The sequence below is a fragment of the Pistacia vera genome, unplaced genomic scaffold (assembly GCF_008641045.1).
Source record: "Pistacia vera cultivar Batoury unplaced genomic scaffold, PisVer_v2 Contig297, whole genome shotgun sequence".
Lineage (NCBI taxonomy): Eukaryota > Viridiplantae > Streptophyta > Magnoliopsida > Sapindales > Anacardiaceae > Pistacia > Pistacia vera.
In genome coordinates, this window is record NW_022196109.1 from 1 (window position 1) to 143,741 (window position 143,741).

General features: G+C 35.7%; 10 protein-coding genes, 1 non-coding gene and 1 pseudogene across 13 annotated transcripts; 8 read left to right on the plus strand and 4 right to left on the minus strand.

Annotated features, from left to right (window-relative positions):
* Nucleotides 1-5,527: 5,527 nt before the first annotated feature.
* LOC116135254 (pathogen-associated molecular patterns-induced protein A70-like) lies at nucleotides 5,528-6,439 on the plus strand. Its single transcript, XM_031420951.1, has one exon. The coding sequence runs from the start codon at nucleotides 5,528-5,530 to the stop codon at nucleotides 6,437-6,439; it is 912 nt and encodes a 303-aa protein (XP_031276811.1).
* A 3,443-nt stretch (nucleotides 6,440-9,882) lies between these two features.
* On the plus strand, nucleotides 9,883-9,956 carry TRNAV-CAC. Its single transcript has one exon. It is a non-coding gene; the product is annotated as a tRNA-Val (tRNA).
* A 742-nt stretch (nucleotides 9,957-10,698) lies between these two features.
* LOC116135224 (LOB domain-containing protein 4-like) lies at nucleotides 10,699-11,486 on the minus strand. Its single transcript, XM_031420919.1, has 2 exons — nucleotides 11,001-11,486; nucleotides 10,699-10,854 (listed from the first exon to the last, which is right to left on the minus strand). The coding sequence occupies exons 1-2, from the start codon at nucleotides 11,484-11,486 to the stop codon at nucleotides 10,699-10,701; spliced, it is 642 nt and encodes a 213-aa protein (XP_031276779.1).
* Nucleotides 11,487-18,407: 6,921 nt separating this feature from the next.
* On the plus strand, nucleotides 18,408-21,409 carry LOC116135225 (annotated as a pseudogene).
* A 9,241-nt stretch (nucleotides 21,410-30,650) lies between these two features.
* On the plus strand, nucleotides 30,651-33,158 carry LOC116135253 (cytokinin dehydrogenase 3-like). Its single transcript, XM_031420950.1, has 5 exons — nucleotides 30,651-31,319; nucleotides 31,740-31,867; nucleotides 32,036-32,311; nucleotides 32,416-32,684; nucleotides 32,777-33,158. Exons 1-5 carry the CDS (start codon nucleotides 30,692-30,694, stop codon nucleotides 33,069-33,071), a joined length of 1,596 nt encoding a protein of 531 aa, XP_031276810.1. The 5' UTR covers nucleotides 30,651-30,691; the 3' UTR covers nucleotides 33,072-33,158.
* Nucleotides 33,159-45,883: 12,725 nt separating this feature from the next.
* Nucleotides 45,884-47,061, plus strand: LOC116135226 (uncharacterized mitochondrial protein AtMg00810-like). The gene is made up of 2 exons (XM_031420921.1): nucleotides 45,884-46,105; nucleotides 46,765-47,061. The coding sequence occupies exons 1-2, from the start codon at nucleotides 45,884-45,886 to the stop codon at nucleotides 47,059-47,061; spliced, it is 519 nt and encodes a 172-aa protein (XP_031276781.1).
* A 7,278-nt stretch (nucleotides 47,062-54,339) lies between these two features.
* Nucleotides 54,340-59,824, plus strand: LOC116135227 (cytokinin dehydrogenase 3-like). Its single transcript, XM_031420922.1, has 6 exons — nucleotides 54,340-54,345; nucleotides 56,875-57,373; nucleotides 58,399-58,526; nucleotides 58,614-58,871; nucleotides 58,951-59,222; nucleotides 59,347-59,824. The coding sequence occupies exons 1-6, from the start codon at nucleotides 54,340-54,342 to the stop codon at nucleotides 59,633-59,635; spliced, it is 1,452 nt and encodes a 483-aa protein (XP_031276782.1). The 3' UTR covers nucleotides 59,636-59,824.
* A 14,659-nt stretch (nucleotides 59,825-74,483) lies between these two features.
* LOC116135252 (CRM-domain containing factor CFM3A, chloroplastic/mitochondrial-like) lies at nucleotides 74,484-78,591 on the plus strand. The gene is given in 9 exon segments (XM_031420949.1): nucleotides 74,484-75,445; nucleotides 75,552-76,014; nucleotides 76,098-76,228; nucleotides 76,482-76,832; nucleotides 76,942-77,098; nucleotides 77,176-77,468; nucleotides 77,567-77,626; nucleotides 77,745-77,833; nucleotides 78,193-78,591. Coding segments are annotated over 8 exon segments (2,415 nt in total). The 5' UTR covers nucleotides 74,484-74,491; the 3' UTR covers nucleotides 77,751-77,833; nucleotides 78,193-78,591.
* Nucleotides 78,592-84,217: 5,626 nt separating this feature from the next.
* On the minus strand, nucleotides 84,218-89,145 carry LOC116135228. The gene is made up of 8 exons (XM_031420923.1): nucleotides 89,091-89,145; nucleotides 88,609-88,724; nucleotides 88,130-88,212; nucleotides 87,598-87,719; nucleotides 85,834-85,998; nucleotides 85,384-85,477; nucleotides 84,521-84,690; nucleotides 84,218-84,391 (listed from the first exon to the last, which is right to left on the minus strand). The coding sequence occupies exons 1-8, from the start codon at nucleotides 89,143-89,145 to the stop codon at nucleotides 84,384-84,386; spliced, it is 813 nt and encodes a 270-aa protein (XP_031276783.1). The 3' UTR covers nucleotides 84,218-84,383.
* Nucleotides 89,146-97,981: 8,836 nt separating this feature from the next.
* LOC116135229 lies at nucleotides 97,982-98,832 on the minus strand. The gene is made up of 3 exons (XM_031420924.1): nucleotides 98,724-98,832; nucleotides 98,443-98,642; nucleotides 97,982-98,353 (listed from the first exon to the last, which is right to left on the minus strand). The coding sequence occupies exons 1-3, from the start codon at nucleotides 98,830-98,832 to the stop codon at nucleotides 97,982-97,984; spliced, it is 681 nt and encodes a 226-aa protein (XP_031276784.1).
* Nucleotides 98,833-99,749: 917 nt separating this feature from the next.
* LOC116135230 (putative transcription factor bHLH041) lies at nucleotides 99,750-116,720 on the plus strand. The gene is made up of 9 exons (XM_031420925.1): nucleotides 99,750-99,842; nucleotides 100,326-100,514; nucleotides 114,004-114,098; nucleotides 114,193-114,325; nucleotides 114,436-114,450; nucleotides 114,564-114,626; nucleotides 114,737-115,438; nucleotides 115,575-115,976; nucleotides 116,638-116,720. Exons 1-9 carry the CDS (start codon nucleotides 99,750-99,752, stop codon nucleotides 116,710-116,712), a joined length of 1,767 nt encoding a protein of 588 aa, XP_031276785.1. The 3' UTR covers nucleotides 116,713-116,720.
* An 8,232-nt stretch (nucleotides 116,721-124,952) lies between these two features.
* Nucleotides 124,953-132,455, minus strand: LOC116135251 (DNA repair protein recA homolog 3, mitochondrial). Of its 3 annotated transcripts, none has more exons than XM_031420946.1 (8): nucleotides 132,164-132,455; nucleotides 131,879-131,936; nucleotides 131,130-131,347; nucleotides 130,541-130,628; nucleotides 129,931-130,103; nucleotides 127,638-127,784; nucleotides 126,894-127,028; nucleotides 124,953-125,832 (listed from the first exon to the last, which is right to left on the minus strand). In XM_031420946.1, the coding sequence occupies exons 1-8, from the start codon at nucleotides 132,218-132,220 to the stop codon at nucleotides 125,467-125,469; spliced, it is 1,242 nt and encodes a 413-aa protein (XP_031276806.1). In that variant the 5' UTR covers nucleotides 132,221-132,455; the 3' UTR covers nucleotides 124,953-125,466. The 3 variants fall into 3 exon arrangements, with proteins under 3 accessions (XP_031276806.1, XP_031276805.1, XP_031276807.1); XM_031420945.1 differs by having other exon boundaries at nucleotides 131,879-131,945; XM_031420947.1 differs by lacking the exons at nucleotides 129,931-130,103; nucleotides 130,541-130,628; nucleotides 131,130-131,347; nucleotides 131,879-131,936; nucleotides 132,164-132,455 and adding exons at nucleotides 128,169-128,341; nucleotides 128,778-128,865; nucleotides 129,367-129,590.
* Between the last annotated feature and the right edge of the window lie 11,286 nt (nucleotides 132,456-143,741).

Sequence of the window (143,741 nt, forward strand, 5' to 3'; positions counted from 1 at the left end):
CACTGACACATCAACCCCAAGTGTCTGACCTTAAGGCCATGCCATGTGACATCATGGCAGCTAGTTTTGTTTTTCATTACTAGTGATGGTTGGCCGGTGGTGGTGACGGGGTGGGCGTCGGACTTGTTAAATGATTTATATTTTTAGATGTTAATCAAAACTTAAGGTCTTATATGTGATATAATAGTTAAAAAATAATAAATTAATTACATTGACCTCAATTTTCATTGTAACTCTTTTATAGTGGGAAATTTTATAAGAAACAATATAAAATAGAGTTATCATCTTTGAACACTAAAACATCACCAAAATGCCTTAATTAAGTATTATAAAGCTCTTTCTATCTCCGTTCATATTTTTTTGAACGTCAATAAGCCTACAAAAAAATTTTATTAATTAGGAAATGAAAGTCTAGTTCACATGGGAGAATTAATGGAAGCCCAAACCAATCCCATCTGCCACATCCCACATATGTACCAATATTAATGGTGACTTGGACACTAAATTAATGAATAATTTAATGTGAATTGATTACGTTCACATTATCACATATTCACTAAATATTAGGCCATACCTAGGCCTATCCAAGTCTATGGACAGTGTGTCAATATAAAGATGTGTTCATTGATAAGTCCCTATTTTGCCCATCCTTCCTCCCCTGGTCCTCATTCTCATTCAATATTAATAGTGACTGAAAGGCAAAACTAATGAACACGTGAGAAACGATTGTGAGTGTCCGAGATCCTGTCGACCACCTGTTGCTTGTCATATTTTTTTCTTGTTTTCACCAACTTTATTTCATTAATCCATTGAAAAGGGTGTTCATCAGGATATTTTAATTTGAAAAAGTATATAATTTATTTACATAATTATTTTCAATCTTTTAAACTTGGGTTGGTAACTTCTGACCAATTTCCAATTAGAGATCTTAGACCCATCATTTTACATCCATTTTGATTAGTCCATCTACGGTTTACATTTAAATCAACTTTAATTTATTTCTTAGGATGTAATCATCTCTTGCTTGACTCCATGCTTACTTTCTTTTTTCTTACCACCTATTTAATATTGACCCGTAATTGAAGGCATTCAAAGCTCTCATATATTTATATACTGTGTTGATATTTCATTAAAAAAATAAAATAATTTGTAATATCTAAATCTTATTGATATAATGTTTTAACTAAAAATAATTTATTGATTTTATTTAAATATTTCATATGAAAATATTTAGTTCATTGAATGCAATAATACACTCTTCCTCATTCAAATAATTATACAGTTAATTTTTTCAACCCACTCACATGGGATTAGTCTAATGTTGACTCAAATTCAAATTACCTTTGAATTGCTTAATCATCTTCCCTGTGTTATTCTTCTTAATTGAATCCTCTAATGTAATAATGGTAATGGTAGTTGAGTTGAACCGTCTACCTAATAATATTTTATAAAACATAATAAAAATTAAATATAAGTATTGTTTCATCTTTATCCACTCATCTCATTCTTGTTTAAAAAATTAATTAATCAATAGTTCAGTACAATTATCGTCTCCATGTAAGTTAAGTTGGTGATAATTCAACTAGGTGACGCAATCTAGGTGACGTAAGAAATAAAAGCCCACCGTTCAAATACAATTTAAGTGATTTAAATGGACGATTCATATTAGTCAATTACAAAGTTGGGACCATTTATATAGTCGTTGGATTATTTTGGGATAATTATAAGTTAGAGGTGTGTCATCAGAGACGAGGACGAACAGGGACCATGAACATTTAATACCCTTTCAATGTTCCATAAATCCACAAACCATAATACACGTAGCTTTTTTTTTTTTTTAAAATATTATTACTATTATTAAAAATTATAATAAAGAAATACTAATTAATAGAAATCTTATGCGTTGAGTGAACTTTATTACTTCATAAAGTGATTGAAGATGAATCATTTGAGAAGTTTTTTAATGAAAACAATTCATGTATAGCATGCGGAATTCCATAAAAAGCTAAAAAGTTTGTTTCTTTCGAACAATAATGCCATGTTGAGGTGGAAGATAGTCCTCTCCTGTAAATTTATCACCGACCTTTTTTTTTTTTTTTTGGCATGAATTTTACAAACACTTTAACTAATCTCTCGGGATCTTAGAATTATTAATCAGATAAGAGTTTTAGTAGCTATCTCTATTAAGGGTCGTGAAAACTCGAATGTGAGAGATCATGTTAGATCCTCCTTTACTTTTTTATCATTAGGTTATCTTATTAATCTTCCTTCATCCTATACTCAATGGATTGATTATTTGAGAAAAAAAAAAAAAAAATTTGTGCTTTTCCAATGCTAATGATGTGTCAAAAATATTATCTCTTCAATCTTTTATACGTATCTATTTGATATTGTTTTCTAAAATTTAAAAACAACTGTTAAAAAAATAAGAAATTTTATTTTGAAATTGATATTTCAAAAATATTATCTCTTCAATCTTTTATATGAATCTATTCGATATTTTGAAATTTTTATGGCTTAATATTTCATGTACCTTGTGAGATAAATTTAATTTAACACATATCCAAGCTTTTCGAAAATCATAAATGATATTTATAAATAGTTAAAATAAATAGTTTTCATAAAACAGTGAATAAATATACTACAAATAAAATTTTATCGATCTGACAGGCTGTATTTTGGTGTAAAAAAATGTTAGCCTTATTCATTTCTTTTATTCATTTTTTTTACTCATTTTTTTTAAAATGATATATAGTATCTGTACTATATTTATAATACTCATACTATGTTTTATATTTATAAAAATGAATAAGAGAAGTTAATAAGAGTAACATTAGTTTCGGTGTCTCATCTATCGTCTCTTTCAAAGTTTAACGGCAAAACACAAAGAAAGTTTTGACTTGTCTGTAAGTAGTATAAATATCTTCTTCAAACAAAAGAGCAAGTGTGCGATTACTATACACTAATCTATATATTAATTTTTATTCTCTGTTGAAACGACAAAAGTTGAAAATTAGTATTATTTTGACAGATGTAAACGATATGTTCACACATACTATAAAATAAAATAAGATAAGCCATGTTATATCTCAAAACATTTATAAACAATTAAACGTAACATTGACTGATACATGTGAACCACAATATTTATAATACTGTCAACTAAGTTATCTATCCATACGTCTGAACGTCAATTTTCAAACTTCTTTTAAGTTTATCATCTAAATCAGAAGAAATCTTAACGTCAATTTACAACACATCTGTCACTTTTTATTTCCTATCTCTTCTCATATCATCAACATCAATAATATATATTTTTAATGCATATTTAATAATCTAAACTTCCAAGCCCTAATCTCCATATGGTCTTCCATGTGAAAAATAAGTCTTCTTTCTATATGTTTCTTTACAATGTACTCTACATTTGATTTGAAAATCTTTTTGAAGGTCTGTTACTTATTATTTAATCATTACTCGATTGCTAGGACAACCGCATGAATCTTCCAGTTATTAATAACATAATAGACAATAAATTTTAATAATTTGAACGGTTTGGACGGAGTTAATATTAGATAACAGGATAATACTTTTCAAAATCGAGTAGATGACGATGTTTGGTTGGTTTGTAAAAAATTATTTCCGTAATATTTTATGACAAACAGTGACATTTGGGGGTAAATAGTTGGGAATCGTCATACCCTTTTTTTTTTTTTGGGGGGGGGGGTGTTTGCTATTATTAAAAGTTACCCAAGTAATTTGATTTTGTTTCCCATATTGCCCCTAAACAGTTGAGCATTTGGTTTAAATTAACTTTATATTTGTTAAGATTTACAAAACACTCAATTCACTCGTGCAGACTCTTTTGTCTTCACTTTTTAAATTTTTCAAACAACATTGCCCTTGTTATTGTCATTATTTACAAAAATGTCATTGTACACAGAACTAGTCACCATAGGCAGCCATCGTAGACCGCCATCGAAGGCTGCCAAAAGTTGCCATAATGGCGTAGGACCGACCGTATATGGCGGTCGTGTGCCGGTGAAGCCTTTTTCGACTATGGATCACAAGATCTGGTTGTTTCACGGCCAAAGACCTAACCATTTCACGGCCAGATTTGCGGTTGTGAAACGACCATAGCCAGATCTATGACATTGTTGGCGTCACAGTTAGATCTGTGGTACTGTTGGCGGCCACCGACCGTGGTGGCTCGTTGCCATCAATGGCTTGGGGTGTGGTCGCCTATATTATTAAAACTTGCCCAAGTAATCTGATTTTGTTTCCCATATTGCCCCCAAACAGTTGAGCATTTGGTCCAAATTAGCCTTATATTTGTTAAGATTTACAAAACACCCAATTCACTCGTGTAGACCCTTTTGTCCTCATTTTTAAAATTTTTAAAACAACATAACCCTTGTTATTGTCATTATTTACAAAAATGTCATTGTACACAGAATAGTCACCATAGGCAGCCACCGTGGACCGCCATCGAAGGCTGCCAAAAGTCGCCATAATGACGTATGACCAACCGTATATGGCCGGCTATGCGTCGGTGAAGCCTTTTTCGACCATGGATCACAAGATCTGACTGTTTCACGACCAAATCTATGACCATTTAACGGTCAAAGACCTAACCATTTCACGGCCAGATCTATGGCTGTGAAACGGCCATAGCCAGATCTATGGCATTGTTGGCATCACGACCAGATCTGTGGCATTTTCGATAGATGCTAATCGTGGTGGCTGGTTGCCAGCAATGGCTTGGGGTGGATAAAAGTGTTTTTGTTAAGTTTAAAAGGTTTTTAGTTGCTAGGGTTTTTTTGCTAAATCTGAAAAGTAGAGGGTTAAAAAATATTATTAAAAAAAAAACGATTATATTAATATTTAAAACGGAAGACAATTTAGTAATTTATATAACATACTTACCCATTTATCCTCTTAACCAAACATATTATATTCATCAATTTATTCGAACCAATCAAACACATTTTTCTTTAGAGCGATTTTTTATTCTGTTAATATAATCTCCCTTATAACAAAACATTATATAATCCAAAGATCCTCTTTTTACTTATAAACTTTACCTTCAATACAGTACAAAATATTACATATATTATGTTACTGATATTTATATTTATTTGCATGTCAAGGGAGGGTTAAAAAAAGAGATGAAATCTGGAAACAGATCCAGTCCAAACAAAATATCAAAGCAACAAAAACCAAAAAAAAACTTATTTATAAATATTATTTATTTGTATAACTATAGGTATAGCCTACTTGACTGTGACCCAAAACGAAAAAGTCGTTTTCTTAAATTAGGGAAAAAAAATTCAAAATTAATAATGATATACTACCACGCAAGCGGCAAATCACCATAAGCAGTGTATATATATATATATATAGCTATATCTGCATCTCCCTCCATGCTCTACCATTCAACGCACTCTTCTCCTTCTTCTTCTTCAAAAAGCTACACATTCACTTACTCAAATTAGCTCTCTGCCTTTGTCTGCAACTCACAAACCAAACCATGACGGACCCATCACTTTTAACTTCCATAACCAGCTGGTTCACACCTCCCACTCTCTTTCTCTTCGTCAATCTCGTCATCGGAACCATTGCGGTCATCTCTCGTTTCAATTCTTTCAGGAAACCGCAAAGTAATCAGCAGCACCAACTCGGTCCCTACGACTCACCCCCACTCGCCCGAGCTCCCTCCCTAATTGAAAGAGTTAAGTCCATCAACTTCTCTCTCTATAAGTTCCCTAACCCGGAAGAAGAACAGCCATCCTTTGTTCAACCCACGTCTGAGCATCTATATAACTCATACCCAGTAGACCCGAACCCGCCCCAGCTCGCCCGAGCTCCCTCCCTGCTTGAACGGGTCAAGTCCAACCTTTTCTCCTACAAGTTACCTAACCCAGAAGAAGAACAACCACCCTTCGTTCAACCCACTGAGCCTCTAAATGACACGTACCTGGTCGACCCGAACCCGCCCGGGATCACCCGAGCTCCATCTCTCTTGGAACGAGTCAAGTCTATCAAGTTTCCCTCTGTTTACGGATCCCAACAATCATATCCAGAAACAGAAACCAAGGTTATTCACAACTCCGAAACCGAGGTGCCATCGGACCCGGATTATAAGCCGAAGAGGAGTAAATCGGAGACGAAAAAGTCCAAGCAGAGGAGTGTACAGGAGAAGAACTTGAAGAAGTCGGTGAGCGAGAAGTTAATGAAGGTAGAAACGGAGAATGATGAGACGGAGACGTTGGAGCAAAGGAGGCCACAAACGGCGAGGCTTGACAGAACGGAGACGATTGGCGACGATGACCAGGGCGTTGATGCAAAAGCCGATGACTTTATCAACAATTTCAGGCGCCAACTGAAGTTACAGAGACTTGATTCTCTCTTGCGTTACAAAGAAATGCTCAAGGGAAACTGAGAAGTTCTTTAAAAAAAAAAAAAAAGTAAAATTCACCTTTTGTTTTTGACTTTTCTTCAAAGTTCATGTAAAGATGTGTTTATTGGTTTGATGGTGTTCACTGTTCACCGTTCAGGCTAATTATTGCACTCTCGTGGCTAGTCTTCACTTTTTAGCCTGTTTAGCACAAGCATGAAGACAAATGGAGGGGTGTTTCAGTAAATTTGTGGTGGCTTCTGGTGTAGCGATTTAGCATTTATCAATGGCGAATGACGGTGGCCAGTGTCACGAACATAGAGGAACAGTGCGGATGTGACAGCGGTGACGGGAAGAAGAGAGGTCGTACTGGACTACTGGTTAGAGTTGTGCATTAAGATTGTATGACCTAAATAGCCTTTGTTTTTTTAATTTAGTGGATAAAGGATGGGCGTTTCTGTCATTTCGTTTCTCTTTTTTCATATAATGGTAAACTAGTAGACTAGTAGTGCTACAAGGATGCAGTATTTAGTATTTTTCTCAATATTTTATTATTAATTTAATAAATAAAAAAGAGTCTCGTTGATATAGTGCTGAAGAAAAATGAATAATCCTTTAACCGTTATTAATTTAATTAAAAAAATTTTTTTTTTTTCATTTTTAATTTCTGGATGATAATTGAATTTTAATATACTTTAGGTAATATATATATATATATATATTTCTGAATCTAAAATATATTTCTGGATGAAAATTGAAGTTAGTATTAACGGTGATTTGTATTAAAATTTATGAGTTACGGTTGGGATTGGTGGTAAATGAGTATTAAAGTTTACTTTTGTTTGCCATGTGGATGTGGGTGGTAGGCAGCTGGTGTTTACACAGAAATGTAAATTGAAACTGAAAGGTAAAAGTAACACTTAAACACTTGTTTCGATTCTCATTCAAATGAACAAGTAGTTATAGTATAACATTACTGCTACCAATTTCTAATTCAGTTGATAATGTTCGCATCATCCCACATGCTTCAGGACTCTTGGCTGATTTTGTATGGCTACTTCCACCATGTGGTGTGAATTTGGGATTACGCAACCACCAAAAGTCGGTATCTCAGAAACGTCGGCTACTAACGGGCTGTATTTGGATTTTTAAATTTGTTGTAATTATTTTGATGTGATGTTTGGTTAATTTGTCAACTAAACCAAAACTTATACAGACCACATTATATTAATCTAATTACGATCAATGTACGAGGTAATGCTGTCACCAAATTTAATCATTCTGTTAGGGCCGTAAGTATAAAGGAAATGCATGTGAAATGTCCCTACCATTAACAAGATGCTCTCTAGTCTCTATGAATTCACCTATACTTGCTATTGGCCTCAGCTGCGACAATTTCAATACAAAAATTATTCAATTTTACGTGCAATGCAAAGTGTAGGGCCATTATCTCTTAAAAATTGCGTGGCTGATAGACATTTGGTGGTCTTTGGTCTCTATCACCATCCAAGGATAAGGCCCTTGTTTACGGCAACGAAATTCTTGCTTCTTCACTCTTCGCCCTTAAATCTCTAAATTATAATGATGCTTTTTTGTGACTTTTAGGCCAATGTTTAAAGTAGATTAAATAGTAATTATCATGTCGTGTTTGTTAGATAAGATTGGATTATTATATCTGTTCACATTTATTCTAGGCGTTCAAACATGACTGCTGATCAATTCATCTAGAATTTTGGTTAATTTTTAAATCAATCCTCTACTTTAATCAAATCAATGTTATTATGTTACACACACAACATATGATCAGTTATGAGACTACCTGTAATTACCTTACCTCAAACGCACCATTATCAAACTGAATAAATAAGCTGGCTAAACTGTCTTATGCTAAAAGACATAAAGCTACTTCATTAAACAAGTGCATTCTTTTGACCTTTTTTTTTTTTTTTTTTTACCAAAAGCACTTAAAAAGTGAAATTTTAGGGCTTTATTTGGAAGGTAAAAGCATGTCATTGTTGAATGTTGAACCAGTAAGTACCTCTCAGCTCTCTCCTCAACTCAATCAGGAAGCAGCTAACTTTAGATACACAGTAACACAAAATTATATGACATGCTTTTACCCTTAAAAGGGTGTTTGGTTTTGGTGTATCTGTCATTACTGGGGCTAAGTGATCTTATATTACTTGACAATCATGTTTGGTTGTCAAATAATATAAGATATTGGTAATCTTCAAATACCAATAGTAATTACTATTGGTAATATTGGAGATAATCTGATTACCTCAATTTTCTTAAGTTTTTTAAGATTACCAGGGTTATTTTTTTTTGTTACAATTTTATCCCCTATTAATAAAAATTTTGGACAATGATACCCCTATTTTAAAAGAAATTTACAATAATATCTTATTTCAATTTTACCCTTGTTTAATTAAAATTTTGGACAATAATGCCCTTATGTTTAAAACAATTTCCAGACCACCACTGCCACCCAGCCACCACCGCCGACAGTGGGCTAACCACCACGGGCCGCTGCCGGAAAGTCGTCGGAGTTCTTAAAAAAGAACCAGATTCGGTGGGAGGCTCAGGGAGGCTTCGGTGTGGCCGTTTCTGGCCATATTAATGGCCGAAAACGGCCATATCAGGCCAGATCTGGTCATGATCTGGCTGGAATAGATCTGGCCGCTAACGGCCAAGTCCATGGCCGTTAACGGCCAGAGCTTGATATGGCAGTTTTCGGCCATCAGTATGGCCAGAAACGGCCATATCGAAGCCTCTTAGTCACTGTGAGCTACTCACGGGGACTTTCGGAGACTTCCGGCGGTGGTTTGCGGTGGAGGCAGGAGGTGGGGGTGATTTCGTCATAAATTAAAGTTTTATATAAACGGGGTTGTTTTAGCTAAATCTGAAATATTGGAGGTTAAAAGAATTATTCAAAAATTAATAATAAAATAATATTATATTAATATTTTTAAAAGGGGCAATTTAGTAATTTAAATAACATACTCACTAATTTATTCCCCATAACCAAACATATTAATATAACATACCCATCAACTAACCAAACACATTTTTCTAAAGATTTCCAGTAATCTTCCAAGGTAATCTATCTTTCCAGTAATCCAACATTCCCACCAAACGCCCCCTTAGAGATAGTGAAATCTATACTATGCTACTCATTACTTCACATATATAACATACTTGTATTCTTAATCAAAAAATCTGAAGTGGTTATTGTTTTCCATCCCCCTTAGACATAGTGAAATCTCAAGATGGATCACGATATTTGAAAAATATTATATACCCTCCTATCGGGTGGTTTTTGATACTTTTTCCATGGATAAATGCTATTAAATGATAATCCGGGAGAGTATAAGTACTTGCAAAAATTGTGGGCTCCTTTTTATATTTCATTGTCTCTTGAGGCGTTGGACTGAATTACTACTCTTTGATACATTTTTATATTAAAAATGCACGTAAATTAAAGAAGTGTCTGGGTGGTGTAGTTGGTTATCACGCTAGTCTCACACACCAGAGGTCCCCGGTTCGAACCCGGGCTCAGACATGTTTTTAAGTTTAAAGTTTGGGCCCTCGTCTGGGCTTAGTACACGAACTGTTTCTAGATCCTCAAATATTTTTTTGGCATTTTCAAGAGATTTAGTGATGTTGCTAAAAGAAATACTAATATTAATATAACCTCTGTTCTTGATTTTGGATACAGATCTCTTTAATTGGTAATATTTATAATTTAAAGGTGTAGAAAGGAAAGATCTTGAATCGAATCTCTTATATCCTTTCAAATTAATTTAAACTTACAAATTATATATTTAAAAACAATTTAGTGAATGAGCATGATTGTAAATTTATTAACAAATTAAAACCAAACACATCAAACAAAAGTTTTTTCTCATATATTATTAAGATAACGAGGATTCCTTAACTCACTAATTGCACAGCTATAAACACAAATAAATTAAAGCTATTGCATGCATCATTCAAAGAAAAAAAAAAAAAAAAGACATAATTATATTGCTATAAATAAAAACTATACTATCAAAGCTGGCGCATCCATCTAAATTATGTTGAAACGCACGAGACACTGATCATGAAGCTTCCTTATAGTTTTATAATTTGATTACAATCTGTTTGTGCAATCGGCTTCTTTAATTAATCGTCCTTATTCTTCATCTGCCTCCAGAGAGGTTGCTTTCCTTTATCTCTGCATGTGTAATCATGTACAATCACACGAGTTATTGCATTTTTATAGCTTAAGGTAGAGGAAATCAATTACAGAAAAAAATAATCAATTAGAAATACTTAGGGTTTCCAGGTTCATTAAAACCAGTGAGAGCTTGCTCATTTTGATATGGGTACTCCATGGTGAGATCAATGCCTTGCAGGTCGAAAGGTTTGACATCTTCACCTTCTTCCATAGTTGACTGGTAATTGTAGATACTAGCTGGCTAAATTGTACGAAACAACCAAAAAAAAAAAAAAAAAAAAAAAAAATTAGAAACAGATAGGTTAATTTATTAAAAGAAATTATACATAAACATGATAAAAGCAAAATGAAAAGTAAGTTATCTGAGATTGAATGCAGTTTAATTACAAGATGAGCAGGCGGGGTTGGAGGCTGCAAATTGAAAGCATCAAAATCGTTCTGAATCTGCTGTGGTGTTAATAATGACGATGACGATGAACCCTTTGTAAAGTGTTCAAACAGCTTTTGTTTCTCTCTTTCACGAAAGAAATTCAGTTGTTGATTAAGAGCATTAAGTTGACTCTGATATAAATCAATCTGAGACTGAAGTTTGCAGACGACACCTACACAGCCATGCACCGGATCATTATGCCTGATATTGCCCTCCATGAGAATTGACTCGGCAGCTGCATGTCTTTGATTTGGCTCAACCGAATTAATGATTTTCTGAATGTTGCTTATACCGAAAAGTTTCTGCGCATGTTGAAACTCTCCATACCGGCTTGCCGGAAAATAAGGAGCCAATTCACAGCTCCCATCGCACTTCTTCCTCTGATGTTTACAGGCCGCACAGGCATTAGGGTTCACTCCTCCAATGTTAATCTCCCTGTTCATTGTTAATTAACGTCTATTCTTCAGTTCAGCCAAAGAAAGGAAAATAGAATTAGAATGAGATAAAAGAGGTTGTATATATATATAGTCTACTTAAACGAGTCACATAATTAATGCTTGATTCTTTAAACGAGATTTCTCGGTATCTTAATTTTAATGAGATTAGATTTTGTGCTAGATTTGAAGTGGAAATACGGCAATGCCAAATACATTTCTAGAAATGACATGAAATTTCAATACTGTCAAGGAAATTAATTAGTAGTTATGCTAAACATTAATGGTGAATATGTACTTCTAGATAATGGAATTGGGAGAGAACCATCGGAGTCGACAGTGATATTAAGGTTTATACAAACTTATTTTCCTAAAATGTAATTGAAGGCAAAGAGGCCGAGGTTTGCCCCATACATGGATTCACTTCAAAATAGAGAATGAATATTTTATTTTAGACAATAAATTAATTATAAGCAACATGAGATTTCAGATAGAAGTATAAAAATAATAATGAAAAAAAAGACATATAATAACCCCCAAAAAGAAACAAGCAAACAAGAAATCAAGTGGGAGACAGGAGACTGCAAATCCTTTCTTACCAACTTGATCAGTAGTTTCAGGATCCTGAGAGATTAGTTGAGGTATATGTAAACTGGTCCGAACACCTCCGGCCATAAAAAAGAAAAATCTTTTTTACCCGGTTCAAATATAGGGTTGCCTGAAAAGACAAAACCGCAACTCTTTTATTTTGCTTTGTTGGTAGAACTCACTGAAATTTTCCCAGCAACTCAAGGAGTAGGAAAAAGACTAGCTATTTAAAATTTAACCTAATCCTGTGTAGGGTTAGGGTAGCTGGGTATATTTTGTGTGTGTCAATGATACTCGTTTTTAACTGATATGATGCTTTAATTTAATATATGATATGGAAGTAAATTAAAGATCAACTCATATTAATTTAAATCTCACACATTTATACTTTTATTTTGTCACTTATAAAACGGATAAAATCATTAAACATCTTTTAGAGATTGTCACGTACATGTGGATGCTAAATTTGGGGTATTTAATTGGCAGAAACCATTGTTTTAAAACCTCGATTGCCTCAGCCGATTGAACCAGTTCAACCAGGACCTAGGGCCTTCACCAAACTGGGTTAGCAATTTTTTTGTTCACCAAAAACCCTAGAAATTGGAACGGTGATCGGTAAACAATTGAAGGCTGGGATGTTGGGACTTTTGAAAAGGAAGGGTTAGTGATTGCAATGGTGGCGATAGAGGTGATTTCTAGTGAGTGAATTGAGCGAAAATCGTAAAACTAAATCGACTGTTACCGCTGATTGGCAAGGCAATCGAGGGAGGGATGATATGGGTTTTGGTCAAGAGGCTAAGGGGCTTGTTTTCGTGGTGATGGGGAGTGTTGTTATTGCCAGATATAGGCATTTGCCTTGGTTTGTCAACCCTCGCGGTGGTGTTTGGGGTGTTTTCACAAGATTTCAAACCTGTAGGGACTTATTATATGTAAGGGTGTTTTGTTATATTTCAAATTTCTGTACACCAGTTTGACTCGCCGGTCAAACAAGTTAAATCGGTCAATCCAAGACTTGACCATTTTGCAGATAAACGACCTTAAAAATGTTTGCTGTAAGGATAATTTGATACCCAAAAAGCTTGAAAATGACAATTACCCACTTTCCGTCCAAATCTTTTAGTAAATTCCGTTAACTAAAATGGTATCATTGATATTCTTTCATCTTTGTAGGGCAATTTTGACTTCTAATGTTTCAGGATTTCTGCATAATTTAAAAAAAAAAAAAAAAATTGCATTAAAAAAACGTAAAAAAAAAAAAAAAAAAATCCGTCCAAATCTCTCTCTCTTATTCTCTTCCTTCTCTTTCTTTCCTTTCTTCTCCCTGTTCTCCCTCCGGTCACTAGGCCAGAACCCGGCATCGAATATGGACTAGAAGCTAGCCAGATCGATAGCCTCTTTGCTCTCTGTCTTCCTGTCTTCATCTTCTTCGTCTCTCTCATAAAAAAGGGGGAAAAAAAGGGTCTTTTTAGGGTTTTGATTTGATTTGGTTTTTTTTTTCTTTCTGTGTTTTCGTCTGTGGGTGTGGTGAATTCAGGGCTAATTTTGGGAGATAACTTGTGGGTTGTTTGGGGCTTGTGGTGGTTTTGAAGAATTTGATGACGGGTTGATGAAGATTAGGGTTTTTTGGGGGATATCTCTAGTGGGTTGGCTTTGGATTGAGGATTTTTTGGAGGATTGGTGGTGGGTTGATTGTTATATATTGGAGTTTTTAGGGTTTAATCTTTGGTGGGCATTGTAAATATTGGTCGGTTTTTGCAGGTTTTTTAAGTGGGTTGGTGATTATTCTAGGTTGTATCAAGGCTAAAGGTAAAAGAATTAAAAAAAAGATTGTATTTTGTTGAGGTTTATCTTTTAAAGGGCTTGAATCTGAACTATATTTTTTGTGTTTGGGCTTGAATTCTGTGTTGTGGTGGGGATTTTGGTTTCTGAGGTTAAGAAAGAGAAGAATGATTGCTAAGGAGGATTGCTCGTGTTCTTCTTTATGATGTTCTCGGTCAAAATTGCATCAAACCGGGTGCGATTTTGTTGGCCGGATGCGATTCTAGGCCACCGTGGTTCTGGCAAGAGATGAAGAAGGAATTTTAATTAAATTTAATTATAAAAATAAAACAATTAAAATTGAGAAGGAAGATTTTTATAAAATTAATATTAAAGAGAGAGAATGGAGATGAATGTTAGATTTTTTGGTTGGATATAAAATTACCATATTTTCCTTTTTAAACGAATTTTACTAACGATTTGGACGAAATGTAGGTAATTATCGTTTTCAAACTTTTTAGGTATCAAATTGTCTTTACGGCAAATTATGGGTGGGTGCATCTTGTTGGCTTATTTAATTAGTCTCTCCCCTCAAGTTTTAAGAAATTAATCAATTATAGTTACCAACATAAACAGATAGACGACTGTTAAAAATATTTAAAAGTCTGTTTTATCCTTATTGTAATATTATTATTAAATATTTAACGTTTACATATATATTAAAAATTATCGACACAAATTACATTTTCCCAATGTTTTAAAACCCAACCCGAGATGAAACCCAGCAACGTTGCCGGGTCTCGGGTTGACCGGTTTGATCATTGTTCAAACTGGCAGACAATTTTTTTTAAAATTTAGCAAATACACTCCTAAAAATTATGTTAAGTCTTTTATAGGTTTTAAATGTAGCAAACAAACCCCAAATACAAATCGACTGGCGACAATACCTCAAATTGAACCCCTATCGTCCCTTGAGTCAATTCCCTTGAAAATCTACCTAAGATCTAGTTGATATCGATTCAATTTAGGACAAATCTCACCAACGTTGTCATTGACAACCCTCCCCAACCCCCCCGAAAATACTCCCCTCTTCCTTCCGACCAAAACCCACCTCACCCAACCCCCGTTAGCCTTGCCAATTGCCGGCAAAAACCCGTTGTTGCCGCTGCCAATGTTTTTCAATTTCCGACCGATTTACTCATAAGAAATCAATTTCGTTGTAACCATTACACTCACCAGCACTTTCCAACATCCCGACTGTAAAACCCCCCTCCAGTCAGGTATCCTCTGAATATCCCTCAATGAGAATCCCGAGGATACATGTCTGGAGAACGAGTTGTATTTAGAAAAAATCTATATAAGGATAATAATAATAATATCCAAAACATGCATATAAAATGTCACACAGGATCCAAACTTATAATTTACAAACTTTAAGAAATTACACAATCAAAACATATTTATAGGGTGGAAGCTTCCAAAGGTATTTCTCAAATATTTATCATTTATATTATTTACATCACGATAAACATCGAGATGACAATAATCATCTCCCCTCACGTGTAGTCCCGCTGTCTCTAGCATCCCTCGCTTCTAGTCTACCTGCAAAGCAATCAACAATGAAAGGGTGAGCGCTAATCGCTCAGTAGGAATGATCTATTTCATTCTGAATGTACTATTTGATCTTTATTTAAACATATCTGTTAACACATCACTTATCTTTACATCTAGGGATACTTCCCCTTTATTACTAAGTCATATGCTTTTCATCATTTTATCCCATGGCTAGATAAACATCAATGTGTACACATACAAATAAGTATGTAAACATAGTACACACACATCACATGTCATGACATAACATCTAAAATCATCTAACATGAGTATAAATCATCTCATGATTAAATAACATCATAACTCATGTAATGCAACTAAATGCATAGAAACATTTAACCTCTAGCCGATCGACTTTTCTTGCATCTTAAGCACTTCATATCATCTAGCCTCAAATTTCATCTAGAGCTCAATCATCAGGAGGCGGCTTACGCGTTATTTACATCTAAAGCATATATTCATCTTTCCTCAACCGTTATACGAGGATATGCTTACGCGTTTTCCATCATGTCTATATGCATCTCTGTCATGTCTATTTGCATCTCTAACCTTATGGCATGTAAATACATATTTTGGTGAGCTTAATACTTTTAATTCATCTATGGATTATCACCCCATTTACATTACCTCTTGCTCACATACATCATCTTAAAACATGTATTACATTGCATCTTCATGCCATTTCATAACATTAATCATGCATTGACATCATGACCATGTATATCTTTCAAAGATCATCTACTAAGGGTAAACATTAGTACATGGCATAATTCCAATAATACATTAATAATCAATTCATATCATAAGAATTGATTTGTTAAATCTTAAACTTTAATAACCATTTTATGCTTCAGGCCATTTTCCATCCTTTTCTCAAACGAATTGGCTCTGCATAAACATAAAAGTTATAGGTCTGTGTCTTAGCTTTCTAATGCTTCAGAATCATCTCATTTCGATTTTTATAACCAAGTTATGTCGAAATACTGAAGCAGGGTTAACAAAACCCCTAAGCTCACTAAATCCGAATTTTCATATTAACTATGCCACATCAATTCCTATTGACATTAACCAATAGGTTAACTTATGGATCAAATAAACCTCCCCTTAATAGTCTTTAACATCTTAAAGAAGTGTAAAATCTCATTCCCATAACCATCCATTATTGCTATAACATTGTAAGCTATGCAAACACACATCAACACTTCTAATAGCAACCTTTCAACACCATGTGGCCTCCATATACAGTTTTGCCACAATCAGCATCTACACTTCCTTTTCTTCAATCAAACATAACAACTCATAAAACATAAATAGCCATAACTTCATGTATAATGAATTCAAGGCAATAAGTTAGTATGAGTTCAACTACCTTGCCATCACTAATTCTATGCCTTAAAGCTTTAATTTAGGTTTCATAAAAATCTACAAACCCTAACATAACCCTAAAGTCATGGGAGGTTCTTCCTTACCTTTTTAAAGACTTTCTCCAACAAATCCTTTGCCTTTGATCTTCTTTTACACCTTAATCCTTCATATATAACTTATACCTCTATCTACTTCAAATCTTCAAATCACATCAAAACTAAAGTTTTTAATCCTTACCTTAAACCCTTCAAATTGAAGATCCAAGGCTCCTATCTTGTTCTCCTTGAAAAATTATGCAAAACTCCTTGAAAACCTAGAAAAGAAAGCTTGTTTCATGGAAGATTTGAGAGAAATGGAAGAAATGTTGAAGAAATGCTCTCTCCTTTGGCTTGAACGAAATTCATCTCATTTATAGGAAAATATTTCATTTCTTTTCCCAATTATGCAATTGGCCCAATTATTTTAATTGTATAACTCATAAGTCCTTAATTCTTCATATAAGGGCATTTTGGTCATTTCACACTAGACATAATTATTACTTAATTAATGCCATTAAATGCAATGAAGCCTACTCATCCTTGACTTTTTCAATGCTTATCCATAGGCAAAATAACCATTTTGCCCCTAAGCCTCTTTGTGGATAATTGATTCATACCGTTCCAATGAATTGACTATTTTGCCCTTAGTTAGATTTTATGCTTTTTAACATAAAATTAACATCTAAGGACTATTTTGAGTTAGGAACATACCTTTGATATCTTGGGTATTACACCGACTCATTTGTTCGCCGATCATCTTCCCAAATTCCTGGATTTTGGGTGAATAGAAATAGTGTAAACTCGACTCGGTGAGACTTCTGGGTCCCAATTAAACCGGCTAGGCCAGGGTTTAAAAATAGTGCATTTTCCTTCTTAAGTATAATGTTTATTATATAATATAATTTAATAATCCTAAAAATACATTTTTATATGTATTAAACACGTTTATTTATTAATTATTATTAAAACTAAATATTTATTTCTAAATGATTATTTGTTGATAGGTATTTTAATCATTCTACATTTTAAATAATGGATTATATTTAATTATTTTGCCAATTATTAAATTAAGATTAAAACAGACTTTCTTGACTTTTTTTAGAAGTCAATTAACGAAATATGTTAATAAGGTGATTTTTTAATACCTTGAAACTTCATAAGGGAGACTATTAAAAGCCTCAAACTTACTTAACGAAATTTTAAATTGTAAAAGGGGTTAATAATTATTCAATTGATTAATAAGTAGAGATATTTGGAAGGGCAATCTAGGGGATGAAAACTTTACTCGACGGTGGTTATTTATTTTCTTTATTGTGTAGTTCATGTTTTTCATTTATATATTCTCTGTAATTTATGCTTTTGTATTTTGTATTTATTATATTATCTAGTCTTATTTATATTAAGTCTCGTTGCGTCCTCTATCTAAATACCTTCTTGAAATTACAATAACTTTTGAGACTTGATTATCTGTCCAGGTGAATCATGAATGAAACCACTAATTTAAAATGATATTATATTATTTATATCACTAACGCAAAGCGATGTGTCATTTCTCATTAGGGGTAACATGGTAAAACCAATAAAAAGCATTTCGAAGCGCGCGTTTTACCTAAAAATATCTTCAAGTAACAGTACAGGCTTCAACAACGTACCCGTCACTCGAACGCTTCGGTTTTTTTTCTTTTTCTGTTTTTTCATACAACCGCCCTTAGCACTCTGCACATCGAAGGTTGGAGCTTTTCTAAAGTAGGCGGAGAAACCCCAACCGGTTCGGGTCCTGTACTGTGCGGTGTGCAGTTTACCCGCAGAGTACGCGAATTCGGACCCGATTTTGAGAAATGTAAACCCTGGTTGATTCAAAACGCACCGGATCTTTACCCCGATCTCACCAAAGGTCCCAATTAATCTCCATTGCTAATACCACTTTTTCCGTTTTAATAATTGTTTTAATTGTCCTTTATCCTATTGGCAGACTCAAGTTCAAAGGAAGTTGATAAAGCTACCGAGCAGTTACAATCGACTGGCATCTCCTCGGCTGCATCATCAGGTCAGCTTATATTTCTTTCTTTTTGTTAAAAATAACAAAATTTACTAGCTTCTGTTAAGATTTTTATTCTTTATCTTTGCAATTATACTTACTTTTACAATTGAAAAATATGGAAATGATTGTTTGCTTATTGAAATTTCTGATAAATTTTTACCTCTTTGTTGTGTTGAATGAGTTGAAATCTTTCTCTCGTAGAGTTCAAATGTGTATTTTACGTCATAATGTTTGTTTCTATTAATGGTGATGTTTTGTTGCATAATGATGATTGATTTTAGATGATGTTATGTGCTTCATAGTGTAATTTAAATTATATCACGATTTAACTTCTGGGTTTTTATTCAAATTAATGATTGATACATCGTTTACTTCCTCTATCTCTGTGTCTGTGTTAATGGCTACTTTAGCAACTAAGCAAGAAGAAGTCAAACGCCTTCCTGGTGGAAAGATAAAGAAAAAAGTAAGAGTTAACTTCTTTCGTTTTAAACCAATTGCATAAATAACATCGTCTCATAAAACCATCCAAATGCTATTCAATATCATCACAACTTGAAGCAAGTATAATTGATTTGTGCTTTAAATTCTTTTTTCAGGATAAGAAAGAAGTTATTATTGAAAAAGTTGTTCGTAACAAGCGAAAAAGTATCACTACTGTGAAAGGCCTGGAACTTTTTGGTGAGATATACCCTGCTTTTTTTATTTTATTTTTTCTTCAAATTATGAATTATTATTTTTTATAATTGTCTTTGGCTAAGTTTATTGGATCACATTTCAGGTGTTAAACTTAGTGATGCTTCAAAGAAACTTGGGAAAAAGTTTGCTACAGGAGCATCTGTTGTTAAGGTGCTTGTTGTTTTTGTCTTTAAGTAATCTACTATCCTATAAATGCTAATTATGTTTTTTGTATCCTGAATTGATGGTTTTAGGGACCGACTGAGAAGGAGCAGATTGATGTTCAAGGAGATATATCATATGACGTTGTGGACTTTATCACAGAAACCTGGCCTGATGTAATATACTCTTATCATTCTCTCTCCTCTTCAATTTTATGTTTTGATTTAGATTTCACCAGTTATTTGCTTAGTTACAATTGTATGTGAAATTCTTTAATTAATTTGTAAAGAAGGGAGGTGTGCCTTTGTATATTTCGAACTTCTGCCAAATGTAGGTGCTGTACACACAAGAAACTAACAGATGTGGCTATTAATATCTTTTTCATGTATACATTGTCTAAATTCTTCTCTGCCTATCACAACTATAACTATTACAATCTTGGTAATTTATGGGACCTTGATCATATTTCAAACTGCCATAGAAAGAAAAACTCACAAAACTTGGCATTTTAGCTGAAGTACCTATTCATTTCAGTTCCTGTTATTGATTTATGTGCAGTCTTCATATAGCTTTGCTTATGAGGCTGTGAGTCAAATTTTTTTGGATGTTGTATTTCATTTCTAGAAGCAACACAGAGAAAAGATTGCTTTTCATCTTTTCCCCTCTTTTGGTTATTTGGGTACGGGTTTGGGGAGTTAAAGGCATGGCAATAGGCTTTGCATGTCTTATCAAAACCTCAATTTGATGGCTTTATATAGGTCTAATACTAAACTCAGATCTGTCAATGTTGAAACTTGTTTATGATGAGAGCCTTGAGGATTTAAACTTTCCGTGTATATATTGTATTCCATGTCCTCTTGCTAGAATACGATATAGTTTATGGAAAAGCTTACTAACCATTTTCAAACTTCCACAGCTGAAATTCGTCTTCGTATAGAACTAAGTTTAACCTTAATCTAGGTATATTGCTTTGGTGAAATTAGAAATGTGATCAGTGGTGGAAAAAAAATGTTGTTCAGCAAAACCTTATACATTTAGGGATCTTGAATTCGTTGACAAATGGGAACCTTGGTCGTAGTAATTTACCATTCACATTGGTTGTCTGGATTTGCACGTGATCATCATAAGATTGTAATGGTCTTTGCATTGTCTGAATGTTTTAGGGATATCATTGCGCTTTTAGGTTTGATCCCCTTTTTTTGTTTGTTTCATGCTATAGATTTTCTATGTCAAGTATTTGAAGATGGAATCTTGTTAAATTAGCAGATGGCTTTTTAACTTTGTCTCCTTATTTTTTTCCCCTTTTCCTAGGTCCCTGAAACTGCAATCTTCTTTATCGAAGATGGAAAAAAGGTCCATGCTGCTTGACTTTGAAGTAAAAAGGCTTATAAACAATGAATTATGGTATCTTCTTTGCTTCTCAATCAATTCTCATGAGAGTTGCTGTATTTACTCGCAAAGTAAATGCTGCTTGACAGAATCTAATGGCTAGTGAGACTTTTTTCTCCACTTATAATTCTCCTGTTACTTTTGTTTCCAAATGGTTTGTTTTCCGTTTAAAGTGTGTATTGGAACTAATGGATATGATTATTATGAATATACACAGTTAATTCAGATGATGTTTGCATCTGGTTTGTATTCACATTAAAGGTTATAGGTATATTTTAGAAGTTCTCGTGTTGGCTTTATAAGCAACAGATTTTCCAAGTATGTTATTTAGTTTTACTTTGTAGTTCGTTATCCACCTGTAATGTTATGCTCCTGTTGGTGGCTCCTATGGACTATCAGTCTCATATACAGGTGGTTATGCACCTATAATTTCATCATAAGTTTTGGTGAAATCAAGGTTTCAACAAACTCTTGCAGGATCTAAGTTGACTGGTGGTTTTGACCATTACAAACGTAGAGGCATGCACATTATCTATGTTGGTAAATGCACTTGCAAAAGTTGATGCATGAATGCTACTATGTGATTAGTTGAAATGGTGGAATTGAGTTCTTGAGTAAATTACATCAAACTATCCTGGTAGCTTTTTTAACTGCTCATTCCAAGTTGACGATGTCACTGTAATAATAGACATAGAAAAAGTTTGAAGTCAATTTATAGTCTCTACCAATATTGACGAAAGGGATAAAATTAATATGTTGCTCCCTTTTAACAAAGATAAGAGGCTGATTCTAAATTAATTCTGTTTTATAGTATCAACATTTTGATATTAATTTATAAATGGGAGCCATGGATAGAGGATGCAATACAATTTTAAAATAATAGGAGATGACTTTGTAATTATCCTAAACCACAGGAAAGATCAAGATGTTGCTCTAATCTTTTCAGTTACACTTGAAAATGTCTTTTAAACAAATTGTGCATTTAAATTGCTTAGGTTTGAGAAGAATGCGATGGTGCAGTAGAAACAGAATGCAGAAATGGTCTCTGCATTTGCGTTCAGCGTGAGGATGGATGCACAAGTGGAGTTGTTACTATTGTGTAGGTTTTAGCATAGGTCATGAGCTACTAGTGTGGTGGCTAGGAGCATAGCTCTTGATGCCAGTGGCTAGTGCAGCTGTTGGTAAATTTTGGTCTAAGCGTGATTTTGTGACAATTAGGTTTGATCGAAGAGCCGTAAAGATAATGTAGGGGTGAATAACATATGGAGGATTAAGACAAGTTGAAATAAACATCAGTGGGTGGCAGAGGGCATTCAAAGTGTCATTAGTAAATTTGTATTTTCTCATAATAATAACTAGAGCATTCTGATAGAACCCACTCCCAAATTGATATAAATTGGTGGGACAGTGGACCTTTGATAAGAATTGGGTTGGATAGTTGGCTTTGGGCTTTTTGTGACTTTGGGTAGAACTCTTCTTAGAAAACCGACTTGTTAGGGAGGGTGTCCACTTCTTTTATAACCCACATACCCACCATATTTTCTTCCAACATGGGATCCTAACACATTTTTCTTTTTAACAAGAGGGTAAAAAAAAAAAAAAAAAAAAAAAAAAGGGTTATAAGAGAGGAGCAAAGAGGGGTTGGTGATGGAGATGTAAGAACATTAGTTGAAGATTATGTCAATGGTTGCGATGATGAATGAGTTTAATTCTTAATTGAATAAGTGGATTATAATAAAACCCTTAACTCAGTATTTTCTTCTGTCTGCTTTATCATCTCTAAGTTTAATGATGTTTAGGCAATATTTGGTATACTTTTTAAAGGCAAATTGTCAAATTCAGAGAGTAATAGTACAGAAAATTAAGAACTGCTTTCACCTTCAAGGCACTGTGTCAGTAGAATTCTACTGTTACGTTCCCATATTTCTGTCATATTTTTTATTAAAATCATGCTTGCATTCTCTGTCATGTTGGTGTCTTTCAAATCAGTTTGAATAAGTAGTAATGCTGTGGAAAATAAGCTTGTAACACTTTACGAACGATCAGAATGGATTTGTTGTCCTATTCTTCATTCTAGATGTTCATGTGGAATCATTAAGTGGATTAATTCTGTGGAGGATCTTTTAACCTCTATATCCTACTTGGTATGAATGATGATTTGGATTACAATGACATCTTTAGGTTTTGTGAGCCTATGGGGTGGAGAATCTTTTGCCTCTCTAGCTCCCTGACTCAAAATTTGAGACTTACAGCTGGAGAAGAATTCAAAAGGATGTTTACTTTTACATAAAAAATTTCTCCATTTCTCTAACAATTCATTTCGATTGTTGAAACAGAGGTACTTTGTTGGGAGAAAAAATAATAAAACTAGCATAGGAAGTAGGACAATTTTAGATTTGGGACAGGAATTGGCTTAAATCTTGTCATGTAATGTGAGAGTCCCATCTTAATGGAATCCGATTTGTTATACCCTGGATGCATTAGCACTAAACATGCTTGCAAATGTTGAAATGAAGTCAAAACAGACGATTTTGGGTAGATTTTATTGCAAGCTTTGTCATTACTGTCATCCAGCGCATTGTCATCATGCTCTCTTAACAGCCTGGTCCAGACCACCCATCATATTTTTGTTTCAAGGTTTGTTGTGTTGAGTACATGATTTCTTTGTTTCCTTTCTTATTGAAATTTGAAATGGCCGTAGCATGTTTTGGACAAGCTTTGTGTAAATCACTTACTCATGTTTACATCTAAAAAGTGATTAATACAACCCTTAAGCTGTCCCACATTCGTTAAGCTGTTCCATGTGTTCTTTTTTGTCTCTATTATGGCATTTGTAGTTTTTGTTGTATGTGTTGCCCGGATTTCATCCAATGATGTGGTTTCTGTCTTTATTTTGGTTCTGACGCACCATAGATTGCCAAAGTCCTCAAACATGGAGGAAGATTATGAATAAATAGCTATATAAACAACATATGAATCTCTTTCCAGATAGATTAGATTTTAACCGACAAGGATCTATAATATCTGCATACCTTAATATGTCCCGGGGACTAAGGATAATTAACAATCGTTAAACTTGTATTACTGTTAAGAGTTTTCGATCAAGAAAACATGGGCTTTAAACTTTTCAGGCTCCTGTATTTGAATTTGGAAAATAGTTAGCAGTAGGAGCATGAAGGTTGTCGGCTCTATCCGAACATGACCGCAAGGAGCAGAGTAGATTTGTTTGTTTCTATGTATGACCATAAAATGACACCATTGTCATACACATTTATCTCCTTCTCGTGTCACAATTTCAACATTGAAAAATGAAGCCTTAAAAGCTCTGCATTTTCTGATATTCAATGGAATTATACAAATTATCCACAGGATATTAACAAGAAATGGAGAAGTTAGAAAAATTAAGGGATTCTTGTAATTCTAATCATTACACGTTGTTATATTGTTTTTCCTTTATTCCTGAAATTACTCATCTTTAATCTAGATCTATTCCGAGTTTAAGTAAAAGGTAAGGAGTGATTTAGTTTAGAGAAGGGTAAGCATTTTCACTAAAAAAATATTAAGAAGAATCACTTTTTGAGTAATGAGTTGGCAAATGTCTCTGTCTAACAATGGGAAATAATTTAATATTTGGCAAACAATTCTCATGGAGTATTATTTATATACTATTTATTTTGAGTAGGGACTAGGGAACATGTGTTTGTGGATAGGTGGCCCAATGGAAGGTTTAGTCCAGCTGGAATAACAATATAAAAAACCATGGAAGATGATAATAGCTTTAGCCCTGGTTGGATTTACACCTGACACTAGAATGACGTTGAAGATCTCTCAGAATCTACTTGGAAGTGACTAGCTTGGAATCGTCTTATATGACCAAGTACTATTCTGAACCCCAATCGCCCACCCCTTCGAAACTTTGAATCATTTATTCAATTCAAGGTGGCGGTAGCTGAATTGCTATCTTTTCAGGAAAAATAAAATAAAATAATATGTGTTAGCTCCCCTCAAACTTCTCAAAAATACCAGTCTCAGTCTGCTAATTTCATCAGTCAACAAATTAAAACTTTAATATAATTTAGACATGTTTGATCCTCTCGTGTCTTTTCTGAAATTTTCTAGATCACCTAGCCATCACTTGGCTGCCATGCATCCTTCCAACAAAGTACTTTAATTTAGTCAAATTATTTTATGTGGAAAATTTACATAATGTTTTTAACTGAGAGAGAGAGAGAAAGAACTTGGAAATTTCCCTTATGCAACGGGAGATGCGCATGACGTTTACAGTCCCATCATCAGCAATAATGCCATCTAAGAATTTTCAGTTTTTCTTTTTGAAGAGGATCGGACGGTTATAATTTAACCTTGGAAATAGGATGGATTGTGGAGGCGGGAGATAAATAGGGTTAATCTTTGAGGAAGATCCGCTGAGTGACAGGTAAAAATGAAAACGAACGACTGATTCAAAATCAAAATGCTCCACTAAAGAACAGAACCAATGTACTTGGTACACGTAGCTGCGATGCGATAAGAAAATATGAGAATGAGACAGATAGTTGACAGAGTATTTACACAAAGTACTTTAAACTTTGATATATAGGAATCAAATCTCTCCCGATTCTGGCTCTGGACCCAACAGTTTGAACTTACATCTATCTATCAAAGTTGATTGATTGAGCGAACCAACCATCATCATGTGAAACACACATAATCACCGTCAACAAAAACACGTTAACACATGTGATGTCAACTGAATTTATCTATCTGAATCTTAAATCTTAATCAATACCAATGGGATTAAGGGTAGTAATAAACGTTTTCATGGATTCAACTTAAAGACTCAGTTGGAATTGAATAGGAATGCCAGTGTATAAGAAGGCGTGAAACTAAAAGACATGAGATTTGATGAATGATGGCTGAAGGTTTGAGAGTCAAAAATGGTTACCTCAGTGATGGAGACTAGACAATATACTAGCTTTTTTAGACCTTTAAGTAAAATCAACATGGCATTGAATAGGGTTGGCTAACTAGGGTTTCATTATTATCTCTTTTAGAAAGAAAACCTAGCTATACGCTATAGTACATGGAATCGATCATTAACCATCAATTCTATGTAAGCAAAAACAAATTTAAGGTGTTGTCATGGAAGATAATCAATGGTAATATTAATAATAAATTACATAATTAAACAGTGAATGGGTCCTTATGGAGGAATTAGAATCGCCCGTCTTGTCTGCTCGTAATCTCTGTCTAAAAAGCAGCCTCTAGTACAGACAGTGACAAAGCATGTAAAAACTGACAGGAGTTGCTGAAACAAGTGGGTCTTGCTTGTCAAACCTTTTGAGTTGCCTTCTCCCCACGGGCATCCATCCATACAATACAATTATCTAAAACCCTAGCCCACCTCTTCCCACACTTTTCTTTTTGCCTTCATCCATCGAAAAAGGATATATTTAATTACTTAATTCCTACTGTATTTGTGTTTCTTCTCTCTATGGTTTAGATATGGATATCACGTTCTTGTACGTCTAATTACAACACAATTGTACTTCTCTCATTACTTTATTAACTCTTTCAATTGATTAAGGAGTAAAGAATTATTATATAAATATACTAGTGCTTTTGTTTTGAATAACTCTTTTGTCTTCTCGTTGGATTACATTATCATTTATACCTATTTATTTTTTAATAATTGATGTTTATTGTTAGATGCATGACAGCATTTAGTTTATGTTTTCAAATTTTATGCTAAACAACAACCAACGTGAGATAAGCGAGTCCATAAAGTTTGTTTTCTTTTTGGCTATTTATCTTTACGAACTACTTCTAATACTACACTTTTATATTAAATAATTACCCAAATCGCATAATGAATTTAGAAAACACAATTGATATTGCCTTCCTCTTCATATTGAGCTCATTTATTTATTGTATTTCTCTTACAATTAATAACATTTTCATGCATATGTAAATGCAATTGCACGTATGGAATCAAAATGATTTGTGGCGGTGGGTTTGCTTAGGACCACGTGATGTGGTTGTGGGGTGGCTTAGATTGGAGATCCCCATAAAGATTTTCAATATCTTACAATCTTCCCCCTCTCTCTCTCCAATTGAGGTCCCTACTACGCTACCCATTTATTTTTCCTTAACGTCACTCTCATTTCTTATGAATTCATTAATTCCTATTCCTCAATTTCAGTTTAATCTATTTCTTCTTCTTTCACATGACAATACATCCCATTTTATCTTTACTTCCATTTCTAGCTTCATATTTATATCCCTTAACTACACTTTTGACTATTGTTTATTTATTACCTTACTGCATTGCCATCAACATTAATTAATTATATCATCCATTACTTATTTTTTTTAAATGATTGGGGGTGTCTAAGTCAGCTTATATGTATCTCAACTAATCTTTTGAGATTTTAAAATTGTCGATAGAGTAAAAACTCCAGTTGTTACCCTGTTAACAACTGACAGAAACTCAAACTCAAAATCTCTTGAATAATATAGTCAAAAGTCTTTATCAAACACTCAACTCAAACTCAAGACCTCTTGAATAATACATTCAGAAGTCTTTATCGAAAACTCAACCACCGTATCATCCATTACTTGATTGTTCATAAATTGACAGATTTCATCGATCATTGCAAAGATTTTTCATGATCTTTGCTTTGGAAAATCTTCGTGTAGTCCCTTTAATGGTTGTTTACCAGTCTATTCATCATTCAATGTATAAATTTTGTTATAAACAATAAGTATATAGTAATATATATAAAACATATTAAAGGGTTAAAAGCGATGGTTCATTTTAGAATACAACTTTTACATTGGTAATTAAATTCTTATATATATATATATATATTAACAATATCAATATTGATCCTATACATAAAAATGATTGCTTAATTTTTGTGAGTGCGTATCTTCAAATCGAGCGAATTATAGCTGTTGTCATTAAGAAAAAGGAAAACGATAATTAGAGTGAAAACATACTTTGTAGAACATTCATTTTCATCTATATGTTTTACAGAGAGGATTGAAGAAAGGAAAGGTGCTGTCATGCTATATGTGCAATAATTCATATATTTGAAATTCATAATTTCAAAAATAAACGCATGTAACCCTTGTAAATTCAGTATATTGATTAATTTTTATTGAGCGAAACATATATTTAAAAAAAAAAACGTAAAATTAATTTCTACAAACCTTTTATGGCTACGTACAAGTTACAACAAAAGTTTTTTGGTTTTTTACATTTTTCCATGTTATAAACATGTGTTACGCAAACATTTTTTTTTCCCAAAAAGACAATTAAAAGGAGTGTGGGCAATACTTTTAATTTGTTTAAGTTTTATCCATCCTTCTGTAGCCAGAATAGAAAGAATGAAAGTTGCAATTTTAATGTTTCCATTCAATTTCATTTAATGTAAGAGTAAATGATTTTTTCACACCCAAGGTTTGCCTTAATGACACTTTCCACCAAAAAAGTTTCAAAATACCATTTTCCACTCAAAGTTTATATTATGTTAATACTCAAAATACACTTCACTTTTTCAGTCGACGTTCAGCAAGTTACCAGGAGCTAGGATAAGGGGGTTTTTGTAAAGTGGAGACTGGTAGATCGAATGGTGGTGACTGATTGAATATTAGTTGTCGGAAATAAGCTAAGAACAGGAAACCCAAGATTTGTGATAACTGACAATCAAGGAAAAATAAAGTGCCAGAATGAGAGGGGTTTTGTAGAGAAGAGACTGAAGGTTCAAATGGTGGTTATAGAGAGAATTTTCGCTGTCGGAATCAGTTTTGGATATTAACAGAATATAAACTTTAGGTAGAAAAATGATATTTTGAAACTTTTTTAGTGAGAAAGTGTCATTAAGGAAAACATTGGGTAGGAAAAAGTCGTTTACTCTTGATGTAATGTTATAAAGTTAATATATACGACCAAACTTATTCTCTTTTCTCACTCATGTTAGGTAAAAAAACCTAATTGTGGCATGTGCCAAAGCATCTTACTTGTATTCTTCAACTTTCTTCTTGTTATATATCATGCAAATATTAACATACATCTATAAGATTTTGGTATGCACGCGTGGTGCACATGCATAGTCAAGCGACAAATTCTTAATTATAAATTATGGAATTTGTAGAATTAATAAATATAAAAGCATATTTATCATTGCATGGTGAAGCCGTGAAGGTGAAGGCGAAGGTGAAGGGTCTGCTATCTGATAGGTCTTTGTACCTGTAAGATCTTCAGGTCAAAGATTATCCTTTGAATGTTGGTTTTTATTAGTCAAATTTTGATTTCAAACCAAATCTTTTGCTTATTGGATCTTATAACATTTAAAATATCAATATTATACTTAATAATTTATGTTAGCCTTCATTATCTTTATATACAAATAAAACGTCTGTCGTCTCTGTTGTATGTATTATAAATATGAAAGGCTATCCGTACAACAAGAAGGGCCGAAATTCTTCGTTCTTGGGATCATTCTCCCCTGTGCTTGGCATGATCTTTGTTCTATGGCTATAAATTTCTAAATAAATGTATAGAACCTAATTCTTATCTTACAAACTTTTTTATAATATAACAATTCATAATTAGATAGAAATAATCCATTTTGAACTACTAATTACGAATAATCACGTGGAAATAGTAAGAGAGATTAAATTGTAATTATAATATTGTTTTGATTGGATAAATGTAAAACAAAAGTGGGTTAAGCTTTTTTGTTAACAAAATTAATAGTTGATTTGTACTATTAAATTAACAAGTGGGTTAATGAGACATGATGGGCTTGGTAATTATGGTCACAAATTGACTTATCAAATAAATGTAGGCTTAGATACGTACAAACAAAATCTTCTAAGGGAAGAAAATCTATCTAATGTCTCTCCCTCCCCCTTCAGTCTTCATTTTACATTTCCGAATTTGATTTTGGAAACCATCACAGTTCTTCTAAATCCAAAATGAAATCCCTAAAGATCCTTTTTTTTTATTACCTAATTTTGACCACCACCAATGCATCTTCTTATAGGAAACGAATCCGATATTATCATATTACACGTGGAAAAGAGAAATTGGGCAGGATTCCAATTGACCCAACTTGACTAATATTGACCTCCAGATCACCATCCAACGCTCCTTATTCATTGGGTTTGGTATGAAGAGCATATGTGGATGGATGGCCATGATTCTTCATGATGATGCAAATAAAAAACACACTAAACATGTAATATGTAATTTCTTTTGCACGTGTAAGTCATGAGATTAACCATGGTCTTTGCTTTCAAATCTTTGAAAAAGTACAAAAACCACGACGTCGTTTACTCTTTTTTTTTTCCCAAACATTAATAGTTACACACGCTAAGCAAAAATTAAATTTTCTTTTTATTCATGGGCTTGCGTGCTTTTTCTTTCCCTCTATATATACAGACATTATTTCCTTTCACCACCACCATAGCAACTTCCTCTTTCATCAACGCCATCTTCTTCTTCTTCTTCTTCTTCTTCTTCATCATCTTTGTCTTCTCTAATTCTTGTTCAGTTTTCCATATCTTTTACTCACAAAATGGCTGAGAATTTTCCAATCCCAACATATATTGTGGTGATATTCATTATAAGCCTTTTAATTTCAACCATAGGCAATTCAAAGCCATGGAGTGCTTCTCTATCACATAACAATAAGCTCCTTGCCCTTGATGTCGCTGGGAAGCTTCTTGTAGATCCAGATTCTTTAAAATCAGTCTCCAGTGATTTTGGTCACATAGTTAAAGAACACCCCAAAGCCGTTCTTTGTCCATCCACAACACAAGATATTGTGTCTTTAATAAAAGTTGCCTACAATGATTCCATTCCTTTTAGTATAGCGGCTAGAGGCCACGGGCATTCTACCCGTGGGCAGGCTATGGCTCATGACGGGGTGGTTGTGGATATGTCATCTTTGAAAAATCATCGGAATGGGAGTGGAGTTACAGTTTCTGGGAACAATTTTTCGGGTTTTTATGCAGATGTTGGTGGTGAACAACTTTGGATTGATGTGTTAAAAGCCACCCTGGAATATGGACTTGCACCGCTTTCCTTTACCGATTATCTCTACCTAACCGTTGGTGGGACACTCTCAAATGCTGGAATCAGTGGCCAAACCTTCCGCTATGGTCCGCAGATCGCCAATGTTTACGAAATGGATGTTGTTACAGGTATGATTATTTCACATTTTTCTATGTGGAATTGCCTTCCGCAACAAACATACAAGCTTGATCTTTGTTGTATATATAAATGTACTCACTATCAACTTATTAATTTATATCAGAAATATATTCACTGGGGTCCCACGTTTAGGAAGAGTTAGAGTAAAAGATCACCCGGTGATCCTAGCGAGATGTTTTTTGGAATTTTTATACCAAATGTGCCTTTGAAAGTAATCTGAGCTGTTTCCCAAAAATTCATAATTAATGTCGCTCTCAGTTAAGTTAATTAACTGCATTGGTTTGTTCAGTTTAGTTGTTTTTTCTATTACTTTAAATAGTTAAATTTAAACCTTAATATATAGTGATAAATAGTTTGCATGCATGCAGTTACTTAGGGTTTACTTATGAGGTGTTTGTTTTCTGATTCAGGAAAGGGAGAGTTAGTGACTTGCTCTGCGTACAAGAGCTCTGATCTATTTTATGCGGTTCTCGGAGGTTTTGGCCAGTTTGGCATTATAACCAGAGCAAGAATCGCCCTAGAACCAGCGCCGAAAAGGGTAAATATTAATGAAGCACATAATTTTAATCCTATATAATTAAAAATGATTAAACTACTCCAAGCGTTTCAAGTTAACATAAACATAAGAATGACTCCGATTCACACACATAACATAACATTTACATTTTCTATGCTGATCACTTTTGTTTTGAATTTTTGTTGGTAGGTTAAGTGGGTTAGAATGCTTTACAGTAATTTCTCAACTTTTACCAAAGACCAAGAATATTTGATCTCATTCAACGGAAGGAGACAAAACCGAGCACTGAATTACTTGGAAGGTTCACTTCTAATGGACCAAGGTTCACCAAATAACTGGAGATCCTCCTTTTTCCCATCCTCTGATCACTCAAGAATAATCTCCCAAGTAACAAAACATGGCATCATTTACTGTCTTGAAGTGGCCAAATATTATGATGACCACACAAAAAATACGGTGGACAAGGTACACCATCATCAACTTCATAATTATTATGTGCTTAAAGTTGGTTCCATTTAAAAATTAAGCTAAACATACAGTAATCTAATAGTTTGGGTATTTGTTTACAGGAATTGCAACAACTGATCAAAGGTTTAAGTTTTCTTCCTGGACTTATGTTTGAAAAAAATGTCTCCTACGTGGAATTTTTGAACAGAGTTCGAAGTGGGGAGCTAAAACTTCAGTCACAAGGATTGTGGGATGTTCCTCATCCATGGCTCAATCTCTTTGTGCCAAAATCTCGTATCGTTGATTTCAACAATGGTGTTTTCAAGGAAATTGTGCTTAAACGAAATATTACCACAGGGCCTGTCCTTGTTTACCCTATGAACCGAAACAAGTGTGTGTTGATCCCCTAAATAAAACATAAATTTTAAAACGAAGTTCGATTATTCTATTAATATTTAACGATTATCATTTAATAAATTGCAGATGGGATGATAGGATGTCAGCAGTTATACCAGAGGAAGATGTTTTCTACGCCGTAGGATTTTTGCATTCAAGTGGGTTTGGTAACTGGGGAGATTTTGAAGAACAAAACAAAGAGATATTAAAGTGTTGTGATAATGCGGGCATTAAAATTAAACAGTATCTTCCTCATCACGCAACTAAGGAAGGCTGGATAAACCATTTTGGGTCAAAGTGGAAAACTTTTGCAGAGAGGAAAGCTCAGTTTGATCCGAAAATGATCCTAGCACCAGGACAGAGAATTTTCAATAATATTTAAAGGCATAGATTAGATTAGCTAGGCCCTTATTAGGATTATAGAGAATAATTAGTACTGTACATATATATATATTTTTTTATAATTAAAGTTGGGATTTAGAGAATTTTCAATAATATTTAAAATCTTAATTTAATGTTCTTGATTAACTTAAAAAGAGTTACAGTAAAATTGGTATTTAAATTCCTCGCAGTCAAATAAGAAGAGTGAAAATAAATTTTGATATTCAAAGTTTACAGGGGCAGATGAGAATACGATACTTACCGCAATCTTTAACTCATTCCATCAACAATGAAAATGTGGGCGTGGCGCATCCATTCTTAAACAGCTTAATTTTGTCATCTTTCCACTTTAAGAGAAGAGAGAAGATTAAAAAAGTAATGAAAAAAATGCAGCTATTATAGGTTATGATTACTTTATTCTCTTTTTAGAGACAAAAAAAGGTAAGGGCGGTAGAAGTATAGAATTATCATCACGACATTTCATCGAACATGTGGTGCACGGTTAAAGTTTCCGAATTTTTGATTGGCGCATTATGCCCCCGCACGGGCGTTGCTACACTTTTAATTTAATCATGTTGCCGCCATCATTTTACACTCTCCTTTATCCAAACAACCCATAATTAGACTCCCATTGCAACATAATAGTTACTTGTTTAACTTCAAAATTTTAGAGAAACGTATCTGAATACGGAGTTGAAGATTCTTTGTTTGTTGAGAAAAGCTGTAAAAGGGTTTTGGAGATGGGCCAAAATTAAAGAGGCATAAGTATCAATTATCGATCATTCCTTGGAGAATTTTATAAATTTAAATAAAAGTTGTGTAATGATGCGGGATGTTTTGCTGCTCGTATTGCGGCTTACATGCAGGCAGCCAGGAAACATCGGCCCCCTTATTTTTTGACTTTGTTGTCAACCTTTTTATTATTACATGTTTTGTGTATTTTGTAGTATATTATTTTTATTTTCATCTCACCCTCAACCCTTGCACGCACGGCCCTTGTAAACAACATCACCTCACCACATATTTCAACTTTCTAAATATGCTTAAGAGAATCATAACCACTCTTTAAATCTCCTCCTTTCAAAGAATAATCTCTTTTTATATAAGCACGTTTCTTTCCTATGTCCATCGAATTTTAACAAATTAATCATGATTAATATGTCATTAACTTTGTGAACAGTGATGAAGGACGATCTAATAAATGATATTTCCATTCTAAGTATCAATCAAGAGTTTTTGTTTAGTGGTATAGTATAGTTCTGACTTTAAATGAACAAAAAATGTGAGTAAAAGAAATAAAGATGAAGAAATTCCCTTGTACACTTAATTCTGAAAGATCCCTCCGTATGCATTATGAATTTTGCTTTCAAACCAATTAACAACTTACTATGCACTAGACTTTAACATTTAGTAATCTTTTTACTCATTAAAATAAAATTAATTTCATTGATCGAGTCAGTTTAGTAACTTTGTTCTTATTTCTTCTGAAAGTTTTAATTCTTTCACCAAGTGAATTAAACCTAAGCTGAATGGATTGTTATGTTGATTTTAAGAGTTCTTTGAACATAAACATAAAGCAATAAAAATAAACCAAAGTAAAACAACACCAGGGGTTTTTACACGGTTCGGCAACATGCCTACATCCATGGGACCTCGTCCAGATGAAGCCAATCTACTATAGTAAACATTTACAGTTCAATTAGAAAGCCAAAGTTAAGCATCAGTTGCAAAAACACTCCCTGTTTTACAACGCTTCAAACTCCACCTTTGGTCGAACTTCAAACTACCACAACAAGCTCCACGTTCACAAGACCACCTGGTCAACCTTGAGCTTTGCTCTAAAAGATTGAAATCCCATCAAGCAATACCAACGGAAACCCACGTTCCAGCCATAAACAAAGTTTATCAAAGGTATTTGTAAGCATACCTAAGGCATATGAAACTTGATTCAAACAAAAGAAACCTCAAGGAATTTTTAGAGTAATATCAGAGGATAATCAGGCTTCAAAAGAATTGCATTGGAGGAGACGAATATATAGAAAACTTGAGCTTTAATGCAAGGGCATAGGTGGCAAGGAATAACTTTATTGAATTCACTTTTATAAAAGTTTATTCCAATATCAAGATGCCACCTATCAAAGAGAATAAAACTTTCCAGCACATTGAATATAAAAATGACAAGTGTTATGAACCACACAAATATCTCAAAAGAGAATAAAACAGCTCATGCATTCTAGAAGCATGGCACATGTTACCCAAATAAATCTGTTAGATACGTTGTGATCACTCTGACTTGGAGGTGCTCTTCTGATATAGCAGATAAACAACATAATAGAAGGTGGTCACTTTTAACACAAGGTCGTCACTTTGGAAATTTAAACAAAAATGATTGTGCAAAAATCAAGGTGAAGTGTTCATACCATGACTTGTGTTACACCCCAAGAATTATAAGTTGACAAAATAACTTACAATCTCCCCCTTTTTGTCAAAGTTATGAATAAAGCACAATCTTTTCATCCATAAACCTATCTCAATATATATCAACAATCAATCGACAAGAGACATAAACAAAAACAACAGAAAAACACATCTATTAGAGGCATAATCATAAAGACATAGAGATAAGTATGAAACAAAGACAACAAGCAAAACATAATCGGTATGGTTTAATTAAAAACAATTCTACAGGATCAAAAATTGAACTAAAAAATTCCCCATCAATTAGTATACTCCCCCTGAGTAACTAAATCAAGTCACATTGAAATGATTTATCAATAAATGGCAAAAAGAAGGGTTGGTTTAGTTCAAACACAAAGACTTTGTTCTCTGCACGTGAAAGAACAACATTAGCAATGACAATTTAATCAATATCAAACATGAAGTTTTAAAAAATATAACAACTAAAAAAAATCACTGCACAAACTGTAAACCATAAGAACAAAAAGTGTATTAGTACCAACAAAAGTAGATTATAAAAGTTCAACAAAAAGATCCAGCAAAAGAAAAAAAATTCATTTCTGTTCAGTGTGATCACTTCTACTTAGAGTGATCACATCAAAAGTTCACATTCCAACAACCAGATTGAAAAGATTCAACTTCACTCCCCTTCTTTGTTCATCGTTTTTCAACCCTTGCATCTACTTGATGATCTTTTGGTAGGAAGTTTCCTTCTAGCTGTTGTTTTGGTTCATCCTTTGGAGGAGGGACACTGTGGCTAGTCTGAGGGAGTTACAGTAATGTCAACTGTCGAAACAGGTGTAGCAGGGGTGGTAGCATCAACTGGAACTTGTTCTTCATTGTGTTGCTGATCAACAGAAAGATTAACCATTGGAGTAGGAGTTTGAAAAATAGTAGCAACAACAGCACTAGCTTCATTAGTTGNAAAAAATCATTTCTCACCTTTGAAAGAAATGCATAAGGAGCATCTCATCGAATGAAATTTCAACAACTTAAAGTAATCACTCCTTTAAGTCATAAATGAGCAACAAAAGCAAGTATTCTTAATCATATGTGTGTAAAGTGTCCTCAAGAGGTGAGTTTGACACATTGGTTAGTTTTGAATTGAAAGCAACTCCCCCTTCCCTCATGCCCTTTTTTCTTTTGAACTTAATCTCAACATTTTGGCTTCTTTTTCATAGAATAGAGATTAATGGGCATAATTCTCAAGAGGTAACTAAGTGTACCTTTCACACTTAGAAGTAGGTAGCCCTTTACATGGTAGATTTTCCAAGGACATAGGGGTCTGTACATCCTAGAAACTTACTCAAGTATGACTTTCACACTACAAATAAGTAGCTCTTTCACATGGTGACAAGAAATGTGCACTAAGCACTCAAAAATGAAAGAAAGTCATTATATTTCTTGAGGTGAAAATCAAGGTGGACACATCACTCACCACACACATTTCAAAGAGAGAAGCAATTCCTTATGACTCAACATAGATCATATACACTTGTAACTTTAAAAACTAAGAAAATTTTCCTCATGACATTATTAAAAGAAAAAAGCTCTACTCAAGTTGAGTTAGTCCAACGGACTTCCTCAAATTCACAGAAGTTTGAAAATCTAAAGCCTTTGTAAATAAGTCAGCAAGTTGAGACTCTGTGTTTACATATGCAAGTGAAATGACCTTATCCTCAACTAAGTCATAAGGATGACCATCTCTATAGGAAACATGACCATTTTCCAAGCATTTGAGCTCAACCAAAAAAGATTTGTTACCTGTCATGTGTCTAGAACAACTACTATCAATTTGAGAGGCAGGCAAAGATGTATGAGCAACAAGACAGTTAGCACTAAGCTTAAGTTTCCACATTTTACGATTTTTGAAAAAATTGTTCTGATGTGGTGACCCGAGAGACTGAGGTGGTCACAAGCAAAAAATCCAACACGGGGTGGTCACTCAGCTCCAAGGTGGTCACCTTAGGTCTGTAGCAAGAAAACTGCAGAAAAACATGAAAAAATAACTAGAACATAAACAGAGATTAAAGTGGGATAAAAACACAATCAACAAGCAAGGATCAACTGAAATAACTTTCTAGAACAAGCTCTGATACCAATTGAAAGTTTTAATTCCTTTACTAAGTGAATTAAACCTAGGCAGAATGGGTTGGTGTGTTGATTTTAAGAGTTCTTTGAACAGAAACATAAAGCAATAAAAATAAACCAAATTAAAACAACACCAGGAGTTTTTACATAGTTCAGCAACATGCCTACATCCATAAGAACTCATTCAAATGAAGACAATCCACTATGGTAAACATTTACAGTTCAATTACAAAGCTAAAGCTAAGCATCAATTGCAAGAACACTCCCTATTTTACAACGCTTCAAACTCCAACATTTGGTCAAACTTTGAACTATCACAACAAGCTCCACGTTCACAAGACCACCTGGTCAGCCTTGAGCTCCTCTTAAGGTACAACAATGAAGAAGCACTTCAGCTCCAAAAACTTGAAATCCCATCAAGCAATACCAACGGAAACCCATATTCCAACCATGAACAAATAAACAAAGTTTATCAAAGGTATTTGTAAGCCTACCTAAGGCATATGAAACCTGATTCAAACAAAAGAAACCTCAAGGAATTTTCAAAGTAATATCAAAGGAATAATTAGGCTTCAAAAGAATTGTATTGGAGGAGATGAATATATAGAAAACTTGAGCTTTAATGCAAGGGGACAGGTGGCAAGGAATAACTTTATTTCATTCACCTTTATAAAAGTTTATTCAAATATCAAGATGCCACCTATCAAAGAGAATAAAACTTTCCAGCACATTGAATATAAAAATGATAAATGTTATGGACCACACAAATATCTCAAAAGAGAATAAAACAACTCATGCATTCTAGAAGATAAACGTGTTACGCAAATAAATCTGCCAGATACGTTGTGATCACTCTGACTTGGAGGTGCTCACTTGATATAGCAGATAAACAACATAATATAAGGTGGTTACTTTTAACACAAGATCATCACACTGGAAATTTAAACAAAAATGATTGTGCAAAAATCAAAATAAAGTGTTAATACGTTGACTTGTGTTACACCAAAGAATCATAAGTTGACAAAATAACTTACATCTTCTTTCATACAAATAGAAGTATATACATAGAAATAAATAAGAACAAAATTTGATTAAGATTACAGTATATATTTCTAATAAATTAATAAAATTGGATATAGAGAATTTAAAAGTTCAAAATATGTATTCTCTATTTTGATTTAAAAAATAATGTTATTCTTATTTTATCGAGAAATTAATTTAAATTAAAATAGTATGTTGTAGAGATTTAAGAGAGTATATGTTGAAGTCTTCAATGTAGAATAACAAAGAATTGAAATGTCATTATATATATATATATATATATATATGGCAAAAAATCATCTTGGGCCTGACGAGGCCCAATAACGAAATAAACATGTCACGACCCAAGGCCTTAACCCAATTCCGGTTGAGTCTACACTTAAATTTATCTTGTGAACTGACCACTCTATGAGTTGGGCCATCCTACAAGTCAAGCTAAAACTGGGTTCTGACCTATTAGCCTACAATAGTCCATTAATAGGAAATTAGAATCTCACTCTATTTCCTCTTCTGTTAAGATTCCGAATCTTACTCAAACTAGTAAATATAACCTGATAACGACAAGAAAATATCTTTCTTTCCTGATAGGGATTATCTCTCAAAGTAGGACTCAATGTCTTACTAGGATTCCAACCCTTTGGGTTTACTATATAAATAGAGGCCTACCCTCCCATAATTCATTCAATATCCAATATTCAATACTCAAAATCACCTCTTTACTCCTGAGAATTCTACACCTTCAGGCCTCCGGTAATATTTCTTTCCCTAATTCTCATTAAATTATCTTTTTCAGCTTTGCTGACTTGAGTTTCGAAGTGCCTGCGGCAAACACCACCTTGGTGTTTTTCGTAAGCTTCACACTTGTCTTTTCATGTGTGCAGGTCTAGCGGATTGTCAGTGGCATCAACCTCACGGGATCAGATCTTATTTCCGTAACAGTAGATTTTTTGCATCTATAGTTTGGCGCCTACCGTGGGGCCCTGATAATCATCTGCCAACGATGACTTGCAACATGAGAGGAGGCATGGAACTCCCTTCGACTGACATCGTTAATAAAGAAATTTCATCACGATAAGAAAGTTTTCTATACTTTTCTTCATTTTAAATTCATTAGAAATATCTAGGAATCATTCATGTTTGGAAGTTATTTCATGCACCACCTTAATTTAGCTATCTAGGAATCATTCATGCACCGCCTTAAACACTGCTTATATTTGGGACTCTATGTGCACCAGTGCATGGCTAATTGCCTCTTTGGAAGGTATTTCATATTTTAAATATCTCAGTGTGTCTCGAGCATGTTCTAGAATGCTTTATACCTCTTTCCAGAACTAACTTTTGAGCCAAAATCCCAAATCCTTTCCCTTCCACTCTACTTGGGTGCCTTGGCAGTGTGACGTCGAATCACAACGCCGAGTAGAACCACCTCCGTTATCAAGGCAATGGCCACTGTCGTCTTCTTTCATTCATCACAAATGTGCTATCTATCTCCAACTACTTCTCAATGTTTGGCCTTCAGCACTAATTTTTTTTAACTGTCATAAGTGTTATAGTATTTCGTTTTACATGATTGCATTTTATTATCTTTATGGAGTGACATCTTACATATATGCTAAATCACAATATACTTGCATTTAACAATTTTATTCTTTATGGATTTTTTGTATTATTGTTATTCTTAATATTCCTAATTTGATAGTTAATAGTAGTTGTAGCTAATGGGAATTAGTATGCTTCTTTAATCCTTTGCCACGACCATTCTATGAGTACCACCACCATTATCATATTGATAATTCATGCTGCCTTTACTCATGACATGTGTGCTACTTATCCCCAACAACTTGACAATGTTGATTGTGACGGCCTTTGGCACCAATTTCTTTAAACTGTAGTGAGTGTTATGGCCTGACACCCTTATTCATCCTCCATTCAGCTTATACACCTCTAGTCGACTCTCCTAGGAGACCATACTCCTTTTCCACTATTATTCCTGCACACACTTCACAAAGCTATTCAAAACTCGCCCATGTTCCATACCATCAAAATCAATTTTTTATTCTCTACTATCATTGACGCTCTCCCAAATAAAAAGCACCACACCGATGTTCAATGCAAGTCTCGCAAGGATTATATCAAGAAAATACACGAGGTCAAGAAGGAACCTACCACATCCACCTCCTCCAACAGAAGAACCCAAAAATCTTCTTGGCTGTATCGCGAGTATATAGACACCTAGATGGAAAATAGAGGTTTAGCTCATCTGTTGAAGCTTATGCTAGCCAAGCGGCAAGTGGTGAACTATGCCCATATCCAAAATCCAACTTTTATAGGAAGGAGCAAGCTACAACAATTAATGAGGTGAGGATGCCAAGCACTAGTAAATAACAGACCACATCTCCACCCATATGCAGTTTGACTCTACCAGATAGCTCAACACCGCCACACCACCTGAACCATGAGTTGGTTCATCACCTTCAGGCATCACAATGTGGGTAGCTGCAGCCTCTTCACCTTTAGCCATGTTCACTCGGCTCGTCATGGGTGACATTTCTAAATGTGTAGCCAAAGGGGAGTAGGTGAAACCCCGAGGATCTTCTCACATGACACGGCTGGGATAATTCAAAGATGGTGTCGGGCAGTTGAAAAGAAACCTCTATTCGCCACCACTTGCTTCCATATATATATACTCCAGTTTGACTTGAAACATTACACTTAGTCTTGGCCTCTATCAAAACAAGCTCACATAATAAAATAAGCCTAATTGTTTGCTAATAAAATCTACATTCGGCACCACACGGTCAAGGAAACTTGAACTCGAAAAAGGATCACCCTGCACAGTTCGGAAGATACAAATTTGAAACTGGAAGAGTAATAATTGCTGGACTCCTTCATCGTCATGGTTTAGACAACTCGGTTTTGACCAAGGGTTATTCAGGTTAACAAACTTACCATTTGGTGTAACTCCGCACCACCATCCTCAACATTCCACTGGGCTCTCCAAAAGGTTTTTTTCACCAAGTAACCAACCAACAATCCCCTCAGACAAGTCTCATACGACTCTGCTCAGCTAACGCCATTAAAAAAACTCACTCATCTCCTTTATGAGCTTTGGAGGATCACCCAAAATTTCACTCAGCCCGACAAATGTAATAGTACCATGATTGTTTTACCACGAAGAGCCAAGACAACACTTACTCAACCTCGTCTCCTAAATCAGAAACATTGTCCCCTCTCAGTTTAGCCTAAAATTCAGCATTCTTCATAGCTCCAACCCATTTCTAAACATGCGAACACTCAATTTGCACTCTGCTTCAATAAGCACCAGTGTCTCAAAGAAATACACGTGTCGTTAAGAGATCTCATCCTCTATTTCTCCTAAAACAAACGAGGGACCTTGCTCCACTCGTCTTGTCAATGAAGTGCTCAACGCTCAAACATCTAACACTAAACTCGGTTTCACAGTTCGAGTTAAGTCGAGTGAGGCCAGATGAAGAAACTCATCATTAAGGAATCCCTTCATCAAGAGAACCCATTCTCCCTCAAATACTTTCTTCGAGACGCATAAGTCAAACCCAGGATTCCTGTTAGAAGCAAATTAGAAAAACTTCTCAACAACTATAAACTCCTTCGGAAACTTCTCAAAAAACCTTTGCAATGTCAATGTCAACCACAAACAGCAGAAACTCTCAAGCCTGGCGAAGGCGAAAACTCTCAAGCAGCCACTGCAAATGTTTGAGAAACAAGCATTTCACTTTGTCATCACAGACCATTGCCACTGCCACTGCTACTGCAACTGCTGCTGCTATCACTTTGTGTTGTAGATAATCATGCAAGATTTTATAGATATTGCATGATTAAGTGTATAAATCTATAATAGGATATTAGGATTGTAATCAATATATATTAAGAACAAGTATGTAAAATAGGAAGTTCGATTATTCATTTTCTAGACTAGATTATTTGTTTCTTAGATTAGTTCTTTATTTTACTATATATTGATGTATAATTTATCAATACATATAATGAAAATCACAACCAGTTCTTTGTTTTTCACATGGTATCAGAGCAATGCTAGGTTGTTTCTCAACTTCGTTTTTTTTTTCTCTGCCCAAGTGAGCATTATTTGTGAGTCACCCTAGAGAATGGCTTTTTTCTTTTTCTCACTGCCTGCCTAGGAAGAAGCCTCTCTTGCCGATCGACCATTCCTTGAAGTCTAATCACCGGAGGAGCAGCGCATGAGTCTCACGCGCTACCTTTTTCATCTGCGACAGTCTTCACGTGCAGGCATGTGTGGCGGAGGACAGTGCTCCGATCACCCTTCCCGATTTCGTCTTGATATTTCTGGCGAGTCTGTGTGATCAGTTCCTCAATATCTCAAGCCGATCAAATCAGTTTTGTTGATTTTTGTTGGTATTAGATTTCTTTCTTTAAAGAGTTTTGTTGGCTATTTGTGTTGAGGTCAGTTTGCTAATTTTCGTCTGTAAGTTGTGTTGGCTATTTGTGTTGAGATCAATTTTTCGTCTTCTTACCATGGCTGATAAGCCTATAATTGATATGGTTCCTGTAATGTCAAAAATTATGGAACATAAGCTTAATGGGTCTGATAACTATTTTGATTGGAGTAAGACAATTCGTCTCTACCTACGAAGCATTGGTAAAGATGATCATCTCATAAAAGATCCGTCTGAAGACGATTCAAAGCAAACATGGTTGAGAGAGGATGCCCAATTGTTCTTGCAGATACAAAATTTCATCAACAGTGAGGTACTTGGTTTAATTAATCATTGTGAATATGTGAAAGAGTTGATGAACTATCTAGATTTTTTGTATTATGGGAAAGGGAATATTTCTCGTATTTTTGATATATGCAAAGCCTTTTATCGAGCTGAGAAACAAGATAGATCTCTTACGACCTATTTTATGGACTTTAAAAGGATATATGAAGAACTTAACGTCCTTTTACCGGTGAGTGCTAATGTGAAAGTTCAACAAGCTCAAGGAGAGAAAATGGCGGTATGAGTTTCCTAGCTGGACTCCTTTCTGAGTTTGACTCTACTAAATCTCAGGTTCTTGTCAGTTTTGAGACCACCTCCCTCAAAGACGTATTTACTAGGGTTCTTCGTACAGAAAGCACTCCATTTGTTCAGTCGAGTAGTGCTCTTGTAAGTTAGAATAATGACATCGGACGTTCATATAACAAGAGCAATAATAAATGAGGGGGTTCGAATAATTGTGATAATCGAAGTCAGGAGGGATTGTGTGCTACTACTGTTATGAACCCGATCATACAAAGCGCACATGTAGAAAGTTGAAAAATAAGGCCCAGAAACTCAATCAGCTCATGTTGCTGCTACTGATACTTCTGAGAAGACGGTTATGATTTCAGCTGATGAGTTTGCCAAGTTTTCTTAGTATCAAGAATCATTGAAGTTCTCATCTACTTCCATCACCGCTCTTGCCAAGTCAGGTAAACCAAATACATGTCTTATTTCCTCATCCTCTAAATTGGTCATTGATTCTAGTGCCACAAATCATATGACAGGTAATCCTAGTCTCTTTTCAACATATCATCACATAATTCCTTATCTAATGTTACTTTAGCTGATGGGTCAACTTCATGTGTTCTTGGGTTTGGGTCTGTTAACCCTACTCTGTTAATTTCTGTATCCTCTGTATTGACTCTACCACAGTTCGCTTGTAATTTAATTTCTGTGAGAAAACTCACTCGTGCTCTTAAATGTTGCATCTCATTTTTCCCTGATCATTGCCTGTTTCAAGATCTTAGGACTAGGAAGATTATTGGTAAAGGACATAAAATCTGGAGGGCTTTACATCCTTGACACACAGGTGCCCAGAACCACTGCATGTTCCAGTATTTCAAACCCTTTTGAGGCGCATTGTCGGTTAGGACATTCTTCTTTACCATTGTTAAAGAAACTTTGTCCTCAGTTTAATAATTTATCTTCGTTAGATTGTGAGTCATGTCAATTTGCCAAACACCACCGTCTTCCTTCAAGTCCAAGAGTCAGTAAACGGGCTAGTGTCCCTTTTGAATTAGTTCATTCAGATGTTTGGGGTCTGTGTTCTATTATGTCTAAACCTGGATTTAAATATTGTGTTACCTTTGTTGATGACAACTCTTGTGTAACTTGGCTTTATTTAATGAAAAATCGTTCTGAGTTGTTTTCTCATTTTTGTGCCTTTTGTGCTGAAATTAAAACTCAATTTAATACTTTTGTCCAGACATTAAGAAACAATAATGCCAAAGAATATTTTTCGAGTTCTTTTCAGTCTTATATGAGTCAGCATGGCATTCTTCATCAATCCTCTTGTGTTGATACACCGTCGCAAAATGGAGTAGCCAAGAAGAAAAATAGGCATCTTCTTGAAACCGCCCAAGCCCTATTATTTCAAATGCAAGTTTCTAAATAGTTTTGGGCCAAAGCAGTTTCCATGACTTGTTTTCTAATTAACCGCATGCCTTCATCTATTCTGAATGGTTCCACTCCTTATAGTGTCCTCTTCCCGTCTAAGCTTTTGTTTCCTATTGCACCAAAGATATTTGGTAGTACTTGTTTGGTTTGTGATGTTCAACCCCAGGTAACCAAGTTAGATCCCAAATCTCTTAAATGTGTTTTTCTAGGTTACTCTCGCCTTCAGAAGGGATATTGATGCTGTTGTCCTAGTCTTGATAGATATTTGGTGTCACTTGATGTTACTTTCTTAGAAAACACCCATTTTTTTCTACTTCGTCTACCTATACAAATCAGGGGGAGGACGATACTAATCTACACTGTCACATCCCTACTAGGCTACTCCTACATCTAAGGCTTCCCCACCTATTGTTCCTTCTCCGACACCACCTCCTGTCCTTCCACTACCACCAATTCGCATTGTCTATTCTCGTCGACAGGAACCTCTTGTACTAGTCCCTTTGCCATCAGATCCAGTCTCCAGTGATCCCGATACCTGTGTTCCTCGTCAGGAAGACCTTCAGAATTCATGTCCTACCTAAGACTCTTCGTCGTTGGATCCAACCTTGAGTGATCTTGATCTTTCTATTGCTCGTCGGAAAGGTAAACACAATGTACTTATCCTATCTCTTCATTTGTTTCTTATGACCACCTATCATCTTCTTCTTGTTCTTTTGTGGCATCACTAGACTCTTTCTCCTTTCCTACAATTGTTCATGAAACTTTATCTCATCCTAACTTGCTTAATGCTATGATAGAAGAGATGAATGCTTTAGCTATTACTGGTACTTGGACCTTGGTTGACTTACCTACTGGAAAGAGACCTATTGGATACAAATGGGTGTTTGCTGTTAAAGTAAATCCTGATGGGTCAATGGCTAACCTTAAAGCTCATCTTGTAGCTAAAGGCTATGCTCAAACTTATGGAGTGGATTATTCTGACACTTTTTCCTCTGTGACTAAATTAACTTCTGTTCGTTTATTTATCTTTATGGTGGCTACTCATTCTTGGCCATTACATTAGTTGGACATCAAAAATGTCTTTTTACATGGTGACCTTCAAGAAAAAGTTTATATGGAGCAACCACTGGGGTTTGTTGTGTAGGGGGAGTATGGGAAAGTTTGTCATCTTCACAAATCGTTGTATGGTTTGAAATAGAGTCAACGTGCTTGATTTGGAAAATTCAGTCTGTTAGTTGAAAAGTTCGGAATGACAAAGAGCAAGTTTGATCACTCAGTCTTTTACAAACAATCGGCAGTTTGCATTATTCTTCTTGTCATATATGTTAACGACATTATCATCACTGGGAGTGACACTGTAGGGATTTCATTACTTAAGTCCTTTCTTCACACCCAGATTCATACAAAGGATTTAGGAGTGTTGAAGTATTTCTTGGGGGTTGAGGTAACAGGGAGGAAGAAAGGCATCTTCCTCTCTCAAAGAAAATATGTACTTGACTTATTAACTGAGACAAGAAAATGTGGAGCTAAGCCATGCAGTACGCCAATGTTTCCTAATTCGCAACTTCCCAAAGATGGTGAACTGTTTGAAGATCCTGAGGGGTATAGAAGACTGGTTGGAAAGTTGAACTATTTAACAGTCACTCATCCTAATATTGCGTACTCTGTTAGTGTAATAAGTCAATCATGTCTTCTCTTACAGTTGACCATTGGGCAGTGTTAGAGAAGATTCTGTGTTATCTGAAAGGAGCTCCAGGACGTAGTATTTTGTACGAAAATCATGGACATACTAATATTGAGCACCTCTCTGATGTAGATTGGACGGGTTCCAATATAGATAGGAGATCCACTATGGGCTATTGTGTTTTTGTTGGTAGAAATTTGGTCTCATGGAAAAGTACAAGGCAAACTGTTGTGTCCCGATCTAGTGCAGAATCGAAATATAGGGCTATGGCCCAGTCTGTGTGAAGTAATATGGATATATCAATTTTTGATTGAAGTTGGTCTTATGGCCTCTTTGCCAGTGAAATTGTGGTGTGATAACCAAGCCGTTCTTCATATTACTTCTAATCACGTATTTCATGAACGAACTAAGCACATTGAAATTGACTGTCATTTCATTCATGAGAAAATATAGCATGGTTTAATGTCTACAGGATATGTGAAGACTGGAGAGCAACTAGGAGAAGTTTTCACTAAAGCTTTGAATAGGGTTCGGATTGATTATATTTGTAACAAGCTGGGCATGATTAACATCTATGCTCCATCTTGAGGGGGAGTGTTCTAGATAATCATGCAAAATCTTACAAATATTGCACGATTAAGTGTATAAATCTATAATAGGATATTAGGATTGTAATCAATATATATTAAGAACAAATCTGTAAAATAGAAAGTTAGATTATTCATTTCATAGATTAGATTTTTTGTTTCCTAGATTAGTTCTTTATTTTCCTATATATTGATGTATAATTTATCAATACATATAATGAAAATCACAACCAGTTCTCTGTTTTTCACACTTTGCAACCCGATGCCTTCAATCTCCCTGCCGTTGACTCTCCCTCATCGTCATTGTCTCACAAGTCACCATCTACATCTCCCTTTACGTCTCTGTCTCACTCTCCATCTAGGTCTCATTAATTCTCCCTTTGAATCAGCCAATTCCATGTGTAGTACTTGGATCATGTGACCCCTAAAGGGTACTTGAGTGGACTTCCACACTCCTGCTCTGTGCTTCTGCTATTGGTAGGGAAGTAGTAAGCCCAAATATTGACTTTGGGCCATTCCTCGCACACGCGCTTGAAGTGTAATCTCCATGCTATATCCTATGGAGGTAAGAGCTGCTCTATAGTAGTTGTTCCTACAACTAAAAAAAACATACAAGTGGCTTCAATGCCTTCACTCGGCTCAGCCACTCATCTCCTAGTACTCCATAAAATTTAGGTCAGAAACCTTCAGAAGAGCCTTTACTATTTCGACTGTTTGTAAACTCTCTACCCCTCCTGCCACCAGTTGCAATCTGTTTCCCTTCTGGTACACTTGATGGCACTCATGCAAAAAATCGTAAGGCTGTTTCACTTGTGTATTCTCCATTCGACTTAGTCGGCCGAACCGAGTCAAACTGAGAGTGAAATGTCCAGCTATGCTAACTCCTGGCATGGTCATAACTGGTGTCAACACTGAATAACCATTACTAACATCTTTTCTCCGATGATGAATCCAAGAATCTTCCCTAAGAACCAAACCAACTTGAGAAGATTTTTTGGTCAGTTTCCCAGCTGCAATAACTCTAACATAATTCTCTTCGTTGTTGGCCAAAGCCATCATTTGTAAACTCCACATCGTCTTTACCCTAAAATTTTAACACTTGAATTCGCTCAGTCTCAATAGCATTCTACATCCCAAGAAAAGCCGAATGAGCTATCAATTTTTTGCTCAAACTTCTGCCTGTACACGACTCCATTAAAGACACCTTCAAAGGTCGCATCTTCTAGGAAGAACCGCATGGATCTCCAGAACCTCTCATTTGACCATCCATACACGCTTAGATGAAATCAGTTTCAGTCGGCACATACTCGATCACACTTCAGCATGAACTATTTACACTCGGCTCGACCAACAAAGTTAGCTACGCTGGGTAATGGTCTCCATTCGGCTTAAAGACTAATAGCAAAGCTCCATTTAGTTCTGTGCAAACTCAAAACAATGTTTGAGTCAGTCAGCAATACACACGCTTGCATTCAAGATATCTTTGAAGCTGGTTGAATAACCTTCAAGGAAAACACCACCACCCAATCCAGCAAGCATGGGTAGCTGCATATAAAGCGGTAAAGCTATGTCCCAGTCGGCCCTTTACTTCACCTTTTACCTTACACCCCATTTGCTTTATTCTTTCTCTATTCGGCTTATTACTTAGACACATGCACATCATGCATATCACTTCTCCATTTGACTTGTTGCTTATCACATGCATACCATGCATGACATCACTAGAAAGTCTAAAATCAGGTTAAGCTATCCACTCAGCTCCACTTAGTGGATCAATTGGGAGTATATGGTAGTGGGATACAAGTGGCAACACCCACATGCTCATTCGACATGGTTAGGTCCACTCATTGCATTAGCATTTGGAAAAAAAACTCCACTCGGTCCAGGTTCACATTGAATCATTATCACCCGGCTCAACATTCCATGTGAATCTTCCACTCGAATTGTGATGCGCCATGTGAAATGGATTTCAAGGCCAAATTAAATCCCCTTCGGCTCCAGATAAGTGTATGTTGTCACCAATTTCATTCGGCTCTACCCAAATGCCTTAAAATTATATTTGGTTTAATTTGTTCTCCATTCAACTCGGGGGCCTTCATTCGGTCCCAAATGACTTAGTGAACACTTGTTTCCTTCATTCAGCTTCAACCAACAAATAGGCATGCATAAGCACCATTTGGCTTGGCCTTATCGCCATGAACTTCAATGACATGCTCCATTCGTTTCATTCTTCTCCAATCACGAATCCTCCACTCCGCTCAATCTCCACATGACCCTCAACAACCTCATATGCACAATGTCCAACTTTAAAGAAAAAGCTCTATACAAGCTCCACTTGGCATATACCATCTAGTCATCAGCATAAGCCAAGCCGAGTGGGAGGTACACACCCTCATCTTGAAGTGACTCCACTAAACTTCATCCAAGTCCACACCTGGACGAATCAATTCGAACTGACTCGACTCTTGAAGGTCACGATTCACATATTCTTACACCTATGGAAGGAACAACGTACTCTCCAAGCCACTCAATACTCCCAACTCAGGTTGGTCGACCAAACTTCTCCCAACTTAGGTTGGTCGAGCGAAACTCTATATTTTTCCCAACTCAAGTTGGTTGAGCGAACTTTCACATTTCAAACAATGGTCCATCCGACCTAACGAGCTGCTAGCATTGATCCGCTTAGTCTGCACTCAATTGATTAAATATACTCTCTAAGCTAAATAACCTTTAACTTAGAGAGAGAGAGAGAGAGAGAGAGAGAGAGAGAGAACGGGGGGGGGGGAGGGGGGCTAACTGTATGGGCAAAAACCGTCTTGGGCCTCACAGGCCTAATAACGAAATAAACATGCCACACCAAGGCTTTAGCCAATTCCGATTGGTCATGCTTATATTTCCTTGTGAATTGCCCACTCTATGAGTTGGCCATCCTACAAGTCAAGCTAAAATGGTTTCGACCCATTAGCCTACAATAGTCCATAAATAGGAAATCAAAATCTCATTCTATTCCTTTTCTGTTAAGATCCCAATCTTACTCAAACTAGTATATAACTGATAAGGAAGAAAATATCTTTCTTTCCTGATAGGGATTATCTCCCAAAGTAGGACTCATGTCTTACTAGGATTCCAACCCCTTGGGTTCACTATATAAACAGAGGCTTGCCCTCTCATAATTCATTCAATATCCAATATTCAATACTCAAAATCACCTCCTTACTCCTAAATTCTTACTCCCTAAATTCAGCGCCTTCTGGTCTCCGGTAATATTTCTTTCCCTAATTCTCATTAAATTGTCTCTTCCAGCCTTGTTGACTTGAGCGTCGGAGTGCCTACGACAAACACCACCTTGGTGTTTTCCATAAGCTTCACGCTAGCCTTTTCATGTGTGTAGGTCCAGCGGATTGTCAATGACCTCAACCTCACGGGATCAGACCCTATTTCCGTAACAGTAGATTTTTTTTTGCATATATATATGAATAAATATCCTTAACAATAACTTTTAATTAAGAATAAGGATCAATATATTTAAGTGTGTTAAATATCTAGGGGACCAATTTAATTTAAGTATCATATGTTAAACCTAATAAAAAGAATATGATATATATAGGGTTTCGGCATGTATGTGGGCACAAAATGTATTTATAATTTTATTTTTATACCTTGTTTTTGATAAATTAAAATAAGAATAAAGTTGTAATTATATATAAAAAATTTAAAATGTGGGATTTCTTTTATATTTATTGTAGAAAAAACAAATGTAACTATACTCATCACTTAATGTGTATTGAGTTGGTTGAGCCTCTTTTTTTCTTTTTGGTAATCAAATTCATATTCATGAGGGCATACATCAGCTCCTCATGAAGAGATTTTATATTCATTGAGTTATCTTAGCATGTATTCTTATATATATATATCTCAAATAAATTTTTGATTATTTTGATGCATTTATTTAGTATATTTTCTATACTTGATTGAAAATTAATGTTATTAATATTTAAACTTCAATCTCATTTATTTATACTATATAAGAATCATACTTTAATCCACCTTCTAAATTTAAACTATTGTAACATATATTTTTTACATAATTTTGTTGCACAAATTTTTATTTATTGAATTAAAAGAGTCTTCATTGCATGTTTTAGTAAGGTTGTTGTTTATTTTACAGTTGTTCAAACTTTATCTGTTCCTAATTTTGATTTCTCTCAAATTATTCATCTGAGTGGTATTAACTATGTTCTTTGGAAGGAGAAAATTCTCCTGGCATTAGAGTGCATGGACCTTGACTTGACACTTTGGGTGGATGAACTACCAAAAGCCCACGAAATCAAGCACCCAAGATGAGAAAAACAGGGAGCAATCCAATTGCTTGAGTTTGATGTTAATAAGGTCTCATATTGGGAAAAAGTATTTGTGGATCCATCTCTGATTGTGCTAAAGTGAAAGAATATCTCAAAGTTGTAAAAGATCAGTTTGAGACTTCTAACAAGGCATTAGTGAGCACCTTGATGACAAAAACATGTGTTTTGTGATAATCATTAGGATTTGATAACTCAGGAACAACCAATCGTTGAAAAACCACATCATCATGAAGATATTCTTATAGATCTAGTTACTCTGCATTCTCTAGCTGATGATGTTGATGTAACATTGAGAATATCTTTAAGAGTTAGGAAACTTGCAATTTCTTCGGATTATGTTGTGTACTTGCAAGATTATGACATGGACATTGGTGTTGAAGATGAATCTATTATGTTTTCATAGGCTGTGAATGGAAATAAATCCACATTATGGTATGATGCCATGAAGGATAAGTTAGATTCCTTGGCTAATAGCCAAGTCTAGGATCTTGTTGAATTGCCTAAAAGGGGGAAAGGTCATTGGTTGTAAATAGGTCTTTAAAACCAAACGAGACTTTTTAGGCAATATTAAACAAGATTTGTGGCCAAATGATTCATTCAACAAGAAGGAATTCATTATCACAATACTTTCTCTCCTATTTCAAAGAAAGATTCATTTCGGATAATCATGGCATTGGTGGCTCATTTTGATATGGAGCTACGTTGAATAGATGTGAAAACAACAAGCATTCCTCAGTGAAGATCTAGAGGAAGAGGTTTACATGAAACAACCAAAATGTTTTATTTCAGAGGGGAACAATCACTTGGTTTGTAGGCTTAAGAAATCTATATATGGGATAAAACAAGCCTCATGTCAAATGGCATTTAAAATTCCATAATGTCATTTCTTCATTTGGTTTTACAGAGAATATTATGGATCAATGTATATATCATAAGGTCAGTGGGAGCAAAATAATTTTCTTAGTCCTATATATAGATGATATCCTAGTTTCAGGTGATTTGGGCTTACTTCATGAGGTTAAGTGATTTCTCTCGAAACAAATTTGATATGAAAGATATGGGAGAAACTTCATATGTCATAGGCATAAAAATGGAGGGAGACAAATCCCGAGGGACATTAGGATTGTCTCAAGAAGCCTATATTAATAAAGTTTTAGAGAAATTTCGTATGAAGGATTGTTCATCTAGTGTTGCACCTATTGTCAAAGGTGATAAATTCAATTTGAAACAAAACCCAAGAAATAATTTAGAGAGAACAAATGATCAAGAATATTCCTAATGCTTCCACCATTGGGCGTTTAATGTATGCTCAGGTCTGTGCAAGACTTGACATTGCATATGTAGTTGGAATGTAGGTAGATATCAAAGTTACCCAAGTTTGGACCATTGGGGAGCTACAAAGAAAGTCATATGATACCTTTAGGAGACTAAGGACTATAAGCTTACATATAGTCATTCTGATAATTTAGATATTTAAACACTGACTTTGCTGGTTGCCCTGACTCGAGAAAGTCGACATCAGGATATGTCTTCTTATTAGTAGGAGGGGCCATTTCTTAGAGAAGTGCAAAACAATCTTTGGTTGCTACTTCTACCACTGAAGCAAAATTTGTATCATGTTTTGAAGTGACATGATAGGCTATATGGTTAAGGAGTTTTATTTTAGGGCTTGGAGTTGTTGACTCAATTTCCAAGACATTGAGATTTATTGTGATAATTTTGCTGCAATGTTTTTGGCCAAGAACAATAAAAGCAGAAGTCGTAGTAAAAATATCAACATTAAATATTTAGTTATTCGAAAACATGTCAAAGCAAACAAAGTGGTTATTGAGCACATCAGTATTGGATTGATGATTGCTGATTCGCGAACAAAAGGTTTACCACATATTGCTGATAAGTTATAAGAGACATGTTGGGCATATGTGACTAAGTTATATTATGTTTTTTTTCCTTATGTGACTAAGATACCTTTTATGTTTGTATCGCATTTTGTTGATTTAGAAGACTCCATTTATTTTCATATTTGTCTTCTCTTATTTAGTTGTATACATGAAGTTTGGAGAATGACAATGCATTTTTGAATTTCGGTTGTTGACATTGAATGAGCATTTGGAAGTTCATTCATAAAGTTGTGTACCATATATGGTTCTCACTCAAAAGAGAAAGTTGTATTGTAATATGTGGAAGACAATACTTGCTCTAAAAGGACTTATCGCCACGATTCATGCAATTTAAACTTTTTATTTATTTTTTTTGGGTATGAGGATATTATATTTATGAGAAATTTTGAGAATGTATCAATATTGAATTGATACGTATTCAGTGTCGAATGTAAGTTGTGGCCATTATTATTTTAACCTCCCATACTAGTTACTTGAAACTTCCCATCAATTATTTTGTGATAACCACCCTTTATATAAACTCTTCTTCTTTGATGGATAAGAAGTTATAAAGAATGTATAAACATTACGTAAAACCCAAAAATATCAGAGAGGCAAATATGGTCACTAGTCTACAAGAAAGTTTTATGATTCTCCATTGATACATGAAATAAGGTCTTGAATAGACTAAAACGCATCCCAATCTACAAGCCTCTTGGAATTTGATTACCACGATGGAGGTAGGTTCTTGAGCTTCCGCTTTCAATTTAATAAATTTATATATATATTGCTTACAAAATGTACATAAAATGGAAACTAATAGTAGTTATTTCATTGTCAAACTCGTTAAAATTTTCATTTTTATTAAATATTTCTGTCAGAACTTTAGGTCCCACGGGCTTATCCAATGTATATATATATGATACGTTTATTCAACTCAAGAATTTTTGAACATTTTGGTCTCAAAAGTAAATTTCTTTCTCTGGCCTGCAAATACGAAACTAAAACCGTGAATCAGATTTTAGAGATTATAATAATCCCAATACTGGTGATGAAACTTCATGCTCACATATGATTTATGTTTTCTTTATTTTAACAATATATAGCTGTTCTTGATATAACGTTTGCCATATTATAGGGTATGTTTGGTTTATTATTCTTATCCATATTCCCAATCCTATTCCTAAAATATTTGTTTGTTTAATTATTTGGGAAATATTATTATATTTTTTAATTTTTTTAGACCCCTTAAGTTTATTAATTTCATAATACCCCCAAGAAAAAAAGTTTAAAAATTAACAAAAATACCCCCACTCACCCATAGTTGTCAGATTCTGACAACCACCGTCGGTGGTAGCCGGAATATATCACAACGGCCTACAAACAACCGAAACTGGCCGGTAAGTCGTCGATCTGGCCATCAGAGACGGCCATATCTTTGGCTGTCGCTGACGACCAGATTTGGCCTTTTTCGGCCGTTGACAGCCAGATCTAGTTGAAAAAGGCTAGATCGACGCACGTGCAGCCAGATCCGACCGATCTGAGTCGTAACGCCAGATTCAGACCAGATTCCGGTGGTGGTGGCCGAAATCTGGCATTGTGGATGGGTGGTGGTGTTTTTATCATTTTACAAAAAAATTATATATTGGGGTATTTAGTTAAATTAGTAAACTTAGGGGGTTTTTTTAAATTTTTAAATTATACCTCGTAATAATAACCCTATCCAACTATCCAATACTATCCTCAAAATCCTATCCAAAATAATAAACCAATAGCACCCATAGTTATTGCAAAAGCTGTATTTCCTTATTTGATTTATTAACATTTATTATCTTTTAAAACAGTAGTAACATTCCATATATATATATATATATATACACACACACACATTTAGTAACATTTGTTTTTATTATATATGTTACTTTAATTTTTTTCATTGTCTTTATACCAAATTATTTATGCATATATGGTATCAATTTGCATATTATCATTTATTATATTCTTGGCATTTTTTCTAAATCATTCTTTAAACATTTTTTTTTTTCCTCGATTTCTATAGATTATACTATTCTCTTAGGAAAAGTCTAAATTAGAGTAAGGGATAATGTTATTCATACAATTATACTCTGAATTCATCATATCTGCTGCATTTTTCTCTTTGTCATCCTAATAAAGAATCTGGTTGTTCACACTGAAATCTATGTGAAGTAAATTCATAATTGGATTGTCATAAGGATGATGTACTCCTTGGATGTATCATATAGTTTATCTTTTTTCAAACAATAATATCATAGGTCATAGGTTTTTATTCAACAAATTTCATCTTAAATGATGTCGCATATGGCAATAATAGTATTTATTTTTTCAATTTTGGCATGATTCATTAAATTTTATTTCCAAAAAATAATTATAAAATACAGTTTGAGTCCGTGTTATTAGAGCATCTTCAATGGTGCTCTTTATTTTGAGGAGCATCTTTCGTATAAATAAAGAGCATCTTCATTAATTTTTAAATTTAAAGAATACAATTTTTATTCAAATATAATAGACTCTTTAAATTTAATAAAAATATTCTTTATTTTTTAGAAAGAGACTTAATAGAGAGAGAATTATAAATAAAATGCATAGGAACTTATAGTTTATTTATTAAAATTAGGATAGAGAGTGAAATTTGACTTTCTAAATATGAAGAGTCAAATTCACTCTCTAATTTATATTTTAAAGATAAAAAGTTTCTTGGATTCTTTATAATAAGAAGTTTGGGTCATATAAAGAGGAGTAATGCTACACTTACACTATTTTTATTACATCATGATATGACATATGTCACAACCACAAAAATTCTATTACAATATTAAAAATTCAAAATAATTAAAAATTTATGTGATTGTGACATATATCACTTCATCATGTAATGAAAATAGTGTAAAAGATTGATGTAAGTTTAACATTATGGTATAAAAAGTCTCAAAAAGAGTCATTTGAGATGATCTTAAAAACTTAAAATAAGTAATCCCTACTGGCAATTTCAAACCACCAGCTTAATAAAGATTTCATACGCAATTAATTCTCTATATAAACACCTCTCGTTTTCTCCATCATAATACCGGCAATTAATTTCTTCTTCTTCTTCCGGCAATTAATTTCTTCTTCTTCTTCTTTTCCTCTCTAAAGCAATGGCTATTAGCATTCAAATCTTCATATATTTCATTATCTTTTCAATCACAGGTTATGGAATCTCTACATGGGCTATTTCACTGCCACCCTAGCTCAGTGGCAGGATTCACTCAGACCCCGATGCAATCAAAGCCGCTTCTACCGATTACGGACATATTATTTCGGTGAATCCCGCAGTTGTTCTATCTCCATCATCCGTCGATGATATCAAGACTCTGATAAGTTTTTCATTCAAAAGTAATTCTACTCCTTATACAGTAGCCGCAAAAGGCAATGCTCATTCTACCTGGGGCCAGGCCATGGCTGCCAGCGGCGTAGTGGTGGATATGTTGTCTCTGAAAAAGAATGGAAACGGAAGTAGAATTATTGTATCCGGAAACAAGGGCTCAGGTTTTTACGCCGACGTTGGGGGCGAACAGCTGTGGATTGATGTATTGAATGAGACACTGAAACAAGGACTTTCGCCAGTTTCTTGGACGGATTATTTGTATCTGACAGTTGGTGGGACGCTTTCAAACGCTGGAATTAGCGGCCAAACGCATCGCAGAGGTCCTCAGATTGCTAATGTCAAAGAATTAGATGTTGTTACTGGTATGAACTTTCGGTCCTTAATTTTCATCTATGCTATTTTCTTTATGGAACGGCAGATATTGAATAATTCTATTTTAATCGTCCAAATCCATTATATGTATAATATGTATAATCCGGCCGTTTCAAAATTCAGTTTCATTGATTATAAACGAATCGGCCGATTGGATTTGTATATTGGAAAATCCACCTTATATATTAGTTTGGTCAACCAAATAATTATAGTATTTTAGAGTCACTATAAAAATTCAATGATACAATTCAATCCTACGTACGTAGCGTTGTATATACTCTTAACTCCATCCAAGTCAAAGGAAATCCAATTGCAGATTTTAGAAATAGACAATGACATTGATTGGTTCTTCCAAATATTATTTGTTTGAACTGCGGAATAAGCACAGTTAAATACAAGACATATACACAAAATATAATAACTTGATTATATTAATTAACTCTGAAACCATATTCATCTGCACCACATATTAGTAATCAATATAAGCATGATCTTAGCTATATATTCATGGATCTACTGCTTTTTATTTTTAATGTAGCTATTCAAATGTTTAAGCAAGAGTATGTATTATCATTTAGGCAGTTGTTATCTTATTTTCTGCAAAAAAATAATATTTGATTTTGATATCTTATTGTAACCTGTCAAATCAGTTGTTATATTAGTTGAAGTACAAACTTTTGATCTGAATTTTATATGTCTAACATTACCTGTATCATTAAATCATATTTTTAATGTTTCGTGTACAAGTTTCAGTTACTTAGAAAAGGAGAGAAAAAGTTTCTTCATCTTTTATTCTCAAAAAATTATATTTTCTTTTCTTTAGTTTCCATTTTATATGTCATTTATTTTAAGTTTTCTTAAGGAAAGAAATTATAATTTTCTTTCTTATTGTAACTTATGTTTTCCTTTTATAAATATCAAATGAAATTCATATTTAATGGCTTCATAAAAAATATCTTGTATTAATTTACAATGTAAAATGTCACATAAAAACTCATCCTTCGTTTTTGTGCAGGAAAAGGAGATTTAGTAACTTGCTCTCCACGACAGAACTCGGAGTTGTTTTTTGCAGTTCTAGGAGGTCTTGGTCAATTCGGAATCATAACGAGAGCAAGAATAGTTCTAGAGCCGACGAAGAAAAGGGTATGTATAATGTATAAAAGAGTATTGTAATCAACAGAACCTTGGTTCTTCTTATTAACTACTAACTATACCTGATTTGTTTTATAGGTTTGGTGGTTACGTATTCTTTACAATGATTTTGCTGCTTTTAGTAAAGACCAAGAAAGTTTGATTGCCATGACCGGAGCAAGTTGTCAAAATGTACCGGATTATGTGGAAGGTCAACTTTTGATGGACCCGAATACTAATCTTGATTTTTTTCCACCATCCGATCGCCCTAAAATAATTTCACTCATAAAACAATATGGTATCATCTACTTTATTGAAGTAGCCAAGTATTATGATGATAGCAGTACTGTGGACAAGGTAAGCTATCGATTTGTTTCAGTTTAATTAAAGACTTATAATCCATGTAAAAATTAATAATCTACTACTTTCTTCGCAGGAGCTGAAATGTTTATTCAAAAATTTAAATGGTTTCATCCCCGGATTTATGTACGAGGCAGATGTAACCTACCTAGATTTTTTAAATAGAGTACACCGGGACGAGTTGGTACTTCGGGAAAAAGGACTTTGGGAGATTCCTCATCCATGGTTGAATCTCTTTGTACCCAAATCTGGAATCTTTGAATTCAATAATGGTGTTTTCAAGGACATTCTTCTTAAGAACAACTTTACCTCATCACTTGTCCTTTTTTACCCTATGTTCCGAAATAAGTAAGTGTCTTTAAAACATCTAAAGTTCTTTGGTTATACACATACTTTGATTCTCCTCTCTTTTCTTTTTTTTTTTTTTTTTCCTGAATCAAAATAATGTTTGTTGTTCATGATTTAATTACAGATGGGATGATAGGATGTCTGCTGTTATACCAGATGAAGATGTTTTCTACCCTGCAGGATTTTTGGATTCAAGTGGCTTTGATAACTGGCAGGTCTTTGATAACAAAAATAAAGAGATATTGCAGTTTTGTGCCAGAACTGGTATTAAAATTAAGCAGTATCTTGGCCATTATGGAAGTAAGGAAGAATGGATTGACCATTTCGGCTCAAAATGGAATACTTTTAAACAGAGGAAAGCTCAGTTTGATCCAAAAATGTTATTATCACCCGGACAGAAAATTTTCAACTAACAGTTAAAGAGAGTACCCTATGTAGTTCTTGGAACAGGATTGCAAAGATCAATAAATGATGAATATTAACTTCTTGAATCCTCTATAATGGTTTGATAAAGGGTAGCACATTGACCGTATGATTTGCATAAATCCTGTACCTATAGTCTTAATAAAAAAAAAAAGGATTGACTTTTCTCTTGTTACTCAACCGAGGTTAATAAAAGCACACAGATTTGCACCTTGTCAATTCTGTCTTAGCTTCCATGGAAACAGAGTTCACAAAGCATGGAGTTTAAGGATTGTTTTGTCTCTATCTATTAATAGTAGTATTAAAATGACTAACATAAATGAGGGCGGCTTCTGCCCCCCATGTGATCAGTCAAAGGTTTCATGGTTTATGATACGTGAAGAAAGTTGACATGAATGTTATTGCGTTTGGCCGGTTATCATGAAATTGAAACACACGAAAAGTGGTTTTTTTGACTTTACAGCGCTATCTGGTACCATGAAAATTCCCAAACCATATTAGTAGTGGTCGTCTTTGTTCTTGTCGGAAAATGCATCTAAATATCTTTTCCGTCTAAACTGTGATTGTTGCGTTGCGTTGAAAGAGATAAATTTCAGCTTTAAAGACCCTTACCTTAAGTATCACAAAGATGGTTAAGCAAGGGCAAATAGGTATTTGTCTGTTCATATACATTGACACAATACAGCGTCTGCGTCGCTCATCTTGGATTGAAAACCCACTAATATGACTACTGAAAGCAAAAGCTTACAGTCGACGGATTAGAAAAAAGGAAGTCAATAGGAACTCTTTTTCTGATAAGATGTAATTCTCTTATATGGTCTAACATCCTCTTCGAGCTTCTGAGGATTTTTAGAGCTATGTGTGAATGATTAAAGATTTAATGCTTAACATATTTCATAATAATATCGATCATGAGGCCTGGAATCTCAACCAGCTGGGAGTTTCACTACCACTCCCAGCTCAGTTAGTAACAGGATTCATACAGACCGTAGGGAACTCCATTAATGCAAATTCTACTGACTATGGACTATGGATCACGATACTCTTATAAGTTTCTCATACAAACAGTTCTAAACCTAATAATATATATATAGCAGCTGAAGGCATTGCTCATTGTCTCCGTAGACAGGCCATGGAGTCTGGATTTATCTGTTGAATGCTATACTTAAAAAAAGGGCTTAAACAAATTTCGTGGATTGATTATTTGTACTCTGGCTGTTGGAGGGACACTTTCTAATGCCAAATGAATTCCTCAGATAACAAATGTCAAAGATCAATTAGATGTTGTTTCCGGTCTTTTTCAGAAACAATTTCTTTATGGAATTATAGGTATTGTAATCCAATCTAAACCGTCCCAATTCACTTGTTTATGTAATCTAATTTACGATTCAGTTTCTTTGATTTTTGGTCAACCAAATATTTAGATTAATTTTATTTCACTAGTGGTCCAATTCAATTAATTTAACAAACCTAGAGCTTGATATTAGATGGATATCGACTCTTAACTGAAAAGTCTAATCAATTAATTGAAAATTCTACAAGTAGGCCAATGTCTTTGATTGATTAATTTTTTTAATTTTCAAATGATATTATTTGTTTGAAAACGTGGGATAATAACTACAGTTAAATATAAGATACATTCATAATCACTTTGAACATATAACTCAAGAGTTAAAAGACTTTTTTTTTTTCATCCAAATAACAAGTCGTAATGACACCTTTTCACCCACAGGCTTTTAAAATATTATTTTACTATTCAAATTTATATTTTAGTTGCAAACAGATAACAAACTTGGTCCGGGGTATTAGAGCTTTTGAAGAGGGGAGGCCGATGAGTTTTTTGGTGGTGGAAGGTTGGATTTTGGTGATTGAGATTTATCAGAATTTGACTTGGGAGGGACGGTTGCGTAAACCCTCTAATTGCTCGATTGTTAGCGATTAGTGAGATCGACGGGAGTAGGGTTTAAGGGATTTTGGTGAGTGATGATCGGGGAAAAGAATGGTGGTGGTGTGGGGTTACAACGATGCCGAAATCGAAAACGGAATATAAATTTAAATAATAAAGTGGTATTTTAAAAATACGTGGATGAGAAAGTATCATTAAACCATTAATTGGGTGGGAAAAAGTCGTTTACTTTATTACTCAACCATAAACCCATATTCATATGCTCTATAAATGACTAACTTTGACCTCCATTTTCTTTTATCTTGATCTTCTTAGTCATCCAATTTGCAATATTATTATTTAAATGAATATATAAATCGACTCTAAAACCATGACATCCTCCATTATCCTATCTAGATGTTATGGATTCATTATATATATTGTTTTGGTATAGAAATTCAAAATCTTATGTAATAATATTAAATTGATTAAAAGAAAGTATGTTTGAACTTTGAAGTATTTTACTCAAGTTAAAGTACATTTGCTCATTAAAGACATATGGAAGAAACGATAAGTTATTGGATTCAGATTCCAGATGCAGCACACTCAAAATCGATTATGTAGACATTATGTTCATACCAGTTTTTTCGAATATAATGAATATGTTGTTAAATCAATCATGTAAAATCACATTCACATTAATAACATGTATAAAATCATTATTAACTATTCATATACATGTTTATACACATTTATTAAATGCGGCAAAAGTAAATCAATGTAATACTAAGCTTCCGATCATAGCAATTGTTGTAGAACTTCTTTTGTATCAATTATGGATTCACGTTTCTGTCTCCTCAAAGTTTTATATAGTCTTTCATTAACTAAAATTTCAGTGTGATGGCTGTTGGGTTAAAAATTGAGTTAATGGGGACCTATAACCTTGTTAGGAACCAGGGAAAGACTTACAAAAGGATATAAAACTTAAGAGAAAATTCATGTTTATTGAAGAACAAACTTGGCTATTATATAGCCTTACAGAACAAACTGAAATAAGAAATACCAGCCCACGTCTAACAACTCCTAATAATGTGGTAAGACTAATTCAAATATATCTCTAGCCCTTGACAATAGGAACTTATTGACTGAGTGATAACAAATAATCAAAACATAACCTAACAATTTCTCCCTTAAACTGAATGCCACAACCACTCAGTTTATATCAATCTCAGAGCAGCTTCAAGAAAGCTTCCAGCTTGAGTGGTTTAGTCATCACATTAGCCAATTGTTCTTGTGAGCCACAGTGCACCAACCCCACAATACCAACCTTTGTGAGCTCTCAAAGGAAATGGAAACGCAACCATGCATTATGGGTTCTTCGAAAGTTTGATTGCAAAGCTACTATCACAATGAATAATAGTTGAATTGCCTTGATTCTGAGCCAGCCTTTCCAACACCCTTTTCAACCATACTGCTTGGCATGCACACGAATTTGCAGCGATAAACTCCGTCTCTATGGTAGACAAACTTACTACTGGTTGCTTTCTTGATGACTAGGATATGGCTCTTGAACTCAATAAAATCACATAACCTTAGTTGCTCTTTCTATCTTCCAAATCTCCAGCATAATCATTATCGGTGTAAGCAACAAGTTCCTCATTTCCTCCCTTCTTATAGAAAATTCCAAAACCAGCTGTTCCCTTCAAATATCTCAACACCCTTTTTGCCCCCTGTAAATGAAGCTCAATAGGACTCTCCATATACCTACTAATAAGACTCACCATAAACATCATGTCCGGTCTTGTAGCTATGAGATACATGAGACTACCCACAACTTATTTATAGTAGGTCTCGTCCACTTTAACTCCACCTTCATCCTCGCTCAGGCAACTCCATCAATTCCCATGTGTCATTTTTTTTAATTGCTTCCATTTCCACGTCCATAGTTGTCTTCCATTTCGCACTCTTCACGACATCGTCAAAGTGGATTGGATCAGCAACTGCAAACATGGCTAAATGAGTTGCATTATCTTCTTCAGAAATTCCATCTCTGGTTTCATAGTCTCTCATCCAAGCTGGTGGTCTTCTATTCCTCCCTTCATGTGAGCTAGGAGAGCTTTCTTCAGTTAAGGAATAAGATGAAAACTCTCATTCTTCTATATCAGCATCAATATCAGATTCACTCCCCTCTTCATTCTCATCAAACACAACCGTGTCCTCCTCATGATCACCCCATTCCAAATCACACACAATGGCTTCTTCATACTTTTTATCCCAATCCCAATTCTTGTCTTCTTCGAATACAACATCCCTACTTATTATGATCCTTTGTGAAATTAAATCATAAAGACTATATGCCTTTGACTCCTCACTAACGCCCAACAAAACTCAGCTCAAGCTCTTATTATCCAGCTTAGTTCTTTTACAATTAGGCACATGAACATGAGAGAGACAACCAAAAACTCAAAAATACTCAATCGAAGGCTTAACTCCACTCCAAGCTTCTCTGGAGTCTTATTTTTCACGGCTAATGTTGGACTCCGATTTAAGATATGCACCATCTAGTTGATTGTTTCAGGCCAGAAGGTTTTCAGAATTTTCTTTTCTGAAATCATACTCTGAACCATATTCATAATTGTTCTATTCTTTCACTCTGCAACTCCGTTCTATTGTGGTGTGTATGCAATTGTCAATTGTCAATTGTCTTTGTATACCATTTTCATCACAAAAACTAGTGAATTCTCCTCCTCGGTCAGTAAGTAATCCTCTAATAGATGAGTTTGTTTCCTTCTCAATAAGAATATTAAAAATTTTGAAAACAACAAAGGCTTCTGATTTTTCTGTCAAAAAATAAACTCATGTTTTTCTACTAAAGTCATCAATGAGAGTAAACAAATATCTTTTCTTGCTGTCAGAGATAGGCTTGAATAGTCCACAAATATCAGCATGCACTAATTGAAGAATTTGTGAAGCTCTCCTAGTGCTTTTCTTTGGAAACGAGTCCCTTTGTTGCTTCCCTACCCTGCAATGTTAGAAATATTTTACATTTCTCATAAGGTGGTCCATGTATTAATTTTATGATATAGTTGTTTTGAAATAATTAAATTAACTAAAGGGCATGATGGTGATGGAGAGGTTACTGCAGTACTGCAGTTAATTAAATAACTGCAGTTTGGGAGTTTTTGAACTGCCATATAAAAGAGGTCTTCTCTCTCTATTCCCAAATTAATTCATTACATATATTTTTCTTTATCCATCAAAAGAAGAGATTGATAATAAGGAAACAAAGGGAGAGATATATAGTGTCTTCTTTCACAATCTCATTTAAAGATTACACATGGATTCAGGTATGTTTTATTGGTTTTATAAATAGTGAAAATGCATCAAAGTTTCTGATTTTGGGGATTTAAGATTATGCAATTTTAGGGCATAGAAATATGGTTATATTGTTGATTCTTTGCCATTCATGGAATTGATAAAATTGCTATTAAGATAGTTGTTTTCCTTGTGGTATCAGAGCATTAGGTTTAGAAACTGATGTATTTTCCATTAAGTTGTTTTTTAATATATTAGGGTTCTTATGGGATGAAGCAATTGAATTGGGTTTGGAAATTGACAAATATAAGGGTTGTTAAATTTGATTGGGTTTTGTAAATTTGATTGAGTTTGTGAATCTATTAAGTGGTTGGAAAGTTGGCCGAAATCAAATTTTCTCATGATGAAATGTGATTTTCCAGATTAGTTTTTCAATAAAAAATTTCCAGAAATTCGGTCAAATATTGACCCATATGTTGATCCAGCCCAATTCCCTTTAAAGTCCATTTGTTTTAGTTTATATAAACCGAAATAAAAGAAGCCCAAGCCATAATTATTTTTAAGTGAGCCCAATTCAAACCCAAACACAAACCCATTAAGAAAATTCAAACCCAAACCCATTAATAATAACCCATAAAGAAGCCCAACTCATTTAGTCAAACGGGTAAACCCGATCCAGTCAACATTCAGATCGGTAAACAGGTCAAACCGCTCCAGACCGTTGACTAAACGATCAACTGTTAAAGTTAACGGTCTACCATTAAATTTAACGGTCAACCATCAAATTTAACGGTCAACAAGTCGAATTTACCCAATTTTGACCTTGGATAGTATTATAGTTATTATTTAAGTTTGATACTATATTATGTATACTTTGTTAGTCACCAAAGTGGCCAAATTAGAATGGTTATCATATAGATATCAAACTAAGTTAGATTTACCCAATTCAAACCCAAACACAAACACAAACCCATTAATAATAACCCATAAAGAAGCCCAACTCATTTAGTCAAACGGGTGAACCCGATCCAGTCAACATTCAGATCGGTAAACAGGTCAAACCGCTCCAGATCGTTGACTAAATGGTCAACCGTTAAAGTTAATCAAATTTAACGGTCAACAAGTCGAATTGACCCAATTTTGACCTTGGATAGTATTATAGTTATTATTTAAGTTTGATACTATATTATGTATACTTTGTCAGTCACCAAAGTGGCCAAATTAGAATGGTTATCCTATAGATATCAAACTAAGTTAGATTTACCCAATTCAAACCCAAACACAAACCCAAACCCATTAATAATAACCCATAAAGAAGCCCAACTCATTTAGTCAAATGGGTGAACCCAATCTAGTCAACATTCAGATTGGTAAACAGGTCAAACTGCTCCAGACCGTTGACTAAACAGTCAACCGTTAAAGTTAACATTCAACTATTAAATTTAACGGTCAACCATCAAATTTAACGGTTAACAAGTCGAATTGACCCAATTTTGACCTTGGATAGTATTATAGTTATTATTTAAGTTTGATACTATATTATGTATAATTTGTTAGTCACCAAAGTGGCCAAATTAGAATGGTTATCCTATAGATATCAAACTAAGTTAGATTTAATTACTCATGATCGTTAGATGCTTTAAAGAGATGACATGATGTAGTTGACATAAGTAATTTGAAGTTCATAAATTATAAGATATTTAAAGATCGCCCAAAGGTAGATTAATTAATCCTATAATTATGAACATAATTGTGGTTAATTAATGTACTTGACTGGGTGTGTTTAGTATATCCAAAGATAACGAACATGTCTAATGAAAGTACATTTGATTACCAATTAAGAAAATTGCATCAATTAAGTTTAATTATCGTATATCGTTATATCTCCCAAAGGAGATTCTCAATATACATTTATGTTTTAATAATAATAATTTTTAATAGCTGAACCTAAAATTATGTATTAGATATAAAACTCAAAGCATTAATGTGTAAGCATAATTTTGATTTTGCAGCATCTGCTCTTCATGCCTCATCTGTTGTTAAGTTTAATGAGTTCAATTATAATGAGTGGAGTGAGCAAGTCGAGTATTATTTGGGTATTCAGAATCTCTAGCTTGCACTCATGACAGAGAAACCAACAGATCTCACTGAGAACAGCACTGATGAGGAGAGGTCTTTCCATAAAGAATGGGAGAGATCGAATAGATTAAGCCTGGAGTTTTTACGGATGACAATAGCAAGTGAAATTAAGACCTCATTTCCTGCCACAAAATATGCTAGGGAATTTATGAGATTAGCCAAAGAGACTTCTCAGTCTGAGGCCGCTGACAAGTCTCGTACTAGAGCATTAATGAGTAGGCTGACCACCATGAAACATGATGGTTCTCATAGCATGTATGAGCATGTGACTGAGATGTCAAATATAGCAGCAAGAATTAGGAACATGGGAATGTCTGTGAACGAAAATTTCCTAGTTCAGTTTGTTATTAACTCTTTACCTTCTCAAATTAGTCCATGTCAAATTAATTATAATACAATTAAAGATAAATGGATGATGACTGAGCTTCAAACTAAGCTGGTACAAGAGGAGGAAAGATTGAAGAAACAAGGAGTTCATTTAGTTAATCTTGTGGGCTTGTCCGGAGTTAAAAAGAAATCCAACAAGAATTATGGAAAGGGCAAAAGGCCACTGAAGATTGAAGAGTCTTCTACCTAAATCCATAAGAAGGATAAGACTAAAGAAAAGTGTCACTTTTGTAAGAAAGTTGGACACTATATGAGGGACTGCCTTAAACGTAAGGCATGGTTTGAAAAGAAATGTAAGCCTAGTGCTTTTGTATGTTTCGAATCATATTCATCAGAAGTTCCTTATAATACTTGGTGGATTGATTCTGGATGTACCACTTATATTTCTAATACTATGCAGGGATTCCTTATGACCCAAACCATAAACGACAATGAAAGATTTGTATATATGGGAAATCGGGTCAAAGCACGAGTTGAAGTTGTTGGAACCTATCGTTTAATTTTAAGTACTAGACATCATTTAGATTTGTTTAATATTCTTTATGTACCGGAGTTATCCTGTAATTTAATATTTTTATCTAAACTTGATTTAGAAGGATATTCTTTTAAATTTGGGAATGGACGTTTCAGTTTATTTAAACATAATTGTTTAATTGGTTCTGGTGTGCTTTATGATGGATTGTATAAATTACATCTTGATAGTTTATTTGCTGAGACATTGTTGACCCTGCATCATAGTATAGGAACAAAACGTGCTTCTGTAGATGAGAAATCTGCTTATTTATGGTATAAACGTTTAGGCCATATATCAAAAGAAAGAATACAAAGATTAGTAAAGAATGAAGTTTTACCAAATTTAGATTTTTACTGATCTTGGCATTTGTGTGGATTGTATTAAGGGAAAACAAACCACATCCACAATTAAGAAAGCAGACACTAGAAGCACAAGACTCCTTGAACTAATACACACAAATATATGTGGTCCGTTTGACGTACCTTCTTTTAGTGGGGAAAGCTATTTTATCACTTTTGTAGATGACTTTTCACCTTATGGATATGTCTATTTGTTGCGTGAGAAATCTCAATCTGTTAATATCCTGGAGGTATTCATTACTGAAGTTGAGAGGCAATTAGATAGAAAGGTGAAAGTAGTTCGATCATATAGAGGTGGTGAATATTATGGTAGATACAATGAATCTGGACAGTGTCCATGTCCATTTGCTAAATTCCTGAAAAGTCGAGGCATATGTGCTTAATACACAATGCCAAGGACACCGTAACAAAATGGTGTTGCAGAAAGACGTAACCGTATGTTAATGGATATGGTTAGGATTATGTTGAGTAACTCCTCGTTACCCTTATCATTGTGGATATATGCATTAAAGATTGTTGTATATTTATTAAACAGGGTTCCTAGTAAGGCAGTTCCAAAGACTCCTTTTGAACTGTGGATAGGAAGGAAACCCAGTTTGAGGCACCTACATGTTCGGGGTTGCCCTGCAAAAGTCAAAATCTATAATCCACATGAAAAGAAACTGGATTCAAGAACGATTAGTGGATTTTTTATTGGTTATCCAGAAAAATCTAAAGGGTATCGTTTTTACTTGTCCTAATCATAGTACAAGAATAGTTGAAACTGGAAATGCAAGGTTCATTAAAATGGTGAAACTAGTGGGAGTGTTGAACCACGTAAAGTGAATATTCAAGAAGTCAAGGTACAGGTTCTTGCGCCTATGGCTTCTATTGAGGCTGTGGTTCTTGTAGTTGTTAGACGTTCTGATAACAATCAAGAACAATAAATAATTGAGCAAACACTTCATAATAATGTAGCAATCAATGAACATGTAATGGATGAACCACATGAAGTAGTAAATGAACAACAAAAAGTGACATTAAGAAGATCTCAAAGACAAAGGAGATCTGCCATTACTAATGATAATGTGGTTTATCTTCAAAAGTCGGAATTGGACTTAGGAATGGAAGCAGATCCAATTTCGTTTTCACAAGCCCTTCAAAGTGATAATTCTGCAAAGTGGTTAGACGCCATGAAAGAAGAGTTAAAATCAATGGAATACAACGAAGTTTGGGATTTAGTAGTATTGCGTGAAGGTTGTAGAACAGTCGAGTGTAAATGGGTCTTTAAGACCAAACGCGACTCTAATGGCAATATTGAATGGTACAAGGCTAGACTTGTTGTTAAAGGTTTTACTCAGAAAGATGGTGTTGATTACAACGAGACCTTTTCACTGGTTTCCTCCAAGGACTCTTTTAGAATTATTATGACAATGGTAGCCCATTATGATATGGAGCTTCATCAAATGGATGTGAAAACTGCCTTTCTGAATGGGAATTTAGAAGAAGAAATGTACATGGAACAACCTGATGGTCTTCCAATTAAAGGGAAGGAAGACATGGTGTGTAAATTAAAGAGATCAATATATGGACCGAAACAAGCTTCTAAGTAGTGGTACCTCAAGTTTCATAATACCATTACCACTTTCAGATTTAAGGAAAACACTGTTGATTGGTGTATATATCTGAAGGTCAATGGAAGCGCATTTGTAATTCTAATTCTATATGTTGATGAAATCTTGCTTGTTACTAATGATCTTGGTATGATGTATGAAACCAAGAAGTTTCTCTCTAAGAACTTTGAGATGAAGGATATGGGTGAGGCATCCCATGTGATTGAAATTGAAATTATTCATGATAGATCACAAGGATTGATGGGATTGTCTCAAAAAGCTTATATCCATAAAGTACTAGAGAGATACAATATGGATAAATGCTCTGCGAGTCTAGTTCCAATTCAGAAAGGTGATAAGTTGAGCCTTAAGCAATGCCCACAGATTGAATTGGAACGTAAGCAAATGGACCATATTCCTTATGCATCTGTTGTCAAAAATTTAATGTATGCTCAGACATGTACCAGACCAAACATTAGTTTTGTGGTCGGCTTACTGGGCAGATATCAGAGTAATCCTGAAATGGATCATTGGTGAGCTGCAAAGAAAGTGTTGAGATATTTACAAGGGACAAAGGATCATATGCTTACTTACAGGAGATCTGATTATCTCGAGGTAATTGGATATTCAGATTCAGATTTCGCTGGTTGTGTAGACACCAGAAAATCCACATTTGGGTACGTATTTATGTTAGCTGGAAGAGCAGTTTCATGGAAAAGTGTGAAGCAATCTGTCATTGTTGCTTCCACTATGGAGGTTGAATTTGTGGCATGCTTTAAGGTCAAAATTCAGGGATTATGGCTGCGGAATTTTATTTCAGGGCTTGGGATTGTCGAAAGTATTGCCAGGCCACTGAAAGTTTATTGTGATAATGGTGCAGTAGTTTTCTTCTCTAAAAAACGACAAATATTCAAAAGGTGTTAAACATATGGAATTGAAATATTTTGCCGTTAAAGAAGAAGTTCAGAAACAGAGAGTGACTATTGAGCATATCAGCACAAATTTTATGATAGCGGATCCGTTGACTAAAGGGTTGTCACCTAAGACCTATAGTGAGCATGTTGAAAGGATGAGTATTATTGCCCGTCATGACTGATTTATGATGTGTTGTATATGTTTCTTGATTTACATTATGCTACTCGTGTTTTGGACACTCTGAGCTCTTGATGTGTTGTTTCTGATTCATATAAATTATTTTGTTGTGTGTTTCTTTATATTATGTTGTTTGGTATACATAAATGATAAAGATGACATAATTTGTCCTTGATAAGGACATTATTGTTGGACCATTAAGAATCATTATAGATTATTCTGGGTATAGAATTTATAATGTGATACATGGAAGGGATTGTGTTAATTCAATGACATACAACCGTCATGATCCTTATGAGTTCTTGCTCAATAATGTTTATATGCTTGACCATTTTAAGAAATGGCCTTTTTGGTTAATTATTAGTGTGTACACATTATGTATTATTTCTAAACTATAAAGTTATTTATTTTTTCATGGACCAAGTGGGAGAATGTTAGAAATATTTTTCATTTCTCATAAGGTGGTCCATGTATTAATTTTATGATATAGTTGTTTTGAAATAATTAAATTAACTGAAGGGCATGATGGTCATTTACCTTTGATGGAGAGGTTACTGTAGTTAATTAAATAATTGCAGTTTGGGAGTTTTTGAACTGCCATATAAAAGAGGTCTTCTCTCTCTATTCCCAAATTAATTCATTACATATATTTTTCTTTATCCATCAAAAGAAGAGATTGATAATAAGGGAACAAAGGGAGAGATATACATGTCTTCTTTCACAATCTCATTTAAAGATTACACATGGATTCAGGTATGTTTTATTGGTTTTATAAATAGTGAAAATGCATCAAAGTTTCTGATTTTTGGGATTTAAGATTATGCAATTTTAGGGCATAGAAATATGATTATATTGTTGATTCTTTGCCATTTATGGAATTGATAAAATTGCTATTAAGATAGTTGTTTTACATGCAATCCTTGTATAACCTTGAGGAAGGCTTAAATTGTGGTAAACCATTCACCATCTTCCTCTGCTTAAGAGTCTTTAAGCCCTTAAAGCTCAAATGTCCAAATCTATAGTGCCAAAGTTGCACCATGTCTTCTGCAATTGTATTAAAACAAGCAGATGCTTTAGGCTAAGATATAACATGCAGTATGAACATTCGATTCGAAGACATCTTTGGCTCCATGATTAAGCCTCTCTCGGGATGAAACACCTTACACTTTCCATGTTGAAACAGAATGGCAAGCCCTTTTCTTGCAATTGCCCAATATTAAGCAAATTGTTCTTTAGCTCTGGCACATAAAATACTTTTGTGATGATCTATGCTATTCCATTCACCTGCAGTAGTACATTACCCTTTCCTAGTATGGCCATGTTTGAGTTATTCCCTAGCCTCACATAATCTTTGAAGCTTTCATCAAAATCCGAGAAGTATTCCTTCTTCCCACACATATGATTGTTACATCCCGAGTCAAGGAACCACATATCTTCTCTATTGGCCTTATCCATATCCATGTACGCCATTAACAACATTTCTTCTTCAGTCTCTTCATAGTGGACCTCTTTCTCCTTGCTTGGACATTCCCATTGAAAATGTCCTAGCTTGTGACAATTATAGCACTCCACTTCGGCCTTGTCGAAGGTTTGTCTACCTTTTCCCCTTCCCCTTCCTCTAAAACTACCATGGTTGCGACCTCTTCCTGCAAATTGATTATCATGAGTAATCTACAAGGCGTGTACTTCTTCAACATGAGAATTCATGTGTTGTTCATGCACAAGCAGGCTGTTTTGCAACTCATCAATGGTTAAGGTGTTTGTATCTATAGACTCCTCAATGGAACACATAACATAGGCAAACTTAGGAGTCATGGATCTCAAATTTTTTTCAATGATAGTAGCATCTCCCTTAGTCTCACCATTTGCTTTCATCTTGTTAGCTATGGTAAGAGTCTGAGCAAAATACTCATTCACAGACTCTCCTACCTGCTTGTGGAGAGTTTCAAACTCCTTCTAGAGAGCTTGCAAGTGTACAAGCTTAACTCAAGTTGTACCTTGATATTTTTGCTTCAAAGAGTCCCATATGTTCTTCGTTGTATCTTTGTTGAGAATTGTCTCTAGGATCGAATGATCTAGTGCTTGAAAGAGATAGTTCTTTGCTTTCAGATTTTTCAACTTCTGATCTTCAATGTTGTTTTTTTGGGCATCCGTGAGAACAACACCTTCTGCTGCTATAGGAATCCCATTCTCCACCAAGCCCCAGTACTCCTTTGATGGCAAGAAATTTTCCATGATCATAGTGCCCATCAAATTTTGGAACTATTGGCTGAACAAATGAACTCTTTGTCATCATACTGCGATTACTACACATGTAGAAGACTGCAGCTTCTAATTTAACTAGGCCCTGCGATGTGGCCTCGAAACCAGACGTTAGGAACCAAAAAAAAGACTTACAAAAGGATATAGAACTTAAGAGAAAATTCATGTTTATGAAGAACAAACTTGGCTATTGTATAGCCTAACAGAACAAACAAATGAGAAATAATAGCCCATGTCTAACAACTCCTAATAATGTGGTAAGATTAATCCAAATATATCTCAGCCCTTGACAATAAGTACTTATTGTCTCATTATATATGCAATCGTCTTTCCATCAAAGACAACTATCATAGTTATCTATTTATTAAAACAACATTTTAATAAGAACTGCAGGACCAAATATATAATTTTAATTAAATTAAAATTCTAACATATGTCCTTCCATTCATTCCAGGCCAAGCGGAGTGAGTGAACTATCCTCGGATCAATTCAACTCGTATTTTTACACAACTTAAGAATGCAAAAATATGAGGACACTTTATTCTTTTGCAGGAGCTGAAACAAGTAGGTGTCTCCAAATATCGCAATTTTTTTGGTTGAATACACTTTGATTCTCCTTCTTTTATATTCTCAATCAAAATATTGTTTTTTTTTTTTTTTTTTTTTATCATGAATTGCAGACGGCATAAAGTTATAGTAGATGAAGATGTTCCGCAACAACTGCATTGGGAGGTTTTTGATTACATAATAGTGTCAGTATCAAGGTTAAGCAATATCTTGGCCACACACAAGTAAGGGAGAAAGATCCCTTTTTTTTTTTTAATCGAGGTATTTGAATTTGTTTGTGCATACTTCAATTAATCTTCGAAATCAATTAAACACCTTATAAACCCAAAAAATCAGGTAAACCATAATGTTATTGTGATAAATATTCCTAAAGTTTAAACTTAAGAATTCAAAGAAGGGAAGATGTTAACTGTCAAACCAACCCTTTAAGGTTAAGATTCGTAACATCACCATACATTCCTTCGTTATAGATTTAGTATCGAGTTCCCTACAACATCAATTAAATAGATATTTAACTCTAATCTCTAAACTTATTGGATCCAATCAAAATTTAATTGCTCTTAATGAACGTGATGATATTACTATTTAATTTGGCTCGTTATCTATATAGGCAGGTGAATATAAACATTACACGTGTAATTATTGAAGTGGACACTGTAACAAAGTCACTGTGGAAGCGAACCTATATCAAAGTGAAACAAGATAATTTGTATTGATTAATGATTATCATCACTATGGCTATGGCGCTTCAAGCCAAATATTATTCTCTGCATCCTCTTCTTCCTCAACCCCAAACCCATTCCTCAAACTGTTCAAAAACCTTTAGAATTGCAACTTGTTGTGCTCATCATGTAATTCAAGCTCAAGCCGAGACAATGAGGACCAAGAAGAAGCTCAAACCAAGCTTCTTCCAGCAAATTCGCCATAAATGGTCTTCGAAAATAAGTTCACCAAGAGAGAAGTTTCCATGGCAAGAACAAGAAAAAGAACAAGACCAAGAACTAGAGATAGAGGAAGAGGAAGAGGAAGTAGAAGAATTGAAAACCCCGCAGTCTTTTGGTGTTGCAGAAACTGATGTGGCGTCATCAGTGAGTGTCCTGGTGAGTTCTGCTTTGCCCAGAAGTTTTGTTTCAGCTCCTTGGGATCATGGAAATTATTCTCAACCTAAAATCTCACGAATTGGTACTAAAAAGGAAGAAAATGTTGATGGGTCTCTTGTAAGTAATGCTGTTAAAGAAGTCAATAAATTGGATAATGAAGTTAAATGGGTTGAAGAAATTAAAATTGATGATAGAATTGAGGAAAAACGTATTGAGTTTCCAAGTAGCAAGCCAAAAACAGTTGTCGGGGGTTTAAACGGCGTCTCTTCTGTGAACGAAGGGCTAAAGGAGAGTGGAGAGAATTGTAGTTCAAATAGGGCACCATGGAGGAGAGATACGGATAACGAGGGAGATAAGAGGAGGAGAAACAACACGGAGTTGGCGGAGAGAATGATCCCTGAGCACGAATTGCGGAGACTTAGAAATGTTTCTTTGAGAATGCTGGAGAGGATCAAAGTCAAGAGCGCTGGGATTACGCAGGCATTGGTGGATAGTATTCATGAGAAGTGGAAGGTCGATGAGGTTGTGAAACTAAAGTTCGAAGAGCCTCATTCGCTTAACATGAAGAGGACTCATGAGATTTTGGAGGTCAGCGTTGGTAATTGACATTTTAATGTTTTCGTTTTGTTTGTTAGGTGTTTGTCAAATTGATTGAACTTGATGTTTACTTGAAATGTGTTTCATGCTTGATCAGAGGAGAACTGGGGGTTTGGTTATATGGAGATCAGGCAGCTCAGTAGTTTTGTTCAGGGGAATGGCCTACAAACTTCCTTGTGTACAATCATTTACAAAACAAAATCAGATGCTTCGCTCAGATAATGTTATGAGTAATTTCATGCATAATGCAGGAGAGAACAATTCGGTTGGGTCTACGGAATCATTTATACCTTCTGCAAAGTATTTGCAGAATCTTTCTGAGGAAGAACTTATGGACTTAACCGAATTCAACTATTTGTTAGATGAGCTGGGTCCGCGGTTTACAGATTGGCCTGGCAGTGGGCCGTTGCCTGTAGATGCAGACTTGCTTCCTCCTGTGGTTCCTGGATAGATACCACCATTCAGACTTCTCCCTTATGGCATAAGGCAGTCTTTAAGAGATAATGAGGTGACGACGTTTCGTAGGCTTGCAAGAAAAATGCCTCCACATTTTGCCCTTGGTATGTCAAATCTATTGTATATGATTGTAATGTTCAGCAAATTGTGCATTCTTAAGGGCTTTGTTTTTATTTAATTTTCCTAGGAAGGAACAGACAACTACAAGGCCTAGCTCAGGCAATGGTAAAGCTATGGGAAAAGAATGCTATTGCAAAGATAGCAATAAAACGTGGTGTACTGAATACAAGTAATGAGAGGATGGCAGAGGAACTCAAGGTGAGATATGACAACAGTATTGCCTTTTGAATGTAGAGCATTTAAAATAAATTTCTTAATTTTTGCTATGCTCAATGAGAAAAATGTTGAAGTGTCAAGTGTTATAGAGCAGAGTTGCTTTAATTAAATTCATTGTCTACTTCATCCCAGTGACTATATTTTAAGAGGCTTGGATTGAATTTTCTTCTTTAGCAGCTTTCCTGGTCCAACTGTCTATAATTCTTAGTGCTATGTTTTTGGCTCGTGCACGCAGAAATTGACTGGGGGAACACTACTTTCCAGAAACAAGGATTACATTGTCTTTTATAGGGGTAATGATTTCCTGCCACCTGTTGTTACGGAGGCATTCAAAGAGAGGTTGAAACTAACAAATATTTGACAAGATGAGGAAGAACAAGCACGACAGAATGCCTTGGCCTTGATTGAGTCAAAGGTCAAAGCTCCTAATGTCCCATTGGTTGCTGGCACCCTTGCTGAAACCTTGGCGGCGACCTCTCGATGGGGAGACCAACCTAGTAGTAAAGATGTGGAGCAAATGCTGAGAGATTCAGCTTTGACTAGACATTCTGTATTATTCAAATATCTTAAGAAGAAACTAGTGCTTGTAAGTTGCAAATGGACTTGGTTATTTTCTACTAGAACTATTCTGATGCTCAGAATCTTACTTTAGCACTTTTGAATCATGATGTATTTGTAACTCTTGATGGTCATAGGCAAAAAGGAAATTGAGAAGGGCTGAGATGGCTCTAGCAAAAGTACAGGAGAATCTTGACCCAGCAGAGCTTCCCTCTGACTTGGAAACCATAAGCAATGAGGAGAGATTTTTATTCCGTAAAATGGGTCTGAGTATGAAACCCTACTTACTTCTAGGTAAGAATTGCCACCTTGATTTTACTTAATGTTGCAAAGGAGAACTGTAAAAGATATGCATGTCTTTTCTGTTCCAGGGAGGCGAGGTGTTTATGATGGTACTATAGAGAACATGCACTTGCACTGGAAGTTCCGGGAATTGGTGAAAATAATTGTCAAAGGAAAAAGTTTTGCACAAGTCAAGCAGATTGCAATTTCTTTAGAGGCTGAGAGTGGTGGAGTGCTGGTATCTTTGGATAAAACCACCAAAGGATATGCAATTATTGTCTATCGTGGGAAGAACTATATAAGCCCTATTAAACTGAGACCCCAGAACTTGTTGACAAAAAGGCAGGCATTAGCTCGGTCAGTTGAACTTCAGAGACGTGAGGTAATATTAAAAATTGTTCTCAGTGTATTGATTTTTCTTCTCAAATTGAAAAGCATTTTTCATTTTATCATCTGATCTGTTTCCTCTTATTTCCACAGGCATTAAAACACCATGTCTTGGACTTAGAAGAGAGAATTGAGTTGGTGAAGTCTGAACTAGTATGATATCTTTCCTTTTGCTTTTCATATGTATTTATGTGGCGGTATTCTAAAGGGGTAATTTTGGACAACCAGCTTGCTTAAATTTTTATTTGTTTATTCTTGTTGCTTCAGGAAGACATGAAATCTGGCAAGACAATTGATGTCTGGAAAAGCTTCTACTCAAGATTAGATGATGCTTGCTTTTCAGATGATGACACTGAAGAGGTAAATCATTTAAGATTCCTATGTGGAGTAAGACCACTACTGTGTTGGTTAGAATTTATAGAAAACACCTCACACCTTATTTTTACTTCAGTATGGACTCTTCTCACCTCTGAATGACACTAAGCTAATAATTGCCATTATAACTTGCAATTCTCTCTTTCATTATTAGCTATTTCTTATTAATTCGGAGTCTAGTACTGTTTGAAGCTTTGTTTGTGTTATGAAAACTGCTGTCTCCTATAATTTCTGATTCTCTAAGTACTTATTTATACTGGGATGTCTTCCTGTCAAGCCTTAGATATTAAGAGTGAATCCTCTGAGCTAAGTGAGGCTGCAACTAATAGTCTTTTGAAAATCAGGACGAAGGCGAAGAGACATCTTCAGACATATGACAGCGCAAGGCAGTGAGATTAGCAATAAACCAAAATGAGTTCTTGTAGCAAAGATCAATTCTTGCACCTGCTTGAAGCTTAGGGATCAAGCATTGAAGATACTTAGAGAAAGGTTCAAGCAACCCAGAAATGGATGAGATGAGAGCAAAGAATAGGTTCTTCCTTAACATAATTGATTATCCTGGGTCATTGATGTAGATAGTTAGGGACAGTTTTCTCGTTTATATGTGGCATACTTATACCCATGACCCATGTTGTAATATCCTTAACTAGGCATATACCAACTTTTGTTTTTTCAAATCAGTGTTGTATTTTTTATGACAATGCAGATGGCTATAATGTTAATCCTTCGCTGAAATGTTCTCATGAGAAATTGAGTCCGGAATTTGTAATCTTACATCATTGAGTATTGGAAGTTTCTCCATTTTTAAACAATATATAATAAAATTATAAAATATTTCAATTTACAAGGTAATACGAAGGAAAAATCACATGAACATACCATTTTTACTTAACTGAATCACATGAACATGCAGGTTTTAGTTAGGTGAATCAGCATTATGCACTTATTTAGTCATAAGAGTAGATTATGATGAAAATTGAAAAATGCAAATGAGTAATGTTAGCCTTCTTAAATTTTTTAATTTCAAATAATGTGAAATCATTGGACATTTAACTTACCGCATTAAATTCTTGGTAAGGTAATGTAACCTTAACTTTCTGCCCTTAAATTCTTAGATGAAGGTAACCTTAACTTTCTGCCCTTAAATTCTGAGATGAAGTTGATATTTTTTTTTTAAGTTACAAGTTTAAATGATTTGATCGAAACATTGGGGTTGTCCATAATTTTTTCCATCTAACTCTCACAGGTGAGTGGTGAGATACTTGAACCCTCTGTATAGCGAGGGCCAGAGAGTTTTTTTTTATGGGTAAGCATGGGTAACGGGTAGAACCGAAACCGAAACCTACCCAGAACTGACACTATACGGGTAGGTTTCGATTCTAACTTTTTGGAATCGTTACTATACGGTTTCGGTTCCGGTTCCTATTTGTGCAGGAACCAAAACCAAAATTGGAACTTGTGATGGGAACCTAAAATGAGTACCTTGGTGGGTACTTGCCCGAGTACCTTGAATGGAACCTGTCTTGGAATCGAGTTCGGATATCCGAGTAGGAACCTGTATTGGAACTTAGATTTAAATAAAGTATTAGCAAAGAATTGGGGGTCTGTAATTTTACATATAAAAAATTTTAAATGACCAAATGAGATGAAATGTTATATAAAAAATTGAGTAATGCTATGTGCACTAACCAATGTGTACTAATTCAAGTACTAATATTGGAAATTTGAAATTTTTTTTGGAGGGAATTTCAAATTTCCAATGTTAGTACTTGAATTAGTACCCATTGGTTAGTGCACATAGTTTTATTCTAAAAAATTATAGTGTAACAATAACAATAACCTAATCAAATATATATACAATTAATTATACATATATACTTCACCTTATAAAAAACTTTAATATATTATAAGATTAAAGTTTTGATTAATTAAGTGTATAAATTATAACAATAATACTATATTTACAAAGATTTCCATACAAAGTGAGATGGCAAAAAATGAATGGAAGAGTGAAACAAAAAGTCAAACTCATTAAATTTACTATTCCATTCATTTTTATCACATCACTTTGTATGAAGATTTTTGTAAAATTTCTTTGTAAGTATAATATTACTCAAATTATAATTGAAATTAGGATCCAATTAAAAGTGTTTTAATGTTATTAAAAAAAATTATTTTTTAATAAAATAATATATTTCATTGAATAATATTTAGTTATTTACTTCAATTATCAAGTTTTAAGTATATCTATAATAGATTAGTAATTAATTAATTATACATGATAAATTGATAAACATTAGTACATTATTAGTTAAATGATTACCTAATTATTAATTAATTATAACATTACATTATAAACATAATATTTTACTACATTAGTATATTATTTAATTAAATGATTAGAAGTTTAATTGATTATAACATTACATTATAGTACTTAATTAATTATAGCATTATATTGTAAATATTAGTAATTTATCACATTAATACATTACCTAATTAAATGATTAAAAAATTAATTAATTATAACATTACATTATAAGATGATTACTTAATTAATTATAACATTACATTATAGATTTATAATATGATTATTTAATTAATTATAACATTAAACATTAATAATTTACTAAATTATTACATTACTTAATTAAATAATTAGTACATTATAGTATGACAACACATGTCTCCTAAGTCACGATATATTAAGAAATCATTAAACAAACTTAAAGTTAGAGTTATACTAATTATTTAATTAAGAATTCAATATTAATATTTTATTTTATTCTTTTGCCATAAATTTAAAATTAATATTAATTTAACTTTATTTTCACTCTAGTAATTATAATATTTGTATTTTTGGATAATAAAGTTTACTAAAATTTAATTCCCAAAATTAATTCCATAACTATACTTTGTAAAATATATATATTTATAATTTTAAGGTTTGCTTAATTTGTCAGGGGTCTATTTGTAAAATTTTAAGATGTGTTTGTCATTTTTTAAACTAATACGGGGTAATTGATTTTGTATAGGGTACCCGAGTAAGTAACCAGAACCTGCATAGTAGGCTCCAGTTCCAAGAATTAAAGAACCGGAACTTGTCAATTCCGGTTCTGGTTTCTTTTCCTAGGAACCTGTAGGTTCCAGTTCCGATTCCCCCAAAATGCGTAGGATACCCAAAACTGTTCACCCTAGTTTATTTGGGTAATTAAGAGGGCCAGAGAGTTTTGTTTTTCTCTGGTGGAACTTTATACTCGATCCATATTTTAAAACTTCTCAAAAAAAAAAGAAAAAAAAAGGGTGATAAATGATAAATTCTTTTCTCTAACTTTCTTTTTTTGGGGCAAAGTCATGTCATTCTCCAAGATAGTCACTAGGGGTGTTCAAAAGAACCGATTGGAACCAGAACCGGTGGGTACCCAGGGTTTGGTTTCGGTTCCTACCAGGAACCGGCCGTCAACGGGTAGGTTCCCGTTCTAAATTTTTGGTACTGTTACTGTGCAGTTATGGTTCTGGTTCCTATAGTTAGGAACCGAAACCGAGACTAATATAAAATAAAATTAAAAAGTTGAGGGGTTAATAAAAACTTTTGTAGAAAAAGTAACGTGAATACATTTATATTTATATTTCATAATATTTAAAGTAAATTGGTTTGACTTTTAAGAATCTACCTTTACAAAGTAATGGAGTTTGTAATTTTGAATTTATAATTTGTAATTTTATTTTTGTTAACAAGTTCCAGGTGGTAGGGGTGTTCGGTTCCGGGTATCCTGCACTTTTTGAAGGAATCGAAACCGACGGTTCCTTGAAATTTGGAATCAGAACCGGAACCGAGGGTTTCGGTTCCTAGGTACCCAGAACCAGAACCTGTAACAACGGTTCCGGTTTCGGTTCTGGATACCCTGTAAAATTACATGACCTCCCAAAAGTTTTTAAAATTGCAAAAAAAACCCTTAAAAACTTACAAATACCCCCCCACCTGGCACTTGTTAACAAAAATAAAATTACGAACTACAAATTCAAAATTACAAACTCCATTACTTTGTAAAGGTAGATTCTCAAAAGTCAAACCAATTTACTTTAAATGTTATGAAATATAAATATAAATGTATTCACATTACTTTTTCTACAAAAGTTTTTATTAACCCCCCTAATCTTTAATTTTATTTTATATTAGTCTCGGTTCCTGGTTCCTGGTTCCGGTTCCAGTTCCTAACTATAAGAATCAGAACCGGAACCGCACAGTAACGGTTCCAAAAATTTGGAACCAGAACCTACCCATTGACGATTGGTTCTGGGTAGGAACCGGAACCAAACTCAGGGTACCCGTTGGTTTCGGTTTCAACCGGTTCTTTTGAACACCCCTACCAGGGGGTATTTGTAAGTTTTTAAGGGTTTTTTTATTATTTTAAAAACTTTTGAGGGGTAACAAATTTTATAGGATATCCACAGCCAAAACCGAAACCATTGTTACAAGTTCCGGCTCTGGTTCCTTAAAAAAATGCAGGGTGTCCGGAACCAAACACCTGTATACTAGTCGCAGCATCTCAATCAGGTCAATTCTTAAACTTCATTGTCTTCCGAAGATCCCTTCTAAACATTTATCTGTAGAAAGCATCTCAACCAATCCAAACCAACACTCATATGCAATTTCATATCTTGTAAATTCGTGTGGGTTGTCTTTAGAATCTGGTTTATGGGTTTCTAAATATGTTCATTCTAAAACCCCACAAGAACCTGATTCAGTCCTCAGTTTTTTCCAGGACTATGGCTTCTCGAAACCCCAAGTTTCAGCCTTAGTTAAGAGATCCCCAGGATTGCTTTATTCCAATCCTGAGAAATCCCTTTTGCCCAAACTCGAGTTCTTTTACTCCAAAGGCTTTTCAGTCCCTGATCCTGCCTAAACCTTTCGTGATCAGCCATCTATTTTATTGAGAAGCTTAGAGGAACATATAATCCCTCATTTCAATTTCTTGAAAGACTTGCTCAAGTCAGATGAGAGTGCCATTGAAGTGGTTAAACGCTACCCGCGTATGCTCTTAAATAATCTTGAAACTTATGTGGTACATAATGTTAACGTTTAGCGAAAAATGCAGTGCCGGAATCCAGTATAATTCTGTTGCTTCGTAGCCAGCCCAGAGCGAGCATTTATGACAAATTCAGATATGTTTAAGGTGACTGTGGAGAAGGTGAAAGGAACGGGGTTTAATCCTTCAAAGACGAGTTTTTGTTTTGCATTTTATATATTAGGGTCAATGAACAAATCGACATGGGATAGAAAGGTTGATGTTTATAAGAAACGGGGTCGGTCTGAGAAAGTGATTTTTGAAGTATTTAGGAAGCATCCATGGTATACGGTGGCATCTGAGTAAGAGATTACAGCGATCATGGATTACTTTGTCTGTAGATTGGGCTGTGAATCTTCTTTTATTGCCAGAAGCCCTGGAAATATACTCTTGAACTTTTGAGAAAAGAATTGTTCCCAGGGGTAGAGTTGCTCAAGTTCTGTTGTCGAAAGATTTGATTAAAAATCTTTTGTCTGCATTATTTAAGACTTCAGAAAAGTTATTCCTGAAGAAGTCTGCGGACTTGCTATACAAAGGAAGCTCCTCAGCTGTTGAAGTGGTATCGAGAGAAATTGAACCTTCCAAGATAATAAAATTGGTTCTATGTCTCGTGAAGGACATTATGATTTTTTGGTATCTTTTTGGTTTAGATGTACTAATTTTAATTAGATGGCTTTTACTTGGCTGTTTGTTTTGATATCATTGAGGCTGGAACAAGGAGTGTTGGCAAGGGATTGTTTGATTTTAATACCGTTTGGTTAGGAATTTAGGCCAAGATCTGTCATAATTCTCTCCAGCCTATATGCTCCAAAAGATACCATATATGTATTGGTATGATGAGGATCTTGATGTTGTTCATTATATAATATATCGTCAAGGAATTTGGTGTTTTGTTTCACCAGGACTCTCTTCCGGTGAAGATATCCACCATGAGTCTTCACTGATGTTTACCGATTTTCAAGTAAGGGAGCAATTCAAGGCAAAAATATGTATCGTCTGAATAGCCTGCAATACAGCGTTATGGGAATCAAATTATGTTTCTGACTTTAACCTTCAGATACAAGTTTCTGCAATGACCAAAACAACAATTTTGTAGGCGATAAGGAACCTCCGGTGTGCCAGTAAATAATGGAAATTTAACAATGCCACAGGATTTAGTAATGCAGAATGATAACTTAGCTGAAAACTAGAGTTGGCAAAAAGAATCTTTACCACAATCATGTGAATATAGAAACCCAAGTTTGATGTTGCTTCCTTATTGGTTACATTTTAAATATACTTTTTAATAATTCTCCCATCATATATTCATGAATTATTAAAATTCAACAATTTTAATCCACAAGTCCAAAATATAGAACATGTCACTAAATGAAACGAAACAGTCTTGCAGGGAGTGCTTCAGATCACATGTTCAATTTATGATACTTCCCTGCTCGCTTTAACTTGAGCACTAAAACCGGGTTTCATCAGGCATCTGCATCATATAATTGTGTCAGAAGGTTCAAGTTTAATAAACTCAATATCTGAAACAATCAACTTTTTGTAAGCATATGGGTACATAATGCACCTGGATGGATAGGTTTATGCTAATTCTGCTTCAGACCTTCTTTTATGAAATTCAGAACAACTGATGCTAGTTCAGCTTGATGTTTAGTGTATCCATGATTGGCTCCTTCTACAATATGCAATTTGTGGTTTGGTATAATCTTGGCAAACTCGTGCGCATCTTGAACAGGGATAATTGTGTCAGCTGATCCATGGACTGTCAAGACCCTGTATGTACATATATAGGTAGATCAACAGTTAGTATATACACCATGCACATTAATACATGTGAAAATAAAGCATTACTCTTAAATTGCAAAAGTTGCATCGATATAATTGGCAAACAATTAGCTGTAGAAGGAAATTAACACAGTAATAACTTTACACCCATAGGCGCATTCAAGGGCAGTTTCCAAATTGCAAAGCAAAATATGCAGATGAAAAAAGGGAAACAGCCAAATCTTAGGTTGCTTTTAATCATTATTATTATTTGATAATAATTCAATGGCATTCTTCATAGCATAATCTAAATGAGTCTGTAACTTCTGATGCACGGGCTTATTTTGCAGATTCCAGAGATGGCAATGTTAAACAATGACAATCAATAAGTGGATGTCTACAATTGAACAGTACTTATTTGACCAAGCAAAAGATCTTTTCTTCTGATCAGGAAAAGGAAATTCGAACTCCAAGTAAATAGACAGTAAAAAAATAATGTTTCTCCACTAGAAAGTAAAATATGATGGCTTCATCTTCCTGGAGCTGTAATCTATCCGTATTAACACAAGATATATTTTCAGAAATTGCTTACCGTATCAATATTTGAAGAACATTATACGGTCTTCTAACACATTTTAAGCTTAGTCAAGCAAAAATGCATGAACAGCGAAACATTCAGATGATTGAATTTTATTCTTTCACCTGCATTCCTTGTCAATCTGAAGACACGCTTCATGCATGTTTGTATTAAGACGGTCCATCATACTTTCTTTGGTAACACAATATTCAACACTTCCTGCATACAACAGTAAAGTGTAAATGATGCCAACTCTATTCTTTGTGCATGTATTTGTCAAGAAACTGTTACTGAACTAAACATACAATTGCAAGCGGAAAGGTATGCATTGTCATGAACATGACATCACTCTCTATTCTAGATTCTCAGAAGGGAATAAAAGGGAACAGAAAATTTGGGGTAATTTGGGACCTTGGCCTTGTCAACAATATTTTAGGCAAATTTTTAGAATACAAAATAGAGCAAGTATCTATAGGATGCAAAATAAAAAAGCACCAAAGAAACTGATTATTCAATCACATGAAGACTCTAAACCAAAGAATCCAAAAACATGTTGGAACACACTAATCAATTACCTGTGGAATTCTTAACATCAATGAACCCATCCTGCTCAATTCTTTCCATAATGTCCTTCCCCAAGCGTTCTTCAATGCCTCCCCTCATGTCATAACGGCCAGAAAGATTGACAACATTGTGAATATCATGATACTTAGAAGCATATAGAAGCACAACACCGCCTCCTACAATTACGTTAATCAGTAATGTGGCTTCAATAAAGAAAACATAATTATAGGAATAAACCTTTAAATCTGCATACAGAAAAGAATGGAATAGGAAGAAAGCTAATTAACAGATACAGCACTACTATGTCATGGTACCACCGATTCCAATTTTCAAATGCAAACAAAACTTGCCCCTTTTTTTTTTGAAGATTATGTTATTATCATTAGATTCAGACTTTTACTCTTATTCAACCTAACTTCTCAAGGCTAGGCTTAGCATGTATATATAACATATGGAGATTTAAATGTTTATGAATTCGTAATGCAATTCTGACAGAACTGTCATATAAAGATTTCAAATCCCAAAAATGCCAAAATATGGCACGTTCCACAGAATATTTGGACATTTATGCCAAATCAAATGTTATTTGAGAAAAACGAAGATGTATGACATGACATTTTTCTATTAAGGAATATGCAAAGACGTAGAAAATCAGTTCAAAGAACAAAATAAAAGAACTGAAAAAAGATTTTGAAAAGATTAAAATGTTGAACTAGTGGCACTGAGAGCAACTAGCCATTGGGCCCATCGCCACCTCAAGTGGTATGTCAGCATTAATACAGTGACCAAGCATCATTACTGCTTCCACAACTCCCAATATACCCACATACTCTCACAAGATAATTATCAAAACTTCAGCAGGCTGCCACAGTACTACCATCTTACCACTACTGCTATCACCAATGGTATGCATCAATACTAGTAACCACCAATATCTTCATTGTCTTCCACTTGTTCAAGTTCTGTATATTTGGTAAGTTAAAATAAATATGGAAAAAGCACCAATACTCACAAGTTCATTATCAAAACCCATGTGTTCTCCAAGTTCTTTAGCTATTTTTTACCCCAATTTTTGGCATAGAAAAATGGAACAGAAAGGAGATATTATGGGAAAAGTGGAAAACTTAACCAATTAAGTGTGAAGACATCTTAAGCCACAGACAAAGAAATTCCTTTGATTTATGTTTTCCTTCATATTCCAAGGAGAGTGGGAACCCTAAAAGGTGCAGAGCCTTTAAGAGTAGGCAAAAACCTAATTCATATGGACCCAGGTGTTACCAATGTCAGGACCCGTTGGAAACGAGGACCAAACAGACACCCACAACGTAACAAAAACTAGGCAACTGCAGAAAACATATCAGTAGACAATGAAGAAATAAAAATCATGCCTACTATCTATGCAAAATAACAAACACATAGAACAGGTCAAAGATGATAAGTGTCACCAATTTATAAATGGTCCAATCTCTAAGGTCTTCTCAAACTCAAAGCAAATGTTTAGGCATGTCAATAGATATCATTTGAGCTCAATAAAGCCACATCCAATGAAATGATGAAGGCTAAAAGTCACTACTGATTCTAAGCGAAGATAAATGTTTTATGGATAAAAATCCAAATAAAAGACACCTTAGTGTTAAGCGGAATCCCTTATAGTCTGGAGAGCAGTTGCAGTCTTGCATATATTAGGTACTAGATCCATAAACTTTATTCTCATTCAAAAAATTTCATACGATTTTCATTGTATATGAATTAATTACTCAGAATTTTTAGCACACCTTTACTATGCCCAAGAATCGCACTTATTACACGATTTGCTCCACAAAAGTATTGGATTACAGCACGTAAATCATCAGCCTCTCTCCAATAATTTGCATACGCAAATGAACCTTCACTTTCCCTGGAAAGCATAGTGTTTGAACTAAATCAACAAAACATACTGACCGGGTGCAGAATACCCAAGGCTGACATTAGGAACTTGATCAATACCAGACATTAAACCAGAGAAAATTAACATGACAGAAATGAAAATGCAATTAAATGTTATCTTGCTGTCAGAATCATATACACATTAATAGTTTCTTCATTTGCAGCCTCATTGATTTTGCTACATACGCCATGACAGTTAAAGCATTTACTATTATGAATTCTCTATATGCTCCATTACCAAACAGACAATTCCACACAGCAAACTCTACATAATGCAGTGGCCTATGTCCAAAAACACTTCAAGTAAAAAGTGGCACGCAGAATGAAAAGCTTAGAAGTTTCAAAAGTCACATTTTTACTTCCTGTCAAGGCACCACTTACCCATTTCCAGCAAAGTCAAAACGGAAGGCGCTAATTCCTTCATTTGCTAAGGTAACAGCAAGGTTCACCATAGTAGTATCTTCCTGGAGATGGAAAAGAAAAAACTGTCAAACTTCACTCACAACCATGCTAATCGAGCATTTTGGTCCCCTTCCTGAATGTAAGCCTATAGTTCAGAAATTTGATTGAAAATACCATGACAGAATTACTGAGGTATAAGCTTAAACTCATAAACTTCTTTAAGTTAAGGAAATGTTTCTAGAACGTGGATAAAGTTTTTCACACATTTCTATTTTAAGTCAAATTCCATGAAAGAATGATCAACAACTAGTTTTAGAGAATAAATGGTATAAAGCAATTCTTAAAGGTTGAGCCCTTTAAATTATTAGAAGAGGACTTTACAACTTGATCAAACCAAAAACAATTATTTATTAACAAATATATAAATAAAGCTGACTTCAAATTTTAGAATCACTAACCTTAGTGGATCGGAAACCATGGCAAACTATTACAATTTCAGTAGATCCAGTGTCATGTAATATGCCTACAAGCTTTTCACCATGCTTGTTTGGAATTACAAGTTTATGCTGCTTTACTGAAAAAAAAAATGGTTTAATTCAACTGAAGAATTATAAACTCAAATGAAGCATAAAATCAACATACTTTATAAAGAAAATATCCTATTTTTCATTTACATATATGTCAACACACAAAATCTACGACTATTCCATCTCCCTGTGGACTAATCAACAGTTAGCACATAAGAAGAATAAGTTAATATACATTACAAGTTACCAATTTTTTCTTACAGATAAACAAGTTAGCCCTTATCTTAAAAATCCATTTAAATAAAAATTTCATTTTCACTGAAGTACCATCAGCTCCGAGGACACAGCAGCAATGTCTTCACTTGCTTCAATTAAAACATGTTATAGATAAATGGGTTGATGGAATTTGTTACCTGGGTTCTGGGAAGACTGAGGCTGAGGCTGAGGCTGAGACTGAGACTGAGACATCTTCAAGGATGCTCTGAAGTTGCGTTTGGTTGATGAAACTACTCGTACCTGGTGAAGAGGAAAGCTTGGTGAAAGGGGCTTTTTAAAATTTAATGAATTTGAGATGGCTAAATGAAAATTGTACAATAAGATTCCCATGATTGTTTATTTATTTTACTTTACTAAATTGAAAGTGTGAGGTTTCATGATGAAGCTATGCGTACCTGCTGAAGATAGTATTTTAGTAGTTATGGAAGAAGAATGTCCCATGCTTAAACACACTAATCTATTTTATAAAAGGAAATAAATAAAAGGGGTCGTTTGGATCGGGGTAAATAAGATAATGGATATAATCTTCGTTTATTTTGCAAGTAATAAAATATTATAGTAATCTTTTATTATAAATAGTATTTATTATTGATAATGTATGATAGGGATGTTCAAAAGAATCGGTTGGAACCGAAACCGACGGGTACCCTAGGTTTGGTTCCGGTTCCTACCCAGAACTAGTCGTCAATAGGTAGGTTCTGGTTCCAAATTTTTGGAACCGTTACTGTGCGGTTCCGGTTCCGGTTTTTATAGTTAGGAACCAGAACCGGAATCAGGAACCAGGAATCGAGACTAATATAAAATAAAATTAACGATTAGGGGGGTTAATAAAAACTTTTGTAGAAAAAGTAATGTAAATACATTGATATTTATATTTCATAATATTTAAAGTAAGTTGGTTTGACTTTTGAGAATCTACCGATACAAAGTAATGGAATTTGTAATTTGTAATTTTGAATTTATAATTTGTAATTTTATTTTTGTTAACAAGTGCCAGGTGGGGGGGTATTGTAAGTTTTTAAGGGTTTTTTTGCGATTTTAAAAAATTTTGGGGGGTCATGAATTTTACAGGGTACTCAGAACCGAAACCGGAACCGTTGTTATAGGTTCTGGTTCTGGGTACCTAGGAACCGGAACCGTCGGTTCCGGTTCTTTCAAAAAGTGCAGGGTACCCGGAACCGAACACCCCTAATGTATGGGGTAATCTTATTACCTTGCTAGGAGATGTTATTAAAACATTATCAAGATAATCTGGGTCTGTTTGTTTTATTATTTTGGATAGAATTTTGGAAATCATATTGGGTAGTGAATAGGGGAGTATTACGAGGTAAAATTTAAAAATTTACAAAAAAAAAAACCCTTAGGTTTGCTAATTTAACTAAACACCTAATATATAAAAATTTTGTAAAATGACAAAAACACCCCCACCCACCACAGTGCCAAATTCCGGCAACCACCGCCGAAATCTAGTAGGAAAATGACATTACAACACAAACCGGTCAAATCTAGTGGGTAAGGCGTCGATATGGCCTTTTCCGGCCAGATCTGGTCGTCGACGGCGGCAAAAGTCCAGATCTGGCTGTCGTTGACGGCCAGTTCCGGTCGTTAATTCATTGTTGTGACAGATTCCGACTACCACCGACGGTGGTTGCCGGAATCTGGCAAGTATGGGTGGGTGGGGGTGCTTTTGTTAATTTTTAAACTTTTTTTTTGGGGTATTGAATGAAATTAATAAACTCAAGGGGTCTAAAAGTAATTAAAAAAATATACTAATATTTCTCAAATAATGTACTAAGCAATATTTTGGGAATAGGATTGGGAATATGGGTAGAAATAATGTACTGAACGCACCCTTGATTTTTCTACCTATTTTGCCCTTAATTAAAAACTATTTCGATCACAATTGCCCTCAAATGTCTACCAAATAACAATTACCCAGCCCCCTTACATTTAAGAAATTAGCTAAAACACCCCAGCCATAAAAAATTTTAAAAGTTAACAAAATACTCCCAACCACCCAAGGTCACCGCCGGCCATGACTCACCATTGCTGGCCACCGGCGTTAGTTGCTGTAATGGTGCACGATCAATGGGATCTGGCCGGTCGTGCGCCGGTAAGGCCCTTTTCGGCCATGGATTTGTGATCCATGGTCAGAAACGGCCAGATCTAGTGTTTCTATGGTTGTTTCACGGCCAAAGATGTGGCCGTGAAATGGCCACAGATCTGGCCATTTTTCGGCCATGGATTTGTAATCCATGGCCACTTTTGGCTTTGTCGACGCACAGTCGCCATATACAGCCAGTCTTGCGCCATTCCATCGACTACCGGTGGCAGTCGGCGATGGTGGTTGGCTGCCGACAGCGGCTTGGGGTGGACGAGGGTGATTTTGTTATAAATTAAAGTTTTATATGGTTGGGGTGTTTTAGCAAAATTTCAAATGTATGGGGTTGAAAGTGATTCAAAAAATAATAATAAAAAATACTATTATATTAATATTTAAAAAGGAGGGCAATTTAATAATCTATATAACCTACCCCCTCGTTTATCCTCTCAACCAAACATATTATTCAACAATTTATTCGAATCAACCAAACATATTTTCTAAACATTCACAGTAATCTTCAAGGTGATCTTTCTTTCCGTTAATATACATACCCCTATAAAGAGTAAACAACTTTTCCCACCCAAGGTTTGCCTTAATGACATTGTCCCACTCAAAAAGTTTCAAAATACAACTTTCCCATCCAAAGTTTATATTCCTTAATACCTAAAATACACTTCACTTTCTCAGTCAGCGTTCAGTGAGTTGCCAGGAGCTAAGGTAAGAGGGTTTTTGTTGAGTGAAGGGCAGTGGATCAAATGTTGGTGACCAATTGAATATTCGCCGTTGAGATCAACTGAAAATCAGTCAAGAGCAGAAAACTCTAGCTTTGCAATGGCCGATAATCGGTGAGAAATCAAGTGCCAGAGTGAGAGGGGTTTTATAGAGATGAGACTGGAGGTTCAAATGGTGGTGTCAAAGAGAATTTTTGCCGCTAAAATCAGCTTTGGGTAGTAACAGAATATTAACTTTGGGTGAAAAAATGGTATTTTAAAACTTTTTGGGTGGGAAAGGGTCATTAAGGCAAACCTTGGGTGCGAACAAGTCGTTTATTCATAAATAAAATTATATATATTATAGTCATGAAAATAATTATTCTTAAGAGAGAAAAATATAAATTAATTTAACTATTTAAAGAAATAAGTCCCAACTGCCACCTTTTTAATTCTAAGTATTTTACACGTTTAATTTAATCTTCTTCTTTTTTTAGTGCACTTTTACAAAATAGAATATTTTCTTATTATTTAATGTTTCATATATTTTAAGATATTTTTATCTGAAAAGGCAATTTTTTTTTTTTATGATTTTTTTTTTATTCAAATTAAAAAAAAAATAACATTATGTTTAATGTTTTCTCCTTTATTCACCTATCTCAACTAATACTGCAGCACCACCACTTCCACAACCACCATTTAACCGTATCAACACTAAAATGGGATAATAATATTTTCAGATTAGTAAATTTCTCTTTTGAGGTAACAAATTACCTGATATCTAAAAAAAAATAAAAAATTACCCCTATAATTATTATTTCATTAGTTTTTTGTTCAATTAAATAGTGAAACCCTAACAAAATACAAGCGATAGGGGGTAAACTGTTATTTAATATACTTGACAGTAAACTTTGTTATTTAATAATACTTTAGGGGAAAATACAATAAACTCTAATATTTTCACATACGGGGAATGTGTTGAGTCATAATTACACCCCGAGGTTTTTGAAAGTGACAATTAACCCAATATTACAGTAGCAATAATGCTATGGACACCAGGATTCTACACCGAAATCTTACATTGGCTTACGTGTCCCGTGACTCACACTAGACACGTTTCACGTTCAAAATCTTTAACAGCGCTCGGACCAGAATGAGATAAACTATCTAATGAAGTGTTTTGCTAAAGAAAAGGCGGCATGGAAAAACAAGGAGCAGGAAGTGGTTGAGGCTGCTATTGAGTCCATTGTAGGGGAACTTGAGGTAGAAAGGAAGTTGAGGAGACGGTTTGAAAGATTGAACAAGAAGCTTGGCAAAGAGCTGGCTGAGACTAAAGCATCATTTCTTAAGGCAGTGAAAGAACTTGAGAATGAGAAGAGAGTGAGAAGGGAGTGAGAGTGGTTATTGACCAAGTATGTGACGAGTTAGCCAGAGACATTGATGATCAAGCTGAAGTGGAAGAACTTAAGAGAGAATCTGTTGTAGTTCATGAAGAGGATGAGAAGGAAAGGGAAATGATGCAGTTAGTTGATGTATTGCGTGAAGAGAGAGCTCAAATGAAACTCTCAGAGGCTAAATATCAGCTTGAAGAAAAAATGTCGCTATTGATAAATTGAGGAGTCAACTTTAGGCTTTTATGGGAAACACACGTTAGGGACGCCCGTCCACAAGTTATGGACGGGTGTCCAAAGTTTTTTTTTTTTTTTTTTTTTTTATATTTACATTATGGATGGACGTCCCTTATTTGCGGGTGCCCGTCCCTAAATGTTTTTTAATTTTTAAAAACGATTGTTAATGGACGAGTGTCCATTAACATATGAACGCCCGTCCAATCTTTAGGAACGGTCGTCCATAACCTATGAATGACTGTCCCTAATTTTTGTTTATATTTTTTATTCCATTTACTAATAAACGGGCGTCCTTTAAATGGGGACGCCCGTCCAATGGACGGGAGTCCATGTAAGTGAACAGTCGTCCATAGTTGATGAACGGTCGTTCACTAAAAAAAAAAATTTGAACATGAAACGTGTTTGGTGTGAGTCACGGAACACGTAAGCCGGTGTAAGATTTCGGTGTAAAATCCCGATGTCCGTAGTATTATTGTTACAGTAGATGCTTCTGAAAATTAATTTTGACCAAAAAAATAATTAAAAATACTATTTTACCCTTATTTGTTATTTAGAGAAGTTAAACAAAATGAATAAATTTAGTCAACAGTAGCAACAATCACATATAAAAGGTAACAGATGAAATAAAATTTTAACTAAAAATTAGCTTTCATTGTTCATTTTTTATATTATAACATTGAGTGTATATCTCACTTCTGGAAAATAATGGGTGTAATTTTAACCCAAACTTTGTTGGTGATAAATATTATTTTTCGTTTACAATCAATATAATTGTTATTATCATATTACATCGGATCGTATTATATATCAATTATAATCCATAAAACTACATCAACCTAATCTAAACTGATGAAATTGAGAGAAGTGCAGCAGTGATGTTGTTTATGAAAAATGAAATCATACTTCATTAATTCGTGATCTTGAAATACATGACTATATATACAGATGCTCTGTAACTAACTAACAAACTAAAACAAACTTTTCTAAATATAACTAACTCTTAACTACTTTAAATAACTTAATTGCTTTATTTAGCTAATTTAGTCAGCTCATTAATCTTGCTGACCCTGCCAACTTATTCTTCAACACTCCCCCTTAAGTTAGCATCTCCCTATAAATGTCTTTCACCCCTAACTTGGATAATAGCTTCTCATGTTGCAGCTTCCCCAAGGCCTTTGTTAAAATGTCTACTAACTGATCTCCTGTGGGAATGTAATTTGTGGGAATGATTCCATTCTGTATCCTTTCCCTGATGAAATGGCAGTTAATCTCTATATGTTTCGTTCTCTCATGAAACATAGGATTGGCTGCTATCGATATTGTCGCTTTATTATCACAATGTAGTTGCACAGGGGCTAAATCTTCTGTGTTTAACTCTTTTAACAGACCAAGTAACCAATCAATTTCAACAACCGAAGATGCCATACTTCTGTACTCAGCTTCAGCTGATGATCTAAACATAGTGTTCTGTTTTTTTTTTTTTTTTTTTTTTTCCATGAAATCAATGATTCTCCAAGCTTGATGCAGTAGCCACTTACTGATTTTCTGCTTACTTGACAAGCACCCCAATCTGAATCACAGAAGGCACTTAGTTTTAATTCACTTTTCGCTGACATTAAGAGTCCAAGACCTGGTCTGCCTTTGATGTATCTTACTACTCTCAAGGCTGGTTCTAAATGAGACTCCTTCGGTGCATGCATATATTGACTTAAAGTCTGAACTGAGAAAGCTATATCTGGCCTTATCATAGTCAGATAAAGTAGCTTTCCAATGAGTCTTTTGTAAACAGTAGGATCCTACAACAACTTGTCTTCTGTGACTAGAGGAAATGCTTGATCATATTCAAAGGAAGTTAGCTTAGAATCCTGCTCTAATGGTGTCTTGGCAGGTTTTGCTGCTCCTAAACCAGCTTCTGAAATTAATTCTAATGCATATTTCCTTTGATTTAACACAATTCCTTCCTTGGACCTGGCCACTTATATTCCAAGAAAATATCTCAACTCCCCGAGGTCTTTGATCTTGAAGCTGTCATTTAAAACCTTTTTAAGATGTTGCAACATCTCTTGGCAATTGCCAGTTATTAGAAGATCATCCACATATACTAACAATACCACAATCTTCTCATTTTCTCTCTTAGTGAACATTGAATAGTCATGCTTGCTTTCCTAGTATCCATGCTTTATTACGGCTTCTGTTAACTTGAGATTCCACTGCCTACTAGCCTGTTTTAAACCATACAAAGACTTGAGCAGTCTACATACCCTATGCTCCCCCGGAGTGCGAAATCTCTTAGGCAACTCCATGTAGACTTCTTCATATAAATCCCCTTGTAGAAAAGCATTGTAGACATCCATCTAAGGGCCAAGATTGATCTCATTGTGACCATCTTAGCAACAGGGGAGAATGTCTCTTGAAAATCAATTCCAGGTTTCTGATTGTAACCTTTGGTCACTAATCGTGCTTTGTGTCTTTCTAGGCTGCCATCTGAATTATATTTCACCTTATATACCCACTTGCAGCCAATGGCTTGCTTGCCAGATGGAAGAGAGACAAGCTGCCAAGTGTTATTGGCTTCTAAGGCTGAAATTTCTGTTTTCATGGCTTCTATCCAATGAGAATTCTGAAAGGCCTCTTCATAGCTACTAGGTTCATGAATTTTGGAAAAAGAAGACAAAAAACATTGATAGATAGGATTCAAATGTGAGTAGGCAATGTAATCTTGAATAGCATACTGAGCAGTAGGTTGAGAAACAAAGTCAGTTAGCCATATAGGAGGCTTGACTTGCCTTGTAGACCTTCGAAGAGGCATTGTGTCATGGGCAAGAGGAGTAGGAGGCACTGGTGCAACATCAGTAGCTATGAAAGTTTGAGAAGAATCCTTTGGGGAGGAAGAAGAAGTAAAAGGAGGTGTTCCTGGTATATCATGAGTGGAAATTGAATGAAGAAAGTCTATATTAGGAACATCATGGTGAGGGGTCGCATCAAGAGAGAAAAGCATGGAGTTAGGATTAGCAGGCAAAGTCTGAAATGGAAATATATCTTCCAAAAACTTTACATCCCTGCTCACAAAGAATTTATGAGTAGAGAGACACAGTAGCTTGTAGCCCTTTTGAGTAGATGAGTATCCCATAAACACTGATGGAATAGCTTTGGCAGCAAATTTGTCCTTGCAAGTATGGTTAGTTTCATAAGCTAAACAACCAAAAACTCTTGGATGATTAATATTTGGAGGAGTACCATACAGTAGCTCAAAAGGAATCCTTCCTTGAAATGAATGAGAAGGCATCTTGTTAATCAAATAGCTGGTTGTAAGCACACAATCACCCTAGTATTTTAATGGAATAGAGGCCTGAAATTTTAGAGATCTGGCAACCTCTAAAAGATGCCTGTGTTTTCTTTCTGCCACTCCATTCTGCTGAGGAGTGGCAATACAAGAGCTTTGATGAAGTATTCCAAAAGAATAAAGTAATTCTGAGCACTGTAAGTTGAAGAACTTAGTTCCATTATATGATCGAAAAGTCTTGACAGAAGTAGAAAACTGATTCTACACCAGAAGGAGAAATTGTCTGAGGTGTATAACAACTTCTGATTTCTGCCTCATAAGGAAAATCCAAGTGCTTCTGTTGTAATCATCTATCAAAGTAAGAAAGAATTTATAGCCATCATATGTAGGATGATGGTAAGGCTCCCGAACATCTAAGTGAACAAGATCAAATATATGTGAAGCTTTAGATGTGCTGACAGGGAAAGACATTCTAGTTTGTTTAGCAAGTGGACAAATAGAACAAGAAGGCAAATGTGAATTTACTTTTATTGAAGGAAAAAATTTTAGCTTAGCAGGAGCAATATGTCCAAGCCTTTTGTGCCACAGTTCAACATCAACAAAATAACAAAAGGAATTTAAAGATTTCACATGCTTATTGAGAGAACTATGTGAATTAGAACAGTTATTGTAAGCTCGAGACATTTGAGTGACTTGATCTTGTGAAGATGGAACTGAAGAAGGTAATAGGTAGTAAAGTCCTTCAGCCTCCTTACCAATCCCCACTACCTGTCCATTGTAGAGGTCCTGAAGAGGACAAAAATCAGGATAAAAGCTCACAAACCAGCTTAGGTCTTTAGTTAGCTTAGCAATGGATATTAGATTAAATTTAAACACTGGGACATAAAGCACTTTGCTAATCTTCTGATGTTGATTCAAGTGGCGGGAACCTATGTGAGTGACCATTGAAGTGTGTCAATTTGGCAATTTGACAGAAGGAGGTAGATTTGGTGTAACTAAGTCCACTAGCTTGTCAAGACAAGGAGACATATGATGGCTGGCTCTTGTGTCTAGGATCCAGATGTTACATTCAGTCAATGAAGATAAGTAACAATGAGTACCTACCATGTTGCTACTAGCTTCAATAGGTGTTGAGAGTGAAGGTTCCTTATGCAGAAGCTTCAAAATCTTTGCATATTGCTCCTTAGAAAATACAGGTGGAGAAGAATTTGCAAGTGATGCAGATGACATTTCAGATTGCTTAGATGAGGCAGCATGATCGGCTGAGGATGATTAGGTGTTTTGAGACCTTTTCTTTGTGAACTTAAAGTATGCAGGGGGACTTCTGATGACCTTTAACATGACAATGCTCACACACCACATTCCAATTTTTTTTCTGCTTAGTTTGTGATTGAGATGTAAAGTATAGCACAGTGGATTCGAGTGGTGAGTCATTATAGGAAGATGCTGTAATTCCTCTCTGACTTTCTTCGGTAATCAACATAGAATATGCTTGATCAACTGAAGGCAAAGGTTGCATCATAAGAATATGTCCTCTAGCTTGGATGTAAGTCTCATTAAGCCCCATTAAGAATTGAAGTAATTTCTGACTTTGCATATGGTCAACATAAATCTTGGACATTGCACATTCACATGTAGGTAATTGAATCATTGAAGAATACTCATCCCACAGAAGCTTCAAACGTGTAAAATAAGCAGAAATTGTAGATTTACCTTGAGTCAAAGTAACAATCTCTCTATGTGGAATATCCTGGAGCCATTTACTTTGTCAAACCTTTCCTTGAGATCCTGCCAAACCAGGTGAGAATCTGAAGCATAAACAATTCCACTAAGCAAATCTTTCGTGACAGAATTCATGATCCAGGATAGCACAATAGCGTTGCATCTATCCCACTGTGGTTGTAAATTCTTTGAAACTGAATCCCTTGTACATCTGCCATCTATAAACCCTAGCTTCTTTTTTGCTAATAAAGCAATTCTCATTGATCAACTCCATAAAGCATAATTGTCAAGTCCTATAAGCTGAAATGAAACTAGAGTAGAACCTGGAGTATCTGATGGATGAAGATACAATTGATGATTGAAGTCAATTGTTGTTACTGGAGACGAATTCGATTCTGGTGAACTGCTTCTGTTGTTCATAGCAGATGCCATGAATTCTCGATTCTCGATTCTTGATTGCAGGATTGTTTTTGGCAATCGAAAATGATAGATTAAAGAGCTGAGGAATAGCTTCAGTAAAGAAACGAGCCAATTCGTGAGAAGAAGAAGAAAGAAAAAAAAAATCAGGAGCTAATCTTGCTCTGATACCATGATGAAATTGAGAGAAGTGCAGCAATGATGTTGTTTATGAAAAATGAAATCATACTTCACTAATTCGTGATCTTGAAATACATGACTATATATATACAGATGTTCTGTAACTAACTAACAAACTAAAACAAACTTTTCTAAATATAACTAACTCTTAACTACTTTAAATAACTTAACTATTTTATTTAGCTAATTTAGTCAGCTCATTAATCTTGCTGACCCTGCCAACTTATTCTTCAACACCATCTATTTATTATTATTTATTTTATTGCAAATTCTAATTATAGAATTCAAAGACCTCACAAGGAGAAAGAGAACAATAATTTTTAATTTGTATACAGAAACTCTCTCATATTAAACACATGCCTACTTTAATATTAATATTAAAATATGTTATGAGACTAAAAAAGGAAGTATTGCTTCCAAGTTCCAAAGGATATCCGTATATGGGCAGCCTGCGTTGATAAAAAAAATTAATAATATATATATATATGTGTGTGTGTGTGTGTGTGTGTGTGTGTGTGTGTGTGTGTGTGTGTGGGGGGTAAAACTCTTTAAAGAGGCTAGTTTGTCAAAGTAACAAATTAATGATTTCAACTTGAAGTTAAAAAAAAAAAAAAGGGTCAGCATAATTGAATATATAGTAAATATTATTTAGAGTAGCTAGTGTGGCACAAACTTTCCATGAATTGTTAAGTAATAGAGCTAGATTTGTAGTTACAAAATAAAAAAAAAAAATTAATTAACTTGGATAACAAATGGCATCTTTGTGGTTATTGAAGGGTAAACGGTTCGAGAGGGCGTTTCGCATGGAGAGTCATGAGATAGTGAGGTTCACACACACTAATAAGGTGACCTAAACTGACACATTTTGGCAGATTAACCAACACAAATGTTGTGAATACTCAAATTACAGGTATGCCATTCTCTTAAAATATGCGAAAAAATAAGAGTTATAAGTGAGGAAGAAAGGTGTCCTAAAAGATGAAGACGGAGAATACCATTAGTCAATAATAAGCAAGAGAAAGAAGAGCCAAAACTGCAAATCACGCGGCTTGTATCAAGTGACTCTATTTATATGTCTGCACTATTCAAAGCACTCCTCTCTATAATAGTGAGAGAAAAGACATTCAGTCTTTCCTTTTAAGACTAGCTCCTGCAACATTTCAATTTGATTGGAGGGTCTCTTATAATTTTGTGCTTTCAGTACTAGTTATTGCGATTTTCTAAGGTTAAAGTTTTATTCCATAACTTGTAGCTACTTTTTTTTTTTTTTTCTTTTTGTGAAATTATTCTACTTACATGTATTGTTTTTCTCATGTTGACTGCTGCAGAGATTAAACATTCTAAAATCTATGAGGAACCAAGGTGCTTTGATCCCAATAACTCCACGGCAGAGGGTTCAGATTCTGGGTTCCATCGAGTTGTGGCAAACAGAACCTTTTGCTACGGAGCAACAAAGGAGAGAACACTTGAATAATAAGTACACGGTCCTGAGGAATTTGGTTCCTAACCCTACCAAGGTACACATTTTGTTTCTCTTTAATTTCATGGTAATGTTTATAATATATCATACCAGCTACTAATATAACAATTTTACATATATATAACAAAGTTAGATAGAGCCTCAATTGCGGGAGATGCTACTGATTACACCAAAGAGCTTCTTAGAATAGTTAACGAGCTCAAATTACTAGTAGAGAAAAAAAGATGTGATGGAGAGAGAAGGAAGAGGCAGAAGACAAAAGACGATGTTGAGAGTTGTAACATAAAGCCTCTTGGTGATCCCGATCAATCCTGCAGTGGTTCTCTGTTCCAGCTTCAGTTGGATCTCCACCATTGTTGATGCTTGATTTTGATACCAACGACGTCGCACGTGCAAAGTACTAAGCAGGTCTTAGAAATTACACGTGATATGATTATGAGAGTTGATTATGGAGCTGAGATGATATATTTTTGAAGAAACATAAATAAAAGATTGACAAGAGGGATTTTTATAGTGGTTCAGATACTTAAAACGAATCTTATATCCACTGTTATTTTATTATTCTCTGACTATTTTTCTGATATTGCCTGTAAGGCATACAAAGATAAAGTAAAAGCTCAAATGTTTACAGAGAAAAAGTAATAAAGCTCAAACGTATGCCTAGCTCTCATATGCCTAACCAGCCTCATTTTCATGAAGAGAGCTGCCCATTTATATACCTTTGAGCTCAACGTAATGAGTGTTTTTACAAGTTGCCTTGACACATAGAGAGCTCTCATTCATCCTGATCCTTTATTTTTTATCTCTTTGAGGCGGTTTGGGTTTTGACAACTAATACCCTTTGTCTTTAAGTGCTTGTTGAGCTCTGATTGATATTGCTGACATCGGTGTGTATTTTTGGCACCCCGAAGAGCTCGAACTATGCCTGGCGTGATCAAGTGCTGAGTGCTAGAACTGCGATCTGAGAGCTTAGAGCGTTCCAAAGCTGATCACAATCTGATAACTGACATAAAATGTCTAGCAGATGAATTCCTGGAAAGAGCTAAGCGTCAAAAGCCAAAACGCATGGTTCAAAGGTCCTAAACGAACATGCCAATTTAAAATACGCATAACTTTTGATCCAGGAGGAGTTTTGGAGCCCGTAAGATATCCATGGAAAGCTCATTCCATGATCTACGTTGTAGAAACTAGGAAACCCATTTGACAGTATTTTCGAGGCCAAAATCTACCGTTTCGACATTTTTCAAGGCTATTTTGAGTTTTTTACGCGTTTTTTCTAACACTGGTAATTGGTCGCAATCTGAGAGTTGAGAACACAATCTGAGGCTATTCGTAATCTTAGAGCTGAGAGCTGATCATGCACGATTTGAGAGCTAGGAGCTAATCGTGATCTGATAGGGGCTCGGTCTGAGAGCTTGAGGTATGCAATCTGAACAGCTTAATCTAGAGTGCGCAATTTGAAAGCTTAAAGAACTTGATTTATGCACGCAATCTCAAGCAAATGAACAAGCTTATGAGCTCAATCAAAAAACATAAGGAGCTCGATCAGAAAGCATAAAGAGCTCGATATGATATCATAAGGAGCTCGATTTGAGAACTTAAGAGCTCTTTGCGATTTGAGAGCTTAAGAGCTCTTTGCGATCTAAGAGTTTAAGGAATTCAATTAGAAAACATAAAAAGTTCGATCAGAAAGCACAAAGCTTGATCTGAGAACACAAGGAGTTCGATCAGAAAGCGCAAAGCTTAATCTGAGAACACAAGGAGTTCAATCAAAAAGCGCGAAGCTTGATCTAAGAACACAAGGAGTTCGATCAGAAAGCTCAAAGTTTGATCCAAGAATACAAGGAGTTCGATCAGAAAGCACGAAGCTTAATCTGATAACACAAGGAGTTCGATCAACAAGCACAAAGCTTGATCTGAGAACACAAGAAGTTCGATCAGAAAGCGTAAAGCTTGATCTGAGAACACAAGGAGTTCGATCAGAAAGCACGCAGCTTGATCTGAGAACACAAGGAGTTCAATCAGAAAGCGCAAAGCTTGATCTGAGAACACAAGGAGTTCGATCGGAAAGTGCAGTTTGATCAAATAGCACGAAGCTTAATCTGAGAACACAAGGAATTTGATCAGAAAGCGCAGAGCTTGATCTAAGAATACAAGGAGTTCGATCAGAAAGCATAGAGCTAGGCATACGTTTGGGCTTTATTATTTTTTCTCTGATGCGCATGATCTGGGCGACAGACCACGCAATCTGAGAGCTCCGATGCATGCAATCTAAGTGATCTGGCCACCTGATCTGGGAGCTCTAATGTGTATGATCTAAACGATTTGGCCGCGTGATCTGAATCGGAAGATCAGAGTAATCTGAGCGCGCGATCTAAATGACCTGGCCACCTGATCTGGGAGCTTGCGTGTTATCTAGCCACGCGATCTGAGAGCTCTAATGCGTGCGATCTGAGAGATCTAGTCACACGATCTGAGAGCTCTGATCTAGAACATGCTTCAGTATTTTGACAATAACTTGAGCTGTATACCTCATATTTGGATGATTCATAGACCATCAGAAAGCTAACTTGAAGGGCTAAAACTCTTGTGTTTACCACTTCACCAGATTCAGACTTTATCTGATAAAATATTGAGAGTTGGTGTGAATCATACTCTCTTTCTAGCGCCAAAGTATTGATGCTTAATTTTGACACCAACGACATCGCATGTGCTAAGTGCTAAGTAGGTCTTAGAAATTACACATGATATGATTATGAGAGTTGATTATGAAGCTGAAATGATATATGTTTGTAGAAACATAAATAAAAGATTAACAAGAGGGATTTTTATAGTGGTTCGGATGCTTAAAGTGAATCCTACATCCACTGTTATTTTATTATTCTCTGACTATTTTTCTGATATTGCCTGTAAGGCATACAAAGATTGAGTAAAAGCTCAAATGTTTATAGAGAAAAAATAATAAGGCTCAAACGTATGCCTAGCTCTCATATGCCCAGCCAGCCTCCTTTTCATGAAGAGGGTTGCCCATTTATACACCTTTGAGCTCAACGTAATAAATGCTTTTACAAGTTGTCTTGACACATGGAGAGCTCTCATTTATCCTGATCCTTTATTTTGATAAAGGTGGGACAGGTGTTATATAATATCTTTTTAAGGGGGTTTGGGTTTTGAAAGCTAATACCATTTGCCTTAAGTGCTTGTTGAAGTCTGATAGGTGGTGCGACATCAATATGTATTTTTGGCACAACAACCATGTTGTCGGGGGCCACATTGGCAATTCCTACAATTTTATATTTATTTCTAATTTTGCACATATATGAAGATTCTGTTTATGGTTTTCTAAATTCCAAGTTCCAAACTTCATGGTTTTTAAGTTAACTATCTGTAACACCAAAGTACTATCTAAGATAACTTCTCATATTTCTAAGTATTATTGTTTTTTTTTTTTTAATTATTATTATTATTAATCTTGGATATACTCAATTTTGGTTTTTGTTTGATCATGTATTGAAATGTGGCTTTGCTTTGTTTGTTGTTTACACGTGACTGTAAATTAAAAATTTATACGGTTGGAATGTGTACTGATCACTAAGTAACTCTGATTAGCATAAGTTTCTTGCATTCGAATTGCAAGTTGCACATAACCAATTTAAAATCCACGAGAAGACGATTACGTTCACATTTCGATTAAAAAAAGAGATATAATCTTGTTCTAAAGTCCGAAACATTAAATGTGAAAAAATAATTCGAGTGTGAACATATTTCTAGCAAGAATGATTGATATATTTTATTTTATTTTATTTTAGAATCCACTATCAGTTTTCTGAACGTCTGGTAGTGTTGCATAACAGTCTTAGTCAAGGTTTTAACACCAGACCCGGGGGCAACCCGGCCAAGCCACGGGTCACGGGTTTGATAGGTTGGACCGTGACGTCAGCAAAAAACAAAACAAAATGTAGATTTTAATTTTTAACTGTGATAATAAAAAATTCTCTGTAACAAATATATCCAAATCTGAAATGAAATTAAAACTACAAGCCTACGACATTCCAAGTTGTATAGAGAAGAGAGAAACCAGGGAGGAAAGCTTAAGACAAAGAATTTGAATCATCCATAAACTCTCTCTTGACAAAGCAGAGTGAAAATTCATCCCTCTTTAAGAATATTATAAAACAAACAAGGGATGTTTTTGCCAGACATCTTTTCAATTTAACTCACAATTTCTGCAAGGGCCGCAACTACGATGACCCAAATCTGGAACACAAAAATAAACTAGAAAAAAATGGAGAAAAGAGAAATAAAACTCCAAGTTTGGAATCACGGCCAAATGAAACCAGTCAGAGTAGCCAGATCGAAAAGGCAACAACACTACAACCAAAGCGAAACCAAAAAGAGTAAACCAGTATCACTATCAGAGAGAGAGTGCAAGCTGAAGCTGATTTCGTTGTTTGGTAATGGGTTTTTTTTATTTTTCTTCTCTACTGGTGCTGGGAATTGTCGAATAAAAGGGAAGGGAGAAAACTCATAAAATGGTTTTAAGTTTTTAAGTTTTAATTTTATTATTTTAAATTTTAAATTATTTTTTTATATTTCACTGTAGCAGACCCGTTTTATACCGGTTGAACTGGTGGTTCATCGCAAAAAAACTAGTCGAACTGCTAGTAGAAGCGGGTCAATTACTGATTCCGATTTTTTATATGAACCGACCTGATCTAGCCACCAGTTCCTGGTTGAACTGGTTCAACCGGCCGAGTTTTAAAACCATGGTCTTAGTAGTAATGCTAATAGGTTGACAATAATAGTAGCAGTTGTGGCATGGTGACTCACAGTTCTAAAAGCGATAACCAATGCCAAAAAGGGAATAATTAGCAACATAGTTGCCTGGCCGTAGGCAAGCACAACACTCGGTAATTATCAAATCGATTTCAAGATTTCAATGTATGATAAAAAAGGGATTTTTAGTTCCAATTTAATTTATCCGTATCCTCACTTTTAAAAGTTTTTTTTTTTTTTTGCTTTTTATTTTTAAAGTTTAACCTCGATAAAAAGATTACTAAATTTGACATTATAATTGATGAGTATTAGTATTGTAGTATCCTAATTTCTCTAGGGACAAAACAATAAAATCCTAAATTTATATGTTTGCTTACTACTAAGTAAGCAATCTAAAAGATATCCCTTCAAAATAGAAAATGGAATTCTAATTAAATAGAGATTCTTTGGGAAAGCAAAAACTAGGAAGTGAGTAGAACTAAAAATAGATATGATCCAAAAAGGGAAGAAAATCGTGCATTCTCTTAAAACTCCAAATTATTCTACAACCCAAATCCTATTGCAACAGACAAAGTCATTCTCTTAACGCTATTCTATTTCACTATATAGAGGGGTTAGACAGCATGGAATGATCACACAATCATCTCGTACTTGAGCACTCTGTCTTGAAACTGGTCATCGTTAGAATTGGCCTACAACCCTGTATTAACCCTGCCTTTGTAGTTCTTTGCACGGACATAGACAGATGCTGCAGTAAACAGTCAAGTCATAGATCAAAGAGTCAACAAATCCAAAGACAAAAGCGTAAAGGCATTGTATTCTGAAGGACAAGACAGTAATCCTATATTTGGTGCAAAATTTGGCATCAACAAGTACATTTATAAATAATAACGTCATTTCTAGTTTTATGAGTATGAATATATTTGTAAATTAAAATGCTAAATCTAATAATTTTCGTTTAGAAAAAACATTTAAAAGGGAGATATTGATCAATTAAATACAAATAAAAATTAATTTCCTTTTTTATGTGAAGATGATATGGACAACTGCTTTCAGCCCAGATAAGCCTTTCAATGTAAGTAAAACCAGACAAATTCTTTTTAGCCCACTAAGCATTTCAGGGAAAGTAGACCTAGCCTTTTAGGGTGCTGAATGGGCAGAGAAAAACCGAAGTACATTGAATTGAGGCAGGGTCAATTTCATGAAAGAAAACATTATATCAAAAGTGTCAATCACCAAGTACTTCATAACAAAAATTATGCACATGTAAAAGATGAAAAGTGGAATTTATACATAACTTTAAGAAGTCTAAAAACAAACTTAATCTCCATTTGTTTAGAGTCAAGTTCTTAAAAGCTTGTCAAATTCCATGATGTGTCATGCAAATACTATAATTTAAATGCGGAAAAGAATACAAGATTGTATGACTATATCAATATTTCCAGTTTTGGATCGCTTTGCATTGAAAACAAGTGAGTGAGATAAGTCCATTTTTTACAGAATTTGCTTTAAAAGAAGAATTTTTTTTTTTTTTTTTTTTTTTTTTTTGGTTATCAAGAGTGTTCGGCCAGCTTACGTGTATCTTGACTAATTCCAACTCTCTCGAGCCGGAATAAAGCATTCGAAACAAGGCAAGCCCTAGAGTCCGTAGCCAACAATATTAGTAACTGTTTTTGTGATTCGAACCTAAAACCACAGGGAGAGCAAATCCTTTGGCTCCAAGCCTTTACTACTCGGTCAACTCATTGTTGGTTAAGAAGCTATATTTCTAATTGAATTAGAGAACAGTATAATTTCTAAATACGACTACTCAATCTATTAAACTATAGAAACAAATTAAAATAACTTACAAAAAGAGAGAAGAAAAAATAAAATAAAATGAAAGCCCATAAATAGAAGTTAACAAAGAAGAAATTTTAATTCGCGTTTTAGGATGACCACAGAAGCGAGATTGTGTTTCAAATATTTTAAGCTATTGATATTTTAATATATGGATAATTTTTAAAACCTAATGAGATCAATGTCCTTAATTTACTTGAAAAAGAAATCCAAAAAGGTCTATTATATTGTAGATTCTAAATTTTTGGGTGTGTTTGGTTTATTATTTTAGATAGGATTTTAGGAATAATATTGGGTAGTTGAATAGGGGAGTATTACGAGGTAAAATTTAAAAATTTCTAAAAAACCCCCCTAGGTTTGCTAATTTAATTAAACACCCCAATATATAAAATTGTGTAAAATGACAAAAACATCCCCACCACCTGCAGTGCCAGATTCTGACCACCACCGTCGGAATCTGGCCAAAAAATTACGTTACGACACAAACCGGTCGGATCTATGTCATAACGCGTCGATATGGCCTTTTCCGGCCAAATCTACGGCCAGATGTGGCCGTCTACTGCCGCAAAGGTCCATCTTTGGTCATCAGCGATGGCCAAAGATATGGCCGTCGTTGTCCAACGGCCAAAGATATGGCCGTCGTTGTCGGTCAACGACGGCCAAGATTTGGCAGTCGCTGACGGCCAGATCGGTGAATAATCGACCATTTTCAGTCGTAGTGTAAGTTGTTGTGACAAATTCCGGCTACCACCGACGGTGATTGCCGGAATCTGACAAGTATGGGTGAGTGGGGGTGTTTTTGCTAATTTTTAAACTTTTTTTTGGGTATCTATGAAATTAATAAACTTAAGGGGTCTAAAAGTAATTAAAAAAATTCACTAATATTTCTCAAATAATGTGTCAAACAATATTTGGGGAATAGGATTGGGAATATGGGTAGAAATATTGAACCAAACGCACCTATAATATTTGGTTTGTTTCTAGCTATTGGCCTATTAGGTTTCAGCCTCCAGAAGAGACTCCTCTTTGAAACCATTAAATCTAGTTAGAATAGTAGCTCAAACTCATATTTTTCTATCCAGGGAATAGAAACCTAACTCTTCTCCACCATATATGTTTAAATTAGTTGAATGATTAAACTGCACGAGCCTTTAAAAAACAATGGGACGACGACTATATAATGTGAATGCTACATTTATATAAACAAACGAACCCAGTAACTGTCTCATTACGAACAACATTTGACACTGACTCCCTCATGTGGAAAGGACAAATTGCAAATTGGTGGCTCTGCTTCTCTTATGAAAGGCGCAAAATGAGAGAAGATTCTATATAATTATGCAGCTCGTGGTCATCGGTCAATTCAACTGGTTTATACCTTAACGAACCTCATCAAATTTGTCGTTGGCTTCCCAACTCAGCAACTTGATGAGCATGTCATGAATCTCTAAGACTGCTTCATGTTCTCACATTTGCATGGTGGAGACCGAGTATCACGACCCTAGAAGGTAAGCCTAAAGACCCTACAAACTCTTAAAACAGCTCTCAATTAAATACCATACTTTGGAATATGAAAATAACATAAGACTAACTACTTTATAAAGGAGTTTATAACAAGATTTGACGTTTCAAAACTATACATAGGACAGGAGGATTATGATTAATTATACACGCAATTGAATACCACATTTTTTGTGAAGAAACATTCCGGAAGCTTTTAGAAAGATTTTCTGACATATTCTCTCATAATTTTGGATCAAGTCTAAGTCATGTATCTTGAACGGCTATTGTACCTTAAATCTACTAGGGCTTGAGCCGGACGTGATTTTTTCTTTTTTTAATATTTTGTTCGCTATCTGGCTAATATAATTTTTTTTTTTTTTTTTTTTTTTTTTTGTAATGAATCGTACGAAGGCAGTAACAATGATGGATGGTTATAGAATATAGATATATAACAAAGTAACGAATTAGTTGAAGCACATATTATTAAATATAGTAAATTGGATGGGATATGATAGAAAATTACCAGCCTCGTTTAATTTTTCAAAGGTAAAGCCATTAATGTGGCTGCTTTTTCTTATAAAAGGATGAGAAGTCCAAAAGTTATACATAAGTCTATAATGATATTGATTTTTTTCTTTTTCTCCTTTTCTTAATATTTACTTAAGAGTTAATGACTTTTTTGCACCCAAATAATTGTTTAATGACACTTTTTCACTCACAAACTTTTAAAATATTATTTTATTACCCAAATTTATATTTCGACAACAAACAAAGAGCAAACTCGACCTAGACTATTGGAGCTTTTGAAGAAGGGAGGTCGATGAGTCTTTTGGTGGTAGAAGGTTGGATTTTGGTCATTAGAATTGATCAGAATTTGGCTTGAGAGGAGTGGCTGCATAAACTCTAATTGCTCGATTGTCGACAATTGGCAAGGTCGGCAAGAGTAGGATTTAAGGGATTTTGGTGAGTGATGATCGAGAAAGAGAATAGTAGTGATGTGGGGTCACAACGATACCGAAATTATAAACAAAATATAAATTTAGGTAAAAAATGGTATTTTAAAAGTGTGTAGAGGGAAAATAACCATTAAACCATTGTGTGGGTGAAAAAAAATCCTTTGCTCTATTTACTTATTATATGAGTCGAGATGATTTATATAGTCAAAAGAGCCATAATTTGTCCATTTTGTCAATTATTAAGAGTTAAGGAAATACAATGGACATTCAACTATCTCTAATTGCTAGTTGGAAGAGCCTATAACCCTCCCCTCAATTCAACACTGGTTAATTCAGAGTAGGTGACAGAATGACTTGTTCATCTGAAAATGTCAAATAACATGGAAACATTTTTCTATTTTTCTTAAAACCTTTATGCAACCATTATGATTTTTAAATATAATTACTTTATTATTTTTATATTTTATGCTTATGTGAAATGAGTGTTTTTCTGATGGTTGTATACGAAATAAATGCAAAAATTATTGAAGTGAACAACGGCTAATCAGGATCACTTATTTGACTTTTCAGAAACTCAACAAACAATTAATTAAGAGATGAATATTGAGACATTTATCAGAGAAAAAGGGCCTCTTTTGGTGTTGAGAAGATCCCATTCTGAATTTGATCTCTTAGATCATCAACGTATAATGGCTAGTTTCATTAAAACTTCAAATTTTGAGGGTTAATTTAGGTCATCAACCAAATAAAACTATAAAAGAAATCAACCTCCCTGTGATCAAGTGGTTTAATATGAATTTTTATATGTATTACTCAAGAGGTCTTGATTTTGAGTTTCTCATCGATTGTTAATAAGCGTGGCTATTAAAGCTTTTATCTAATCAATAGTTATAGTCTTGAAAGATTAATTGAAATACATGTAAATTGGTCTAAACACTTCTATCATTAAAAAAAAAAAAAAAAAAAAAGTTAAATTTACAAATATTTTCGTGTTAAAAGAATCGTAGGCCAAATTTCTATAAGTGATATATTTAGATAGTAAGTCAACGATAGCCACCCTCATATAGTCATATCTGCTGATTGAATCAAGAGCAGTGTCGTTCCACTGTAAGAGTAATGGATTAATTATGTTTTATATACATCTCTATAGCGTTTTAGAGGGGATGAAACAAGTTATTAATCAGAAGATGAAAACACACCCAATGGTTGTGGGGACAAAAGCATCAGACCGAAATCACGAGATAAAAAAAGCTAAGAGAAAAAAAAAAAGTTGCGTCATAGCCTACGTCCTGGTCCCTCAAATCTCAATCAAAGACTCATAGCAGTCACATTTACTTGTGTGGAAAAAAAATATAAAATGAAAACGATATAATCCAACGCTAGCTATACAATCATAATTAGGATATTTATAGGAAACCACCTATATGTTTTGCTATTGGTTGACCCTTTATTGGTATCGAAAATGGGACCGTAACCCTTGTTTAATTCAAAACCCTTAACATAGATATCCTAAAACTTCTTTACCCTTCTAACTCTAAACACCAAAATAAGGGAGAGAATAAAAAACTTAAAAAGGTATTTAGATTATATAATATTTTATTATAGATATTATATTAATGAAAAGATAAATCACTTTAAAAATTACTGAGAATATTTAGAAAATGTCTTTAGTTGGTTCGAATAAATTGGTGAATAATATGTTTAGTTGGGAGGATAAATAGGTGAGTATGTTATATAGATTTCTAAATTATCCTCCTTTTTAAATATTAATATAATATTATTTATTATTAAAAAAATTTGAATCATTTTTTAACCCCTTATATTTGAAATTTTGCTAAAACACCTCAGTCATATAAAACTTTAATTTATAGCAAATTCACTCCCACCCACCCCAAGCCACTATCAGCAGCCAACTACCGCCGCTGCCCACCATCAACAGTCAACGAAATGGCGCACGACTGGCCATTAATGGTTGCCGGCAAAGCCACTTCTATGGTCATTTCACTGCCAAAGATGTGGCCGTGAAACAGCCAGATCTAGTCGTTTCCGACCATAAATCTATGATCCATAGCCTAAAACGGCCTAACCGAGGACACAATCGGTCAGATCCCGCCAATCTTGCACCATTACGGTGCCCGACAGTGGTAAGTAACCGCCAGTAGTGATCTTGGGTGGCTGGGGGTATTTTATTGACTTTTAAATTTTTTTGTGGCTATGCCCCTGATCCAAACGCACCCTTAAGGTTTTCTTAGAACGTTGAAAAGTCTAAAATATCCTTCTTAAAACTTGAAAATATCAATTATACTTTAATATTAATTAAGATTAATGGAATGAAGGTTAGGATCTCATTTCCGATACGAGAAGGGGGTCAACTAATAGGCAAAACATACTAGGGTTTTCATAAATAACTCATTAAAATGTCATTCACATTATTATTCATACTCCTATTATTGAAGCTTAGCATTTGAAACAAAATTAATTATATAGATCTAAGAGTTTTTGTTGTATATATAGTTGATATATATTAATCTGGTTAAATTTTACTCTCTCAATTCTTTATGTTCAAAATCCTATAGCGAAGTTGATGTGATCCCTGTTTATAGTCTTTTTTTTTTCCTAGTCGGATCCCTCATCATAATATTAAAGTTCATATTGGCCTAAGTATAGATGACATGCAGCAAGGCCAGCCCGCAAATCGATTTTAGTTTTTCTATCATAACCAATTAAAAATAATACACAAGTCAATTTATTAATTTTATAGCCGTGCAATAATCAATTTTGTTTCACAATTATATAACTAAAATTATTACCTTAACCTTGTGGCGTTATTATAGAAGCAAAACGTTACTTATAATGTATAGAATTTATAGTTCAACTATCTCTACGTGGTTGAGCGGTTCGATGGGGATTCTTAGGTATATTATTAAAAAGGTTCTGAGTTCGAGTTCCTCATAGGTTGCTAATAGGGTTAGCAGTTAGAATTCTTACTATGTGGATAATTCCAGGATCCCGATAGAAACTATATTCAAACTAAATAGCCACCATCTTGATTTAATTCCATCAAATCTTATTGAAATTCCTAGTGGTAGACTCTTTAAAGCTGATTTGTCTTAATTTTTACTAACCTAAACAAAGATTTTGCAGTTTGCACACAAGAGTAGTGCCGAATGTGGCAGTTTATGTAGGACCAATAGGGTTGAGTTGTTCTGCAATTTGAAGTATTACAATTTTGCTTGTTAAATTAGGGGATGGGCATTAGATTGTATAAAAGACCAATCTCTAAATTTTATATAAACAAACACATGATACAACTTACTTTAATAATTTTTTGTATAGTGTTATGTGATTGATAAAATCATAAATTAAAATAAGAGATAAAATAGAGTTATTTCGAGAGAATTTAAGATTTTCTTTTAAAAAAAAAAAATATCGACTTTTTCTTTAATAATTGATTGACCTTTCTTTTATTTTCAAAACAAATATTTATGATGATACAAGTCAATTACTAAAGATAAATACAAATATAATTTAATAAAACTTATCAATATGCTAATCTAAAATATAGCATGTAATTTATTTATGAAATTTACATAAATAACATAATATATATATATATACATTGAGGGAGACCGGGGCATTGGAGAGGAGCAAACAAACCATTTTAATAAAGAAATAATATAGAAAGAGGAAAGAGACAGTCTGCCTTCCTCCCTTGACTCTTTTCAAACTGTGGCGAGCGAGGACTTTGACCCATTACTTTTCTTCTTCTTTCTACCATCTCCCTGTGCCAGTGGCTGGCCGCTCCGTATACTTTTCAAGTTTTTCTTTAATCTCTCTCTCTTACTACTTTTCAAGCTCCCATTTACAAATAATTCCCTCAAACTCCCAAGTGGGTTCTTCTTCCTCTCTTCTGGCAACCTTCAGATTATTCTTTTATATCATAAAATTAAATTAAGTACTGGCGTTCTCCTCCATTCTCCTACTATGCTATATATTTAATTTTCGGCGCATCTATCTCTCACAATTTCAACAAGACTTTTCTAGACTTTCTCGGGGTCTGATCATCATCATCATAATCATGTCTTCTTCATCAGCTAAAAGATTATTTAAATTAGTTAGCCTGCTAAAGAGATGATGATCCAGAAGGAAAAGGATCTAGCAGTGGTGCAGATGGTTAGGTTAGTTAACTAGTTAGCCAACTGCTAACTGCACGTGATCCATGGACACTGATTTCCTTCTTGACGATGTAGCACGCGCAAACTTTCTCCGATCAGTAATGCAGTCCTTTGGCTGCACTTATATTTGCTTATGGTCATATTATGAATTACCCAAGTATATATCAACTCTCCCTCTTACTTTTTTTCCATTTTTTATGACAATATATCGATTCAGCTGACCGTCTTTCGATTCTTAATCACCAGCTGTTTGATCTTCTGGGATGGATGTTACCAGGAAGACAACAGCCAACCTAGTCCGTCGTCCGGAACGATATCTCGGAGGCTTTTCGATGAGTACCGTAAATCAGTTATCGGCGTTGTTGAATCTGAGTAAGCATATATATAGAAATTTATTAAATTATGTTAGATACATATAATTTTTCTATAGATCGATATTAATTATAACATAAACTGTATTGTAAAGGGGTGCCTTCTTGTTTCACTGTAGCAGCCGTGTTCCAGGTCTGGCTTTCAAGAACAGTCAGCATTACATTGAGCTGAATGAATCCGACCTTCAGAGATTGGCATCCAATGATGCACAGCGCCTATTTTATCGGGTAATGATTTAATATACTAGCGCAAGAGTTGAACGTTAACTACATTTCTGCTAAATTTTGTAGAATACATTTGTTATGGCTAATTTATTGTCATTGTTTCTATTTCACAGGAAGCAAGGATTAAGGTTTGACAACTTTATTTATAAAGAAATATTCTTGCACGTATTCTGATCGCTTTACATATAATGAATACAAAGCAAAAAGATAACAATTTTCTTTTTTCATTCAATATTTCCAGACTGCAGTATTCATGGCGTGCAAGAGCGGAGAAATTGAGCTAGGCTTGTCCAGTATGACACAAGTAAGAATCCATTTTAATTGCCATTTCATTCTTTAATTTCGGGAAACATGATATTCTTAATTAATAAATTCTTAAAGCTGAATTTGGTTTAATCTCATTTCTAAAATCAGATTAACATGGAAACGGAGATGAGCAATTGGTTCCCGAAGGACTTAGTCCCTCGACAATCGGCAGCACAAGAGATTCGAGGACAAGTGCCTGATCCCAATCGACCTTCATCATCTTCATCCTCATTAAGATCTGTATCCATGGATAGCCCAGAATACTCCTCTCTTATATTCAACATTCCAACCACATCCCAAATACCAGATACCCTCAACGAGGTTCCTTCATTGCATCCAATATTACCAACCACAATTAGTCCACACCACCAAGTCATGCAAGCATTTGCTCAAATGCGAAACATTCAATTACCAACGCCCGAGAGTGAGCATGCTGCAATGACAAGAGCCATTTTTGCTGTTTTAACTTCCCCTACTTCTTCTTCATCATCATCTCAGCAACATCAACATCAAAATCAACCCCAGCGGCCAAATCTACCTCTCAATTACCGAGTAAACCCGCAACCGAGCGCGTTCAAGAAGTATAATTCAGCTTTAGCTCCAGCATCTCAAATGGCAAAGCGGACGCAAAGTATGCTGAAACGAGCGATTTCATATTATAGGAGGCTTAATAATGCGAGACGTGAACATGCGTTACAAAACCGCCCCACCAACACTCAATTGCACCATATGATATCAGAGCGAAAAAGGCGCGAGAAGCTCAATGAAAGCTTCCAGGCGCTCAGATCACTACTTCCACCTGGAACAAAGGTATGAAATATTTTCTTTAAGTAGCTTAATCTTCATCCAGGATATGCTTTTAACTTAACTATAGCTTAATTAACGCATTTTCAAGAGATATATGTTTATATTATTAAGTGTAATGTATAAATAATGGACTTTGTAGAAAGACAAAGCATCATTGCTTATTAAAACAAGAGAGTATTTGAGCACATTGAAAGATAAAGTGGCAGAACTTCGTGAAAGAAACCAGAAATTGGAGGCCCAAATTTTTCCGGCTCCGGCTCCTGCTGCCGTAGCCAAAGAAGTGGGTGCTGAAGAAGCAAGAGGTTCTCCGAATCAAAGACCTCAGATACTTGTTATTCCTGTACCTGAATCAACCTCGGAAGAGAGAATTGTCGACTTGAGAGTGAGTGTAACAGCAGAATGTTCTATGGTGGATTTAATAATCCGCATACTGGAATTATTGAAACGAGTTAACGATGTGAGCTTGGTGTCCATGGAAGCCAGTACCAGGACAGCGGAATCAAGTTCTTCTAATCATGTAATCTTCAGATTGAGAATTCAGGTATGTATTATGAAATATGTAATGCATATTCTTTATCACAACGATGTTAAACTTTCATTTTTATTAAAGAAACAAATCATACTAGGATTTGTCTAGCACCTTTATAGAGAAAACACAAAAATCAACATCTTTTTGGGGTGAATTAATCGGCCAATGCTGAAAATACCTTCAATAAGAAAGCTTTGTAGAAAAAACACTATAAAGGATATATATATATATATATATTAATTAGTTCTTTAAAAACAACTCCTAAATCTTTTTCTTCTCTACAAAAAAAACTTTTTAAACAGTATTTTTTAATGTAGAGTATATATACAAAAAATATTTTTAATTCAAACCAAAAAAAGGGAGACTTTCGGATTGTCCGTACAGATTCTTAGTTCATGCATGTTTGGTGGCAAGAAACAAGATGAAGTTGATAAGGATTAAAAAATCCCCCTAAATTCTTGTATTTATCTGTAGATAAAACTCCGTCTAGGATCTAGGATGCATGAATGGAATAGAAAAATGAAAATCTTCTGTATCGTTAATTATTAAACAAGGCAAAACGAAGGCTAATTAAATATACAAAACAATGAATGTAGTTTTTCTAATTCTTGTATAAAAATAGATTGCAGATGTTGATATAGGTAAATTAAAGTTATGAAATTGCTGAGTGCAGGGAAACGAATGGGACGAATCAGCTTTCCAGGAAGCAGTAAGAAGAGTTGTTTCTGAGATGGCACATTCACAATGACAATGACAATGACAATGGACAAGTGAACCTTCTTTTACCGCAAACTAGTCAACTGATTTTGGCGGGCGGAGATGATCCACTATTGTAGACATGAAGTTTATCTCCACCACCACATCACGTAATTTATATATCTATCTATGTACCATGTTTGCTCATTTTTTATAGCCATTCATGTATAAGAATTTCATTATTAATTAATATTCATGCCTCCATTTAAATATTAACGAAATTACGTGTCGCGCGCCGAAATTGACTTCAACTGTTAATTTACTTTAAATGGGAAGATCTAACACTAGATTCATTGATTGATTATTTGATTATAGATTGTATTAGTATTCAAAGTTGGTCCAACGTCAAGAATGCACTTTTTATTCAAGAATATAAGATCACCCCACCAAACCCAATGTCTTTTTCATGGTTTAATTCATTTCATATTAATTAATCCATGGGCGATGTGTCTCCAAAACAATGGCCACCCCCTCACATCAGATTCTGTATATCCTTCGTTGATCATTTTTTTCCTCCGAAGGAAAATCAAAAAGGCCCTTCAGGCGGCGGTTTTGACTGATATTTTCTCTGTTGAAGAATCCGAAGACTATGCTTTTGTTTTGGTTGTTATATATATATATTTGTGAGTAACAAACACACATGTATCACTTAAATAAATACAATCTATTAATTAATTTGACAACCCAATTTGGAAGATTGACCATTTTTATTTCATGTTATTTTAATCTGTGTTAGATTAAATAATGCCTTGTTGTTATGTAAACATAGAATCTCTAACTTGATTGAAAAAAGAAACATGTTTATAGGGCTATTATTTTACAAGCAAAATTGTTAAAATAATTGAGAAAAATATCTGATCAATGAATCACAAATCATTACCTACTTTTAAGTCAAATTATCAAAGCTTAATAGGGGTTTATATACTTTACATGCTTGCTTGCTTCTACAAATGTAACAACCTTTAACAACCATAAGCACGAATTTAATATAACTCAATTGTCTTATTAACAATAATATATTCATATATTTTTTTTTTTTTTTTTGTAGAGGGGTAGCTAAAGTGTCTAGATCAGTTTGTTCATACCTCAACTAATTCTCAAGATTCATTGAACACCCTATAAATTTGAATGATCAAATAAATCATAATATTATTATGATAAATGACCTCAAGATTTGAATTGAAGAACTCAATAAAATGAGCAAGTATCTTGACCATCAGAACAACCATTTTGGGTTAATATATCCATACAATTGTTTAATGGCAGCTTGGAGTTTTAACCATTAAATCTCCAGCCTCCAATTATTCTACAAGTAGTACTCTTACAATGAGCTTTATGTTGTTTATGGATGCAAATATCGTATGTCTTAATCAAATTTGTCCCACAACTGTGACCGCATTAAAACTTAAAAGTCAAATAAGGCGGCCGTATAGGTAGTACTGCGAGTGTAGTCCTTTAAGAAAAAGTTGATGCATATGACATCTCGCATTGGAAAAATTACATTGAAGTAAATATGTCAACTCTTTCATTACTTTAATTTCTATAAACACAGCCCATACCCACAAGTCCAGAACATCAAAAAAAATTTGCACTCTTTGTCTCTTCCATCATTCCATGACCATTTGAATCAATTGCATCTAAAATTTTGTCGGAAAGTTGCTGAATCAATTGCCTTGTTTCTGGATGCATTTAAAACATATTATTTATATACTATGTTTCTGTTCTTCTTGCATTCATATAATAATATTTGCAATTAAGAATATAAATCTCACATGAATTGAATAGTAATATGTAGGGACGCATGCGAGTTGGCCAAGAATATAAAATTCAACGATTAGTATGTGGAGTTAAGTTTAAAATTCTTATTCATATATCATATTATATTAAGAGTGAGTCAGAAGAATTCGTGATAATGGTCCATATCACCTTTTTCAACCTTCCAGGCTTGAACTTGATCATCAATTTTTGGTACTTATGAGCTCCAAAAGTTGAGAAAGAAAAAAAAGCGGTCTCAAAACAATGCATCAGTTATTCTTGTAAATTTTCCTTTTAATGGCTGGCTTGAGACCACCAACTCTGTCCAGGTTCAAAAAGCTAGAGGACCCACTTCTGGAAATTTAGTAAAATTTTCTTCTGAACACGTATCCAAATCTTGATAATTTTCTAAAGCAATGGGTCCACATTTACATGCTGACAATTACCAACTAAGATAATTCATTGAATTCGAGGATTCAGGTTCCTTGGGCAGTTAGCGGCAGTAGAAAGGCCGTGCTATGCTGCAAGACAGGGAGCACATCAGAAAGGACTCGGACACAAGAAGAATATTCATAACCTGTCAATATCCAAATCTTGTAGTAGCTTGCAAGACACCGATTATGAGATCTGCAAAGAACATTGAGACCCCATGAAATGAAAGTAGCATAACCCATTCAATAATACTATATTTACAAAGATTTTCATACAAAGTGAGGTGGCAAAAAATAATTAGAAGAGTAAAACAAAAAGTCAAACTTATTAAATTCACTCTTCCATTCATTTTTTACTACATCATTTTGTATGCAGATCTTTGTAAAATTTCTTTGTAAGTGTCGTATTACTCTAAACCATTATCAGTTTTATTTCATGTGGAATTCGATAAAAAAGGCACAATTAATATATTCGTTAACCATTTTCAATAATTCGTCTGAAACATGGATACTAATAAGACTCCCTGCACTGATAACAAACAACAGCACAAACAGCCCAAGATAACAGAATATATTCACTCAAGCAAGTCTCAACCAATTATATTACTAGAGAATGTAAAAGAACAACCAAAATATTTGATAACTCAACAGATAGATCCCAGCAATTCGAGGAGCTGGGGGCCTCCCACCATGACACTATTTGATCTATGTCATTCACCAAAACAGACCCTTTATTTATACTACCTTCATGACTACCTATTCCCCTAACAACTTTGATTCCCTTCTCATACATGGTTGTAACCACTTCTCTAACAACCTACAGCAAGGCACCTCACACTCTTAACCCTTTTCTGTCCCTTATGCCCTTTGTATTGGTAAACATGCTTAATGGGAGGTCTATCAATACCCCCCCCCCCCCCCACATGGAGAGCCGCCTTGTCCTCAAGGTGGAAATGAGGGAATTGCTGCTAGATCACATCATAAGCCTCCCATGATGCTTCAAAAAGAGCTAAGTCTTTCCATTTGATAAGTACTTCCCGAGAGCCATTTAATAAAGTGCAGACAGCTAACAACGATTCTAGTTGAACAAGGAGTTCCATATCCTCAGTGAGGCAGGATGGCAGGGGTTGGATGGGTACTGAAGGGTGCAAGCTGCGTTTCAGTTGAGAGATGTGAAAGACGGGATGAATTCTGGCCGTAGGAGGCAGCTCTAACCTGTAAGCCACCTGCCCAATCTTCTCTAGTATGGGGAAAGGCCCATAAAATCGAGGGCTGAGTTTTTCATTCAGTTTTTTGGCCAAGGACTTGAAACGGTACGGTTGGAGTTTCAAATATACCTGGTCCCCTGGTTGAAAATTAATATCCCGACGACGGAGGTCAGCAGTTTCCTTCATTTGTGCTTGAGCTACAGACAAGTTATGCTTTAGTTCAGCCAATATGGAATTTCGGGCAACCATTTGCTAGTTGACTTCTTCCACCGAGGAGGGGTAATCTGAAAACTTGAGGAGAGTGGGTGGATCCCTGCCGTAGAGTGCTTTAAAGGGGGTCATTTTAATGGAGCTGTGATGTGAGGTATTGTACTAATATTCTGCCCAGGACAGCCACTTAGCCTACTGTTTTGGCTGCGAACTACAAAAACATCGCAAGTAAGTTTCTAAACATCGGTTGACCACTTCCGTTTGGCCATCGGTTTGGGGGTGATATGCCGAACTGAACTTTAGCGAAGTGCCAGCGGCCTTGAAAAGTTCCTGCCAGAAGTTGCTGATAAAAATCCTATCGCGGTCCGAAACTATAGACTTGGGAAAACCGTGGAGTTGTACAATACCAGAGACAAAAATGGCTGCAACATCCTTAGTGCTGTAGGGGTGACACAGCGGAATAAAGTGGCTGTATATAGTGAGTCGGTCCACTACAACCATTATGGTATCCTGTCCTTTTGCTTTTGGTAATCCTCCAATGAAGTCCATGTTGATATCTTCAAAAACCTGGGATCGAATGGGTAAGGGCTAAAGAAGACCTGCTGGTTTGAGAGCAGAATATTTATGTGATTAGCAAATGGAACACCGTTGGACATACTCCTGCACATCCCTCTTAATACCGTCCCAAAATACAATATTCATTAGCTTCTTATATGTCCTGAAAAAGCCTGAATGGCCCCCTTCCCGGCTGCTGTGAAACTCATCTAAAAGTTTAGGAATGAACTTCGAATTTCTGGGCAAAACCAACTTGTTTTTGTATATGAGACAGCCACGGCAAAAACCATACAAAGGATGACTGGTAGGGTCAAAAAGAAGGTCTTGGATGATTGCTTGTAGCTTTGGGTCTTGCTATGCTTCAGTCGCTAACTCATCTCATTCTGAAAGTTGTACTACCGAAATGGCTACTAATTCAGCACCCTCTCCGCGTCTCGACAATGCATCAACCACTTGGTTTGAGTTTCCCGGTTGGTAGTGGATTTCAAAGGAGAATCCTAAGAGCTTGGAAATCCATTTCTGTTGTTCAGGTGTTTTAACCCGCTGATCCGTCAGAAACTGTAGACTGTGCTGGTCAGATTTAATGATAAATTTGCGTCCACTTAAGTAATGGCTCCATTTGTGGACAGCGAACACAATGGCCATCAGCTCCCTCTCGTATGCTGATTTCTGTCGGGCTTGGTAGGGGAAGGCTTGGCTGATGAATGCAATGAGTCGTTGATTCTGGACCAGGACAGCTCCAATTCCCTAACCTGATGTGTCTGTGTGTACCTCAAACGAAAGAGTGAAATCAGGAACTGCCAGCACCGGAACTGAAGTCATTGCCCTTTTAATAGTTTCAAAGGCCTGTTGTGCTTGGTCATCCCATGCAAAAGAGTCCTTTCGCAACGACTGTGTTAACGGTTGTGCGATTAAGCCATAATTCTGCATAAAACGGTGATAGTATCCAGTCAAACCCAAAAACCCCCGTAATCCTTTGATTGTGCATGGGACGGGCCAATTCAGCATTGAATCAATCTTCTGTGGATCAGCTTCTACCCCTTTCGCTGAAATTAAATGACCCAAATACTCCAATCTCTGTCGGCCAAACATACACTTCTTGTAATTGATTACCAATTAATGTTGGGTGAGGATCTGAAAAGCATGTCTCATGTGGCTTAGGTGAGTCTTCAAATCAAGACTGTAAATAAAGATGTCGTCAAAAAACACAAGTATGAATTTCCGCAAGACTGGTTTAAATATGGTATTCATCAAAGCTTGGAAGGTGGAATGGGCATTGGTTAATCCGAAGGGCATGACCAGGTATTCATAATGCCCTTCGTGTGTCCTAAAAGCTGTTTTGGGAACATCCTCCTCTTTCATCCTAATCTGGTGGTAGGCGGATTTGAGGTCCAATTTCGTGAAAATGGCTGCCCCTGATAGTTCATCCAACAGTTCGTAAATGGAGGGAATTGGGAACTTGTCGGGTATAGTGATGTTACTTAAGGCCCTGTAGTCCACACAAAAATGCCAGTTTCCGTCTTTTTTCTTAACCAACAATACAGGACTAGCAAAGGGACTAGTGCTGAGTTGTATTATCCCTGCCACCAGCATCTCAGCCACCAACTTTTCTATTTCATTTTTTTGGGAGTAGGAGTATTTGTATGGGCGAATGTTAGGAGGTTTGGCATTGGCTGCTAAGACTATGGCATGATCAATGGGTCTCTTGGGTGGGAGTGGAGTAGGCTGTTCAAACAGATGGCTAAACTAATTGACAACTGCTGCTACTGCCAGGTCCATAGGTTCCTCTGCTTCTTCTTCCTTGACCCCAATGGAACAAAACTCAATCACATATCCCGCATCCTCCTGCTGTAGGGATTTCATCATTGCTTTTAAGGACACAACCGTCTTGACTAATAATGGATCCCCTTGTAAAACCACCCTATTTCCTTCACTAATAAAGGCCATTGTCAGATTCCTCCAGTTTGCACACACATCACCCAACGTACTGAGCTAGGAAACCCTTAGTACGACATCTGCGCCGCCCCCCCCCCCCCCCCCTCCCCCCCCCCCCCAACTCACATGAAAATATTGTGGCAACTTCATCCCCGTACCTCAATTTTACTCCCCTACAAATTTCCTCCCCTCTGACAGTAAACCCATTTCCTACCATCACTCCAAACGATTTTCCCTTTTCCACTGCTAAACCTAATTTTCGCATCAAGTCATGCGAAATGAAATTGTGGGAAGCCCCACTGTCCACTAGCATAATCACCTCTGTACTTCCAATCACTCCTTTCAACTTTAAGGTTTTATCGGTGGTTACCCCAACGATTGAGTGCATAGATAGGGCCACGAGATTACCTTCTTCGTCGTTTTCTGAGATAGGTTCAAACGTGCTTTTGTCGTTTTCGATCACTTCGTCGTCGATGACCAACAGGATCTGGATTGATTTGCTCCGACAGCGATGGTTGGATTCGTATTTCTCATCACAGCGGAAACAAAGGCCCTCTTCTCGTTTTTGCTGCAGCTCAGCGTCGGACATTCGCCAGAAAGTATCCCCGCGAAAGTTCTGCGTCGTCACGTCGCTAAATCGATTTCTGTCGTGAAATCGATTTAGGGAAAATGGGTGAACTGAATCTGGATTTCGTGTTGGGTTAGTCCAATTTGGGCGAATGGGTTCTTGGCTTGGGTTTGGGCTTGGGCTTGGGGTGACCCTAGTGTAAGAGTCCAGCTTGTGTCCTTGGGCTTTAACAAACCTGGGTCTATTTTTGTCTAAGACCCAATTTCTTTCCTCCACACGATGGGCCTGGTCTATCAATTCAAATAGGGACATGGGTTGGGTTAGACGAATTTTAGCCCTGATTTCTTCTTTTAACCCATTTGAAAATACCCCCATCAGTATATCTTCCCCTACCTCATGCAAAGGAGCTGCGTGAGCTTCAAAATTTTCCCTGTACTCTGTCACTGTACCAGTCTGCTTCAAAGCTACTAGGGCCTCGTAAGCTGATCCTTTAAATGATGGTCTAAATCTCTCTACCATTGCCGTCTTAAATTCTGTCCACGAACCAATAGGTGCTCTGGACTCTACCCACTGATACCAATTCAGGGCACGACCTTCCATACACACTACGGCTACTGCCACTTTTTCTCCTTCCTCATATTGATTCATCGAAAAATACCGGTCAGCTCTGAATGTCCATCCATACGGATCTTCCCCATTGAATATGGGTAGTTCTAATTTTTTAACTTTCAAGTTCTCTCCCCCCTTGTTCTTATCACTTCCCCTACTAGTTGCAGGATCAGAGTTAGATGCCTCCCCTTTATCGTTATTCAGATTTGCATCCCTCTCTTCCCTTCGTCTCATCCACTCGCGCAACTCTGATAAGTACCCCTTAATACTCCCTAGCTCTTCCCTTACAGTTCTCATTTCTTTCTCAACGTTCCCCATCCCTTTTTCCAAACCTTCAACTCTGTTCTCCATCTTCGATTTAACCATTATCCGAACGAAGCTCTGATACCACTTGATAAGACTCCCTACACTGATAACAAACAACAGCACAAACAGCCCAAGATAACAGAATATATTCACTCAAGCAAGTCTGAACCAATTATATTACTAGAGAATGTAAAAGAACAACCAAAATATTTGATAACTCAACAGATAGATCCCAGTAATTCGAGGAGCTAGGGGCCTCCCACCATGACACTATTTGATCTGTGTCATTCACCAAAACAGACCCTTTATTTATACTACCTTCATGACTACCTATTCCCCTAACAACTTCGATTCCCTTCTCATACGTGGCTGTAACCACTTCTCTAACAACCTACAGCAAGTCACCTCACACTCTTAACCCCTTTCTGTCCCTTACGCCCTTTGTATTGGTAAACATGCTTAATGGGAGGTCTATCAGATACTAATTTGGCCAACTATATGAATCAATATGTAAGTCATAACTGTAATGACAGACATGGTAAGATTCTGGTATTGTCTCACCACATCACATGGAATTGGAAACATGATACTCCATGTTCATCGGAAAGATATTTTTAAACAAATATATGCAACTCCTAAAAGGAGCAAATGCATTCTCTGTTACTCTTACACGGTCGTTGTTCATATGCGTATAATAATTCAACGAAATTGCTGTAGAATGCAATGACAAGAAAGAATGCCATCAGCACGGGAAAATACAAAAGGAATAAGATTGTTTTTATGACTTGCAATTTCCATTACTATTTCACAACATACAAAATGTAGCTAACATTTAACAATTAGTAATGAAGATGACTCTTGAAAATTTGGACAATTGCCTGCTTTCTCCCAAGTCGCTCCTGGCCCACAAAACTTTCATTCACTAAATGACCTGGTATATATAACACTGACACATCCAACTTACAAAGACTATCAGTCGCAAACTTAAGCAATTCATCATAAGCAGGATAGCATGCAGTTATGAGCAAAAGGCCTTCACTGTCTCATCTCTGAAATTCAAAACTCCCACATGCAACTAATGAATCAGGAGGCAACTGCAGATCCCATAGAATAATGAACCCCACCCAAGAAATGAGGAGGAGAGCTTCCATGTTAAGACATTTGTACCCCTAAGCTTCAACTGCAGTTACTGCTTCCTCATCAGTACTATCAGGTGTAACTATATCTTCAGTAGCCCCAGCCTCTGGTTCCTTGTCAGAAATTTGAAGCTTCTCTTTGAGCTTTGTCACAAGTTCTTCCCTCACACTATCATTCTGAGACAGAAACCTTTTAAAGGCATCCTTACCATGAAAACTCTGACCATTAAGACCAAAGAATGAACCAGACTTGGTTATGAATTTATGTTTTAGAGCCAAGTCAATGATCTCTGCTTCTCGGCATATCCCCTTGCCAAACTCCAGCTCAAACTGGGCAGTTTTAAATGGAGGGGCAAGTTTGTTCTTAATAATCTTTACCTGTACTTGACTTCCAACAGTCTGCAAAATGCAAAAATATGAAACAGATGCTTTACACCATGAACATACACTATAAAATGATCTACCTTAACAAGAAATATAATAATAAACGAAACTATAGACACAAACTATCAATATAACCTAATGTAACATGATGTAATTAGCAAAGTGAAAACAAAACGAAATCAAACAAATTAAAAAAATATTATGTGACAATCTTGTAAAAGAACCCATCAATTTGTATGTGTAGCATTTACTTCTTATAAATGTGTCAAATCACCAGCCCTTCATTTGTAGCTGTGCTATATTTGACAAAGCATCTCTAGAAAAATATAAATATAGATTGATCTGATCACAAGATACTGGACCAATTAATTACTAGTCACATTGAAGAGCAGAGAAATCCTTCAATGAGGACAACATTCTAAATGCGAATACTCTCATGCCTGACAAACATGCAGGGGTGGCAAAAGTGAGGTCTCAATCCAAATGCCCACAGAAATTTGTTACAATAAACCATACTTTTGTGGATACGCTTGTACATCCTTGTGAATATTTTGGGTTTGGTATAGTTTTTTAAATCTTGGGCCTGTCCAAGATTTCGATGGCAGGGGACCTCTTTCCCCTAAAATGTATTATTTGATAGAGGTCCCCTAAAATGTATTATTTGATTCTTTTATACAATTACCACATTTACCCAAAAAATAATAATAATAAACCATACTTTTGGTGTTATCCAGCAACTGGAAGTGCCAGTGCATATAATTCTTTCTGCCCTTGCAGGATCGGGGAAGATTTACTTCTGGCTTATATGCAAATGAGTTTCTCAACAGAATTTTGACCACAAAAGGGACTAATATGTTGATTTAGTATCTTCATATCTTTCAGCAAAATGAAAGCAGGTGAACCATTACACCAAAAACAGATATTATAGCGTCACAAAACATAAGTTTTTTGACATCTTCAGGTTTTAGATTAAAAACATAAAAATTATCACAAAAACCTTTTTGTCAATGTCCAAACTCATGGATGTATAGGAAAGAGAGAGAGAAGAAGGGGAGGGGGGGAATGAAGGTTTTTACCTCTTCACCCTTCTTGACAAGCCCTATTCTCTTAATATTTAAGCGAACTGAAGCATAAAACTTCAAGGCATTACCACCACATGTAACTTCAGTGGGCCCACCAAAGCCTCCAAAAGTAGAGAGCTTTGCCCTCACCTGGCATTGATGTCATCAGAAAGTCAAATCATTTATTGCTTTAATAAGAGAAACAAACTTTAGATTTCAGCAGTATTAAAGCACATTTCAGTGACCCTAAAAAAAACACTCCAAAGTGGCTACACATACATGATAATGCTCATAAATAAGACAACTTTGCTGACAAGGTAACAAGAAAGCTAAGAAAACATGGCTCAAATTGTTTCTAACGAGAGGAAGGTAGAAACAAGAAACATATTGCTATCTCAAGGATGGGCCCCAAGGCCTTAGGTTCATGCTTCCAATGCTGTCAAGCCAAGTTCCAAAATTGAGCCATATCAGACAGCCATCAGGCTTTGTTCACCCACCACTTGAAGTCTCTATGTAGAAATTCAGAATGAAAAAAAGAAAGAAAGCATGAAAGAAATCCAAAATACTTGGTATAAACTTGAAAACCAGAAATTGTAATAATAGACCTTCACTAACTCGACAAGATTCAAGAAATTCGGTATTAACTAAGTAGGAAAGTAGAGCTTTAAAATTTTAGGACAACAAACATGTAATTTAGAAAGAGATGAATATAGATAACCTCAAAACTCTTCAATTTTAATGAAGATTAAAATTTGAAACCTGATTTATAAAAATTAATATGGTCTGTGATAATGATAAAGAATGGCTCAATTTCCGAAGTGCCTGACTCATCAATCTAGCTTGCATTGCCATGTGAGCATCACCCATCTCACCATCAAGTTCACCTTTAGGCACTAAAGCTGCCACCTGTCATCAAAGATACAGGATCAAAACCAGAGCAGAACAGCAAAAAGTAAATAAGAACTTGCTTCCAAACAAATAATCAAAAGTTGGATGATTTAGATTATCTCATCTAAAGAACATTTAACTTAAGAAGGACATCCAACATTTATGTCACCTTGCAGTGGAAGAACCAATATTTCTATCAAAACAAAAAAAATCAAGAGACGATATAAGCATTGCCCAAGAAGCAGTCTAAGTGAAAATGCACAAACAAAAGAAAAGCCAATCTCATTAAGGCATATAAAACATATTCCAGCACCTACCATCAACAATAATTAACCTAATCCAGATTATTCACAAGAGAAAAAAAAAAAAAAAAAAAATGCACCAATATAACATCTTGCTTACACTGTCAACAACAACTACATCAACAGAACCACTTCGGATCAGGGTATCCACAAGACTCAGAGCTTGTTCACCACAATCAGGTTGTGAAAGAAGCAAATTCTGTGTGTTTACTCCAATAGCCTCAGCTAATGATGAATCAAGAGCATGCTCAGCATCAATAAAAACACAATAACCTGCATTGAAATGGCAAGAGAAAAATTTATCAGCATCTTGGGGAAGTCAAAGCCAAAAGTATATAAAACAGAAACATTCTAATATCCATTTTTTTCAAGTCCCAAATCCCTGAATGGTTATTCCATGAACCCCCATATTGTTAAATTTATAAGAACACAAACCAGAATCTAAAAATGTAATAAGACGCTTAAAAATCCATCCTAACAAGGATTGGATATGTTCTTTACAGAATAAATCACTTTTTATATTAAAATGTAACAGTCAATACAGAAAGCAAGCCTTCCATGCAACATGAAAACTTAATCAGCACAAATTCTCATCCAATTGCTAATCCTATTTGACAACATATATAATAGGAAGTATATAATCAACGAGATACTTGAGCTATTATAAATACTGATGAAATCAACAAGAAGTAATTCAAATTTAAGCAACCTCCTTGTTTTTGTGCCTCAGCAATTACATGTAGTGCAAGAGTTGTTTTTCCAGAAGCCTCTGGACCATAAATCTCCACAACACGTCCCTTCAAATATAATTATCAAGAAAGAAATGTCATAAGCAGCCAATACATATTGCTAAGTAATATCTGGGTTGTCATTATAACCAACATGCATTGCAAAGTGAATATGAAATGAACTCTGTCTCACACTCTCAATTTTAACAGGAAGTCACGGAGTCAAGCATTTGACAAAATGTATAAACAAAACCTACCAAATCCATACGCTAAAAGATAGCAATACTTTCAAATTTCTCCTTTTTGTTTTTTTTAAGTAACTCATTTTCAGAAAAATGATGCACAAGGCATTGACTAGCTGCTAATAAGTGCAAAACAGAATGAGGCAGGAAGATGGTGTAAGAAGCAAAACTAGCAAACAGGTTATGTATTCTTTAACCGACATTGAGATTTTATTAATTACAAAATTATTAAGAATATCGTCCCATATTTATTAACCTTCAGGAGCTGAGACCTATGCATTTGCATAAACTGAGCAGTTATTTCATAAAGCAAAATTTTGTGAGATACCTTTGGGAGCCCGCCAGTTCCCAGTGCTACATCCAATGCAAAAGAACCCGTGGACACCACTGGAACATGTCTAGAAGATACAGACCGACCAAGCCACATAATTGATCCTTTCCCAAATGAACTAGTAATCTGATCCAAAGCTTGCTGTAAGGCAAGCTCTTTCTTCGACATATTCTCTTCGCTGGAGTCACTTCCATCTGACTTGGATTTCTTCTTACCTTCAAATGGATAGAACGTTTATTGTCATCACCTTAAACTTAATGCAAACAGAAAAAACAGCCGCCACATTATTTTTTCAACCAATGATCAAGCTCCAGCATCATACACCACAAAAATACTCTGACACTACTACCAGGATACAANCAAAAAAAATCAAGAGACGATATAAGCATTGCCCAAGAAGCAGTCTAAGTGAAAATGCACAAACAAAAGAAAAGCCAATCTCATTAAGGCATATAAAACATATTCCAGCACCTACCATCAACAATAATTAACCTAATCCAGATTATTCACAAGAGAAAAAAAAAAAAAAAAAAAAATGCACCAATATAACATCTTGCTTACACTGTCAACAACAACTACATCAACAGAACCACTTCGGATCAGGGTATCCACAAGACTCAGAGCTTGTTCACCACAATCAGGTTGTGAAAGAAGCAAATTCTGTGTGTTTACTCCAATAGCCTCAGCTAATGATGAATCAAGAGCATGCTCAGCATCAATAAAAACACAATAACCTGCATTGAAATGGCAAGAGAAAAATTTATCAGCATCTTGGGGAAGTCAAAGCCAAAAGTATATAAAACAGAAACATTCTAATATCCATTTCTTTCAAGTCCCAAATCCCTGAATGGTTATTCCATGAACCCCCATATTGTTAAATTTATAAGAACACAAACCAGAATCTAAAAATGTAATAAGACGCTTAAAAATCCATCCTAACAAGGATTGGATATGTTCTTTACAGAATAAATCACTTTTTATAATAAAATGTAACAGTCAATACAGAAAGCAAGCCTTCCATGCAACATGAAAACTTAATCAGCACAAATTCTCATCCAATTGCTAATCCTATTTTGACAACATATATAATAGGAAGTATATAATCAACGAGATACTTGAGCTATTATAAATACTGATGAAATCAACAAGAAGTAATTCAAATTTAAGCAACCTCCTTGTTTTTGTGCCTCAGCAATTACATGTAGTGCAAGAGTTGTTTTTCCAGAAGCCTCTGGACCATAAATCTCCACAACACGTCCCTTCAAAGATAATTATCAAGAAAGAAATGTCATAAGCAGCCAATACATATTGCTAAGTAATATCTGGGTTGTCATTATAAGCAACATACATTGCAAAGTGAATATGAAATGAACTCTGTCTCACACTCTCAATTTTAACAGGAAGTCACGGAGTCAAGCATTTGACAAAATGTATAAACAAAACCTACCAAATCCATACGCTAAAAGATAGCAATACTTTCAAATTTCTCCTTTTTGTTTTTTTTAAGTAACTCATTTTCAGAAAAATGATGCACAAGGCATTGACTAGCTGCTAATAAGTGCAAAACAGAATGAGGCAGGAAGATGGTGTAAGAAGCAAAACTAGCAAACAGGTTATGTATTCTTTAACCGACATTGAGATTTTATTAATTACAAAATTATTAAGAATATCGTCCCATATTTATTAACCTTCAGGAGCTGAGACCTATGCATTTGCATAAACTGGGCAGTTATTTCATAAAGCAAAATTTTGTGACATACCTTTGGGAGCCCGCCAGTTCCTAGTGCTAAATCCAATGCAAAAGAACCCGTGGACACCACTGGAACATGTCTAGAAGATACAGACCGACCAAGCCACATAATTGATCCTTTCCCAAATGAACTAGTAATCTGATCCAAAGCTTGCTGTAAGGCAAGCTCTTTCTTCGACAGATTCTCTTCACTGGAGTCACTTCCATCTGACTTGGATTTCTTCTTACCTTCAAATGGATAGAACGTTTATTATCATCACCTTAAACTTAATGCAAACAGAAAAAACAGCCGCCACATTATTTTTAACCAATGATCAAGCTCCAGCATCATACACCACAAAAATACTCTGACACTACTACCAGGATACAACAAACCATATGTGGAAAAATTAAAAATATGAAGTAAATAAAACACTATATGCAAGTAAAGACTTGAAGGCACTATTACCATAAATAAAAATTCCACAACTTCTAAGATAGAGTGTAGTCTATTATTGCAAACATTAAAATACTGATGAAATTTACCAACCCAAACCGTCTCAACTCCATCACTATTTTTTTTATTTCCATGTGCACTGACCATAGCATAGTTGTCATATAACACATTTAGTTTCTTCAATTAGCATCTCCAATTTTAAGTGTATTAAAACTATGCATACAGCCTAAGTTTATCTTGCAAATAACATGTTAACAGAAAAACCTAGATTATGATCTTGTAAATATGAGAAAATGAAAAGCGAGCAACAGAGGAATTCGCACCTTTAGAGGAATAGTTACAAAACTGAGAAGAAACTCCCAACATTCCTCCCTTAAGTCCCTGCAAATCCTAATAAATAAATAAGAAATAGTGAAAAGTTATAATATGTTTTCTCATAGGTAAAAAAGACTCATCATTGACATGTATTAAAGTCAAAAGCAGCAGTTCTTGCTTTCTCGCGTCACAAACAATTTCTTTTGTTAAACCATAGCAGAGACCAAAGAAAACATAAACACACAAAATAGAAAAGGGTTTTAAAAGAAAGAAAAAAAAAAAAAAAATGTTACCTGCGGTGCTAAGAGAGCACGTTTAAGCAAAGAAGCGTTTCGAATAAGCCTAGCCATAGAAAGGTGTGGAAGTTGAAACCCAGTAACAAGAACCAACCAATAAAACGCTTATTGAGAAAGTGAAAAGAGCAAGGAAGGACAAGAAATGAAAAATTAAGTAAAGAAGAGATGTTAGTCCATCTAGACAATAAAAACTATACAAATAAGAAAGGAGAGGGAGTTATTTTAGGGTTTTGGCGTTTGGGGTTTAGTTTCCCTCCTTTTTGAACTATACTTACTACAGAAAGAGAAAAACACGGGCTGTGGCTGTCCGCCCAAATTTACACCAGTGCCGATGTAAAGGGCCCCAGTTGTGGACTTGTAAAGTGNTTTACCAACCCAAACCGTCTCAACTCCATCACTATTTTTTTTATTTCCATGTGCACTGACCATAGCATAGTTGTCATATAACACATTTAGTTTCTTCAATTAGCATCTCCAATTTTAAGTGTATTAAAACTATGCATACAGCCTAAGTTTATCTTGCAAATAACATGTTAACAGAAAAACCTAGATTATGATCTTGTAAATATGAGAAAATGAAAAGCGAGCAACAGAGGAATTCGCACCTTTAGAGGAATAGTTACAAAACTGAGAAGAAACTCCCAACATTCCTCCCTTAAGTCCCTGCAAATCCTAATAAATAAATAAGAAATAGTGAAAAGTTATAATATGTTTTCTCATAGGTAAAAAAGACTCATCATTGACATGTATTAAAGTCAAAAGCAGCAGTTCTTGCTTTCTCGCGTCACAAACAATTTCTTTTGTTAAACCATAGCAGAGACCAAAGAAAACATAAACACACAAAATAGAAAAGGGTTTTAAAAGAAAGAAAAAAAAAAAAAAAAATGTTACCTGCGGTGCTAAGAGAGCACGTTTAAGCAAAGAAGCGTTTCGAAGAAGCCTAGCCATAGAAAGGTGTGGAGGTTGAAACCCAGAAACAAGAACCAACCAATAAAACGCTTATTGAGAAAGTGAAAAGAGCAAGGAAGGACAAGATATGAAAAATTAAGTAAAGAAGAGATGTTAGTCCATCTATACAATAAAAACTATACAAATAAGAAAGGAGAGGGAGTTATTTTAGGGTTTTGGCGTTTGGGGTTTAGTTTCCCTCCTTTTTGAACTATACTTACTACAGAAAGAGAAAAACACGGGCTGTGGCTGTCCGCCCAAATTTACACCAGTGCCGATGTAAAGGGCCCCAGTTGTGGACTTGTAAAGTGCAGGTTATGGTAAATAAAATAAAAATGTTATAATAATAAGTTTTAATGTTTTAATTGTTTGTGGCACATTCGATTATAAGTTTAAATGAGTTATTTTCTTCAATGCATCTAAAATACTATTTTGCATAACTGATTATGTACAAGTATGATGATGCATGATTTTGACATCAACTATTCACATTTAAAAAATGGTAAATGGATTTAGAAGTCACATGCGATATGAGAATATTTAATTAAATAAAGAGTGCAAGGCAATGTTTAAAGTAATTCAGATGCTCAAAAGCGAATCATATGTTCACTGATGTTATATTAATGAAAGTAAGATCAGGTTGCATTCAACGAGCTTAGTTACAGCTTAAAGAATACAAGAGAGAGAGAGAGAGAGAGAGAGAGAGGGTAAGCTATTCAAGAGTGAAATTAGCTAATCCCGCAAATGAAAGGGGTGGCCTCTATTTATAATGGGATAAACCAAGGTAATGATTACTAAATCTGCAAGTGGGTAGGTACTGTACAAATCCTTCTCTACGTCCCATTGCTTACCTGCCCAAGTAATTTCCTCGACTTTCACAAGGTTGGACACGTGAACAATTTCCAACCATTCGCTAACCTGGCCCTTACCCACTGCACTGACAGTGGCATGCCACTTGCGTCATTATGCGACGTGGCCGCGTCTAAACTGTCGTAGAACCTTCCCAAGTTTTGACCACCCCACATTGACAAGACTCCGCGTCAGCCCTACTTTTTCAGGCATAACAGAAATCCCCTAGTTTTTAAGGTTTGAGAATCGAACCTTGAGAACTTCACAATTATGCCTTAATTTGATATGTCCCGAATGACGCCTAGTCGATCCGACCGGGCTACAAGGAGGTCGCAATGCACTTTCCTATGAGCGACCTGATATGGTCTCCTTCCGCAAGGTCGACGACCTAGATTAGACCCTATTTAGTGCCGTATCGATGCGCCTCTTATCTTAACCGAGGTCCACGACCTGGTTATACTTAGCATATTTCTACTGAAGGCAAAGAATCACATCGCTCCGCAACTGACATACGACGAAGAGTGTTCTTTTCCAACGACCTCTTCAGATGTTATCCGTTGTGCTTTGCAACTAATCCACTAATGAAGTACCCTTTATTCTGACAAACGTGTCATGTGGGCAATAAGTGCCAACCATGCGCATTAAATGTAAGTTATGCTAAAACGACATTTTTTATCAGGGCATTAAATACAGATGAGAGCGCATTTAATGTGGAGGAGGAAAACGAGCCGTCGCTCGATTATTTCAATGGAGAGAAGCGACGATTGAATTTCTCAAAGCGTGGCGGTTACTCCTTCTCGCCGATTGACAACACATGGTCGCGATCAACGGCGAGATATGATTTCCACCCAAACGTCACTTGGCTTTGGGAAAACCAATTGACACTTTCTCCATTATAAAATCTCAGGCTTGCCTTAAGCAGTGTCACAACACTCACTCTTTCAGAAAAAGCAAGAAGCTTTTGCGAGACCAGATTTTCCATCATTCGAGTTGGTGCACATTTGACGTTCATAGCAAGAAATTCAATCCCCACACCCAAGAGGTAAGGAAGATCCTTCCATTACTTTCCTTTTTCTGTTTTGTAGACAACCATGCGATAACAGTGGGAGTTTGTGGGCCGTCGAACGGAGAATGGGCTTTTTTCTATGGTTTAAGGAAGACACAATGTGTTTTTCTGTTCTTCCACGTCATCATATGAAACTTTGTACGAAGACTAAGTAATCCCTGCATGTCACTCTTTTTCAGACCGTAGAAGAGATGGACCCTTTAGCGACCAGGACAGACGAGGGGACAAGCTCGCCGGTGCAGGATGCCTTAGCGGGTCCTTTGCAAGAAATTCTGTCGGTGGCCACAGGAGAGGAAATCCAAAAAGCAATTGACCAATACGCACTTAGCGTAGACGTCTACCAGTACAGGACGCATACTCGGAATCTGCCAGAGGGAATGGTTGCGATCTCCGAGAATATCTTTAAATGCGGAGCACTGATTCCCTTCCATCCCTTTATAAGTTCGATCCTCGATCACTTCGGGGTCGCACTTTTACAGTTGACGTCCAACGCGTATATGATAGCCGTGGCTATGTATATCTCTAGTTAGTAAATTCGCATATTATTCACGAATTATACACCCAATTGTATAATTCGCATATTATTCGCGAACTGTCGTATTTTATCAGCCTAGCCGTATTATTTGCGAATTATTCCCGTATTTTTATCGTATCCGAATTTTTGCCAAAATTTTACAAACGTATTTTTCACTATTTACCGTATCATACCCGTAAAATTCCCGTACCATTTTTTTGTTGTACCCGTATATTTGAAATGCTATATAGATTTTAACCAAATGGCCCATGAAAAATGCTAAAACTATGATTGATATTGCCGTATTTTTCAAAACGTATTATTGACAATGTGCCGTATTAAACCCATATATACCCTTACCATATTTTTTCCATATCCGAATTTTATGACCGAATTTTTACAAACGTATTTTTCACCATTTATCGTATCATATCCGTAAAATTCCCATACCCTTTTTTTGCCATACCCATATTTACTAACTAGGTGTATATGCGTGTGGAAAGAACGGTCTCGGCAAGTTGACTGCGCTAGAGCTCACCTGCTCGTATTATCTAAAGAAGAGCAAGGACAAGGACTCTTATTACCTCTCGAAGCGATCTAGGATCGAGGGAGGCATATTCAATTACCCCAACAATGTCGGGGCATATGAGAAGAAATTTTTATTTTTTAATTACGATGACATTTGCCAATTTAGGGAGCCCAGTAGGTCTTCCCTTCTTTTGCTTGGTGAATTTTTCTTTTCTTTAAATCTTTACTAACGAACTCTTCCGTTTCAGCGCAATAAACAAGACGACCAGGTTGGCGGTTCTCATTGACTTTAACAGAATAACAGCTTTTGGACTTCTACCCGATCAGAGTTGCAACTCAAAACTGCTCGTGACGACCTCTAACTTGAGGAAATATAACTTTTTCAATTCCGAAGTGACCTTGGAATCCTTACCGAGTAAGTGTCCGTAGCCTTGGCCAGTCTTATTTTTTGCATGCAGCGAATTGTTTTGCTAACGATATTCGCATGCAGTGACCATGTCACCCAAAGTGCCCAGGTCGCTGAGAGCCAAGGGGTTTGTCTTTCCTCAGATCGGTGCCACGGGACCAGCCGTGCCAGGCCCCAACGATACCTTTGTTGGAGGAACGCCAACGGGAGCACCAACTCCCATCCAACAACCAGTAGACGCTCCTCAATCTGCGGTTGCTCGTCCTAAGCATAAGACTGTGGCCTATAAATCCAAGAAAAGGAAGCAACTGCAGGTCAAGGAATCAAAGTCCGAGCCGGAGGGCTTGGGTGTTCAGCTTGGGAGGTCGCAGCCTTACCAGGCCCCCCAGGCTCTCGACCGGCATTACACTTGCCTCTGAGGGTTTGGGCAGGGGACAAGGGGAGACTACGGCTCCTGGGAGGAGACGGTAGGCGAGACGCTACCTGCTGCGGGAGCTAGCACACCTATGTTAGACTTTATAGGGCAATTCCCAGAGCACTTGCAGCCGGTGATGTTCACCGTCCTAGAGTGTCAGCTCACCGAGGCCTTTGAACAGTTAATGGCCTCCAATCCTATGGACCTGATGACCATTGCATTCCAACTACAAAGCCAGGTAAGAGGGTTAATCCTTGTCGAGGACTTTCTTATACTTGTTCTTTTAATGAAATGGAACTTACCCCCTTGTTCTCTTTGCTATGCAGTCTCTGCTCGCTATACACTTGGCCCAGCAGAAGACTCAACAGGGAGCCGCTGAGGGGCTCGTTAAGCTGAAAGAAGAGAACGCGCAGCTGAAACGGGACTTAGAGGCTGCGTAGACGAAATTGAACCTGTCCACCGTTTAGGCAAACCAATACTTGTCGGAGAGGAATGTTATGTTTTGGATGGTGGACTTCCAGAAGGCCGAGCTGGAGAAGAGGGGAAAGGAGATCAAAGAGCTCCAAAAGACAGTGGCCAAGCTCACCAAGGAGGTTGGCGAGAAAGAGCTGGAGCTACGAGCGAACTTCAAGCGGGCCTTGCGAGCAAAAGAAGACATGTCGAGATTGTGGCAGACAATCGAGAAGCAGAGACGGGCACTTAAGGCAGAACTGCAATTGTCCTAGGGGCGTGTCGCTTCATTAGCCGAAGAGATGAAGCGATAAGAGTTGGAAATTGAGAGGAGAGCCCCTAACTGGTCGATACAGTCCATTTATGCCCTACGACCAAAGAATCTGAACATGGACATCAACGATCTCCCGGATGACTATCAGAGGATCCTTGTTTCCAGGGCGTAAGCCGACAACGAGGAGGAAGGTCAAACACCTTATCCGGAAGATGAGCATCCAGAGGAGTATGTTCCGAAGGAACTGGCAACTGACCAGGTGGTTGGCGACCAACCTGAGGTCGCTCCTTCAGGGCCTGGAAACGTAGGCCAGTGATTGTTTCTACTTTTCTTTTCCATAACCGTACCTGTGCTCGCACATCTGTATCTTTTTTTTTTTTAACTATAATAAATAAAGAGACTATTTCCTTAATCATTTGTGAGTTTTATAATTTTTTGTGTCTCACAAACATTACACGTGTGGACACAAGGTCGTTTTCTAACTATTTGCGATAGTACTTGTACAAATATTACATATGCGAACAGAAAGGCACACATGTGAGAAACAATATTACATAAGAGTTATCTTATTTACAGAGCTTAAAAGAATAAATCTTTACAAGAAAATTAGAAAACGAGTTCAGAATTATTGATAATAGGGGCGAAGATGTTCAGCATTCCAAGCTCGCGGTAATTCGGAACCGTTGAGTCTTTTAAGGTGATAAGTTATCGGTCGTATCACCTTAGCGACGCGATATGGGCCTTCCCAATTTGGCCCCAATACTCTCGCACTTGGTTTTCTTGTACCGAGAATGACTTCTTTCAAAACCAGGTCGCCGACCTGAAAGTCTCTTCTCCTGACTTTAGAGTCGAAGAATCTTTTCGCGCGCTTCTAGTAGGCTGCTATCCTCAGCTGAGCCTTGCTGCGATGTTCTTCAACTAAATCCATACTTGCACACATAAGCGCTTCATTGTCTGTTTCATTGAACAAGTCTCTCCGAAATGAACCAGTCCCTACTTCCATTGGGATCATTGCCTCACAGCCATATGCTAGCGAGAAAGGTGTTTCTGAAGTACAGGTCTCTCCAAAATGAACTAGTCCTTACTTCTACTAGGATCATTGCCTTGCAACCATATGCTAGCGAGAAAGGTGTTTCTGAAGTAGAAGTTCTCGGAGCTGTCATGTATGCCCATAGAATTTCTGAGAGGTCATCGACCCAATTTCCCTTGGCAGCGCCAAGCTTAGCTTTCAAAGTATGCTTGATGGTCTTGTTGATAGCTTCAACCTGGCCATTTGCTTGCGGTCTTGCGACTGAGGCGAACTTTTTATGGATCCCCAACTCACCAAAAAATTATTTGAATTCCTCGTTATCGAACTACTTCTCATTATCAGAGATGAGGATATCAGGAATTCCGTAGCGGCACACTATATTTTTGAAGACGAAGTCCTTGAGCTTTTTGGTAGTGATTGCAGCTAAGGGTTCGGCCTCGGCCCACTTGGTGAAGTAATCCACCACATTCTTGAGCCCTCCCTTTCCAGCCGGCATGGGTCCAATAAGATCAATTCCCCACATGGAGAATGGCCAGGGGCTGGTCATGGTTATCCGTTGGTGGGAAGGAGCTCGCAGTATGTTCGCGAACTGCTGGCATTTGTCACACTTTTTTACAAAGTTGAAGGTATCCTCTTGGAGTAGGGGCTAGTAGTACCCTTGACGAATAACTTTGTTAACGAGGGATCACGCGGTGGTGTGGTTACCACATATCTCTTCATGTATCTCTCTCATGATATAGTCTACTTCATCATCAATTACACATCGGAGGAAAGGGACGCTAAACTCTCGCTTGTACAATTGATCTCCTATAAGTATGTAACGAGTAGCTCTGGTCCGCATGGTTCTTGCCTCGATCTTGTCGTTGGGCAAGGTCCTGTCTCGGAGATACTGAATAATTGGGGTCATCCAGGAAACTGATTTTGTCACATTCACGACCTGTTCGAGCGAGCTGATGCAAGGGATCTCTATGAACTAAACAGGAATACTCTCTGGGGCATCTGAGTCCAGCGACAAAGCTATTTTTGCAAAGGCATCCGCGATAGAATTACTATCTCTAGGAATCTGCGTGATCGTGAAGTGCTTGAAAGACTCGAGTGCGGCCTTAGCTTTCTTTAGATAATTGACCATGTTTTCTTCCTTGGCCTGATATTCCCCCAAGATCTGGTTAACAACCAGCATGGAGTCACTGTGAATGCTGATCGCGGTCGACCCCATTTCTTTGGCCAACTGCAGACCAACGAGCAATGCTTCGTACTTGACTTCATTGTTGGTTGCTTTGAACCCAAACCGAAAAATACCATGGATGCGAGTCTCTTTAGGACCAAGGAGGAGAAGGCATGCCCCGACCCTTTTCCTATTCGAGGATCCATCGACATAGAGNTTCAGTCATGCATTTAAAATAAAGTATGTATATGAATTGTCCAGATGATTCATTTAATCGGTAAATGAATTATCAAAAAGGGTTCCCTAGAAGCAATATAATTTGGGCAACTATATTGCACAGTAGGCATATCGGATGCTTCCGAAAGATATCATGAGTTGATATAAGTACGGATGACGATGATAGTCATGTCACTGGGGCATTGGTATGGATTAACGGTTGGTGAACTGTTTTTCGAACATGACCGAATAACGACAAATCACTTGGAAAAGCATGTAGTCAATGATTTATCGTTTGGTTATATCAGTTCACGATGTAGTCCTTTGACTTTAGACATTGTAGTCGGATCCGATATGGATGCGTATGGTTCATACGGTGTATAAGTACGAGACTAATCATGTTTCGTACAATAAAGCCTATTTGATCATGCATTGTTCATATGCGGAAACGAACAATGGTCAAGAGGGGATCCGTTGACTCGGAAATATAGGATCGGGAGTACCACTGACTCCATCCGGATTCGAGTTCCTAGACAAGTGCTTGAATGGCTCGAGCGCGACCTTAGCTTTCTTTAGATAACTGATCATGTTTTCTTCCTTTGCCTGATATTCCCCCAAGATCTGGTTAACAACCAGCATGGAGTCGCTGTGAATGCTGATCGCGGTTGATCCCATTTCTTTTGCCAACCGTAGACTGGCGAGTAGTGTTTCGTACTCAGCTTCGTTGTTGGTTGCTTTGAACCCAAATCAAAGAATACCATGGATGCGAGTCCTTTCGGGACTAAGGAGGAGAAGGCCTACCCTGACTTTTTTCCTATGCAAGGATTCAACGATATAAAGGCTCCAGGTCGATAGATTTTGAATGGTTTTCTAGGTGACCTCACTGGCCTGTTGCTCGGATTCCTTAACTGGTTGGTATGAGAACTCCAAAATGAAATCGACAATAGCCTGCCCCTTTATAGTCGATTTCGGTATGTACTGCAGATCGAACTGACTTAGTTCCATTGCCCACTTAAGCAACTTACCCGAAGCCTCTGGTTTTTGGAGGACTTGTTTGAGCGAATAGTTGGTCAATACATGGATTGTGTGGGCGTGGAAATAAGGTTGCAACTTCTTGGAGGCGATCAGGAGGGCATAAGCTAATCTCTCCATTTCTGGATACCGCATTTCGGCGTCCAGCAGATGTCTGCTCGCGTAATATACTGGCCATTAGACCATGTCCTCTTCCCGAATTAAAGCTACACTGACTGCATGCTGAGAAACAGACAAATACAGAAGAAGAATTTCCTAAGGGAGAGGCTTGGAGAGAAGGGGTGACTTTCCGAGGTGCTCTTTAATGCTTTAGAATGCCTGTTCACATTCAGGAGTCCATTTGAACTTCTTGTTGGCCTTGAGTATGTTAAAGAATGGCAAGCAGCAATCTGTTGAGTATATTGAAGAATGGCAAGCATCGATCTGTTGCCTTTGATATGAAGCGACTAAGTGCCGCTATTCGCCCATTGAGACTCTGAACCTATTTTCGGTTGGTCAGGCTTCTCATATCAAGGAGAGCTTGGATCCTTTCGCGGTTGATTTCTATTCCCCTTTGGTTAACCATATGCCTTAGGAATTTTCCCGAGGATACTTCAAATGAACACTTGAGAGGATTGAGCTTCATTCTATACCTTCGGAGTATACCGAACATCTCAGCGAGGTGCGTTATGTGATCTGAAGTGACATGCGATTTGACCAGCATGTCATCGACATAAACCTCCATTGATTTCCTAATCTGCTTGAAAAACATTCAGTTAACTAGTCGCTGGTAAGTCGCCCCAACGTTCTTTAGGCCAAAGGGCATAACCTTGTAGCAATACAGCCCCCGATCTGTAACAAATGAGGTATGCTCTTCGTCTAGTGTGTACATTGGAATCTGATTGTATCCCGAGTAGGCGTCCATAAAACTCAACAACTTGTGCCCAGAGGTGGCATCAACGAGCTGATCGATCCTTGGCAAGGGAAAGTTGTCCTTTGGACATGTATTGTTGAGGTCCGCGAAGTCAACGCAGGTCCGTCATTTGCCATTAGGCTTCTTTACCAAGACCAGGTTGGCAACCCATATCGGATAGAGTGCTTCCCAGATAGATCCGTTTAGGAGGAGATTATCTACCTTAACTTTCAAGGCAGCATATCGCTCTGGATCCATTGCTCTTCTCTTCTAGCGGACCGGCCTGACCTCACTATCAATATTCAGGGCATGGCATATAATGTCCGGGATAATCCCAACCATGTTAGCATGAGTCCATGCGAATACATCGATATTTTCCCTAAGGAAGTTAGTCAGGTCGTTGGTGAGCTAGGGGTTGAGATTACTTCTGATTCTCAACACTCGGCTCAGCTCGCTTTGATCAACCGTTACCTCAGATAGATCCTTGACTGGCCCACTGTAAGGGTATTCCTAGATGCAAGGATCCATGTTATCCTCGGCTAGGCCGAACTGTGGCTCGATCCTGCTGATCACCATTGCCTGTTCAAGGATGCCGATTGGAGTTCCTTTTCCCTTGCACACCATCTGCATTGCCCTTACATAGCAGTTGCGAGATGCGTGTTGAGATCTACTTACTTTCCCTATCCCCATCGAGGTAGGGAACTTCATCTTTAGATGGTAGATTGAGGTGACTGTTTTGAAGCTTCGTAGTAGAGGTCGTCCTAAGATGCCATTGAAAGTGGATGGGCAGTCCACTACTAAGAATTCAGTCATTTTGGTCATCTCGTTGGTCTCTCCCAACGTGACCGGGAGCAAGATCGTCTCTTTAGGGATCAAGTGATCTCCGGTGAATCCATACAGAGGGATAGAGGCAGGCTTCAGATCTGCCTCATCTAGCTTCATTCTCTCAAAGGCTCGTTGGAACAATACGTTCATAGTGCTTCCATTATCCACCAACATTCTGTGGACCTTGCACCGCCCTATTTCAAGCGTGATAACGAGAGCATCATTGTGGGGATGATGCAATCGTACTGCGTCTTTCTTCGAGAAGATGATTTCCTCCTCCCTGCGAACCTTCGATAGTCGCGACGTCGTGCTCATCACAATTATGGCGTCATAACGGGCTGCACGAGCATATCTTTCATGGGTACCTCGAGAATTCCCTGCGAGGTGTGGTCCCCCAAAGATAATCCCTACATTGTAGAGACCTTTGCGACCACGACGCTTCTTTCCCGATTCCTCTTGGTTTTTCTCCTAAGCAGGAGTAGAGTCATCGATATACTCTTTGAAGTACCCCTGCTTAATGAGGTCCTCAATCGCTTGGTTGAGGGCCCGACACTCATCGGTGTGGTGCCCATTATCCCGATGATAGCAATATTATTTTTTATTGTTTCTCGCTGAATAGGGATTTTTCATGGGCTCGGGCTCTCCGAGCAAACCGGCCTCCTCTGGTTTATCCATAATAGCCGATACTGACGCATCCAGAGGGGTATATTAACTCTCATCACAATCGCGACGTGGAACTGGGGCATAGGATTTCTTGGGCTCATATCGTTGCTTATTTCCTTTTCGCTGATTGTCACTAACCCATCTACGATTAGCCCTCCTGTTCTCCCCCCAATCAGGAGCATTGCTCGAAGGATTTGGGTCATGGAGGTTAAGCGCAGTCACAGAGTTTTCAATGCAGAGGAACTTTTCCGTAAGGTTGTAGAAGCGGGTCAGTAAAACATCGTCCTCAGATTGCAGCTCCT

Coding starts and splice junctions, on each gene's coding strand:
- LOC116135254 (XM_031420951.1), top strand. CDS start 5,528: ATGACGGACCCATCACTTTTAACTTCCATAACCAGCTGGTTCACACCT.
- LOC116135224 (XM_031420919.1), bottom strand. CDS start 11,486: ATGAACAGGGAGATTAACATTGGAGGAGTGAACCCTAATGCCTGTGCG. Junction 10,855..11,000: donor CAACCCCGCCTGCTCATCTT/GTAATTAAACTG, acceptor CGTACAATTTAG/CCAGCTAGTATCTACAATTA.
- LOC116135253 (XM_031420950.1), top strand. CDS start 30,692: ATGGCTGAGAATTTTCCAATCCCAACATATATTGTGGTGATATTCATT. Junction 32,312..32,415: donor CAAAAAATACGGTGGACAAG/GTACACCATCAT, acceptor ATTTGTTTACAG/GAATTGCAACAACTGATCAA. Junction 32,685..32,776: donor TACCCTATGAACCGAAACAA/GTGTGTGTTGAT, acceptor AATAAATTGCAG/ATGGGATGATAGGATGTCAG.
- LOC116135226 (XM_031420921.1), top strand. CDS start 45,884: ATGATAGAAGAGATGAATGCTTTAGCTATTACTGGTACTTGGACCTTG. Junction 46,106..46,764: donor CTGTGACTAAATTAACTTCT/GTTCGTTTATTT, acceptor GTACTCTGTTAG/TGTAATAAGTCAATCATGTC.
- LOC116135227 (XM_031420922.1), top strand. Junction 57,374..58,398: donor AGAATTAGATGTTGTTACTG/GTATGAACTTTC, acceptor GTTTTTGTGCAG/GAAAAGGAGATTTAGTAACT. Junction 58,527..58,613: donor TAGAGCCGACGAAGAAAAGG/GTATGTATAATG, acceptor TTTGTTTTATAG/GTTTGGTGGTTACGTATTCT.
- LOC116135228 (XM_031420923.1), bottom strand. CDS start 89,145: ATGTCTCAGTCTCAGTCTCAGCCTCAGCCTCAGCCTCAGTCTTCCCAG. Junction 88,725..89,090: donor TCAGTCTTCCCAGAACCCAG/GTAACAAATTCC, acceptor TTTTTTTTTCAG/TAAAGCAGCATAAACTTGTA. Junction 85,999..87,597: donor GATTCTTGGGCATAGTAAAG/GTGTGCTAAAAA, acceptor ACGTAATTGTAG/GAGGCGGTGTTGTGCTTCTA.
- LOC116135229 (XM_031420924.1), bottom strand. CDS start 98,832: ATGGCATCTGCTATGAACAACAGAAGCAGTTCACCAGAATCGAATTCG. Junction 98,643..98,723: donor TCATCCATCAGATACTCCAG/GTTCTACTCTAG, acceptor TTGCTTTATTAG/CAAAAAAGAAGCTAGGGTTT. Junction 98,354..98,442: donor TCAAGGAAAGGTTTGACAAA/GTAAATGGCTCC, acceptor ACACGTTTGAAG/CTTCTGTGGGATGAGTATTC.
- LOC116135230 (XM_031420925.1), top strand. CDS start 99,750: ATGGCATCTTTGTGGTTATTGAAGGGTAAACGGTTCGAGAGGGCGTTT. Junction 114,627..114,736: donor GCTTGTCCAGTATGACACAA/GTAAGAATCCAT, acceptor TTCTAAAATCAG/ATTAACATGGAAACGGAGAT. Junction 115,977..116,637: donor TCTTCAGATTGAGAATTCAG/GTATGTATTATG, acceptor TGCTGAGTGCAG/GGAAACGAATGGGACGAATC.
- LOC116135251 (XM_031420945.1), bottom strand. CDS start 132,220: ATGGCTAGGCTTATTCGAAACGCTTCTTTGCTTAAACGTGCTCTCTTA. Junction 130,104..130,540: donor TGAGGCACAAAAACAAGGAG/GTTGCTTAAATT, acceptor ATTTCAATGCAG/GTTATTGTGTTTTTATTGAT. Junction 127,029..127,637: donor TATTAATTTTTATAAATCAG/GTTTCAAATTTT, acceptor CATCAATGCCAG/GTGAGGGCAAAGCTCTCTAC.